Source organism: Macaca mulatta, chromosome 6, assembly GCF_049350105.2.
Source record: "Macaca mulatta isolate MMU2019108-1 chromosome 6, T2T-MMU8v2.0, whole genome shotgun sequence".
Classification (NCBI taxonomy): Eukaryota; Metazoa; Chordata; class Mammalia; order Primates; family Cercopithecidae; genus Macaca; species Macaca mulatta.
In genome coordinates, this window is record NC_133411.1 from 96,288,668 (window position 1) to 96,432,846 (window position 144,179).

At 35.1% G+C, this 144,179-nt stretch overlaps 1 long non-coding RNA gene across 1 annotated transcript; it reads left to right on the forward strand.

Moving 5' to 3' along the window:
* The first annotated feature begins 16,299 nt into the window (after positions 1 to 16,299).
* LOC114678699 (uncharacterized) lies at positions 16,300 to 82,635 on the forward strand. Its single transcript, XR_003730161.2, has 5 exons — positions 16,300 to 16,366; positions 62,834 to 63,013; positions 67,878 to 67,945; positions 81,713 to 81,850; positions 82,277 to 82,635. It is a non-coding gene; the product is annotated as an uncharacterized LOC114678699 (long non-coding RNA).
* Positions 82,636 to 144,179: the final 61,544 nt, after the last annotated feature.

A 144,179-nucleotide genomic window follows, 5' to 3' on the forward strand; every position in this document is an offset into this window, starting at 1 on the left:
TCATCTCTGTATATAAATGCCAACATCTTGCTTTTGGTCACATTTATTATTATGACTAAAGGAGTAGGAAAAACTAGAAAAAATTTAAAAGAACAGGACTCACCCTCCATTAGCTGGTACAAATGCCATTTCTCTGTAATCTTCTATGTATCAGGCAATTCTAATTGATTGCTCCTTTCTCCCATGTTCTGTACATACATTCAGTACTATAATAGTTATTGCTCTTGTAATGATTCATTGCATTTTTGTCTTCTCCCAAACCTAAAAACTCCTTAAGGAGAAGAAAAATGTTTTATTCATTTTTATGCATCTATAATAGGTACTCATAAAATGTCTATTTAACATAAACGAATGATTAGGATTGGAAAGTAGAACTTATGTTTTCTTTTAAAAAAGCACTGGGAAGTTTTCAAGATGTGGAGTGGTCAAAATAAGAGTATTTTTTAATGAATGACTACTAAGACAGATATAGACAGTGATCAAACTCTTGTCTTCACCAGAAAAAAATAACAATTTTATCAAAGTGATATTTATGTTACTCTTTGTGACAGGTTAAAGATTTTCAAAGGGACCCAGAGTTGAATGGCAAGTTGTAGGTTGGAGGCAGCCTTTCACGTCTACATGTACTCTGATATGAGCTGCCTGCCTTCTCTCCTCTAGTAAGAGATGGAAGTGGGACTCTTGTGAGGGATGGAGTTCTCAGGAGATGGAATGTACTGGTATTAAATGATGCTGGGAGATGGTAAGGGGTATAGAGCCAAAGAAACTCAAAGGCCAAGTCATTAACCAAGTGATTTAGGACGTAAAGGACAACTTTATAGTTAAACCCAAGAGAGTAGTGATGAGATACAAAAAGAAAGATCACGAATGACACCCTGCGAGGCATCTTGGGACTCTGGGAAGAATGAAACTCTCTAAAGTATCATGCAAATTTAAGTATAAATTTGTGAAAATGTTTATATCAAAAATTTAGGACAAAAATAATGAAAATGGGAATAACACTAGTCAAGTGAAAATACAGCAGTTTTGAAAGCCTCTCTCTTAATGGTCTACATGAGTTTATGTGATAATGTTTGTCATACAAGCTTTTACTCACCTAATAATGGATTTTTATAAACATTCAGTTTATATTTTCATGTCAATCTTCTAGATCATTTAATTGATATTCAAAATATGACCCAAATGTCATGGACCTTTTTTTCAACTCTGGTGCGTAAACAAAAGTCACTTCATCATGTCACATGTTATAAGATCCAGTTTTCTAAAGAATTAAATCACAGCATTTAGTCTGACTTCTCTCATTATAGGATTATAGTCTAGGTCATATTTGTATATGTTCTTCTCCCTTCAGTGCACTGCTGCCTTTACTCAATTGTAAGCTTCCTACAGGTAGTATTTATAAACAGTCTCTGGTAGCCTCTCATCTGTATGGTCTTCATGGCACTTGGCTGTGAAGGCTCAAACAGTGCTCTTTGAACTCTGTATAATCACTATTTCTATATTTTCTCTAGCCATGCTGAAAGTTTTGCCACGGAAATAAATTCATTACTTTTATTTTTAAATTAGGTTTTCTGATACAAGAGATTTTTCCAGGGTCCTTCATTCATTCATTTATTGAACAGATGTTTGTTAAGTACCTTTCTGTCTTAGACATAGGTCTACATGCTGGAGAAACAGCAATGAACCTCAAAACAATTCTTGTTTACATGAATTTTATATCTACTAGTGGCAAAAGGTTTTAAAAAGTTATAAGTATTTAGCATGTTGACAAGTACTACAAATTTTAAAACTATGGTGGCAAGTCTATTATATAGAGTGTAGTCAAGGAAGGTCTCACTGATAAAATGACATTTCCCAGAAAATAACAGTTATATGGGAATAAGCCATGTGGTTGTTTAATATAATAAATAAATAAAAGATATAGGTCAAAGCAAAAGCCTGGGCAAAGGCTATGAGGCAAAAGCATTCTTGATGTGCTCAAGAAACAACAAGGAGACCAGTGTGGAGCAGAGTGAATAAGGGATGAGATAATAGAACATAAAGACAGAGAATTATTTTGCACTTACCAGTTATTATGGGGCTTCATAGGTGCTATGATTTGAATGTATGTGCCCCCGCAAAATTCATATGTTGGAACTTAAACCTCAATGTGACTGTATTAAGAGGTGAGGACTTCGGAGGCGATTAAGTCATGAGGGTGGAGCCTTCATGAATGGGATTAGTAACCTTATAAAAGTACTGAAGGGAACTAGCTAGGTCCTTTTGCCCCATCTGCTTTTTGGCCTTGTGAGGATACAGCAACAAGGCACCATATTAAAAGCAGGGCACTTTGAGAGGCCGAGGCGGGCGGATTACCTGAGGTCGGGTGTTCGAGTCCAGGTCAAGAGTTCGACACCTGGCCAATATGGTGAAACTCCATCTCTATTAAAAATACAAAAATTAATCAGGCATGGTGGCACATACCTGTAATCCCAGCTACTCGGTAGGCTGAAGCAGGAGAATTGCTTGAGCCCTGGAGGTGGAGGCTGCAGTGAGCCGAGATTGTGCCACTGCACCCTAGCCTGGCCAAAAGAGCGAGACTCTGTCTCAAAAAAAAAAAAAAAAAAAAAAAAAAAAAAGCAAGGAAGACCCCTCACTAGAACACCAAATCTGCTTGCAGCTTGATCTTGGATTTCCCAGCCTCCAAAACTGTAAAAAATAGATTTACCTTATTTACAAACTACTCAGTCTAAGGCATGATATTACAGTTCAGAAACAACCTTAGATAATAGGACTTTGGGTTTTACTTGGAATCTCATGGAAAACCACTGGAGGATTTTACATAGACAATTTACATGGCTGTGATGTTGAAAATAATTTGTAGAGAAACAAAAGGCAAAGACAGGGAGAAGAGGTGGGAGGCCATAATAACAATTCAGGCAGGAGATTATAATGACTTTGGTAAGAGTGGTAGTAGTGAAAGAAAAGGTGGCAGAATTCTAGATTTTTATTATATGATTAAAGTAGAGACAAGAGGATCTCCATATAAATTGGTTTCCATGTGTGTAAGGAAGAAAGACGACAGCAAACACTTCGGCTGGAACAGTAAGAAGAATGGAGTCTACAAGCCTTGAGACTGAATCATACAGGTAAAAGAGAAAGTGTAGGTAAAGAGGTATAATGCAAGAGATTTCAAAGACTGTGATATTTAAAAGTGGTCAGAGAAGTAGAAATAGAGCTAAGAGAAAGTGATGTTTTTGCAGTCATGTGAAGGAATTATTTTTAAAAGAAGGCATAATTGTGTCAAACCAGATGAGGACCAAAGATCCATGGACATAGCAAAATGGAAAACATTGGTACACTTAAATAACAGCTACTCTTGGTGGAGCGATTGAGCTAAAATTCTATTGCTATGGGAACAGGAGAAAATCGGAGGAGAAGACCTAGATACAGTGTATATTGATAGCTCTTTTGAAGGCTTATGTTGTAAAGAAAGAGAGAAGAGAAATAGAGAAGAAACTGGAGAGGGGCATGTAATTAAAAAAAGGGAGTTTTTTTTGTTGTTGTTGTTTTGTTTTGTTTTTTTTATTAAGTAGGAAAATCACCTAGATGAGGTTCTAGTGAACATTGGAGGGGTTGCATAGGAGCGCAGTTAGCTGATTTACATTAAGGAGAGGGAAGATGAAGTATATGGGTAGGTCTCCATGCAGATGGGATGGTAGATGTGGTGGTGGGACACTGGGAACAATATTTTCAGATTGTTTCTATAATTTCAGTGAAATACAAATCAAGATTATCAAAGAGATTAAGTATGAGGGAGAGTTTGATGATTGAGAAGAGGGTAGAAGTATTGGGAAAAATGAAACAGACTAAGGAAATGTAGGTCTGCCTGACAGCACTGTAAGTCTAGTGGAAATGGTCATGAATTTAAAAGCGCAATGAGTTAGTATACATTCGCCCTCAGTTTTGCTGCTGAGATGTAGGCACAAAACAGGCAGAGTTTAAATACTGCTTCACCACTTATAAGCTGTGTGTTCCTGGAAGACTTACTTAACTTCCCCAAGCTCCTATTTTCTTATTTATTTTTACAGGTGTGTTGTAAGACTCAAATGAGATAATATATGTATACTGCAGTGATTAGGAGCTCGAACACTGGAATTAGTCTGATTGGGTTTAAATCCTGATTCCTAAAAGTGAGAGAGACAAGGGAAATGCGGGCATATGCAAAGTAGTGTTTATAATTACAAACCATGGAATCTAAGCTGTTTAAGGAGGAAAACAAGAATAAAAAATCAGATAAGGGAGGACGGTGAACACATGATTGAATCAGTTGAGTTTGTTTTGGAGTCAGCTTACTAGCTAGAAAAATAGAAGGTAGTCACAAAGTAGAACACTTAAAGTTGAGATTATGGAAGGAGTGTAGTAATTGATAGAACCTTGAAAACAAATGTCTCACATAAGGTGGAGGAATAGATTAACAAAGAAGAGGTCAAGAAGCTCAATGTCAACAAGTGTCATCCATGTGGTTATTGAGATCCCTAAGAAGTATGATGGGAAGTGGTGGTGGTAAGAATGACAATAAGGCAAAGTTTAAAAAATACTAAAGGAATGAGTGTATTCTGTAAGTGATTGCAGCAAGGAAGGAAGTATGGATAATCTCATGGCAGGATTTTCAAAGACAGGGAAATGTTAAGGAGAAATATGGGAAAAAGAAATGAGGAAGACACCACCTTACCTTGAAGCCTAGCAATACAAAAGATGTAGGAGAAAAAAAAGTCCCTGCTTCATAGAGATCAGAGCAAATTTGAACTGTCTAGTTTCCTAACACTCAAACTTCATATTCCTAGATCATAAGCCAATCAATTCTGCCACACTTTATAGGAATGCACTCTACAACATCATTCCTCCACTATATTATAGCATTATGCTGCATCCTTAGAGGAGTCTGTTGCAAATAAAAGGTCAACACATGTAATAATGGAGTCAAAAGAGTGTGAAAATACTGAAATAGGGCATCCTCAGAAAACTATTCAGAGTAATCAACTAAGTACGTATCTAAAGTGAGTATTAATAGTAAGATAAATATAAAACACTATTTTCTTTTAAATAGTTACATTTTTTGGTCCTTTCCAAATTTTTTTACATTGATATAGAAATCATTGAAGGAAAAACTTATAGATACTATTTTCTCTGTATTACAGTGTATGTGTGAAAATACATATATACTTTTCCTATAATATATACTTCATATATACATACACACATCACTATAATTAGTAATTAGAAACTATTATAGGAAAATATATTTCTATAATATATATTCTCTACATGTGTGTGTATATATATGTACACACACATGCACACACCCCTATTCCTTTAACATGTTATTTTTGAATGCAGAAATCTATAAACACATGAATAATAATTTTTTAAATTTAGAATTTTATTTTTTTTATTTTTGTGGGTACAGGAGCAAAGTATCACAATTCTGAATAAACATGAGATCCACCACTTGAATGACTCCACCTCACTCACATTACCCTAATCCCATGCCTGGTTTCAATACAAATTTATTGACAAATACAGGCAGCTGACCTGCAAGCTATAGTTTGCCGATTTGATTTTTTAAATATTGCTTTAAAATATTCTTTAAGTCGATTACTGAATTTTTTACACCCTTTTGAACTTTATGCCTGAAACATGAATTTTACTCACATCATGCTATTCCAAGACTATCAAAAATTTTTGAACCAATAATAGTAAGTTGGCAAAATCGGAGCTTATACTCATTATGTTGCCACAGAAATATTAATTTTGATAACTATCCAAAGACAGGAATATTTCTCTGAGAACCTGGGGTTCCAGTGGAGAGAGTCCCTAACCCTATCCTAGCAAATAATGTGAAAATAAACACACTGAAGGGGTAAGAAGAACAATTTTACTTCATCTGTGTCACCTCTACTGCAAGGTGGCACAGCTCAAGAGAGACCCCCTTGGCCTGTGGTTTGTCTTATGAGTAAAGTATAAACAGAGTGGGCACTGTATTGGCCTGTTCTTATGCTCCTATAAGGACATACCTGAATCTGGGTAATTTATAAAGGAAAGAAGTTTAATTAACTCACAGTTCCACATGGCTGGGAAGGCCTCAGGAAACTTACAATCATGGCAGAAGGTACCTCTTCACAAGGTGGCAGGAGAGAGAATGAATGCCAAGTGAAGGGAGAAGTCCCTTATTCAACCATCAGATCTCATGATAACTCACTCACTGTCATGAGAACAGCAGAGGGGGAAACTTCCCCATCATTCAATTACCTCCCCACTAGGTCCCTCCCTTGACATGTGAGGATTATGGAATTACAATTCAAGATGAGATTTGGGTGGAGACACAAAGCCAAACCATATCAGGCACTCAGCCTCACTAGCCTTGCAGAATGCTGTCCAATGGGGTCACTTACTGTCTTGCCCTACTCAGATTACTGAGGAGACAGGCACAACTGAACAGCCTGAGAAGAGTAGTGCAAAGAGCAAGGAAAAGGGGCAAGGCTCACAGCAAATGACACATGGATCTCAAAAACTGCCCACAGATCCCTGTAACTGGCTTACAGACTTCACCAAGAGACCCACCCATGAATTCCATGGGATACATCACCTGTAGCTACCACCTCCTGGCCAACGTGTGCCCCAGCTCTCAATACATTTCCTCAAAACAATGCACAAAGCCACTATAGAAGGCATTAGCAAATCCTTACCGATAGTACATGAATATGAGCAGCCGGCTCAACTTTGTAAGATTGGGAGAAAGTGCACAACTGCAAACACTTAAGGGGACTTTCCTGGAGAAGGAAATGAAAGGCTGTCAGCATTCAGACAGACTTTGTGAGAACAAGAAAAAGCACACAATCCTAAGACTCTCTTCCCAAAAGAAGGGAAAAAGAGAAATGGGACAATATAAATACATAATGCCTGAGAGACTCCCAGTACGTCTAGGTAGACTGGTGAAAGTCTTTCTTTCTCTCTCAAAGCCAGTTAGTAAAGACTAGAGAAGGACATTGCTTCTTCAAACGCAAAAACAGCAACACAAGATTTTAAGAAAAATGAAGACTCAAAAACATAACACCACCAAAGAAACACAATCAAGTTCCAGTGGCTAACCCTAAACAAATGAGGATTTATAAATTTAATGACAAAAAAAAAAAAAAAACCTTTTAAAGAAGCACAGTGAGCTACAAGAAAAAAGACATAGACAAGAGTATCAAGAAAACAATACATTAACAAAATTAGAAATTCAATAAAGAGAATAGAAACTATAAAAAAGAGCCAAAAACATTCTGGAGCTGAAGAATGCAATGACTGAAATTAAAAACTTGATAGACAGCTTCAACAGCTACTCCCAAGTAAACGTAGGAAGAATTAAATAACTCAAAGATAGATTATTTGAAATTATCCAGTCAGAGGAACAAAAAGCAAAAAGAATGAAAACAGTGAAGAAAGGCTGTATGGCTTATGGGTCATCATTAAGTAAAACAATGTATGCATTATGGAAATTCCAGAAAAAGTAGATAAAGAAAAAAAGGAAGGAAGCTTATTTTAAAAAATGATGACAGAATAATTCCCAAATCTGGGGAGAGAAATGAACAGTCAGACCCATGATGCCCAAAGAACTTCAAATAGGCTGAATATCAAGAATTCTTCACCAAGACACATTATAATTAAATGTCAAAAATTAAAGACAGAGAGTTTTGAGGCAGTAAGAAAAACGCAACTTGTCACATACTAGGGAAGCTTCATAAGACTATCAGCAGATTTCTCAGAAGAAACCTTGAAGATCAGGTGACAGTGGGATAATAGATTAAAAGTACTGAAGGAAAACATTCAACTAGGAATACTTGACTCAAAAAGCTATCTTTCAGAAATAAAGGAGAGATAAAGAGTTGCCCAGACAAAAGCTGAGGGAGTTAATTATTACCAGACTTGCCTTACAAAAAATGCTAAAGGGAGTTCTTAAAGTTGAAAAAGAAAAAAAGAACACTATATAGCAACGTGAAGGCATATGAAAATATAAAACATCCTAGTATATGTAATTGTATAGCCAAATTCAGAATACTCTAAGACTGTAATGGCAATTGATAAAAAACTTTTAGTGATAGTATAAAAGTTAAAAGACACAAATACCAAAAATAGCTGGAGCTACAATAATTTGTTAATTGATACACATTTTAAAAAGATATAAATTGTAACATCAGTAAAATAAAATGTGTGTTGGGAAAGTAAAAGTGTAGATTTTTTGTATGCTATTGAAGTTGAGTTGTTATCAGATTAAAATAACCTGTTACAACTGTAAGATGTTTTATGCAAGCCTCATGTTAATAACAAAAGAAAAATCTAATACATCTAACAGATAGATGAAAGATTAAGAAGAAATAAACCGTAACAATATAAAAACAATCATCAAATACTAAATGAAAACAGCAAGAGAAGAAAAGAACAAAGAAACTATAAAACATCTAGAAAACAATGAAGAAAATCACAAAAACAAGTCCTTATTTATTAAAAATTACTTCAATTACTTTATAGGTGTATGGATTACATTTCCCAATCAAAAGATACAGAGTGGTGGAATGGGAAAAAAATCCCCACCCTACTCTATACTGACTACAAGAGACTCACTTTAACCTTAAAGATACACATTGGCTAAAAGTAGAGGAATGGAAAAACATATTCCATGCAAAGGGTAACCAAAAGAACAGGGGTGGCTATATTTATATTGTATAGAATAGATATAGGTCAAAAATTGTCACAAGAGACCAAGAAGGTCATTATATAATGATAAAGGGGTCAATTCATCAAGAAGACATAACTATTGTAAACATATATGTTCTAGAACAAATATTAATGGAACTAAAAAAAGAAATAGAAATACAGTAAGTGTAGGGTATTTTAAAATCCTCACAATATTAGATAGATCATCCAAACAGAAAACCAATAAAAATAAAAACAATAGACTTGAATAATACTGTAAATCAAATAGATCTAATGGATATATACAGAAAATCCAGCAAGAGCAGAATACATATTCTCCTTAAGTACACACGAAAGATTCTATGAGATAGATGATATGTTAGGCCATGAAACAATCCTAACAAATTTAAGACAATTGACATTGTATCAAGTATCTTTTCTGACTACAATGGTATGAAACTAGAACTCAATCACTAAAGGAATACTGGAAAATTCACAAATATGTAGAAATTAAACATCACACTCCTCAACAACCAATGGGTCAAGACAGATATCTAAAGGAAAATTAAAAATCATATATTTAGACAAAAATGGAAACACAGCATTCCAAAATTCATGGTATGCAGCAAAAACAGTTTCAAGAGGGAAGTTTATAGCAAAAATACCTACATCAGAAAAAAGGAAGATCTCAAATAAACAACCTAACTTTATGCCCAAAGCAATTTGGAAAAGTATAAACTAAGCCCAAAGTTAGCAAAAAGAAGGAAAGAGTAATTATTAGAAGAGAAATGAATGAAACAGAGATAAGAAAAGCAAGAGAAAAGATTTTTTAAAAAGGTGTTTGGTTTTTGAGAAGATAAACAAATTTGATAAATATTTAGCTAAATTAAGAAAAAAAGAAAGAAGACTCAAATACAATTGTGAATGAAAAAGAGACATTGCAACTGATGCCACAGAAATACAAAGGATCATGAGAATACTATAAAGAATTATATGCCAACACATCAGATAACCTAGAAGAAATGAAGAAATTCCTAGAAACATACAACCTATCAATCCTAAATTATGAAGAAGAAAATCTGAACAGACCAATAAAAAATAAGGAGATTGAATTAGCAATCAAAAACCTGTCAATAAAGAAAAATACAGCACCAGATGGCTTCATGGGTGAATTCTATAAAACATTTTATAAAGAATTAATTCAAATTCTTCTCAAACTCTTATAAGAAAACAAATATGAGGGAATACCTGCCAGCCCATTTTATGAGGCTGCCAGCATTACCCTGATACCAAAAACAGACAAGGACTCAACAAAAAAAGAAAAGTATGGGCCAATATCCCCAATGAACACAGAAGCAAAAATCTTCAATAAAATGCTAACAGACCAAATTCAACTGTATATACCATGAAGAAGAGGAGATTTATCCATGGGATGCAATAATGGTTGAACATACACAAATCAATAAATGTAATATACCACATTAACAAAATAAAGAATAAAACATATATGATCATTTCAATAGATGCATAAAAAGCACTTGACAAAGTTCAACATCCTTTCATGATATAGAAAGCATACACCTCAACATAATAAAGGTCACACATGACAAGCCCACAGCCAGCATCCTACTCAATTATGAAAGGATAAGAAAATGGAAAATGGAAAGATATCACATATTTACAGATTAGAAGTATTAGTGTTGTTAAAATGTTTATACTACCCAAAACAATCTACAGATTCAATGCAATCTCTATCAAAATTCAATGGCATTTTCTGCAGAAACAGAAAAAGCAATCTTAAAATTTATATGGAATCACAGAATACCATGGATAGCCTAAGCAATCTTGAGATAGAAGAACAAGTATATGGAGGCATCACATTTCCTGATTTTAAAATATACTACAAAGCTATAGTAATAAAAACATTGCTGTACTGGCATAACACCAGACAGGCAGACATCATAGACTAGTAGACCCATACAATAGAAAGTGAAGAAATAAACCAATGCATACATGGTCAACTAATCTTCAACAAAGGTACCAACAATACACAATGGAGAAAAGATAATCGTTTCAATAAATATCATTGGGAAAACTGGATATCCATAGGCCAAAAAATGTAATTGCACCTTCATATTACACTATATACAAAAATCAACTTGAATTAAGGACTTAGAAATAAGCTCAAAAACTATAAAACTCCTAAAAGAAAACATAGGGGAAAAACTCCTTGGCATTGGTCTTACAAACAATTTGTTGAATATGGCACTAAAAGCACACAAAAGCAAAAATAAACAAATGAGATTACATTAAACTAAAAAGCTTCTACACAGGTAAGGAAGCAACTAACAAAATTAAAAGGCAACCTATGAAATGGGAGGAAATACTTATGAAACATTTATCTGATTAGGAGTTAATATCTAAAATATATAAGAAACTCATATAATCCAACAGAAAAAGAGAAAACAATCCAGTTTAAAAAAATGGGCAAGGGACCTAAATACACACTTTTTTCCCAAATAAGACATACAGACATTCAAGTATATAAAAATGCTCAATATCACTAATCAGCAGAGAAATGCATATTAAAACCACAATGCGATACTATCTCACACCTGTTAGAATGGCTTCTATTACAGAGACAAAAGATAGTAAGTTTTAGCAAGGATGTAGAGAAAAGAAAACCCTGGTACACTGTTTGAGGGGATTGTAAATTGGTACAGACATTATGGAAAATAGCGTGAAGGTTCCTCAAAAAATTATAAATAGAACTATCATAGACCCAGCAGTCCTACTTCCAGGTATTTATCCTAAGGAATTAAAATCAGGATCTTAAAGACATACCTGTACTCCTGTGTTCACTGTAGCATTTTTCACAATAGCCAAAGTATGAAAATAACCTAAATGCTCATAGACAGAAGAATAAATATGGAAATGGTAGTACACACACACACACTCTTTCTTTCTCTGTCTCTCTCTCTCCCCCGCAACACACACTCGCACATATACAAAATGTTATTCATCCTTAACAAAGAAGGAAATTCTATCACATATAACAACATGGATGGACCTGATCTAAATTATGTCAAGTGAAATAAGACAGACACAGAAAAGCAAATACTATGTAACCTCACTTATATGTGGAATCTAAAACAGTCAAACTCATAACAGCAGAGAGTAGAATGGTGGTTACCAGAGGCTGAGGAAAGAAGATACGGGGAGATGTTGAACAAAATGTGCAAAGTTTCAGTTATGCAAAATCAATCAGCTCTTGAGATCTCACGTATAGCATGGTGACTAAATGTAACAATATTGTATTGCATACTGAAAATGTGCTAACAAGGTAGATCCTAAGTGCTCTTGTCCCCAAAATAAACAACTATGTTAAATAATGAATACGTTAATTAGATTGATTGTGGTGAATATTTCAAAATGTGTATATATGTACATCAAATCGTCAAGTTAAATATATACAATTTTTAAATACATAGAATTTTTAAAGCCCCTGAGAATGAATGTTTATGGTATTAATATTTCTACTTCCACACTCCCCACAAATCCTGCTTCACTTTACACAGAGACACAGACAATTAATACACGAACACACCTTAAAGCACCAAGCAGTTACTCGTTCCATTCATTTCAGTACAAAAAGTACTTCCTGGGCGTCTTTTGACTCTTTGCTTGCCAACCGCCCAGTTTGTCCATGCAGTATCTATTAGTGAAGCTATCTTGGGGCAAACAGGCAGCCCAGGAGGGTTGGCAGTTATAACCAGCAATTACCAAACTGGTGTTGAAATTATTTAAAACAGTCTTGATAAGATTTGTTAAACACCCTTTGAAACTATTTCACATCTGAAATGGCTAAATTGAGGTAATTTGCACAGGAAAATTAAGTCACCGAGAATAGCATGATAATAAACCATGATAAGAAGTAGCAGTTTTATATCAATGATGTTAAGCTAATGGGAGAAATACAGAAGTCTCAATTTTATCACCATTCAGTCTGGAATAAATAAAAACTTAGGACAGAACAAATTAAGAAGTGAACAATTTAATACCATAATTAGTGGTGAGAAATGTAAAAATTAGTAATCATTGAAGAAATTATTACCATATGTTTAATGTATTAACTGTAGCTTTTAAAACTATACTATATTATTTTGTCAGATTATGTAATTAGTGAGATTTTTCTAGAGTGTAAGCTACTTCCTGAGAGGAAAATCAGGTTTTTTGGAAGCCTCAATATTTAGGCCATATTTAACTGTATATTAATTCTGTATTAAGGTTTATGCAATGGAAGTTCTGATTCAATTGTAAAAACAGGTTTTTTAAGGTGAGGTGCCAAATAAGGTGTCAAAAAACAATATTTAGTCACTGGTAATTACAGGTCACTAAATAAATCTGAAGTCTTTATGCCTCCTACGATCTTACAAGGTTTTAGGAGATAGACCTGGGAAAGTTAGGGTGACCCTCGTAGATCTTAGAATGCTCTCCCTGTCAAGACATACACCCATGTCAAAGACCCTCAGAATATCAGGTACATTTCAGAGTATTCCCAGGATACTAGTATAGACTATGAGATAAGTCCATTAATGACTAGAAATTCTTGAAGGAAACTAGAAATGCAGACCTACTTAAAATAGTCAGGATTTTTGTAACTTATCATCACTTAATGCAGGGAATATTCTTTTTCATTTATTCATTCGTCACAAAATAAAAAATATCCACATTGTAGCAGGCACTCAGATACATATACTCTACTTATAGGGCTTATATTTTCTTAGAGAAAAGACTAAATATAGACATATAAATGTGTAGGCACACATGTAAATGAAACAAACTCAAAATTAAGCTAAATGCTGTGAAAGAAATTCAAAAGAGATCAAAGATATTATGGGGGCTGGGGATCACCTTTACAAAGCCAGGGCAGTCCTCTCTGAGGAAGTGACATTGGCAACAACTTGAACTAAAAACAACCTTGAGAAGCTTGGTGGGAAAGAACATTCTAGGGAGAGGTTGCAGCTTGGTAGAAAAATCTCCTGGAGCAGAGTAAAACTTTTGTATATTCAAGAAACAGAAAAGTTCTATTCGAGCTGGAACATTAGGGAGGAGGGTAAACGTCACACATGCACACCTCAATTTCCCTGGACTTACACAGCATGCAAAATTGGAATACAGAGCTATAGAAATTGGACATAGATGTATAGAAATGGATAAGTATTCAGAATCATAGTCTTACTAAGATTAGTTTGCATAGCATAAGATTCATCTGAGTATCAGCTTAATGATATTTAATAAATACATATATAATTGTGCAACCAACACCCCCAAATTTAAAACATTTTCATCACCCCAAAAACTTGCCTCATGTTCTTTGCAGTTGATTTCCACTCTGTTAATCAGACCCAGGAAACCAGTGATCTATATTTTTTCTTCATAGATTTACATTTTCTAGAAGTGTCATATAAATTTAAACATACAATACGTAGTCTTAGTGTCTGGCTTCTTTCACTTGGCATAATGTTTTTGAGGTTAATCTGTTGTTTCCTGTATGCACAATTCATGGATTTTATTGCTGAACTGTATTCCTTTGTATAAATATACCACATTCTCTTTATTCACTTACCATTTGATGGACATTTGTGTTGTTCCCAATTTTGAACTATTATCCATAATGCTACCATAAACATTGGTTGACAAATCTTCATATGAACACAAGTTTCAGCTAGATACCTAGAAGTGAAATTATTTGGTTGGTTATATGGTAGCTCTGTGAATAGCTTTTTAAGCAATTGCTGTACTGTTTGAGTCACATGTTCTTAATTTCTTGCTCATAAACTGGTCATGGAGGACAATAATAATTATGAGAAAGTCTGCTGGAATACTTAATGGAATCTATAGAATACTCATCTCTTTCTAACCTGACACCGTAGTATTACAAGGAACCTGGATATGAGAATAGCAACTACTGCCACTGACTTGGAAATAAAAGATCATGAAAACAAAGTGGACAACCTGTAAAATGTTTACGAGGGCTTTACATAATTTTTTTTTTGTGATGGATTTTTGCTCTTGTTGCCCGAGCTGGATTGCAATGGTGTGATCTCGGTCCACTGCAACCTCCACCTCCCGGGTTCAAGTGATTCTCCTGCCTCAGCCTCCAGAGTAGCTGGGATGACAGGTGCGACTAATTTTTTGTATTTTTAGTAGAGACTTTGTTTCACCATTTTGGTCAGGCTGGTCTTGAACTCCTAACCTCAGGTGATCTGCCCACCTCGGCCTCCCAAAGTGCTGGGATTATAGGTGTGAGCCACCACAGGTGGCCTACATAATTATTTTAATGAACCTCTCAGTTCATCACATTAATGCAGGGTCTGTCGTAGAAAACATTTTTTCTAATTCTTGAAACTGAAGTTTGTGTAATTCCAACCAATGTGGAAATCTATCTTGCGATATATTCCTCCAGAAATATTCCTCCACCATGAGGTCCAAAATGTAAGTTTCCCTTTTCTCCTAATAAGAACTATTTCCATGACATTAACCTATTTCTTGGCCATCATCTACATCTGGACAATGGAATTTTCCTATAATAACTTCAGATCTCAGAAATTTAAAAGGTAAATGAAATGCTAAATTTGCCTACTAGTGGAGGGTGGCAAAACTGATGAAGACAATGTGCAATGACTTTCTATATGAGGCAGAAACATGCACAACGCATAAAGAAAAAGAAACTAAAAATATCTGATGTTGTTATAAAGGAAAGCAGAGCCAAAAGCAATTTGTCTGTGCTTCTTGCCCATCTGTGTGGCTCCTTCACTTAAACAGCCAATGCAGTCAAATCTGATTTGCTTTCCTGTTATAAAAGTTGTGGCTTAACTAGGAGCTATGCTGAAATGTCTAGATAAAGACATCTTTACATAAATACTGTATATATGTCTATGTTTTACACATATGCTTTCTACATGTGATTTTTGTACACACACCCTGTCTTCCCATCTTCAGGTAATGTGTTAGCCCATGAGAAATATCTAAAGGGAAGTCTTTCTTCTAGAGCCGGGAGAATTGTTCTTTCTTCTAAACTTGACTGTATCACTAGCAAAGCTACAGCGAAAGAGTTATTTCTCTGGTCTCGTTTCAGAAAAGAAAGTTACCTTCAATGCACTCAAAACTGGAAGAAATAAACGGAGCACTTATAAAAAATACTCCTGGGTACACAGGAGGTATATGTACTGTGGTCCTTGTCCATCAAATTGGGAGCTAAGAGACTAAGTGATTTGTCCAACATTATTAAGTTCTTCCCATGAGGAGCTAAACATGACATCCAGATAGCCTGTCCTTCAGACTAGTGTTCCAACCAGCTGACCACTCTAGCTATAAACAGTTGCCCCGGCTGTATTTTCCCACTCCTGGATGATTGTCTGCCTGGCAATGAGACGACAGAAGCACTAAGCCAAAATATCCTTATGTGGGCATAGCTGCCTCTTCATGGCAGAGCCAATTTGGATCCCATCCATTGGCAGGGATGTCCCAGAAGCAGCCAATTTTAGTTCAGCCTCTTTAAAACTCTGGATTGTAAACAAACAGTAGGAGTTTCTTTCCACAGTGGAAAGGAGAATAATGAGAAGAAGGATGCAGAAGAGAGGGGGTAAGTGAGGCTAGCACCTAGTTTACCAGAGGAATCAGGAATGAAAAAAATGAGCTGGAAATCTCCAGAGACTAACTGATAATGCCCTAGATCTTTCAACTTTTAAAGACTGAACTGCGCGGAACTCTCTTTCCTCCTTTTCTTCCATACTCCTTTAAATTTTCATCTCATTGCTTGATTCTCTCCATTATTGTCTTGGCCTTTTCTTTCTTTCTTTCTTTTTTTTTTTTTTTTTTTTCTTCTGTTGAGACGGAGTCTCGCTCTGTCGCCCAGGCTGGAGCCAGACTGGAGTGTAGTGGGGCGATCTGGGCTCACTGCAAGCTCCGCCTCCCGGGTTCACGCCATTCTCCTGCTTCAGCCTCCCGAGTAGCTGGGACTACAGGCGCCCGCCACCATGCCCGGGTAATTTTTTGTATTTTTAGTAGAGATAGGGTTTCACCATGTTAGCCAGGATGGTCTTGATCTCCTGACCTCGTGATCCGCCCACCTCAGCCTCCCAGAGTGCTGAGATTACAGGTGTGAGCCACCGCCGCCCTGCTGTCTTGGCCTTTTCTTGATATTTGAAACAGCAGGTAAAAATGGGCCATGTCTAGTAGGCGGTTGCTAGTTTAGTAATAAAGGGTAGTAACTGTAATTGCCCATTTTGAATAGTGTTCGTGTTTTTAAGGATTTCACAAACAAATCTTCATCAAATGAATGTTTTTAAAGAATCATTACTGATTAGATTCGATATAAATTAAGGAAGTTCCCATCATATCTCTTGCACAAATCAATGCCTTCCAGAATTAAGCACAGCATCGATCTGTACGTCTTACATGTCATACTGCTCTGCAATGTGATGGAATCAACAGAACAAGGTGTTTGGAGTCAGGTGGCTAAACTAGGATTTAAAGTTCACATTACTTACTAGTTAACTGTGGGTGCTAAGGCAATTCTCTTGAAGTCTCCATGTCTTGATTTCCTCTTAGTGAAATGGGAATCATAATAATAATAATTTTACAGGGTTGGTGTAAAAATGAAATGACTGCCTGCACTCAATACAATAGTTATTATGGTTATTGTTAGTTATATTATGATTAATTTATTAGTATAATATTGATAAAATGAAAGTGAAATTGCTAGTAGCCAGCTCACAATATTAGTATAACAAAAATTATTTCAATTTGGTTTAAATACAATACCTGTGGTCAATAACATCATCTTTTCTTAAAATGTAATGCATTGAGCACTGTCAATTACATTGAAAAAAAAATGCAGATAATCCAGTTGGACTATCCATTAACTGAGAAAATATAAAATTAAAAAACCACCATGAATTCAAGATCACTTATGAATGTAGTTGTATTTTATTGATAGAATTTATATGCATTTGGAAAAAACAGTACGTTTTATGTTAGATATATTTATTCAGATTACCAAAGAAAATGCTTACCGTACATATGGATTGATGGGCCCTATCCAATAACTTTCATCACTCCTCAAGGGCCCTTGGCATACAGGCTGGGAATTACTAATGTTGGTTAAGGTCACAATAGACAGGGGTGGCTTATACTTATAGTTCTGCTTGCCAAGTGGAAATGCTAACCTGCTCTTTCCCAGGAGTTTAGAAAAGCATTTGAAATATTTCACAAGATAAATGAAAATGGGATAAACACAAGGCCTTAAGGAAAATATACTTCTGGTGCATTTATTAAGCACTTGGATCTGATGCATGACACCTGCTTAAAAATCAAAGAATTATCGCAGGCTTTGCTGAGGAAGAAAGAACAAGAAATATGACTGCACACAGGCTCATACTTCAGCAAGTCAATGTTTTTAAATCAATGAAAAACAATCCAGTGATTGTGTTTGCTACAAAGGGAAAGCAATGTAAGATGACATACAGTATTTCAAGCTGTTCAAATTACTGATGGCACAGTGGCAAGGTATATATTCATTAAAACCAAATAGTTGTTTCAAAGTATGTTGGCCAACAGAGATAAATAATGTTTCTCTGAAGCGAATATAAAATAATGTCTCTCCTCAGAATTTTGGACCCTATAATGGTTTTAGCCACAAATACCTCTTGCTTATTTGGGGAATATGCATTTTCCACCTTCATTCAGAAATTCTTGAGTTAGCTCAACAAAATTCATCTTCTACCTCAACAAAAAAAGCATGCGCATTAAGTATCAAAGTATGTATATTTCTACAGTAGGCTCGCTGATGGTCTCATTCGTATTGGTAAATTTGTCATAGTGAATGAGTAAAGTGTGAATAAACACAATGTGTTGAATGTAGAGGCTACTCTCACAAGAATATTGCATCATCAGTGGGCCAATGTTTAAGAGCATGTTTGTGAGGAAAAGGTACAGACAATTTCTCTTTTTTATCTTAATTCTTCTCTTATCAGCATTTTAATTAATAAACATAAAAAGGTAACATTGATACGCAAAGTATTAAAAGGATTGCATTCTCCTAATCAGTGAAAACAATTATTTCTTCTTTATCTGTATAGAAAGTTGAAAGTAGCTGATGTGGGGCCACAGAATATTGGACAATCAGTAGCATATACCGACTCTAGATGTCCAAAACTTAAACAGATTTGTTCTATACAAGGATTTTGTTGATACAAGTGATGATTTAAAAAATTACCTCAGTGCTATTTCAAGCTCCATCCCTCTCAACTATAACCTATACAAATTCTTATAACACATAGCCTAAAAAAGAGATATGTTAAATTTTCACAGCTGAAAAAAATTCCTCTTTTTAATCCCTCCTACCATACTCCCCTCAAGAACTTCATCATAATAGTAAAGTCCAAATTTAGACTTCTATTTTCATCAAAAACCTGGAAAAATCCAAAAGATACTTATAAATTAAGTTTGATAAAGATACTAAATACAGAATAGTGGTGTTCATTGAAGGTGAGAATATAGCATGACAGTTTTTAAATAAAATGTGAAATGAAAAAATATATGATAAAGTGAATGATTGTTGGTTCTTAGTCTTTTATTATTATTATTATTTTGTTTGTTTTTTGTTTTGCTTTAAATAGGGTTTCTCTCTGTCACCCAAGCTAGAATACAGCATCAAAATCAGTGCTCACTAAAGCTTTGACTTCCTTGACTCAGAGATCTTCCTGCCTTAGCCTTCTGAGTAGCTGGAACCACAGGCACATGCCATCACACCTGGCTAATTAAAAAAAATTTTTTAGAGATGGGTTATTTATATGTTGCCTAGGCTGGTCTTGAACTCCTGGGCTCAAGCGATTCTCATGCCTCAGCCTCTCAAAGTGCTGGTACTACAGAAGTTAGCTACTGTGTGTTGCTGGTTCTTATTCTTTATAAGGAAAACCACATAGGATACTAAAGATGTAAAAATAAAAAATATTTGTATTGGATAATAGTATAAATATCTATAGGTCTTAGTAGACAAATGAACCATTGGGAAGCAACATATTATAGGCATACCTTGAGAATATTTCAGTTTATTCCAGACCCCTGCAATAAAGCAAATATAGCAATAAAGTGAGTCACACGTGTTATTTGGTTTTCCCATGCATAGAAAAGTTATATTTAAACTATAGTTTATTAATTTTAAGTGTGCAACATAATTATGTTTTAAAAACGCATATCTTAAAAACACTTTTTTGCTAAAAATTACTAATAATCATCTGAGCCTTTAGCAAGCTGTAATTTTTTACTGGTGGAGGGTCTTCCCTAGGTGTTGATGGCTGATAACTGATCAGAACGTCAGTTACCTAAGGGTGTGGTGGCTGTGGCAATTTCTTAAAGTAAGACTACAATAAAGTTTACACCATCTATGGACTCTCTTTCCCAAAAGATTTTCTGTAGTATGCAGTGCTGTTTGATAGCATTTTACTCATGGAACTTCTTTCAAAATTGGAGTCAATCCTCTCAAACACTGCCACTGCTGCTTTATCAACTATGTTTTTGTAATGTTCTAAATCCATTGTCGTCATTTCAAAAGTATTCACAATATCTTCACCAGGAGTAGATTACATAACAAGAAACCATTTTCTTTACTTATACATAAAAAGCAATTCTTCATCTTTTCAAGTTTTATCATGAGATTGTAGCAATTCAGTCACATCTTCAGGTAATCCACTAATTCTAATTCTCTATTTCCACTACATCTGCAGTTAATTCCTCTCCTGAAGTTGTGAACTCCTTGAAGTCATTATGAGAGTTGGAATCAACTTCTTCCCAAACTCCTGTTCATCTTGATATTTTGACTTCCTCCCCTAAACTGCAAATGTACTTAATGACATCTGTAATGATGAATCATTTCCAGAATTTTTTTTGACTTACTTTTCCCAGATTCATCATAGGAATCAATGTCTCTGGCAGCTACGGCCTTATGAAATGGATTTTTAAAATAACAATCTTGAAAGTTGAAATTACTTCTTGATCCATCGGCTGCAGAATGGATATCGTGTTAGCAAGTATGAAAACAACGCTCATTTCATTGTACCTCTATCTTTATCTGAGCTTCTGGGCGAACAGGTGCATTGTCAATGAGCAGTAATATTTTGAAAGAATTTTTTTCTTTTTCTGAGCAGTAGGTCTCAACAGTCAGTTTAAAATATTCAATAAACCATGCTATAGACAGGTGTGCTGTCAGTCAGGCTTTCTTTTTCCATTTGTAGAGCATAGGCAGAGTAGATAGCACAATTCTTAAAGGCCCTAGAATTTTAAGAATGGTAAATGAACTCTGACTTCAACTTAAAGTCACTGGTTGCATTATCCCCTAACAAGAAAGTTAGCCTGTTCTTTGAAGCTTTGGGGCCAGGCACTGACTTCTTCTCTCTAGCTATAACAGCCCTAGATGGCATGTTCTTGCAATATAAGACTGTTTCATCTACACGGAAAAATCTGCTGTATGGTGTAGTTACCCTTATCTATGATCTTAGCTAGATCTTCCAGATAATTTGCCGCTTCACCTTGCACTTTTACGTTATGGAAACAGCTTCTTTCCTTAAACCTTAGCGAACCTCTGCTAGCTTCCAACTTTTCTTCTGCAGTTTTCTCACCTCTCTCCACCTTCAGAAAATTGAAGAGGGTGAAAGCCTTGCTCTGGATTAAGCTTTGGCTTGAGGGAATGTTGTGGCTGACTTTATCTTCTATCCAGACCACTAAATCTTTCTTTGTATCAGTCATAAGGCTGTTTCACTTTCTTATCATTTGTGTGTATACTGGAGTAGCACTTTTAATTTTCTTCAAAATGTTTCCTTTTGCATCCACAACTTGGCTAACTGTGTGGTGCAAGAGGCCTAGCTTTCAGCCTATCTCAGCTTTCAATATGTCTTCCTCACTGAGCTTAATCATTCCTAGCTTTTGATTTAAAGTAAGAAACATGGAACCGTTCCTTCCACTTGAATACTTAGAAGCTATTGTAAGGCTTCTAACTGGCCTAATATCAATATTTTTGTCCCAGGGAAGAGGGAGGCCAAAGGAAAGGGAGGAAGACTGGAGAATGGTCAGTGGAGCAGTCAGAACACACACATTTATTGATTAAGTTCACCGTCTTCTATGAGTGTAGCTCATGGCACCCCAAAACAATGACAACAGTACCATTAGAGATCACTGATGGTAGATTACTATAACAACATATCACGTGACAGTAAGGATCATGCAATAATAATGAAGAACTTTGAAATATTGTAAGAATTACCAAAATGTGACACAGAGATAAAAGCGAGTACATGCTATCAGAAACATGATACTATAGACTTGCTTAATGTGAGACTGCCACAAACCTTCAACTTGTAAAAATAACACTATCTGCAAAGCTTGATACAGCAAAGTACAATGAAATAAGGTTTGACTGCACTGCAATAAAATGATATGAATGTACTATGGTTAAAACAACACTGTGGTATATTTATCTCTCCCTGGAGCACCATTCTCCCTCATTGAGTACGACTGACTCTGCCTTCTTATTCAGATTCCAACTCAGATGTTAACTTATCTGGGAAGAGCCTTTCCTGACTCCCAAATCTAAAGGTAGCCAGGCAGTCACTCTTTTGTCACCCCACCCTATACTAGTTCTCTGCATTTTTCACACCCAGTGTTTTCTTATTCTTGTTGGTTCGTTATTGGGTTTCTATGCCCAAATGGATATTACTTTGCTACTTCGCTAAGACACTGTCTGGTTCACTGCTAGATTCCCAGGTCCCAGACTCTAGATGTTCAAGGAATACTTGTTGAACAAATCACAGCTGAGGGGAGCTTCTGTACAAATATGGAGCATTTTATCTGATCACCTACACAAAATGATTTCAGTGATGTTGACAGTAGTCTTCTACCTTCCTTTATCTAATTTATATAGTAACCCTACAATTAAAACATAAATGTAAGAAAAAATGCTCTTTGTTAAAATTTAGCCATCTTCTTCAATAGCTTACATTTTACACTGTAGCAATTATTTACACTTTCATGTGGATAAGGTTAACAGTTATACATCTGAAGGTTGTTTGATAAGCTATAGATGAGAAAAACAGAAAAACTAAAGATATTAAGTGACTGAAAATAAGGAAAAGTAAAACTGGGGCTTTAAGACTTACCTGATGACTTCAAAGATTGTCCCAGCTTCTGTCCTGAGTAGGACTTTTGCATTAACAAGTGAGCCTGATGGAGGCTTAATGTTTCTTAGAAACAGTCTTCAAGTACTGACAGAAGATGGCCATCTGTTCTTCTGATTGCTGAGCCAGAACAAAGGGAAAAGAATAAAATGCAGTACAGAGGGTTTAGATTAGATCTGAAGAAGGATGTCTGCACAAAGTGAGTTGTTATACAATAAAATAAGTTTCAGGAGAAAAATAGTTTTAAACTCTTTCAATATGGAACTCTTCAGAACTAATTCAGATTTGTATCCATAAAGGATGTTTAAGAAGAAATTTTCTTTCTGAAGCCAGGAAAGCAAACTTTGTTCCTTTATTCTTGGAAGTGTTATCAATTTGATATAGTGAATTTGAAGATATTCAAATGACCTTAAGCAATTTGAAATCCAGGGTGAAAATCGCAGAACAACACATGTGATATATGCAAGCCTGTCACTATAAGCTGTAGCAGAACGGAGACCCCAAAAAATCAACCTGAGTACCTTAAGCTGCTTTGTTCAATTTACTTGTATCAGAAGTCCTCTATTGTATAGCATAGAGTTGCCTGACTGTGGGATTTTAAGTGGCCTGCAAGGAAAGTGTCAAGAGAGGACATAAAATAATAGACAAGAGTGCCAGTGGTTTATTTTTTACTTTTACAATGTTATCCTCGTAGGATTCTTTCCTTCTTTAAGCCCTCTTCTTTTTGAATATCTAATAAATCTCTTACCCCTTGAGGTGCCCATTACCCAAAATTTGTCTTCTCCTGTACTAATTTCCTCTTTTACTCTACTCCCAATCCAAACCAGTGCTCCAATGAATGATTTCAGGTTTCTAAGGACCCCAAGAGCAAAGGTCTACTCATTTTGGCTTTGGAGCTCTGGAAGTTTTGTTTTGTTTTACTGTTATATTTTCTTTTCTAAAAGAATTTTGGAAAGCTGGTATTTGCATATTCCATCCCAACTATGTGACTACCTGTGACCAGGTACTTAAGTTACATTTGAACATATTCTAAGTGACTGAAGGCCAAATGATGCCCAGCATGCATTCTGAATGATATTGAGTTATCAAAAAGCTTACAATTGTAGAAACATACTGACCAGAGAAAAACCTCCCTGACAGACAGCAAAGGCCAGTCTTTGAAGTGCTCATTGACTACAGACTATCTTACGACAGTTCATTATCAGAGCACATAAAGACAAATATGTTCTGGAGAATTTCTCATTTAATTTTTGATCAATTGTATTACTATATTTTATATTGTGTACATATTCTTAAATTGATTGATCCATGAAAATAATAGAATGGTAGTTTAAAATAACAGTTAAAAAGGAGAAATAGTTATAATGATGATGAATTAAATTATAGCCCCTTATGCTCTAAAGCATAAAAATTAAGTTGACAGCAAGTGACACAGTAAACAAAGAGGTACATTTGTCACTTTTAAATATAACAGGAGAAATATAGTTTAAATAAAAATTCTGGCTCATTTTAAATGTTTCTTACTTGAATTTTATGTTTCTGTAGTTTTGTTTGAACTTAAACATTAGGTTTAATTTTATAGCTGTATAAAATGTAAACATTGTGTTACGTTTGTACAATATTTAAGAAACTTTATATTAAATAGAATTTGAGTTAACTATGAAGATCAAAGAGGTGTTTGTTGTGTTTTCCTTTAAAAGGTGGTGGTATATTATCTCAGATTAACAAATGTTAGAACAGCCTAGTTCTATGTGTGTTAAAAGGAGAGGGACTTGAGTACTTGATTAAAATAACCTATACTAACTCTCCACGTTACCATCATTTTAAGAGAATCCCTGGTAATCCAAACAAATCTCCACTTGGACTTTTTGCCTTCTTAGGCATCCTATGTGAAACCTAACTCAGGACTGTCACCAACTAGAATCGACTTCCCCATGCTTCATCCCTCGCGTACTGAGAGAATGCTGTTGATAGGCCATATTCATGAGTTTGATGATCCTGAGAGAGAGCTATACTGAAAAGAGTGTACATAAGAACCACCAGGATACCTGGGGGGAAATGCAAATTTAATTTATTTGGGTGAATTCTGAGACTATTTTTCCCAAACACCTAAGGTAGCACTGATTCAAGGAGGCCAGAGTGCACTCTTAGAGAAACATGTCTTACCATGCCTTCATAGGAACAAGACAATGGGTACTTTAGGTTTCATGTGACTGTGTATAAGTGACCATATAAGTGGAATGGATCAAGAGTTACAACTGGAAGAATATTTGAAGCTACTTTGCTACTGAATATGAGTCAGTGGCCATCATTATTTAGAGAGATTTTTAAACTACAGAATAAGTGTAGATATAGCTGTCTACTTTGTACCAAAGTTTTAAGCATCTTTATTTTATGGTACTAAAAGTTTCATTATCTAAGGAATCAGGTCATTTGATTCTTGAGGCTTATTAATGGAGATCACATCCCAGCTACTGTACTTATTAGTTGGGTGACTATAGTCACTTAACTTCTTGGTGCCTCAGTTTATTCACCTATAAAATGAGAATGAAAATATGGGGATAACAAACAAGTTAAATGAAGTAATGAGTGAAACTAGAACCATGCCTAGCCACATAATAAGAATCCAGTAGCTATTAGTTGCTCTTATTATTATCATATAATATCATGTTTATTACTTCCATTTTCATGACTATTATATAAATAACAGAAATCCACACATATATATTAATGACTTCTCTTTCTAAGATGCTGTGCTAGAAAAGATAATAAAACCCAAAATGTGCTCTGAAATACCTTACAAGCTAATGGAAGAATTTAGATATGTATCTAAGTAAAAATAATAAAATGTAGAGAAAGTAGAAATGAAATGTAAGAGAAATGAAATGCAGAAAGACTTCAGAGAAGTGCCACATTACTTGTGACTTAAGTAAATGAGAGAGAACCAAGGATGCCTTATGGGGGATGAAATATTTGGACTGAAACTTGTATGACTGAAATATAGAGATCAAGAAGAGCTTTCTAGATTAATTGGAGTAACATAACAATGGGATGAAGGTAGGAAACCATTTGGACAATATGGAAAATTGTGGAGAATTCTCCATATTTGAACCATATGGAGAATAACGCATTAGTTACTCTATGTGCTGTAGTGTTAAGGGTCCAGGGGAAAACAACTTAAAGATGAGCAGAAAAGACAGACTTGAAATGGGTGGGGCACATGATAGCAATTGCTAAATACCCTGCTAAGTTTAGCTTGATTCTAAATACTCCTACGAGATAAAAAAAGGGTTGTAGAAATGGGAGTATTAGGGCCAGACTGGTTTTAAGGTAATCTATAAGGCTCCAAGGAAGTGGTTGTCAAAGTGTGGTCCCTGAACCTGCAGCATCAGCATCACCTGGGAACTCGTTAGAAATGGAAATTCTCAGGCCTCTTCCCAGACCAAGTGGATTAGAACCTCTGGAAGTCCACCGTTCGGTGTTTTATCAAGTACTCCAGGTAATTCCTATGCAAGCTCAAATCCGAGAACCACTGCTGTAAATTACATAAGAGATTGAAAAGGAAAGCGACCAGAAGGTCTGGGATCCACTACGAATCAAGGAAACCAGTTGATGGGCTATCAATGATACTGAAATCCTACGTAAGAGGGAGTGAGGGCATGAGCCAAATCAATAGAAAGAGGAAAGGAGGTTGAACCAGGAATACTGTAAAAATAATGTCATTTATACAATAAATAATGTTACTATTCTTGGCATCTGTTAGCCTTTAGCATCATTAATTTTTAAAAATGACTTACCAAAAGATAATCCTTAGTTAAAACTATACATATTATGTTATTAGTCTGAAAATATGAAAGTGTGCTAATGGTGACAACTTCCCGCTTCTACTTTAAATTTTTGAATTTCATTAAAAGAGAAAAGAGGGAATATTCTGCTGTACTACCATTAAAATTAGCATAGTGAGTACATTTTGTATGAATTTGACAATCTCTGTTACCAGTAAATCTAGAACTACCAATCTTCTCTTTATAAAACCCAACTCTATTTGGTTTCACACTGTGATTTTTTAATGGTCTTATTTGTGCATTATTTCAATTTTCATTATATATTGTGCCATTTCGTATTCTCCATGATTATGTTTTCACTGAACAGATGCACTACAGTTTTGCTGCACCAAATTCTATGATCCATAATTAGATGTCAATATGTTTTCTTTATGAACTAAATACATTTTTAGTTACTTGGACATTAATTAAAATCACATGCTGGATTGTTACATCCTTTCAACACATTTTTGAGGAAATATTTTTGGTTTACTTGAATGCTTTAAAACATTCAATTTTATACTATATAATTCTTTTTTCCTAAGAACAGATACTGTAGCTAATATATAAATACTAATTACAGAGTTATACCACAGAAGCCATTAATGAAATATACCCATTCACACACAAAAGAAATGACACTTGATAAATCAGGAAAAAGAGTACCATTATTTGTATTTATTTTATGGTAATTCTAGGAAAAAATAAATAAAACAAAATTTCACAATAATGGCAAACAATGACCAATACTGAACTACAATGGGAAGAGAAGCAAATTTTAAAATGCACTTACAGACCAAAAAAGACAGGATGAAAAGATAATACAGAGCTCATACTCTTTAGTCATGTTATATTGTACCATTATGGACATTTTTAACTCTTCATAAGTTTGAATGAGTGATGTACTCATCTCATGGAAAAACTGAGAACAGGTTTTCCCAAGGATGAAGAGAACATTTCCAACCTGTAACAAAATGTTGAAAAATCTAATCCCACAGAGTTGCTCTACATATTCCAGGCATTCCCATCCATTTTTATATCATAAATGCAGTCTGAAACTGGTGAGAGGGTAGGACAGATAGGGAGGTAAATACATATGGAAATTATTCTAGCATGTCTCTGTCATTCTATCTCTGTTACTCTAAAGTTTCTGCATTTAAAATTACATCCACCTCGTGAAAATTCAACAGGTATAAAACTTCCTTCAATAGAAGATACAGGGTTTCCTAACATTCATCCAGTTCTGGCTCCAATATATAGGGATATAAAGTGTGGCTTTATAGAAATCTGTTTATTTGAAATAGCTCCTTACCTTCAAGTTTATATTGACTTGCTCCAGGGAATATAATAAATAGCAAAGTGATATGTATTTGGTTATCTGTGAAATATCCTGAACTACTTATATCTATACAAAGTGGTAAAGAGAACAGTAGTGGGTTCCAATACCTTAGCATTTTAAATAGTGAGGTGGTATTTTGGAGAATATGCTACAAGAATTGGGTCTATAGTCACACTTTATTAGTGTTATTTATGTGCATGCTTAATAATAAAGTTCAGAACCTGAGAAAATTAATTCTGCCTTGAAGGATCCAGGAGGGAGCAGCAAGAAATTCTTTCCTGTTGAGCAGAGATTATTGCTTGACATTTCTCTTACTCGCTGAGCAGTTTCCATGTTAACACAGCAGAACCCATCCATGTTAGGAATGCAGAATCTCATGCTCCATCCCAGACCTACTGAATCAGCATCTGTAGTTTGACCAGATCTTCCAGGTGATTCGTACTGCACACTGAAATTTGAAGACTATTTCTTTGAGGCTTTCAGTAAGTCACAATGGAGTGTTCATAAATCATATATTCTATCATATCCAATGTTACTTGGATATTTGTAATGAGAGATGACTGGATGCAAGAGAATATGGGAACATATGTTTTAAAAAAGTATTGTTCATCTGAAATTCAAATTTAACTGGATGTCCTGATTTTATCCAGCAATCCTATCTGTGATACACATGCTAACATTATTCCTGTCATTTTAAACATTGCACAATGAAACTCCCAGGGGCCCTCACCAAAACTAACCTTTCCACTGGGAGCAGCTCTCATTGGTCTCTGTCCCACACAACTCTCCATAGTCAGGAATCACTAACTGCTGGCATGCATGTGCTGAGAACATCCAAGCTATAAGGAATTATTAAAAAACAATGGTAACTTTTTTTCTTTTCTAAGTTTTATATTGATATTTGCTAGTCAAAAATCAAATACTGAGACTTTCCTTTCTGGAAATATGGAACACCCACTTTCCCACTGAAAAACTTCTGAAAACGCCAGATATCTACTTAAATTGATTAATTCAAAAGAAAATAAGGAATATTAAAATTAAAATCTAAATTAAAGTGGGAAATAGAGTGTTAAGGAATTATTGAAGCTAGGTTTAATCCTGAAAGATTTACTAAACAAAGTAAACCTGCGATGTTTCTAACATGGTCTTCTAGGACTCAAAGAACAAGACACAAAGGCCTTATAAGGCCTAAGGCCTGCCAGAGTAAGGAGTCTAAGAGAATATCCTTAAACAGCTGTGACTCCAGAGGTCCAACATTTATAAGTAAAAGTGAAAGTAAAGACATTACCCTGAGTTTTCATAAGTAAAAGCTAGTTTCACATGGGTTTGTAGCTTAAATTCACATGGATTGTTATCCTGAAAATCTTACACCAAAAACTGAACGTACATTTGTTCCAAAGTAGGTAATACACACAGATGCTATACAGAAGCAAATGGAAATTTTCTCTTGAGCACATACCTTCATCTTGGACTGGAGTATTTCCTACAAATAATATTCAAATAAAGATAAGATCAAATTGCATAACCTACTCCCACTCTGCCAAAGAAGACACCAAATCAGAAAACAAGCATAGGAATAGTAGAAATGGACTTATCAGAATAAAATATTAAATAAATACATCCAATATATTTTTTAAATAAAAGTAGTATTAAAATATGAATATAAAAATTACTATGTTATTAAAGGAAATGGCCAAGCAGATTTGAAAAAGAACTAGAGACAACTTATGAAAACAAAACATATAATTGAAATTTAAAATTCAATGGATAATAATAGATGAGGGATATATAAAAATGGAATTATTAAACTAATGAGGAGTCTAAGAGAAAACCCCTAAAAATCTGCAGCCTCCCAATTGTCCAATCTTTGTAGTAAAGGCAAAGTTAATAACATTTATTAAACAAAATCCAGCTTCACATGGCTTTGCAGCCTAATTCAGCCGATTGGCATGCTGTGAAAAACTCAAGCTAAGATTTGAGTTTACAGAAACATATACAGAAGAAGAAAAAAACTAAGGTAGAGGCAATATTTGAAAAAAAAAAAATCTGAGCTTTGTCTTATATAAATGAAAGACATCAATCTACATATTCAAAAAGCCTCAAAATTTTCAAGGTAAATAAAGGAAAAGAAATTCTCACAGACTTACAATAATAAAACTGCAGAACCAAAGACAAAGAAAAAAATCTTACACGAATTGAAAAGCAAATTATTTGTCAATGAGTGAAGGGTAGACTGATAGTTGACTCACTCACAGCCAGAATTAAAGTTTGCATTCAATGTGAGGACAAAAATAACTATGAACAATCAATTCTGCCTATAAAGTTGTTATTTCTTGAGAACAAGATGGCATAGGGACTTTTCCAAAGAAAGCATGATAGATTTTCTTAGCACACAAGAAATAGAAAAATGTTTTTACTGGATAAATGTAACTACAAAAAAACCCTATACTTAACATGATTCTTAACAATGAAATACTGAAAACTTGCCCTATAGCATCAGAAACAAGACAACGGTACTTAGTATCATTACTTCTATTATGACTGTAGTAGTTGTGATGGCCAGGACCATAAAGCAAGAAAAATAAGTCAAAGTATATACATTGGAAATTAGAAAACAAAAATTTCATTAATGATCAACATTAATGAACAATTTCCATCAAGGAAAATCAATAAATATATTATTATAATTGATTAGAAGACAGTGTAGCAAGCTTGTAAGATACAAAGTAGCAAACAAAAAGTAATTACATTTGTATACACCAATCACAAATTTCGAATGTACAAAAATTTTTAAGTGTCATTTAATGTTTTATAGAAACATATGGAGTCTGAGGAACAAATCAAACAAAAATCTGTGAAAAATGTCTGAAGAAAATTATAAAACTTACTTAAAAATTAAAGAATTAAATTAGAGAGATATTAAATAAATTGAATGTTAATAAGTTGAAGGATTCTGCATCATAAAGATATTGAATCTCTTTTTGTCAATAAAATACAGTTTCTAAATAGATTTTCTTTATGTAGAACTTGACGAGTTGATTAAAAATGAAAGACTAAAGGACGAGGAATTGCTGACTCTTCTAAATAATAAATTGGAGTGTATCACTTACTACATTTCAAGAATTTTTATTTTTAAATTATTGAAATTAAGACAGTGTGGCCTTACCACAGAGACCAAAAAATAGTCCAAAGAAATTAGTCTAGAAAAAGCCCACCAATATAAAGAAACCTGATTTATGACAAAGGTGACATTTCAGATCAGTGGTAGAAAGATGAAATTTATCGTAAACACTGCTGGGGCAATTGGTTATCCATATGGAAAAAATAAATAAATCTGGATTTTTAACTCATGCCTTTCACAAAAAATAATCCAATGGCATTAGGAACCTAAGTATGATAAAACTTTTATTAGACAATATATATATTTGTTTTTAAGTGAAAGAAAGTTTGTTAAGAAAATAAAGAAATAAAAGAATGGGTACTCTATAGGCAGATCAGCCCCAAGGGCTGCTGGTTACTCACATTTATGGTTATTTCTTGATTATATGCTAAACAACGGATGGATTATTCATACCTCCCCTTTTTAGACCATATAAGGTAACTTCCTGATGTTGTCATGGCATTTGTAAACTGTCATGGTGCTAGTGGGAGTGTAGCAGTGTGGACCAACAAAGGTCACTCTCATCTCCATCTTGGTTTTGATGGGTTTTAGCTGGTTTCTTCACTGCAACCTGTTTTACCAGCAAAGTCTGTATGAACTGCATCTTGGGCTGGCCTCCTGCCTCATCCTGTGACTTAGAATGCCTTAACCTCCTGGGAATGCAGCCCAACAGGTCTCAGCCTCATTTTACTTGTTCCCTGCTCAAGATGAAGTTGCTCTGGTTCAAATGCCTCTGACATTTTCCCCCTCTGTTTTATAAGAAAACTCTTAATCCTAAGGGTTGTAGAGGGATGAAGATCCATCTTCTGTAACCCATTCAGGCTAATTAGTGGGGATAACATTACTGCCTAACTAATGGGTCTCTTGCATTCAGGATAGAGAAGAGTTCAGTCAGAAAATACTGCTATGGCATGGGCCATTCATAGCTCTTGAGTCCCAACAAAAGGATATCTAGAAGATAAATAAGTGTTCAAGTTAATAAAACATTTAGTAAGTTTATCCTGTATTTCTACACAAAGAATACAACAGCAAAATATTCCACAACAGTAAAGTAAAATAAGTAAAACTATCCCAAGTAAACTAAATGAGAAGTTTTTCTATGAACTGGGCAACTGTTGGAACCAAGCTGATATGGGATGCTAGCTGATTCCAACATGTGTCCAGAATTAGAATACTAATCTGGATTTTTATATTACCCATCTCTCTTGTTTCTTTTGAACTGCAGTCAGAGATTACTGATTGGTTCACAGGAATGAGCAAGGTCAGCCTAAATTGTAGGAAAGAAAAAAACCCAAAAGCAATTGATGACACTAGAACCTAAAATAGGAGTACCATAGTCCTTGAAACATAATTTTTTCTCTCCAGTTTCCCATTTCCACTAAAGACAAATCATGGTAAGGCTGACTTGCTTTAATATACTTGGCCTGATGATTTGTATAAAGTGCAGTAATAATATTTTTTACAGAGACTTTTTAAATTGACTTTGAACTTTGTTTCATAAAAGGAATCTTAGATAAGACTTTTTTAAAGCTGGGCCCAGCTATGGCTTTGTACCCTGAAATACCTATGAGTTGAGTAAATTCCTCTCCTCTTGAGGTCCTAAGATAACTTGGGACTCCTAGGCCTGTCAGAAAGTGACATTCTTTACTTGCCACAGGTCAGGAACCCGGCACAGGGACTGTGTAGACAAGGTATGAGGCCAGTTTGCCCAAAGGACTTTTATTGGCTCTATAAGTCAAGTTTGACTCCTTAAACGAGAGCACACCATTACAGTTAAAGTCTTGGTAAAATAACCAGTTTCTCCAGTTGTGTCCTATTACAAAAGAGAACATTCTGATTGCACTTATGCAAATAATCATATTGTCATTAGTTAAGAATACTTACAATTAGTTTCCAAATTCTGGATAAATCAGGTAGAGAGAAACAAATTCTGCTTACAGGAATATACTTTACTCAATTGTTAAAAGCTGTAAATAACTCAAAAGAAAGTATCCTTGACTCTGAAAAACAAAACAAAGGATCAATAATGTTTTAAGCAAAGTCAAAAAAGATGACTTATATTAGTTCAGTTCAGTCAGTCAACTCCTGTTCTGCTTGATATTCATGAACATTCCAGCTTTCCATGAGTCCTGAAAGATTTTTTCCTGTATGCTAAAGTCACAATGTCTAAAGTTATCAGAAATCTGCATTCAAGAACACATGTCAAAGTCCTATCACTGATTATAAACTACCTTTTAAAGAAGATAGATGATACAGGAGGATATTTTTATAAACAGTCATAAATGAACTTTTTGTTAACAATACAAAAAATGTAAGTCATACAAGGTAAGATTAAAAATTGGATCACATTCAATTTCTCTTCTTATCTGAATGGTGTCTATTGTTTTAACATATGTTTTCAACATATATAACAAAGGACTAGAATCCAGAATTTCCAAAGAACTTCTTCAAATAAATAAGAAAACAGGAGAAAAAAATAGGCCACATAACTGAACAGATGCTTCAGAAAGAGGAAATTCAAATAGTTAATAAAAAAAAAAAACTAGTGACAAACTGCATTAGTTTTCAGGTGAATGTAAATTAAAACTACAAGGTAACATTACATACCTACTAAATGTGCAAAAAATGTAAACGTCTGAGAATACCAAGTGTTGGTAAGCATGCAACACAAGCAGAATATTGATACATGTATACAATGCTTGTAGTCTGTAAGTTGGTAAACTACTTTGGGAAGCAGTTTGAAGTTATCTGCTATATTTGAATAGGTACAGTTCTTGTCCACAAATTAAATTTATAGGTTTAAATCCTAACTAAATATGTAGACATACACATCAGGAGATGTAATTAAGAACGTTCAAAACTGCATTGCTTATAATAGCAAGTAGCATTTAAAAATATAATATACAAGTAAATCGGGGTGTGATTATACAATGAAATGCTAGAGAGCAATGGAAAGTCAATTAATTACTTGCATCAATATATCCAAACCCCTGAAACCTAACACTGAGTGAAAAACACTAAGTCCTGAATACGTATGGTATTAATCCACTTACGGAAAGTTAAAGACAACATCCAAAAGCAAGCAATATATGGTTTAATGTTAAAAACAAGCAGTTAAAAAATATACAGAGGGGCTGGGCATGGTTACCAATGCCTGTAATCCCAGGAATTTTGGAAGCCAAGGCAGAAGGAGCGCTTGAGACCAGGAATTTAAGACCAGCCTGGGTAACATAGTGATACCCCTTCTCTACAAAAACGTGAAAAATTAGCTGGGCATAATGGTGTGTATCTGTAGTCCCAGCCACTCAGGAGGCTGACATGGGAGGATCACTCGAGCCTGGGAGTTTGAAGTTACAAAGAGCCATGATCGCACCACGGCATTCAAGTCTGGGAAACAGAGTGAGATCCAGTCACTTAAAAACACACACGCGCACACACACACACACGGAAATAATAAACACACACACGGAAATAATAAACAAGTTCAAAGTGGTGGTTTTCTCTTCATTCCATGGCATGGAATGAATTCAGAAAAAGGAGCACAGATTTGTGATATGGAATGATAATGTTCCACCTTGTAATTGTGTGATATGTAAATAAACATTCATTGAATAATGATTATGTGTACATTATCTATATTTTATAAATATTTCTTAGCAGCTACTCAACATTTTATAAAAATACAAAAGCACTAAAATGAAGTGAATAGTTTTATTAATCTTCATACATTTCATATTATTGACTTTAAGAGTAATGTGCAAAATTAGCATAGAATTAGAAACAACTTAATGATACATCAACTGTATCAGGTCAAACATGGAAAAGCATTTAAATAAAATCTCTGATGTCAGTCTCTACTTGGGGCTGTCACTGAATTCTCCTCCTTTACCTGTGCTTAGAAAACAATGAACTAGGACCCAAAGACTGCATGAAAACATCCACAAAACGATGAAATGTTTATTAGCATATATGTTAATCCAACAAATATTTATTAAGCACCTTTATATGGCAGGCAATGTCTAGATATGTGGACTATACAAAAATGCAAAGGATACTCAGGTCTTCTCCACCATTCACTTAGAATTTCTAAATACACCTCCTAGTTTCTCTTGCTCTCTTCAACAAGCACATTCCCAAACCATCTTCCATGTGGCTACCAGACACATGTTTCTACTGTAGAGAGTCTGGCCAAAGTACCCAACTTATGATAAAAGTTTTCAATGAATTTCTCTGATTACTCTTTACTTGCAAGCCACTGGTATTTCCCCATCCCATTTAGAGCCCATCAAGCTAAATGCCTACCAGGGCGAGGCTAGTCATTTGATGAGTGAAGCTTGCCAAGGAGAAGAAAGAAGATGAACAGCAGAAGCTCTATATATAAAGGGCAGCAACCCTATTCCAGCCAAGTATTGCCTTACTAGGTGGGAAAAAGCCACTAGTGTGACTTTTCTTGAGAAGTATGAACTCTTGATTTTTTCTTAAAATCACCTATGCCAAATGATGCCAATGAATTCATTTTCAAAAACACAAAAAGACCTGCTGATTTACAAAATAAAATACAAACCTCTTGACATATCATGCAGGGCTCTTCAAATTCTATTCCTGAATTGACTTCCTTAAGCCTCTTTCTACACTCTATGTTCTGCATTCACCCTTCTTGAATACGCCATGTTCTTTGACAGTTCCAAGATGGGTGCACATTTAGACTATAGGTCAATCTCTGCTCCAGGTCTACTCACCCCCAAGGACTGTATTCAAAACCACCTCCACTCTGAAGTCTTCTTTAACACCTACAGGACAACGTCAGCCAGGGTTTACTATATCTGTCTCCTTTTCTTTGTTCATATACATACAGGCTGTCCCTGACTTTCATATTTTCAGCTTCTGAACAGCCAACACTTTCATGCATTATACATCGACACTCCAAAGTGCCTTTTGTATGCCAAATCCAGACTTTCATACATCAGCAGATCAACGAACATTTTGCACTAATGTGTGGTGGCACTGCCTGACAGCCAAGAGTTCTGTTTGGGCAGTCATGCCATCTTTGTCTGTAAGAGCAGGCTTTATATAATTATTTGAATATTTTTTGCTCTCTGCCCTTATTATTTTGCCAAAATGAGTAGAAAATGAACATTGAAAATGCTGATAATAGTGATAAAAATCATAGGTCTCATAAGCTTAATACACTTGAAAAAAGATGAAATCATTAGGCATTCCCATCAGGGCACATCTTTAACCCCACTCAGGCTCTTATTAGATTTAAACCCAGTCAACTGTGGTTCAATTATGAAAGGAAAAAAAAAAATAAGACTAAAGACTCTGTATAAAATGCTGGAAATAAATTTGTTGAAGATTGTGTGTAAATGGCAAGGTATAATTAGAGATTATATCATATATTTTAGCTCTCAAGAGAGGAAAAAAACTCTTTATAATATGTAAGTCTACTTTTTTCTTACTTTAACATTATGACTCTTATGACTCTTTTATATGGTTAAGAAATGCATTATATATGAATCAACAGTTATTTGGTGAGCTCTTTTATTGGGAATCATAGTGCTTTTTTTTACTATATCCTTTACCTTTGAATACCTTTGATTCACTTTCACACTCATTGTTTACCAGCTTTCACACCATCTAGGGGTGCTAAGGAATCTAGCCTGCTCATCATCCACTTAGTAGCCACCAATTCCAATGTGGAGGCTGCAGTATATCTTCTGCCACCAACAGAGTTGGGATGATCAAGTTAATGGAAACATTGCACTTGCCTTGTGAAACAAACAGACAGAACCTCAGGTTTAGAGGAGAGGGAGAGAGCATTCTAACAATTTCTGAAAATCTAACTATATGCCAAATAATATGTATATGTCACTTTATTTATACTCATAAATACTTGTGCTTGTGAAACAATCGTTGAACAGATGAGGAAAATGAACTCAGAGAGTTTAAGTAACTGACCCAAGGTCACACACACACACGATAGCCAAACTGTTATTTAAAACCAAGTGTGTCTGAATCCAAAGTGTATACACTTTCAAAAAATAGCATGCCTTCAGTGTATTCAGTGTTACAAATACTGGTCAGACTATTGTCAAATGATCAATAGATATATTTTCTGCTTCTCTGTCATTTACTCTTATCCTTCTGTCTATAATGATTTAACCTCCTTTTTCTGGTAAGTTTAATGCAGTCATTACTCACAGGGTTCACTTTAAAAAAGAGCTACAAAGAAACATCTTGTTCTTCACCCAAAAAGCGGTGAATTTTTCAGAGATGTTACATGTTTTATACAGTTCACTTAGAGCCAGTTTTCTGAAATGAATTTCTTTTGTTCTTCTTAAAAGTGAACTTTTTCTGTGTGCATCATCTCACAGTTCTTCCACTCAAACGATATTTTGAAATTTCAATAAAGCAATATATATGAAAGTAATGAATAGTGTATAAAGTACAAGGAAAATTAAAAGTAAATTTTCTGCTCATAATGATATACTGTGTGATGCCATGCAATCACAGCAATTTCAAACAGTTTTTACTCTATAAACGTGTGCTCAATACAGAAATGAATAACTAGGCACTATTCTTGTGAATGTCTTACTCCCTTGCCTCAATTTATCACTATCCTTTTCTTCCTTAAGATATTGCAACTAGTGCCTACAAATCTAACAAATCTGTGGGTCTTAAAGGTATCCAATATCCACCTGCCCAAGCTGATTAGTTTGTTTTCCTTGATCTCTATATAGCATTTAATATGTGCATGGTTCTACTGTATTCCTATTATGTACTCTGGCTGCTCTGAAATGAACAACTTTCAAAGGATGTGAAAACTCTCCTCTCTGGCCGTAATCACTTATCTGTCCATCTATATCTACTTCTGCCAGCTGGATCCTTCCTGCAGCCATTGCTAGTGCCCCTCCCAGATATTCAGGGATCCTTTTTACCTGCTGCTATAGGTGGTGCTGCTAACAGCTCATGAGTTCATATTTCAACCTTTTCAGACAGATAATCCCACAGGGTCTTGTAATCACCTCACTGGAGGTGCCCGAGAGAAATACCCTTCACCTTAGGTGACCCTGACCCAATGAGTAACTAATGCAGAATACAAAAGCACCCCTCCTCAAGGCAGGACAGACTCTGTGATAGAATTTATGCCCAAGTGCTTCCCTGTGGGATCAGACCGAGGTTTGACACCTGAAACCAAGTCTCTACTTAACTTTGTTCTTTTCCCTATCCTCCTTCCTCCCTCATGTATAGATTTATCCTAATCATATACTATCTATTTTAATCCATTTTGTGCTGCTATAACAGAATACCATAAACTGGGTAATTTATAAAGAACATGAATTTATTTGCTCACAGTTCTGGAGTCTAGGAAATCCAGGATTAAGATGCCAACAGGTTTGGTGTCTGATGAGGGCCCAGTCTCTGTATCCAAGATGGCACCTTGAAGGCTGCATCCTTGTGAGGGCAGGAACACTGTTCCTCACATGGCAGAAAAGTAAAAGAGAGTCAAAAGAGAAGAAAAAGAAGGCCAAATTTGCCTTTTTATCATGACAATAATTCTATTCATGAGGGCAAAACCTTCATGGCTTGATCATCTCTTAATAGCCCCATCTTTTAATACTGTTACAATGCCAATTAAATTTCAACCCGACTCTTGGAGGGGACAGATGTTTAAACCATAGCACTCTCTTTTCTACTTTTAGGCATTGTCTTAATTTAAGTTCTACTTCAAGGAAACCTGATCCCAGAAAATGCCTAAAACCAAAACAGAGAGTATGTGGCACTTTTTAATTTTTTCCTGGAATCAATGGTCATAACCCAGTTTGCTGTTTGTGTGATTCTAAAATTCTGGATTGTGGATTGTCCCTTCCAAAATCTGCTACTTGTTTGCTGCATTCAATTGGAATTTTAAATAGATGTTAAATCCATCCTGGCAATTTCAGAATCATTCATTTCCTGTCCATCCCATCACTTATTGGCTAAGTTTCCAGTCTTCACACTGCTCTACTGGAGTAAAAGGAAACCTGGTAGTATTGCCAGAGCGGGAATTCAGGGCCTTGCAGCTTATGAACCTATAGGTGGTGTGGATTTATGAGCAACTAAAGAGACCATTTCTGATGGAAAGAAGGCTTGGGACCAAAGAAACAACCTGAATAAGTCAATCCCAAAAAGGTAAAACTAAATTCCAAATCAAAGAGTTTATGATGGAATCAAGAGATGAATCATGAAAGTTTAGGTGGTGAATTCAAGGCTAAGCTTGGTACAGATTCAGGAAACACTGACATATAGCGCATACATACACCAATGGCCTAGGGGTATGTGGTGACCTTTAACAACTAAGCTATTCTTCACATAACTAGACGCTGAAATCCTGTCTACTTTATCGCAGATCAATTTACTTATTCTCTTCTGACTTCCAGAATAGTTTTAAAAACTATTTCACTGCTTGACAATTCCTTTATCATTAACCTTACAACCTGTGACCAGTGCCCCTCCTCACCTTAGCTCCTATAGTTAAGACTCCTGCACCACGTCTATTCAATGTAGTACTGGAAGTCCTACCCGGAGCAATCAGACAAGAGAAAGAAATAAAGGGCATCCAAATTGGTAAAGAGGAAGTCAAACAGTTGTTGTTTGCTGATGATAAGGTCCAATACCTAGAAAACCTTAAAAATTATTCACAAAGCTCCTAGAACTGGTAAATGAATTCAGCAAAGTTTCAGGATACAAAATTAACATACATAAATCAGCAGTTCTGCTATACACTAACAGTGACCAAGATGAGAATCAAAACAAGAACTCAACCCCTTTCACTCCCAAACCTTCAAAAATAATTAACTACTTAGGAATATACCTAACCAAGGATGTGAAAGACCTCTACAAGGAAAACTATACAATATTGCTTAAAGAAATCATAGATGACACAAATAAATGGAAACACAGCACATGCTCCTGGATGGGTAGAATCAACATTGTGAAAATAACCATACTGCCAAAAGCAACCTACAAATTCAATGCAATTCCCATCAAAATACCACCATGATTATTTACAGAACTAGAAAAAACAATCCTAAAATTCATATGGAACCAAAAAAAGAGCCTGCGCAACCAAAGCAAGATTAAGCAAAAAGAACAAATCTGGAGGCATCACAATACCCGACTTCAAACTTTACTATAAGGCTGTAGTCACCAAAACACCATGGTGCTGGTATAAAAGTAGGCACATAGACCCATGGAACCGAATATAGAACCCAGAAATAAAGCCAAATACTTACAGCTGACTGATTTTTGACAAAGGAAACAAAAACAAAGTGTGGAAAGGACACCCTATTCAACAAATGGTGCCGGAATAATTGGCAAGCCACACATAGGAGAATGAAACTGGATCCTCATCTCTCACTTTATACAAAAACCAACTCAAGATGATCAAAGACTTAAATCTAAGAGCTGAAACCGTAAAGATTATAGAAGATAACATTGGAAAAACCCCTCTAGATATAGGCTTAGGCAAAAAGTTCATGACAAAGAACCCAAAAGCAAATGTAACAAAAACGAAGATAAACAGATGGGACTTAATTAAACTAAAAAGCTTCTGCACAGCAAAAGAAATAGCAGAGTAAACAGATTACCCATGGAGTGGGAGAAAATCTTCACAATCTATACATCTGACAAAGGACTAATATCCAGAATCTATAAAGAACTCAAACAAATCAGCAAGAATTAAACTCTAAAAAAAAAACTCCTCCAAAAGTAGGCAAGGACTTGAATAGACAATTCGCAAAAGAAGATACACAAATGGCCAATAAGCATATGGAAAAATGTTCAACATCACTAATTATCAGGGAAATGCAAATCACAACCACAATATGATGCCACCTCACTCCTGTAAGAATGGCCATAATAAAAAATTTAAAAAATAATAGATGTTGGTGGGGATGCAGTAAAAAGGGAACATTTTTACACTGTTGATAGGAACGTAAACTAGTACAACCACTGTGGAAAACAGTGTGAAGATTCCCTAAAGAACTAAAAGTAGATCTACCATTTAATCCAGCAATCCCACTAGTAGTTATCTACCCAGAGGAAAAGAAGTCATTAAACAAAAAAGATACTTGCCCAGCATGTTTATAGCTGCACAATTTGCAGCTGCAAAAATATGGAACCAGCCCAAATGCCCATCAATCAACGAGTGGATAAAGAAAATGTGATGTATATACATAGACAATGGAACACTACTCAGCCATAAAAGGAAATGAAATAATGGCATTCGCAGCAACCTGGATGGAAATGGAGACTATTATTATAAGTGAAGTAACTCAGGAATGGAAAACCAAACATTGTATGTTCTCACTTAAATGTGGGAGTTAAGCTATGAGGGTGCAAAGACATAAGAATGATACAATGGACTTTGGAGACTTGAAGGGAAAGGTGGAGGTAGCAAGGGATAAAAGGCTACACATTGGGTACAATGTACATTGCTTGAGTGATGGGTTCACCAAAATCTCAGGAATCACCACTAAAGAAACTGTTCGTGGAACCAAACACCATCTGTTCCCCAAAAAGCTATTGAAACAAAAAAAAAATTTTAGAAAAAAATTTAAAGATTTTCATAGGTTAATATTCCTGAGTATCTGACCTCTTCCATGTAAACACAACCATACAAAAACTGGGGTTTCTTGTAGTCTTATGTGCCCCAAACTTTTCTAAACCACTTAATTATATTGCTACCCAAGAAATATTATGGTACATTGTAACATTAATTTTAACCATTAAAGTTACGTACAATTTTTAATTATATATCTGCTTTCATCTTCCCAGTTGGATTAGAGACTCCTAGAAGAGCCACATTGATATCCCCTTTAAATCCTAGTGTTTTTTTTTTTTTTTTTTTACCATGGTAGGTTTTCATACATTTTTAGAATGAATAAATAGCATGTATTTATTTAGCAAGAAATCATTGTGTACCTACTATGCCCTGGGACTTTTCCACCCCTACCCACTGGTATAGGTATATTACTTTGAATAATATAAACTAAATGTCTCCTCATGGAATTTTACATCCTATTGAGCAAAATTGGTAGATTAAAAATAAGCACATAGTAGTTAAGTTATATAAGGAAAATAAAAGAGAGAGGTGTGATAGCAATAACTTCTGTAGGAGAAGAGCTCCTCCAGTTAGCATGGTTAAAGAAGGTTGTCTTAAGAAGTGATGCTTATACTTAGAAATCAAGAACAAGGAGGAAGGGTATAGTGAAAGGAAGAAATGGCAAATATAGAGTTCCTGAGGTAGGACATAGAAAGAAATTTGTTAAAGAAAGAGGCAGAGGGGACTGGCAAGTTGAGTTCTATCAGATGCAACCTCAAGCGGAAGGCATAGGAGATCAGGCTGAAGTGTCTGACCATTCTGCCACATGTTTGGGAACCAGCTGCGTAATTTGCAAACCTCAGTATAAAATCAAAATGTGGAGCCCCTTTGTTTAAAAAAAAAAAAAAAAAAAAAAAAAACTGTGGGAAAATGAAGTTAAAAGTACTAAAATATAACCCATTTTGCTTTACTTCTCAATCTCATTTTTAACCCATCTTTACTTTTTTAATGTGCTATTTAATATCTCACTCCTTCAGGTACAAGCTGCACACAGGGATGGCAAGTTGCCATGACTTCTCCCAAAACACAGAGGGGTGTAAGTGTCCAATCCCTCATCTTTCCATGCCCCTGGTCCTCTCAGGGACTGAGATAATGTAAATTCTGTTATTCAGAAAGACCGTTAATATTATCATTTGCAATGGAAATACTGGGTTGTAGTGAAGGTAAGGTCTTGACAAATCACACACAAATGAAAGTATTTGAAATATAAATAAGAAGATACAATAAACCTAAAGTAATTATATAGTTTTTCTTTTTTACTTAAAGGTAATATTGCATCAATCATAGATCTAGAGATAGTCAAGAGAGAACTGATAAACCTCTTCACATTCTTTCATTTAAAAAAATAAATAAATTTCTAGTTAAATTCCAAGATTTCTGACTAAGCCAGAATTTTTTCACTTAACATTTAATGCACAACCCTTTTGTGCCAGGCACATACCTCAATAAATTAACTCCAAAACTGATATGTGGACCACAATATAACTGAAATTTATCTTTCATACAGCACAGTCCTTCTACAATGAAAGTTTCATATTTCCTATGAAATAGGACTTTTAAATTCAGCATTTTTCAATGTCCCAAGTACTGCTTTATTTTAACACTCTAAACTTTAAGACAGAAGTGTTATTATTCCGCATTAGTAGATGAGGTAACCAAAGACCAGAGCTCTTAGGCAATTCCTAGAGTTGCACAGTGGGAGATTGAGCTTTCAACTCAGTATTGTCTCGCTGTAAAGACGGAGGTTTTCCAATAATGCAATCCTGTCCTTCTTCTTCTTCTCCTTCAGTGAATTACCATGTCTCTTATACTCTCTCATTCACAAGTATAGGAGTGATCAACAATTCTGAAATATCAATCTCCTTAAAAAAAGTGCCCATCTTGTTTATATTTAGTTACTTCTAGAAGAACTATACTTCAAATTGCTTGAAATGTCTACAAGAAATTTTGAGTGTAACGTTAGTAAAGAGCAGTCCTTGCACATCACTGGCTTTAATATGAAACAAATTCCTCACTTAAACATATAAAATCAAGTGTGGAATTAGTTTATTCAAAGAGGCAAGTCTGTGACAATATTATTTACTACCTTATTTGCAGGGATCACATCTTCTAAAAACTAATCGTTGTATGTTTGTCTTTAAAGAGGTGTAGAGATAAAGGCAGTGATTTTCTGAATACATCAAAACCCTCATAGCATTCCTGAGGATCTACTGATTAACCCAGTAGGATATTAATTATGAACACATCTGCCATTCTTACTTTTGTTCTTTTTCTTTAAATAGGAGTGGAGTAATTCAGACCTGTGTGTATGATTAGGTGTAGTTAGCAGTGCCTGATGAGCTAGATTTAGATAAATTTATGAAGCATCAACTAAAATGAAACGGTTTACTAGAAAACATAACTTGTACTGGAGACTGGAACTCTTAAAGCAGGAGAAAGTTGTTTTTAAAAAAGCTTAACCTTAAATAAAACACATATGTGGTGGGTGAATGTGAAAGAATATACAGCTTCATTGTTTCTCAAGAACAAAAGTATTTATAGTTCTTCTGCTTTGTGACTCATCTCTCTGCTGTAAAATATTTGGGTATTACTCATAATTACAAAAAAAGGCATCGAATAGAATGCTTTAATGTTAGGGCAAAGGACAAGGTGAACAAACTGGCATTTTATTTGTGACATTCTTATTTATAAGAAGTTGGACAATTTCTCTGTTTTTTGACTGCTTTATTTCTCTACAAAAATGAATCTAATATATCACTTAAAATTAATGATAATTTATGTGCCTCTAATCTAAAATGATCAAAACAGGCAAGATGGAAACAAGACACAGAGAGTGCAAGGAATGTAGCGTACCGCAATAAATTCCTCTTATATTTATTTAACAATAAATATGCAAATTTGAGATAATTACGAAGGCATGTGCTTTGAGGAGCAGAGAGATTACTCAAAAGGTATTTTGTTCAATCATTCTTTCTCTTTTGAGCAAAGATGAGAACGAGAAGGAAACAGACATAATAACAAAAATGGAGTAAGTATTGATAATGGATGAGAAGACTGAGATAATATAAAACCTCTAACTCAAAAAGCATTTTTTTTTTCTGGTAGATGAAACTAAGTAATTCCAAACAATAATTTATTAGTAGAAAACAATTAATTTTATAGTCTTTTAATGGTCTTTTTCAGGGAGCTGCACACTCCAAAGTGAAGTTAATCCTCCACAACAATATTAGTTTTTCTTAACGAAAATGCTAATGAATAGTTTCTCTGAACCATTTAAAGAATAGAGAAAAAATGTCAAAATGTTACTAACTTTCCGGGAACAAAATTTTAATATTGGTTTTTCATGAGAACTACAGATTTTTGCATTACTTACTCTTGACTACAATCAGTGTTGCATTTGATCAATTATATCTCTAATATTTTGCCATTAATTTTTTCATCTTCAAGAAAGATGATATTTACCCAAATTCTTAGACACCTTATTCATTCTAAAGGACAATCTTTCATTAACATACTAAAGGGGCCACTCTTTAATGTCATGGAATACTACAAAAAGCTCATGCTGAAATATTGTTAGGTAGCTGTTATAGACTAGAATTGTATTAAGGGTGCATATCACATATCCATATCAAAATATATAAAATAAGTACAGTAGGATTTTTTAAAATTATACTTCATGTTCTAGGATACATGTGCATAACATGCAGGTTTGTTACATATGTATACATGTGCAATGTTGGTGTGCTGCACCCATTAACTCGTCATTTACATTAGGTATATCTCCTAATACTATCCCTCCCCCCTCCCCACACTCCACAATAGGGCCTGGTATGTGATGTTCCCCTTCCTGTGTCCAAGTGATCTCATTGTTCAGTCCCCACCTATGAGTGAGAACATGCAGTGTTTGGTTTTCTGTTCTTGCGATAGTTTGCTGAGAATGATGGTTTCCAGCTGCATCCATGTCCCTACAAAGGACACAAACTCATCCTTTTTATGGCTGCATAGTATTCCATGGTGTATATGTGCCACATTTTCTTAATCCAGTCTGTCATTGAGGGACATTTGGGTTGATTCCAAGTCTTTGCTATTGTGAGTAGTGCCGCAGTAAACATACGTGTGCATGTGTTTTTATAGTAGCATGACTTATAATCCTTTGGGTATATCCCCAGTAATGGGATGGCTAGGTCAAATGGTATTTCTAGTTCTAGATCCTTGAGGAATCACCACACTGTTTTCCATAATGGTTGAACTAGTTTACAGTCCCACCAACAGTGTAAAACTGTTCCTATTTCTCCACATCCTCTCCAGCACCTGTTATTTCCTGACTTTTTAATGATTGCCATTCTAACTGGCGTGAGATGGTATCTCATTGTAGTTTTGATTTGCATTTCTCTGATGGCAAGTGATGATGAGCATTTTTTCATGTGTCTGTTGGCTGCATAAATGTCTTCTTTTGAGAAATGTCTGTTCATATCCTTTGCCCACTTTTTGATAGGGTTGTTTGTTTTTTTCTTGTAATTTGTTTGAGTTATTTGTAGGTTCTGGATATTAGTCCTTTGTCAGATGGGTAGATTGCAAAAATTTTCTCCCATTCTGTAGGTTGCCTGTTCACTCTGATGGTAGTTTCCTTTGCTGTGCAGAAGCTCTTTAGTTTAATTAGGTCCCATTTGTCAATTTTGGCTTTTGTTGCCATTGCTTTTGGTGTTTCAGACATGAAGTCCTTGCCTATGCCTATGTCCAGAATGGTATTGCTTATGTGTTCTTCTAGGGTTTTTATGGCTTTAAGTCTAACATTTAAGTCTTTAATCCATCTTGAATTAATTTTTGTATAAGATGTAAGGAAGGGATCCAGTTTCAGCTTTCTACTTATGGGTAGCCAGTTTTCCCAGCATCATTTATTAAATAGGGAATCCTTTCCCCATTTCTTGTTTTTGTCAGGTTTGTCAAAGATCAGATGGTGTAGATGTGAGGTATTATTCCTGAGGGCTCTGCTCTGATCCATTGGTCTATATCTCTGTTTTGGTACCAGTACCATGCTGTTTTGGTTACTGTAGCCTTGTAGTAGTGTTTGAAGTCAGGTAGTGTGATGCCTCCAGCTTTGTTCTTTTCGCTTAGGATTGTCTTGGCAATGCGGACTCTTTTTTGGTTCCATATGAACTTTAAAGCAGTTTTTTTGCAATTCTGTGAAGAAAGTCATTGGTAGCTTACTGGGGATGGCATTGAATCTATAAATTACCTTGGGCAGTATGGCCATTTTCACGATATTGATTCTTCCTATCCATGAGCATGGAATGTTCTTCCATTTGTTTGTTTCCTCTTTTATTTCGTTGAGCAGTGGTGTGTAGTTCTCCTTGAAGATGTCCTTCACATCCCTTGTAAGTTGGATTCCTAGGTATTTTATTCTCTTTGTAGTAATTGTGAATGGGAGTTCATTCATGATTTGGCTCTCTGTTTGTCTGTTACTGGTGTATAAGAATGCTTGTGATTTTTGCACATTGATTTTGCATCCTGAGACTTTGCTGAAGCTGCTTATCAGCTTAAGGAGATTTTGGGCTGAAACGATGGGGTTTTCTAAATATACAATCATGTCATCTGCAAACAGGGACAATTTGACTTCTTCTTTTCCAAATTGAACACGCTTTATTTCTTTCTCTTGCCTGATTTCCCTGGCCAGAACTTCCAACACTATGTTGAATAGGAGTGGTGAGAGAGGGCATCCCTGTCTTGTGCCAGTTTTCAAAGGGAAGGCTTCCAGTTTTTGCCCATTCAGTATGATATTGGCTGTGGGTTTGTCATAAATAGCTCTTATTATTTTGAGATACTTTCCATCAATACCGAATTTATTGGGAGTTTTTAGCATGAAGGGCTGTTGAATTTTATCAAAGGCCTTTTCTGCATCTATTGAGATAATAATGTCGTTTTTGTCATTGGTTCTGTTTATATGCTAGATTACTTTTATTGATTTGCATATATTGAACCAGCCCTGCATCCCAGGGATTAAGCCCACTTGATCATGGTGGATAAGCTTTTTGATGTGCTGCTGGATTCGGTTTGCCAGTATTTTATTGAGGATTTTTGGATCAATGTTCATCAGGGATATTGGTCTAAAATTCTCTTTTTTTGTTGTGTCTTTGCCCGGCTTTGGTATCAGGATGATGTTGGCCTCATAAAATGAGTTAGGGAGGATTTCCTCTTTTTCTATTGATTGGAATAGTTTCAGAAGGAATGGTACCAGCTCCTCCTTGTACCTCTGGTATAAAATAAGTACAGTAGGATTTTTTTAAGATGATGAACTATTACTGGATAATGGTTTTATCTCCAAGCATCTCAATCGTGGGTATCACAATGAAATCTGAAAAAAGTGAAAAGCACTGTCAACCTTTCTTAATATTGTTGGAAAACGCTGGCATATTAGAGCTTAAGTGGCTCTTGAAGAAATCTGTGTCTGTCATCTGGAACGGCCAGATGATTCTTTGCTGTGCGGGGCTGCCCTGTGCATTGTAGAATGTTTATCAATATCTCTGGCCTTCGTCCACTAAATGACAGTAGCACTAGCACCACCCATGCCCCTCTCCACACCATTTTTGAAAATAAAAATTGTATCCAGACATTGAAAATCTCCTTTGCAGGGCATTGAGAACTAGGGGTGCAGATGATTTCAACTTTTCTGTCACTAGCCTCATTGTCTCTTCCAAAATCTGTATTAAGACACACATCAATTCTTTAATTTATGATATGGCAAACATTCTGAATTAATAAAGTGATTCATTGCAAAGATCAAATTAAGGATATGATCTCTTAATTCAAGCCTAATAGCCTTAAGATAGCCACCATAAAATTGAGAGAGAAGGTATTAAGAGCAAAGACATTTAGCAAATTAAAGGACAATGTCTAAAAAGGAATCTGGGGTGGGCTTCTGGAATATGAAACTTACTGGAAGCATATAGATTTGAAACTTATTAAGTTTGTATGTCAAATGCATTGCCAAAGAAACCACATGACTGCTTGAAAAATCATCGTCTGCTCAAGACTTAAAACAACTCTTTGGCCCCTAGCCTTTTAAGAGCAGGAAGTGAGCTGAAAAAAAAGGTGCTATAGTTAAAAAGGGCACATTCCTAGACATTCACTTCGCATGGAACTACTGAGAACAATGCACAGAGAAATAGAGCAGAATCATTACCTAATTAAGGAAATTCCCACCCATTCCCTGCCCACCCTCTTACTCCCTCAAGATAGGGGGCCTTCATCTTATCTATGCAATGGGATTTCAGATGTACTATGAACCAAGGACTATGGACTATTTCCAATTCTTTCCTTTTCCTAATTAGAGTATCCCATTGTTGTGTTTAGGGTGGAGGGCAGATACAATTTGTCTTTCAAGTTCATAGGATGCTGGAAAAAATGAAGACATAGTTGGACCTAATTCAGAGGCTCTCCTGAGTCCAGAGTTCCTGGACTTTAAGTTGGACTCAGGGACTGAATAAATTTTAGATTATCTCTCTTTGGAGGGATTAAGTTTGTTCTCTGAGTAGGATAAGGGAACAAGAGAATATTTTGTGACTGGAAGGTTGGACTATGGTGGAAACATTTAATTGTCAAATATCTACATGATCTTCTACATTTCCCAACCTTCTTTACAGTTAGGTTAGAACTACATGATGAGTCCTGGCCTCTAACAGCTATAAGAAGAAATGACATGAATAACTTCCAGGTCGAGGCAGTTTAGAGTACAGTGATTCTTCTAAAATTCTCTTTTTCTCTTTCATGACCCCCTTGGAACCTATGTGTGAGATGGTGGAGACAAAAAAAGATAGAGTGAATCATGATCTCGGAGTCACTGCTTAGAGAAAAATCCCTGCTGCCCTTAACCAGGCTTTGCTGTTTTAAGCCACTGCAGTGTGGACTAGTCTATTCTTTCTGATACAGTTCTCTAACCAAGAGTTCTAAGTCATCACAACCACTGATGGAGACAGGAAATATGCCACTGCTATAGGGATTAACTACAAACAGAGCTGTCTACTGGTAAGGATGAATTTAAGTTTCATATAGAAATCATTAGCATGTATGTTGCAAAGACTTGAAAAACAATGGCCCTGTAATAAAGATTTTGACAGACCACCACACTTGTTCTCCTCTTAGAAAAGGGATATAGAAAAATGTGGCCTCTTGATAATATATTCATTAGCAGCTGTAAAGATCATTCAGTTATTTATAGTGTTTTCAGACCACAAGCATCTCCCGTGTCTGACCATGCTGTCATATTTTCTGCAGCAAAGGAAGAGCTTCATCTCCCCAGCCAGCAGCCCTAAGGGTACCACTTATCCTATAGTTTAATTAGCTGATTGGTCTCTTCTAAGAGAGCTGATATTTTGAGTCTTAAATTGAGAGTAAATTTCTATGCCAAATTAAATTTATATTTCAAAATTTTCCAAATCATTTGTCCCTATGCTACCTGTTTTTGTAACCCAGAAAATAGTCTAGTTACGTAATTTTAAAAAGTAGTCAAAAACGAAAATCCTCCAGTAGACTGGAAATATTGGCTCACACAGTTTATTCCAGCACTTTGGGAGGCTGAGGCAGAAGGATCACTTGAGGCCAGGAGTTTGAGACCAGCCTAGGCCACATAGTCAGACTTCATCTCTTAAATAGATAAATAAATAAATAAATAAATAAATAAATAAATAAATAAAGTTTAAAAACCAGCAGAGCATGGTGGTGTCTCTCTGTAGTTCCAGCTAATTGGGAGGCTAAGATGGGAGCATCCCTTATGCCCAGGAGTTTGGGGCTGCAGTGAGCCATGATGGCACCACTGCACTCCAGTCAGGGCAAGAGAGAAAGACTGTATCTCTAAATAATAATTTAAAAATTATCCAGCAATAGTAGGGAAATAGCAAAAGAATGCTTAAGTACAGTTTAATTGCAACTATATTTTTATATATTAATATAGACTTACATAGATTTGTGTGTGTATTCATATATAATCCCCCATAAAAATATATTATTGTTTTTCTGAATTGGTCTGCGTTCACAAAAAAATTGCACAGCCATCTCCCCAGCAGATTTCAGGATAGCTACTTCCAGCTATTCCACTGTCCTTTCAAATTCAACATGTTCAATTCCATCTCCCTCTAAAAATTTATTCTTTCTCCTCATATTTCTACTCATGTGAACCAGTCATCCTTCTCCCATTCATCCAATCTGCAAAACTTAGAACCATTCTACAACTCTTCCCTACATCCTACCAGTCATAAGGTACAAAATGCAGTAGGGTTTAGCCCATCAGTGACTCTGATCTAATTATTTTTCTCCATTCCTATTGCCTGAATTCTCAGTCAGTCCTTCATCACTAGTTGTTTAGACCCTTCTAAGAGCTTCTGAACTTCTGTGTCTGCATACAGTCTTCCTTACTAAATGCATTCTTCACAACTCTCCCAGATTTTGTTTTTTAATCAAGATGCTATTAGTGCCATTTTCTTACATGAAATCTATCTGTTTTCTCCCATTGCCTGCATTACCAAACCCTCTGTCACTTAAACTCATTCTCATTACAAGCCCATCCTGCATTTTTAATTTCATATCTCTTTTCTCTTCTACTTTTATCCTACTTTTGAGAAAACAGATTGCTCATCATTCCTTGTGCTCTTCCAAATCAGTGTGTTTACTAATGCTATTCTCTTTGGCCAAATTATTCTTCCCATCTTCTCACTGATAGTCACTCTCTCTTCAAGATCCATCTCATTGATTATATCTTTAGCAAAAACTTTCCTGATCCTGCCAACTGGAATCAGAGCCTCTTTTACAGCACTAGTCAATTTTTAACTTTTTCTTATGGCACTAGTTAATATTTCATTGTGGTTGTTGTTATACCTTTGAATTTCTTTAGAACTACTAATGTATAAGTTATTTGATGGGACATGCTAATGTAAAATAAAAATTGTATAGAGGAAATAGATTGCTATATGGAAATAGCACAGCCAGTCTATTGTGTCCTGTATAGTGATCCCCTCTTATCTATGGGGGATATGTTCCAAGTCTTCCCAGTGGATGTCCAAAGCTGCACGTAGTACCAAACCCTATATATAATGATTTTTCCCCTATATACATACCTATGATAAAGTTTAACTTATAAATTATGCACAGTAAAAGATTAACAATAAAGAATAATAATAAATAGAACAATTTTAACTGTATACTGTAATGAAAGTTTTGTGAATGTGGTCTTTCTCTCAAAATATCTTAGTGTACTCATCTATTTTCAGACCACAGCTGACCACGGTTGACTACGGGTACTGAAACTGTGAAAGCGAAACCTTCCTTAACGGAGAGGGATTACTTTACTAAAGGATCTTTTTGCTTCCAACTCTCTCCATTTTTCTCTTCTAGACTTCTACCATAGGTACTTGAAACTTCTCCTCCTTTTAGGAACACTGTGAATTTGAAAGCCAACTACCCTTACTATTCTTATGCTGACAGAATCACATAAGACACAATCTTAAGCAAGTTCTGCTTCTGAGCTCTGGCTATTTGGACCCTGAATATCAGCGCTCCCATACTTCCCCACTATTGATTCCTCAGTTCCTCTGCCATTATAACAGCACACTGCATCAACTCAGTCCAGCCCAATCAGGAGCTCCAAGAAAATACATCTTCATGAATATTTTATTAAATTGATCTAAGAAAATTTCAGAGAGACTCAAATTCCCATCTTGGTTTCTGCATACACGTCAACTTTTGTAAACCTAGTTACATATCATCTGTGTTGCTAGAGATATAAAATAACTCTCAAGGTAGATCCTTCACTAGATGGATTTCTCAAGACAAATTCACACCTCCCTTTGTGCAATATCAGGTCAGATTATAGAACATTAATTTTAAGAAAATAAATATATGTCTAAACATGAATGTAGAAATATCAGTGACTCTTTGTTTAAACACGCCTTGACCTGCATTCCAAAAATCTCCTATAAACGTGAACTGCTTCATTTTCTCCATGAAAGTGGTTGTTGGAGTCCACAGTTTTAAGTATTCAATACCTCTTCTCCTCTCCTGTAATACATCTACCACATCCTTATAAAAATCAATTTAATAAAAGGGAAATATGAAATAGTTATAGGTACTTGGTACTTATAAACATACAATAATAAGATGCTGAATGCACATATCTGAACATTTAATTCAAGAGAACCCAAATGAAATAAAGAAAATGGAAAGTGGCTCCAGCATTCTCAGATCCCTTTCTTGGGTGACCAACTGTTCTGGTTTGCCCTAGACTGAGGGAGTTTCCGGGACATGGGGTTTTCAACACTCAACCAGAAAAGTCCCTCCAAACTGGTACTAATTTATTATTCTGCCCTTCATGATTATTAATATGATAACCTTAGTTCTTTGCAAATTGAAAAATATAAATGTCACTTTGCTTTTTATTTCCATAAAGTATGGAAGTCAGATATGATCTGTTCTCAAGAACTCTGGACATCCATATTCAGTCTCAGCAGGTGTAAATCTTCTTTCCCAAAGAGTTTAAGTTTTTGGATCTCAAGCAATAAGACAGGCAGGAAACGTGTCCTAAGGAATCAACTGCTCACTGGTGGTTCAAATATATTAGCGTAAAGAAATCCTCTGTTTCCCTATCTTGTACTTCCTGTCCCAACCCAATCACAAAATGAGAGAAAAATTGTAGTAGAGCAGGAGACTTTTCAAACCTCCGAAAGATTCCTTTCTTAGCTGAACCATTCCATTTATACATCTTGGCAGTAGTCATTAGCAGTGAGAAAGCTAAAGAGACAACAAAAGAAAAATGTACAAGTCTTTTTCAGGAGCTTCTGAAGTGTTGAAAAGTGTTTCTATTTAAAAGCTCCTGACAATGATTGGCAGTATCTGAGAAAACCTCAGAAGATGAGCCCCACCCTCTGAGAATCAATGTTAGAAGAGCAGTAATTGACTAACACCTAATCCATTCTTACCACAGTTGAGGGATTACAATCTAATTGTGACTTTCTGGTCCCTCTCAAATGTCACGAGAAGAAGGTGAACAAAGCACAGATCAATACTGAACACCCTGGAAGGGCTAAGGAACTTCAAAGAAGGAGAGAAGTCTAATCGTCTGTATTAAACTGACACAATAAAACAAAGGGAAACTTGTATTGATTGATTGAGTGATTATCAACAGGCCCATTAGGCTAGTGTCTTCCCAAGAACCTGACATTTAAAATCAAAAACAGGACAGGCCTAATTTTAAATTTTGCAATGAGGGAATTTAATTTAAATGCGAGTGAGAACAGAGGTGCATATATCAACCCAATTTAGTACACACAGAAAAATAGACAGAAATGGAAATTACAGAGTCAGTTCAGAATAGACATAATGAAGTCCATTTACATTTGATGGAATAGATGTTTAGAATATTAATGGTCCAAGTGGCAAAATTTGAGACTACTGACAGTGGGGGGTCATTAAATACTGATTTTTGAATTTTCTTTAGTTTTTCCCAAGCATCTACTAAATTATAAATGTATATAACCATGAAGAAGTTAAACCAAAATTTTACCAATCAAGTTATTGAACTTAAGGCCCTAAACCAATATGGCTATGCCTTAGTGAATAGTCCTTCAATAAATGGTAACTGTGATTCCCCAAAGATATTGCCTTGAAAGTTAATTCTGAAAAAGTTGATGGCCATCATTATTATTGCAGAGAGAGGCAAGCAAAAAAACATGTCTTTGACATTTATCATCAATTGCAGAACACAAATGTGTGAATCATTTATCTTGATCCATCGTTATGTAGTAATCAAGAAAGATGTCTTTCTGAGTCATTTGGTTTGTCAACCAGGCAATAGTACATGTAATCCAAACTAAAAAAGAAATTACTTGGAAAAGAAAGAGACTCCAAGAAGAGGAATAGCAGACATATGCTCAAACTGTGAGATTTCAAATGATACAAGATATAATATCTAATCACACATATAGAAAGCAGCCATCTCTTTGTAGGGGAAAAATGATATTTAAGCACCAGGTTAATGCATTGAGATACTAGAAATGTTCTACAAAAACCATATGAAGAAATTAAATGATAGAACATAAACTCAATTTGGCATCAGAATTTTCCATTCAAACAAGAATCACCAGGAAAGACTGATGATGTCTTGTAGATTCTGCCACAAGTTAACATGGAGTCACAAGTCCTACCAAATAAATACCTGATTTTGAAAAATATTTAATACCAGATTGGACATCTTGGAACCAATGTCTACGTTAAAATAATAAAGACAGTTTTCTGCTGCCATTACCTAACTTCTTTATTCATTATCACACAGCAGATGATATTTGTTTTTCTGTTTCATTTTTTTGCTTCCTAACCTGAGCCACAGGCCAGATTCTCCTCCTCTGTAACTCTGCAGGGACTCTTTGGTTTGTACCTTTTGTGTAATTCTGTTTGGCATTCTAAGTATGGCTTATTCTCCTGGGTTTCAACATATTTCTTGGCACTCAACTGCAGACTTTCATAAGTTGAGGCCCCTGGAATCAGGGGTAGTTTTATCAGTAGGAGAAATCTAGGGATGCTACTGGTTTCGATCTATAATAACGAAGTATCTATGTCATACATTGTGTGTGTGTGCTGGATCTTATTTGAAGGATAAATTTTATTTTATTATCTTGCAATTAAAATCATAATGTTTTGTTTGTATGGTGACTTCACATCTAGATTAAAGTAGGATAGTTATAATACTTCATTGATATAATTTCACAAATGACTTACCAAAGATGAATTACCAGAATTCTCAAAAACAACTTACCAAAGATGAATTAGTAGATGAATCTTTGCAGCCTGAGATTTCTTAAAAATAAAGCTGGGTTTCTGTATTGGCCAAATTACAATAACCTAGGCATCTTATCTAGAAAATATAATTCCTGAAATGAAATCAGATTCACTTAAAATTCATTCAATCTTTGTTTTTAAAATGTGCTTTTTATGTTCCAGATGTTTTACATAACGTCTGTGGAGTGTCCATGTGCTCTGGAAGAGCCAGACAACCTTGCCATAACCTTCTTTAAGAGTCAATCACATAACACTGTGAATATTTATAAAATTTTAGACCATTACTTGTTTCAGCTCCCTTTGATGATTCATGCTAAGGGTAGAGAACCGGAAGGTGTGTTTTGCTACAGAATCATAAAAATAGCCAAAATATATTTTTCTTTTAGCCATGCATTTCAACATGTATAAACTCTCTGGATGGTATTTCTTACCATTTGGTCCAACTCTACTTCCTGAAGACACTGTATGAAAAGAACTAGTCTAATTTAAGAAAGAATCTGTCCCTGGTAAAACAATACATATAAAAAGGAAAAAAGAAATCATCTAATTCAGCCAACTTCCCTAAAGCCTTGATCTTAGAATCTGATTTTTAAATAGAAAACTTAAACAAGAGTTACTATCCAAGTTATTTTGTTCTCAGTACATGCAGGGTCATTTTATGAAAAATACACAGATTTAATTTAATTTTAAGGTCAATGAATCTAACACAGTCTAAATAGATCCCTTCTAGGTGTTCCTATTCCACCTGGTGTAGCCTCAGTTATACATCATTTTCTTTTGTCATCAAAAACTTTTTTATTTATAATTTCTACCACTGTGGTAAGTTTATTTTCAGAGAGATTTACCATAGTTTGTCTAGAGATTTATTAAAATATATATGGACTCCTGAAGTGTGAAAAAGTGAAATATTCTGAAAATAACTTAATTCACAACATGTGTGCTCCTTGTACATGGGTGGGAAACTAAGTAACAGAGGTCTGCCATTGTCCTTTCTCCTGGTTTAAATCACCTCTTTTGGAGAATATTTGAATTTTTGAAAAAGTCTGGGTGTTTATAATTTTCCTTTTTGATTAAAAAAAGACACACAGAGGAATTAAACTACTATCTACAGACTCACCATGTTCAGATGGCAGTAACTACTGGGACAAATAGTCTCAGTCATGGACTCTGCTCAAATGAAAATGATCTCATGATCAGAGCTAGGAAACTATAGCACAAAATATGCTGAAGATTAACATAAAATATTAATACTTTTAGTCTGATTCAATTAGGCTATTATTTTACTGGAAATGGAGATAAAGCTTGAGAGAAGCATAATGAAAGAACTTAATGAGGTAAATGTAGTTTATTTTCAATATTTTCAGTGGTATTGTTTGCTAGGTATTTGTTACTTATGAGAAAATGCACCCCCACATTCTAGGTCAGCAGTTCTTAAAGCACGTTTCCTGGACCAGCAATTGCAGCATCTCCTGGAAACCTGTTGGGAAGACAAATTCTCAGGCCCCCATCCCAGATTAGAATAGACCCACCACTCCATTTTAACAAGACCTCCAGGTGGGTTTATGCACATTCAACACTAAGAAACATTGTTTGAAGTAATCATTTTTAGGATATACTTAGTTCAAATACAGATAGGTTCCTAAAATAATTTGTAGATCAAAAATTAAAATAATACTTAAATTTATATAGTGTTATGTAAATTACAAAACACTTTCCAACGCATTAGTCTCATTTGATCTTTCCATAATACTGTCAGACGGACTAAGGAGGAACTAGTATTTTTATCTTACAAGATTAAGTTGAGTTTGAGAGAGATTAAATAAATTCTTAACCTCACAAAGCTAGTTGATGAGGGAATTAGATTGGAATCTGATCTTCAAGCAGTAAAACAGCTATGCTGTGACTAAATTAAGGAACAGTTGATCAGAATTAGTAGAGGTTCCAAAGTGCTTCATATTTTTAATAAAATGCAGTTTTGTTTTAATGTGAATTTGTTGAAGGACACCCATTGGCATCCAAACAATGTTGTAAATTCTTTAAACATTTTAAATTAAGTATAATTTAAATGTGCTAAAAAACTTACAAGGAATTCAGATTGCATACCTCCATTTTAAACAGATATTCAGTTTAAGCTCCATCTCTAAACAGTGATAGGTCAAAATCAAATTACATAAATGCTAAAACTAGAAATTTCAGAGTTAATAAGTTTCTACCAATAAATAGAACAATCATTCATTTTTCCTCCCACGCAAAAAGCAGTTAAGGGCCCCACATGGTCTCAACCAATTCTATTTTCATAAAAGCATAAAGAAAAACTTATATTTGTAGTAATTCAGTCAATTCATTTTAAATATTACTTCTCCAATTGACAGTATAGGAAGAAATTACTCTTCTATCTGGAATTTTTTATCTCCTACCTGTTAGACAATTCTAGATATTGTTCACAGAGTCTTTTTCTAAAGTGTTAGGGAACACACAACTTGGACCTGCTTCTTACATTACTTAAGTATATCTCTTCCAAAATTTTAGTGATCACAGTCACTTGATCTATAAAATGGTTTCTATCATGACCCAATCTCACTCTAGATCGTCTTCACAATTTTGAAAGAAGAATTTAAGGATATTCACAAAGTTGATACATTTTCAATTCACATGGACACTACTCAAGACATAGGGATGAACAGTGTTTCTTCAGTAAAGCTAATATATCACACATCACAGAATCCGTGAGAATATCTGATATCTATAGAAAGATTAAAGCAAAATGTTTTTTTAAAATGTGTTTTTTTCAGACTGTTGCAGATGTTCTCAGATGCAATAGCATTTCGGGAAAAAAAACATATGTGAGATGTTTCTTTGAATGACACAGGAGGACAATTAAAACATCTGGCCCAGGATTTCTCAAATTAGTATCTGAGACTGGATCCTTGAGAATTAGAAAAGCCCATGAGAATTTTTTTTTTTTTTTTTGTATATTATCCCTCATTTTGATGGTAAGCTTAAAAACAAATACTTTACTAGTTATAAAGAAACTCTTTTGAAGTGATCATTCACAATTGAACAAACTACTTTTAGACATTAAACATGTGTTCCTTAAATCATCTCTTCTCCAACCAGGGTTCAAGGATGTACATCCAAATGCATAATGAGAACGTCTTTTTCTTTTAAAAGGTGTGTTCATCATTCACATTTGGACAATAATTGTAGCAATTTATTCAGCGCCTTAAACCTGACAACAAGAGATGATAACTATAAAATAATTCTCCATTAGGAAGTTTAAGTAAATATAAAACTTTATTTTGAAAACACATAGAAGAACATAGTGACAATGGCACAGTCTAGCTGTATTTTCATGTAGTGTCCATGAGATTATTTTGACTGACCTCAAAGGGTGTACCAGTGGGACAAAATAGAAGAATTCTACCCTATCAGGAAAGAGTATTTTCTCAAGGTTGAATATTGCTGAAGCATGGTTATAACATGAATCAGAGTGATTTTATTTGGTTTTATTATTGTTTTTAAATTCCTTACAGACGTAGATCCCTGGATAACCTGTGACTGGGCTGGACGGCTCCCACTGGCCCACCCTTGGTGCATGGCTACTGACCTTACCACATACAGAATACAGTCAAAGACTCACACTAGCTATTCAATAGACAGAGACTCTCAGTGGAAAAAGGAAGACCACTGTCTGAAGATAATCTTTAAAATAATCCAACAATGTAGAAGCTTAAAACTCCCAGTGGTAAAAGAAGGTAAAGGGCAATAGATTGAAAGTAGATGGGAAAATGTGCAGGAAACTCAGTGTTCTCCATAATTGTCTCCAATATATTGCTACCTCTTTGTCTTACCCTATCCTCAGCAATTTAATTTATAACTTCAAACCTTTGTCAAGGGTTTCTAAGTAGAAAAGCAGGCCGTCTCTGACATATCAAAATAGAGAGAGCCAGGCATATTTGTCACTGTCAGAGAAGAGAATTACAATTATGGAAAGAAGGACGACCGGAAGGAACTCTGACTGAAGGTATCCATAAGAACTCATGGAAGGATGGACAGATAAGTAGATAGTTAATGAAATAGATACAGCAGTGTGTGTGTGTGTGTGTGTGTGTGTGTGTGTGTGTGTGTGTGTGTACAGGTGTGTGTATGTGTCTGAAACAGCCTGGAAACAATGATACTTCAGTAACAATAACCACACATACCATTCTTACGTTGGTTTCTAAACATTATTTTATACTAGAAGAAAACAGGACTTCTTAGAATATTGGCTTATGCCAAGGTTGGGTCTGGGAAAATACAAGATGCTCTTGGAACATCTTTAAGTCCAGAAAGAAAGAAATCACTTCCTTCATCCCCTTCCCCCACAAAATGAGGACATGTTAAGATACACAAAAAATAATTTTGAATGGAGCTCTCATTGGCCAAATCTGGGACAAATTGTGCATTGTGTGTGATAAATAATAATACAATAGTAATCATTTAATTTTATTAAATCAATATAAGAATCCACAAGGCCATTCTAATATAAAGAAGTAAATAAATAGTTTAAAAGAGGAATTGAAAAGCTCACCTCTATAGAAAAAAATGCCAACTAATGAATGTAAAAAAAATTTGAAAGTAGAAATTCACCACGTGGAAATAATTATTGTAATGTTTAACTCAAGCACAAATGATCAATTATACTAAAACAAGAGGGTGAATATTTGATGAAAAAAGATATTTACGAAGTCTCAAAGTATCTCCCCACAAGATACTTATTAATTATGGAGGGGAACTAGTAACTATGGGAGAAAACTGGCAGATACCACCTTAACCAAATGATCAAAGTTAATTCACCATTAACGGGACAAATGGACATCAAGAGCCTCCTGAGAATGACACATCACTTCATGGTATTCCTGCTAAAAATGCACAATCTGAATCTAATCATGAAGTAATACCAGACAAAGAAAAAGACTGAGGGACATGTTACAAAATAACTGGTCTCTATTCTTCAAACATGTCAAGGTCATGAAAAAGAAAGAAATACTGAAGAATTATTTCAGAATAAAAAAGACTCAAAATATATGACAACTAAATACAACATGTGATCCTGGACCAGAACAAATATATATTTTTCTTTAAAAAGCATTATTAGAATAACTGGCAACACTTGAGTAAGTTTTTTGTACTACTATTTACTATATATATATATATACACACACACACACACACACACACACAAATTATAACAGAGTATAGTTTTGTATAAAAGCCAATTTCCTGATTTGTGTAATTATACTCTGGCTGTATAAAAGAACATTCTTAATTTTTTAGGAAATACACACAGAAACATTTAGATGTAAAGAGGCAATACTTACTCTTGAACAGTTTAACAAAAGGGGATGGGATGGGATTACCATTTAGGGAGTCTAGATGAAGTTTAATTACTTGTGCTATTTTTTGTCAACATTTCTGTCATTCTGAAATTGTTTCAAAATAGAAAGTTAAGAGAAAACATATCCCTCCAATATGGTGGAAATGTAAAAGATGGCACAGAAAATTCAGCTGCAGAGGGGTTAAAGAATAATCTCAAGAGGTAATGGTGTTATTATCAGTTTTCATAGGAAGGTAAGAACAAAGGAGTCTTACCCCTTTCCATGGTTTATCTCCATAATCCTTAGAATGACCTCCTACAGGTAAATGCAAAATAAGCATTGAATTAGAAAATTAAAAATGCAAAAGCATAGTAAGAAAACATTTTACCATTTAAAATGTATTTAAGCATTTAAACCTAGTGAACAACATCCAGGCAAACTGAAAGGCGTCTCTAAGGTTATCTGTGAAAAGCAATTTACTGAACAATGCAAATGTGAAAGTAAGTGGATCCTTGGTGAATTCTCTTAGACTACAGCATCAAGGAGAGGTACCTAGGTGCTACTCAGGAGACAAGCAGATGTTTTATTCGTCTTCAAAAATGTAGATAGTGGAAAGAAGAGAAAGTTGTTTGACATCATACAAACAAAATTCTGAAACTGGTTACAATCTTCAAATATTTGGCACATAAAAATTAAAAGAGAGAGACACAATTGCTGCAAGGATCACGAAGATCAAACTAAGCCAAACTAACCTTGTTATTATTTTTTTTTTTCTGAGAAGCTTCCTAACTAGACATACAAGTCAGGATGAAATCTATACACATGTATTTTGCTATCAAAAAGCTATTAACAACATTTTACAAATCATCATGAACAAGGTAGAAGGGTATGGGCTGATTCCCACATTCTAACACAGTTGGCAGAAGGTAGGTTTAAAATAATTGTTCTAAAGCTTGTTCAAACTGTAGGGAAAGATCTAGTACTGTAAAGGATTCTATCCTACTCAGAAAGTATACAATTGAAAGGCAAATATGCCAAATTTATCAGGGATGCCTTCAGAATTTAACTACAGAAGCACAAAAATAAAAAAATATGTCCACAAGTCAGAATTATTCGTTGAAGTGAACGAGGCTATTGGTTCAGTAAATTTTCTCCAGTTATAAAATATAAAAAATTTGGAAATTGCTGAAGATATAAAAAGTAAAATCTGTTATAATGGCCAACACTAAGATGGACTTTGCTGATATTTTCATGATATTTCTTCTTATGTTGTGTGTGTGTGTGTGTGCTGATATTTTCATGATATTTCTTCTTATGTTGTGTGTGTGTGTGTGTGTGTGTATGTATTTTTAAGTGAAAACATTCTGCATATCCATCCATTACTTCTTATGCATATATGCACGGCATGCCTGCTAGAGCCTGGCAATATTCTAGGTACAGGGGACAGTCAGCTATAAATAAAACAGGCAAATACCCTTGAATTCATGAAAGTTACAGTTTAAATATAATTCAATATTTTATTGTCTTCTCTTAAGATTATAATGAAAGGGTCTTTCATGATATTAAATATTTTTAAATGGCAGTAAATAACTGCAATGTTTCATTGGTGGTATGTATGACTCATTTATCCATTTTCTTGTTGTTGGATGTCAAACTACTTTGAAATTTCATTGTCATAAATAGTGCTAAACTGTTTTTTGCATAAATTATTAATTCTATTTCTCATTTATATTCTTAGAATATGACCCAAGGAATGTTATTAATGATCACCTCTTCCTCTACATTTTCCAATGGCTTCTGAAAAGATTGTAATGACTATACTTATACCTAAACAAGTAATAAATAAATACATTTAGCTTCCTTACCGTGAGTATTGAATCAACATTTGAAAACAAAGTAATCAACCTTTGGCAATTTGGTGAGTAAAAAATTATATTTTATTAAGCTTTCACTTTACATTTTTATTGTAATTGAGGACTAAATCTGTATATATGTATTGGACGTTACTTTCACTATTTTGTAAATTATCTGTTTATATTTTTTACTGTTAGTAAGTGGAATGCTCATCTTATTTACATTAGTTATAAGCACACTCTATATAGATAGGAAGAATGATCATTTGACAAGATGAACTATAATATGGAAAAATCTTAAAAACAAAATTGAGGGTTGCATTAATCTCTCTTTCTCTTACACACACATAAACATATACACACAATGCGCACACACACACACACACACACACTATACAAAAGCAGCATGGAGAATTTCTGACCTAATTGTACTTTATTTTGATTTCAAAATCGAAAGTTTTCAGATCATATAAAAAGTAAGTGATGACCAACACTAAAATACATGAAAGAAAAAAGCCCACTTTTATATTTTTTATATTAAGAGAAAGCATGTGTTCAAATGTGGGAGGTAACAGTTTTACTCTTCTTTAAATGTGAAAAAAAAGCCCACTCATATTTGGATGTACATTTTAAGTGGGACATTGACATACAAAGGCTTTTCTGGAGGAGAGTGACCAGAAACAGAATGGAATTTAAAATTATATTGTGTCAGGATAAGTAGAAGTGGGAATATTTATATTTACAAATGTAGTTTTTTCTTCTCTTTCTCACTCAGAAAAGGAGGCAGTGTGTACCAGAATAGTCTAATTTTGTGACGCTCTAGGGCCTTGAGCTGTGATAGCCTCTATATGTGGTAGAATTTTAACAGATTATTATTGAGTGCATGTATAAATGAATGAATTAATGAATCACCAAGTGAGCCAAGATGGATGAGTAGAAGTTACGGTATATGTGTTTTTCACCAACTTTCTAAGCATTAGATTTTCCCAACAAAGGATGTGCTTCCTTAAGCAATAGTGAGCACCCTGAGATTCTGACGCATCTGTCAAACATAGAGAAGAGATTGGGTAGATAGAGAGAGAAGCCAGCATTCAACCAAAAATTTAGTTAAGGCCACTATTACCTTCATAATTGTTAAACTCTTTGAGAAAAGACAACTATTGTATATCATTTAAAAGTCAAAAAAGAAATGAATGGAATTAAATGGGAAGCTGAGAAATAACATAGCAAAAATTCTATGATTTCAAGCCTGAGGTGAAGGCAAAAGGTTGAGGAAGAGATTATTCGAAAGCAGAGCATTTGAAACTATATTTCAAGTGGGAAACCTGAGTGTCAAAAGCTCAGATTTTAGAATATCTTGAAATAATTTAGATGAGTGTATACCACTTTTGCATTATAGAATGGAATCATAAATTTGAATGTGATACTTTGCCAAAATGTTGAATGAATAGAAAATGTTAGTGAAGTACATTTCATTCATATTCAAATTTGGGAGGGGGGTTCTGTGGATAATAAAAAATAATAAATATAAGGTAGGTTTTTATTATCAGTAGGATTCATCATTTAAATATAGCTGGCTTGATAGAATAAGTTATTCTAGAAAATGGGTATCATTGACATAAGAATCTTCCTCTAAACTTTTATACCTAATACATTAACTGCAATCATGTTTCCAGCCAAATTAATCAAACAGATATATAAACTATTTAAGACGTTTGAGTAGGAGAGCCAGAGCCACTCTTTGTAGGCTCAGTCTGCCAAAAACCATTGGAGGCGTCTCTATTTCTAATATTAGATACTACAATTGGACCTCCGCCTCCTGCCTCCAGATAACTACTCAGTAGGGCCGACTTTCAGCTTATGTGAAGATAGAGGAGAACAGGATTTGTGACATTCTGGGATTTTGCCAAAATTTAGTAGGTGGTAGAACCAAGGCTGAAGGCCAAGTGACAAATCCACTAGATAGCTGCACAAAACATACCCTCATGCTTTTGTTGATTAAAGTGTTATATTATTTTTCTGAGCATGGGGGTAGGGAGGAAATAGTCTACTTTTTTGAAAGTGTCTCTCCAAGAAAAATAATTCCAAGTTAAGGCTGGTATACTGTGAGGGGGGAAAAACTAAAATAAAAAGCTTAGCTGTAGTTCATTAACTTTAATTGGTTTTTGTTGCCTCTCCTCAGGTTTCCTGGATCTTTCAGCCATCTCCTCCCCCAACTCTCTGCTTCCCCTTCTTCTACCTCTCGCCTCCTCCCCCTCCAATCTGGCTTTCCCTCCTTCCTGGCAGCATTTTTAGCTTTAATTTGATAGTAAAAAACTGAATCCAAAGTTACAAAATTCTTTAGATTCAACTTCTTTGAAAGAAAAAGAAGTTTTAGAAAAAGAAAGATATTGCAGCTTCTAACCAGGACTCCTTTAGAGGCACGTGTCCCCCACATGTGGCAGGTGCCCTATGAAGGGGAAATGGATAATATTCACTCAGGAAATAATTCCTGTATTTAAAAATGAGTTTTCTTTTTTAGCTCTTAGAACAGCCACTTTTCTGGGTCCCAGGGATAAGAAGGGAACAAAACAAAGTCCCCATTCTCATGAAACTTACAGTCTACTGGAACAACAGACAAAACAAATGACCAAACAAACATTAAAAATTGTTAGTGATAAATACTATGAAAATACATAAGGCAGGGAGAAGGAATTAAGAGTGCTAGGATGCTACTTTTGAGACTATGGTCAACAAAAGCTTTTCTGAGTGTGTGCTTCCTGAGCAGGTGCTTAATGTGAGACTATAAGCCACGTGACCTTCTGGAGGAATAGCATTCCAGGCAAGGGAACAGCACATGCTGCAGTAAAAAGGTCAATTTATCTGGAGTGCAGTGAGCAAGAGGGAGATGGGAGAGAATGAGCTCGAAGATAAATGCGAGAAAAATATTTAAAAATTGAATATCTTTTATATTCATCTCTTACCGTTAGAGAGTTATCTGTATGCTTGAGCATTCTGCAATAGCCACCAAATCTATCAGGTTCTGAATAATTACTATATGGAAATTTCCTGAGCATTTAATTCTGAAACACATGCCTTTTAGATCTCTGCTTCAAAGTTTCTACCCCAATCATTACAAAACGCTAATCTTTTCAGAGTCTTAATTCAAAAACGAGGTTCTAATTTTGGTTTCAGGGTAAGAGGGAGATGGGACTGAAATGTACACCTAAACAATGTAGTTGATTCTTATTTAGATAATTGACCCATCCAAATTTAATTTTTAAGTGAATTTGCATGAGCTACATATCTCTTCCACCTTTAATTTCTACTAAATCCCATATGGTTTGAGTCAAGTTGATTCAAACATAGTCCATAACACCTTAAATATACACACACGCAGACACACACACACTTACAATTTTTATACCCAAATAGAAATGTGTGTATGGTATGTGTATCTTATACCCCAAGCCCATGAGAAACAAGATTGTTTTTAATTGTAGCTTCAGAGAATGTAAGCACCTGCCTTTTTTAGATTCACTCAGAACTCCCCACATATATAGATTACTTTCAAACCAAAGCAAAGAGAAGGGAATGTTAAATTGCTTTTAGGTGTACTGGATGATTTCCATTAGTCTTCACTTGTTTTAAGCCCAACACACACACATGTGCTAATTTTCATCACTAGTGTAGTCCAACCTGATCTACCCAGGCAGAATTGTGCCTAAACCTCAGACTTAATTCAATGCTTCCCAATGGAAGTAACAGCCAAATTTGGAAGGAGAAAAAAAAATTTGGAGAAGTAAAACACTGCAATAATGACTAGACAAAGAATATTGCTGTGGAGAACTGTGTTCTAGTTCTGGTATATGACCACTGGAAAGTTATTTCACTTCTCCGGATCTTAGTGTCATCTGTATGATGAGCATACATTTAATTGATTGATGATTTTTAAGACCTAGTTAAGTTTTAAAATGCTGTCATTGAACTTTAACAGGATTCAAAAAAGATTGAAAATAGATTCTTAGATAATAAATCTATATCAGTAATTGATTTTTCCTTCGTGACACTGTATTAAACAGAATGCTGGTTAAGACTGATAATTGTTCCTTACAGAAAACAGATTTAATGTAAGAGTAAGTAGGAAAGTAAGAGAAAAATTGGGAGAGATTTTACAAACAAGAAATAAAGAGAGCTTGGAAGGTGAACTAAAAACAGTATCTGTAGCACAGTACCCAATGAATTATGGGAGTAGAACTAGAAAAGCAGAAGTCTATGTGGTTCAACACTTGAGAAAGAAGTCCTATTAATAATAGCAAAAGCAGTATTAGGAAACGGACCTTTTTGAAGGTAATTAGGTTTAGATGAGGTCATGAGCATGGACCCCCATGATAGTATTAATGCCCTTATAAGAAATGGAAGAGACATCAGAGATTTCTCTTTTCGCCATGTGAGGATACAATGAGAAGGCATCTGTATGCAAGCAAAAAGAGAGCCCTCACTCAGAATCAAATCTGCCAACACCTCCATCTTGGACTTTCCAGCCTCCAGAACTATGAGAAATAAATGTCTGTTGTTTAAGCCACTCTGTCGATAACATTTTGTCATAGTGGCCTGAGCTACAACATATTCATTGTCACATTGTTCAATGAGCCATTGAATGAGAAAATTTATCTATTAAATGAATTTAGGACCAAACACTGTGTATTTTTATTTGTATTCCTTGAGAGAGAGAAAAACTCCCTTAAAAACCCATATTAAAAGAAACATGAACATGTATCCCAGAAGTTAAAGTAAAATAAAAAAATAAAATAAAATAAAATAAACATGGGGAAAAAGGAGCAAGAGGAAATTGAGAAGAAAATTCAAGAAGGTGGTGCTACAAGGGCTTCTCAATTTTGTCTTTTTTTCTTTCAACATTTTTTCTCCTGGACCCAATCAACATCAAAGGACTTTGTATTCTCCAGTGAATGAAGGATAACAATTAGACATGGAGATACTTGGTTTAGCAGAGCAGGGTAAGTATCCTAAACTAAGGGGTTGACACTTGAAAGTTTCTTTGTCCAGAGACCACTATTTCCTCCTATAATAAATGGCTTGTGTTTGCCAGAAGTAATGTTCAATCTATAACCACAGATGAAATAGAAATGGTCATTCAAGTCAAGGTTTTTGAAAAAGTGAATAATTGGCCAGGTGTTTCTTAAATAATTCTTAAACTACTCTTTCTGTGGATCCATGTTTCCTAGAATTTTCTCCCTCTTAATCTCTTCGATCATATTGGACCTTAGGCCTTTGACCTCACCATCAAGGAAAATTGTCAGGAAAAAAATCTCACTCAATAGCAATTTTATCTTTTCATTCATTTTCTTATTCACTCATTCTTTTCACTCTTGGTTATATTTCCATTTTAATAGGACCCAAGCTAGATAAATTACATTCCAGAAGTGGAATTTCAGATAACATTCAGTGTGGGGTGCAGGAGTTGAAATGGTGAGGGTAAACAAGGAGAGAAGTTCAAAGAGTGAGTGAATCTAATTGTGATATTGGATATCCCAAGATATAAATAGCTTACTATTCTGCCCAAGGAGAAGATGTGCTGTGAACACTGAAAATTTGCTCCTGTCATTCCCCAAGTTATAGGTGCATATATGAATAATCAGTCTTAGAAGTATAAAATTGCAAAATACATTTTTGAGAAAAGATATATTAATAGTAAATTATTATAAATGTCAGTAGCCACACATAGGGATCAAAGCTATTGAAAAATATATTCTTATACCATCATCTCATGATGTGTGTGCAGCTCTGTGCAATGAGAATTGTAATAATGACTTTTAAGAAATTTTGTCAATAGATTTGAGAGAAATGGTTTACTTTTAGACATTTCAAAGCTAGAAAAGAAATAAAGACCCCAATTAGGGTAAGATTGAAGGAAAAATAAAACTTCATTTTCTTATAACACTTTTCCTCAAATACATTTATGAATATATTTTCCTACCCCTATAAGTTTTAGTCAACATGATTCAGATTTTGATGATTAAGAATATCATGGTACCCAAGATTACCATAGAGCATATGAAATTATTCTCATTCAGTAGTGAAACTATATATGTGTAGTAGGGATAAGAAGTTGAGTTGACTGATTTTCAATACCAGAATATGCTCTAAAAACTACGTGGTTACAATTTGGTTTTATCATTATCTTCCTTTTTCTTATAAAAATAGAACTCTTAGTTAAAGGTTCCAATTAATAGTCAAACAATTGAGAAATGGACACACACACACACATATATATATGCATAAGTGTACATCTATGTATGTATGTATATATATTTCTTTTATAGTTCTTCATAGTGCCTTACCTGGTGTTCTGTATATAGAACACATGCAAATTATTGTTTTCTGAAAGAATAATATTGCATCAATGTGGGCTCGATATTTGTCTCAATGGCACCAAAGTCTCAAGTCTTGATGGGTGACAATTTCCAAGGCAAATTCATGCTAATAATCTTTTTTGCTGCAACTCTGATCAAAAGAGCATAGGCTTTACACCTGGGTTCAAATTTTGGCTCTGGTAATTACATATTTTGTGGACTTGTGCAAGTTATTGAAATTTACTGAATTTTTATTCTCTTATCCATAAAATAGGGGTAATAGTACATTCTTCAGTGTGTTGTTCTGAGGATTAAGTAAGATAGTGTATATGGAACAGCTGAACTCCTCATCATTGTATGAAGTTATCACAGAGTTTTTTCCCTTTAACCAGTCTCGACATTGTTCTTTGAAGTGTGTCATACACATTCTTGCTTTTATAAACTAAATATTATGAATATAATTCTTTGTGTCAACAAATATATTTTAAAAGATTAGTCTTTGCCAAGCAACATGGTTAACTATTGGATAAAAAGATTAAGAAAGACAAAAAAGCTGTCCCAGCCCTCCCAGAATTCTCAGGCCAGTCAGAGAGATAAGGATGTGAAGAAATAATTATGCTACAAGCAGGCCCATTCCTAATATATGCTAGACCTGAGAATGAATATGAATAAAGGCCCACATACCAGATGCCTAAATATTTAAAAGTTATGAATTAAGCTAACAAACAGTTGAGTAAAATATGTTTTATTTTGCTGCCTTGACAAATATACCTTCTTAACAATATGACCTACCAGGTTCAAGTTTAGAATTCCTAGATTCTTTAGTGATCAAGGTTGGAAAACAATATCATCAAAGAAACTGCCCTCCAGGCCCAGGCCTGTAGTGCTCCTTAATTCTTTCACTACTCCATCCCCACTTCTGCCTTTTACCATGAAAGCCCTTGGACACATGCGTGAGGACACCCTAGGCAACAAGTTTAATCTCCATCCACAATACACATTCCCTTCATCCTTCAGACCTAGTGGTGCTTGCACCAAATACATGGACAACTCTCAGAAGCAAAGACCCAGGAAAAGGATTCCAGGCAGTATCTCCAAGGGGACTGTTACTGTTTGGGTAGGGAGTTTTATAATCCCAGGTATTCAGAGCATGATTTAAAAAAAGAGAGGCTAGGACTTTGGGTAGCACACCCCTTGGACCCCAAGATCCTCTCTCCAGCTAGAGAAGGGCCAGAGACCTTTCAATCAAGGCCCTTCCCAGCCGGGTCTGGGGATGGCACTAACTACAGCTATCAAATACGGGTGTCCACAAAAGGCCAGTGGATCTCTGAATAGGAGAGTATAGCTTTTCTTCACAGGAGTGGGAGAGTTTTCAGAGAAAAGATGGCATTTGAGCTGGGTCTTACAGCATAAGTGGGAGTTTACTGTGCAGAGAAAGGAGGGAAGGGCACTCCAGGAAAAGTAACAGCATCTGGGAAAACAGAGTTTGAAAGAGTGGCATATTCAGAGAATAGTGAGAAGCTCCTCGTCACTGAAGCGTAGGGGGCATGTGGGAGATGAGAAGAGATGAAGGTGTAAAGGTTTGTAGAGGAAAAGATTGGGGAAGCACTGATCATGATGAATGTTGCTCTCCCAGAAGCCATTAGAGATGATGCAATAGTATCACGGTACACTCTAGCACCAGCCTTGTAATTTCAGAGAGGACAGCTGACAGTATGAACTAGCACTGAGGAGACTAACAAATAGGTAGTTGCTCCCAGAAAAAAATCATGAAGCAGAAGCCCTCTGCCATCAAGCACTAAGAGCAGACACATGCATGTTCTATAACTTACGAGACTGGATGAGGAGCATGAAGAAGAATAAAGTTTCAAATGTACAGTTACCCCAAAAACAAAGCAGTGGCAGTGAGGACTGAGACGTAAAATTAAGAGATACTTAAGAGAAGGAATCAGTAGGACTTGGATGTAGACTGGGTAAGGAAGAGAAGGTTAGGACAAAGGAAGGTATGATGATGGTTCAAGCTCTGGTAGGCTATGATGCTGTTAACTGAGATGAGACTATGACGAGAGGAACAGGTTTTCTGTAGTTGACAAAATTCACTTCATTTGTGTATTTTCCCATATGGAAGCACAGTGTCAGACCACAGGTTTCCCTGTGTAGACTGAAAGTCCCCAAAAGTTTTTAAATTTTTCCTTTTTCTGCTGTTTAAAACTTCTCTTTCCTTGTCTTTGTTAAGAGATCTTCACTTGATGCATCTTTGTGAAGTAAAGCCCCTACATAGTCTGCAAATAGAATCATTCTACATGTTAAGATTATAAGATTAAACAGGAAACAAAACATGGACTCAAAAACTCCCCCAGATTTAAAATGTGGAAACTTTAGGACACCCCTGCTATGATTTCTTCCTTTGTTGCTTAAAAATTCCATTCCAATGAGTTGCAATTGTCAGATTTGACCTCCAAATGAGAGGAAAACTGGTATTATTCCCAAAACTCTGCTAAAGAGGTGTTGGGGTAATTTGAAGGAATGAAAGCGGTTTGTCCATTTCTTTGCAATCATCTTTTTCTATTCATTGGTGATTTTCTTTTCTGAAATACTTATTTTTTATTCTCCTGGGTCACAGAAATATTATTGAAAAATCTTTTACACTAACTCTCCGCATGTTTGAAACATAATGGTATGCTTCAACTCAGCCATTTGAATTTCTCCTTCGCATTTTTCCCAGACACCTTGGACAGTTTTAAAGACTCCAGAAGCATTTGTAGCCAGCTCAGTTCCTAGGAAAACAATGGAATTGAATGACCTAGAAATAAGGCCATTGTATTTAGCCAAGACCTTGTAGAGAGATTCTGGAGCAGGTATCAGCCACTTTTGCAGAGCTAAGGGCACAAGAGGTCCACTTTGCCTTCTGTGGCTGGAAGAGCTATACCTGACTTCTCTACGCTATCTGCATGGTTCTCACCCTTCCAACCTGTCAATCTGGTGCCAGTCAGTGATTACTAAATATACAAACAACAATGACTAAAAAAATCAAAAACAGCAAAAATAGTATTAGCCCAGTAAGGAAGATGGTAATAAGTAGAACATAGATATATCATCACTGATTGCTTCCAGTTTAATGGAAATATTTTTGTTTCAGCAACTTGAGTTATGTAGATATCTGTGATTGTGATTGCCATATACGAAAACAATAATGAAAGGGGTTTTTTTTTAAAGCATTCTTTCAGGCATATAATCAAAACTAAGTAGTTTTAAGGAGATTGCTTTAAAGCATAATTTCTGTCTTCCAATCATTTAAATACATTAAAGATTTTCTCATGACTTTTTAGAAAAATATTTTAATCCTTCATTTTTAGGTTTCCAATTAGTTCAAGGATTTTTTTTTTCAATAAAAGCATATTTCTGAAAGACCTCAATTATTTGCTCTTCCTAAATGTTTTCCATTGCAAGGATTAGAGGTGATAAATCACATTCAGTTTATCTCCTACGGTTTCTTCTAGCACGTTGTCAACTCCCCTCTCACCCTCATGTGCACACCCCCTGCATAGTAACTGCATATGGGACAGTGTAAAGGCTGTGGGATAAGTGACACTATTAGCACAGTGTGGTGGCTTTGATGTGTAGCTCTCGGCAGGGTTGCCAGAAGAGTGACAGACTCCTGCTCTAATGCAAAGACTATTTCTCATTTACTCGGTTCACTTCTAATAGTCTTATATTACCATTAGTGGCACAAAGCAGACAGACAGCATGGCTGAAAAATCTCACATCCACGGATTAGCTTATTACTTTGAGAGCCAGCTTCCTGTATGCAATAAGCCCTTTTTTGAACAAAAATAAAGAAAAATATTCAAAAGTAGAATAGGTATCAAAATGAGGCCAATCATTTTTATTTTAATTCAAATGAAAACAGTGTTACATCCCACACCACCACCGCCACCACCACCCCCACCCCAAGTCCAGGAGCAGGGGTGTGGAAACTCAGTTTTTCTGTGCAATTTCTAAGGCAAAATCTTTCCTAGTCTCCCTGCATGTGCTAGTGTTTCACAAATTGAGTTTTGCCAGTTTCTAAGCCTTGAGCAAAATGCTGTTCCCAAACAAGAACAACAACAACAAAAATTAATGAATAATTTTGTACCTAAAAATGAACAATATTAATGGTTGAAAATTGGAAGAAAGAAAAGAGGGGGATCAGAGGCACCCCAAAAATAGTGTGGTTTTCACTCTGTGAATGAAGGAGGAGTTAACCAATGAGCAGTTAACCAGTAGGTTTAAAGCAGAAGCCAAACTACCTATAAATGGGGGAACATTTTATGTGTGAGAAAGCTGTTAAAGGGGACTTTAAAGAACAAAAAGTACCATTTGTTCCCCTAATTAACTTTGAAGAGTCTAATTAAGGGCAACATAAAAGTCTAAGAAATGCTGGTTATTAGGCATGTACTTTAACTTGATCAGTGAGATGGTATTCTTGTAAACAAAGATGCTAATTTCACCCAGCCCAAAATAAACCTCTCTGCAAATATCTCACAACATAATCATGAAGTACCTTGGGAGCAGAATTCCCATCTAGTGCAGCCCACTTCTTGAGGTTACTAATCTAGGTATTAATGGCACTCAATTTAAAGATGCAATGGAGGATAAAATGCATTCTGATAATTTGGTCTGAATATGGCCACTTCTCTCCTTAGAGTGTTCTTTATCACGTATTTAACTTGGCCTGAGCAGCTCTAAGAATTGACCATTTCAGTCACAAGGAGGTAGAACTGTATCTCTAAAGCAGAGACAAGTAGGAAAAAGTTAAAGAACATTTATATCTGATTAAAACATTGCATCAGTACTATTCAAGGTTAAGTTAGGCTTTGCTATTGCTTCAAGAATACCATTTAAGTTTTAGTTTTAACACTCAAATAGATAGTATTTCTTTTTAGAAAAGGAACCTATCAGAAACATAAAAATAGTCATAATATTAGAATAATAAGATTATAAAATTGTATTTTTATCTGGTTTCACTTTAGTTGCTTTAAGTGAAGTGAACACTCATTCTGGAGCTAAAACCCTAACTTCTGGAAACTTGCTTCATGTTTTGATTCAGTGATAATCAGTGTCTCCAACTGGGGAAACACAGATAAAGGTATTTTCTGAGTTGCTTCACAGGGATGCTATAATGAGACCATTTTAAAGAGCTTTGCATTTCTTGTGAAAAAGATATTATGATTTGTATTATTGTCAACATCAATACTAAGCCCAAGAGTGCATGAAGGTAGACAATTGTGGTTTAATGATATAATCACACCAAATGGTATTTCCAATCTGATTTAGTTTTGAATTAGCCATAGCCTGCAATAGCTAGTGCAGCTTTACAATTGACGTACTATTAAAACTAACTCTAAAGCTTACAGCTAGGAAAAAGAATGCCTTCTATGAAGCTTTGAGACTTTGGTTCTAAAATCAGTACTCAAAAGAACAGCTTTCAAATAAAAGGGCAGTGTCTAACAGCCTTGAGACGAAGGATTAGAGATTATAAATAGAATAAGTTTTAAAAATATATTTTGGCATGCTTCTAAGGATGTTTCCCTATTAGACTTTGGACAGCTGACTGCTTGTACTTAACCTGAAAGAACTTACAGGGAAGTCTACATTGCTTAGGGTCTCAATCTCGATACTCCTGCCTCTGGAGAAACAATCCAATGTAGACATTACAGACAAGAAAAATGAAACAGAGTCCAAATGGAGAAGTTACAGAAAATTAAGCACCTTAGACTTAACAATAGACTGGTTCAAACTTTCTGAACCAGTAATACCCTTAGCTGCCATTTCCATCAATATAAACCAGTATGTACAATCTATACTGTGTGCAAACACTGCACTATTTTAAGAATAGCAAAAAAGAAGGTAGAACACTGATAAGAACCAAGTAAGCATTCACATGACAGAATAACAGAATCACTTTATTTAAGCCCTAACCCTTTAGCTCAGCCTTGAAATTAATATTCAGAAAATACTGGGCCCATGAAAATTCCATTACACTGCTCCAAACCACAATTATCCTGTCTGAGAGTGTTGGTACTACTGCTTTTCACCCAGCCATTCCATTCCCTTCTACTGTAGTTCCTTCACCACTTAGGGAAGAGAATATCATCATCTCCCAGAAGAAAATGCAGAAACTTGTATTAAGTACACCAAATTCCTTGAAAGAAATAGTTAAGAATGAAGGGCAGAAACCATTTCAGATCCACTGTCAAATGTATTTACCCACTTCCTGAGATTATAAGCTCTGATCATATCCTTCAGATATGATCTGAAGGATTGTATCTTTTATCTTCATATTCCTAATCAATCAGTGAGAGGAATTATCCCCAATAAAGGCAATGGAGACAAGAATCATTTTTTCCTGTGAAAAGGAGTAGAATATGAACATTCTATATATATTTGATTAGAATATTCCTCTCTGATATGACCATGACTGTCCCATCATATTTTATTGCTACAATGACTCTGTGCTTTCTGACGTGCCCGAGGTCTCGATGTGTCTTTACCTGCAGCAAGAGACTAATTTAGTGTTAATCGCTCAGTGTTGTCATCAAACAGTCAGTGTTGTCTGCAACACCTCACTACCTGTATGTAACTCTGGGTAGGAATGCTTAATCTTTACATCTATCCATTTATTTGCCTTTTGATTCATTTATATACCTTCTTTACTTTCCACCTTAGCCAAATTAACATCATCAAGACAAAAATGACCCATTACTGAGAACACTGTAAGAGTTGTCCTATATGTAATATATGGATCATTCTTCACTCCTCTCTCAATTAAAAAGTTTAAGGAGGAAATAGAGAAGAAATATTCAAAGGTTGAGAAGTATGTAAGTCTGTATTCTGAATCTCTTTTTGAATGGAGTAAGTACCTATGCCTACATTTTCTCAAAACACCCTTAGAAAACTTATGTATGGGGGCCTGGCACGGTGGCTCATGCCTGTAATCCCAGCACTTTGAAAGGCTGAGGCAGGTAGATCTCTTGAGGTCAGTAGTTCAAGACCAACCTGAACAAAATGGTGAAACCCCATCTCTCGATAGATAGATAGATAGATAGATAGATAGATAGATAGATAGATAGATAGATAGATTAGATAGATAGATGTTGAGCATGGTGGCACACACCTCTAGTCCCAGCTACTCAGGAGGCTGAGGCAGGAGAATTGCTTGAACCTGGGAGGTGGAAGTTGCAGAGCTGAGACAGACCACTGCACTCCAGCCTGGGTCACAGAGTGGGTCCATCTCAAAAATAAAAGAGAAGAAAGAAAACTTATGCTTATGCATGTGAAGAAGCAACTCCCTGCCTCCCTGCCCTCAGCCTTGTCAGAGGTTAGATGATTAAATGACAGATCATGGAACAAAACTGACTATTCTTCTCCGTATCAAAAGGAAACCAGGCATGTTTCAAACCCTTATGAAAAGCCGACCTGTTTCTCATGGTTATCTTACTCAGCTTTGGACCAAGTCTCAACAAGAACAGGAGCCCAGACACAGTCTCTTCAATTCCACTGAGTTTTTCCCTTCAAAGATGCATTTCCTACAGGTGGCATTTAAATGAGTACTTCACAGAATTCTACATCTGTGTTGAGTGGGCCTGGTATTTCCCCCCAAAATAACTTTTTTAACCTCATATTCAGATGAGCCAAAGTTTGGCCTTTAGAGTTGAATACCCACATCTACTCTGCTTCAGACTTGGATAACTGGAATGCTTTATCCAGATGTTCTATCCAGACTAATTTTGTAGTCAGGTGCAATGAATGATGACAAAAATAATTCAGCAAGATACAACAGTATGTGGGTCAATGATTTCAGATAGAGTCACAGACACTCACATCCATAGGTACCTGTTTCTTTCCATCAGTAGAAAAGGAATTGCTGGTAAGAACATGCTTTATCAAATACAAGAATAACACTGCATACCCACTTTATTTTTAAGACATAATTTTTTAGAAGTTTTAAATTTATAGCAACAGGGAGAGGAGGTACAGAGATATCCCATATTTCCCCTACCCCCACACAGGTATAGCCTCGCTTATTATTCACATCACCCACAAGAGTGGTACATTTGTTGCAATAGATACATCATTATCACTCAAAGTTCAGAGTTTGTATTAGGGTTCATACTTGGTGTTATATGTTCTATGGGTTTAGAAGAATGTGTAGTTACATGTATCTACTCATTACAATATCATATTGAATATTTTCACTGCCCTAAAAATCCTCCATGCTCTAGCTACTCATCCCTTTCACCCCACTAACTCTTAGCAACCACTGGTCTTTTTACTGTTTCCATAGTTTTGCCTTTTCTAGAATCTCATACAGTTCGAATCATACAGTGTGGCCTTTTCTGATTGGCTTCTTTCACATAGTGATATATATTAAGGTTGCTTTCACGTCTTTCCATGACTTAGCAGTGCATTTCTTCTTAGCATTGAAAAATATTCCATTATCTAGATATATCACAGCCTATTTACCCATTCACTTACTGAAGGACATCTTGGTTGCTTCCAAGTTTGGGCACTTATGAATGAAGTTGATATAAACATCCATGTGCAAGCTTTTGTGTGGAAATCTGTTTTTAACTCCTTTGGGTAAAAATCAAGGCGTGCAATTGCTGGATCATATGATAAGGATATGTTTAGTTGTTTATAAAGCTGCCAAACTGTCTTCCAAAGTGGCTGCACTGCTTTGTGTTCCCACCAGCAATGAATGAGAGTTCCTGTTATTCCATATCCTCACCTCAGTATTTGGTGCTGTCAGTGTTCTGATCATGGGATTTTGTCCATTCCGATAGATATGTTGTGGTATCTCATTTTAATTTGCATTTCCCAGATGACATATATAATGTGAAGCATCTTTTTATATGCTTATTTGCCATCTCTATGTCTTTTTTAGTGAGGTATCTGTTGAGGCCTTTGGTCTATTGTTGGTTTTCTTTTATTGCTGAGTTTTAAGAGATTTTTTTTTCTTTGTATATTTTGGATAATAGCTATTTATCAGATATGTCTTCCGCAAATATCGTCTCCCAGTCTTTGGCTTGTCTTTTTATTCTCTTGACAGTGTCTTTAACACAGCAGAAAACTTTAATTTTAATATAGTCCAACTTACCAATTGTTTCTTTCATGGATCATGCCTTTAGCATTGTATCTAAAAAGTCATTGTCAAACCCAAGATCATCTAGATTTTCTCCTACGTTAGCTTCTAGGAATTTTATAGTTTTGCATTATACACTTATGTCTGCGATCCATTTTGAGTTAATTTTAGAGAAGAGTGTAAGAGCTATATCTAGATGTATTTTTTTTTTTTTTTGCATGTGGATGTCCAGTTATCCCAGAACTTTATTGAAAGACTCTTTTCTCTATTGTATTGCCCTTGCTCCTTTGTCAAAGATCAGTTGACTATATTTCTGTGGCCTATTTCTAGGCTCTTCTGTTCCATTAATCTATTTGTCTGTTCTTTCGCCAATATCACACTATTTTGATTAATGTAGCTTTGTAGTAAGTCTTGAAGTTGGATAGTGTCTATTCTTCAACTTTTTATACAGCACATACTTTACGGCTTTCACACAGATGAAGTGATGGATCTATACAATAAATGCAAACTCTGCTTCCTAGTCTCCAGTGTGATCCAATCACCTCTATCCAGGGTGAGTAGCAGAGCATTGAAATCCATTTGCAAATATGGGGCAGAGAGGAAGTAATTCAATCTCAGGGCTATAGAGCTGGAGTCATTGAGAAGATCTGATCCACTCAGGGGATTCTATCTAATTCACTGAGCTAACCACTTGGACAAGGAAAAGAGTGGTACTGGAAAAATGTGGGTGGCCCAACATAGGTTTTTGGTAATATTTATTATATATCAACCATTCAGACTGACACGTCCCTGGAAAAATAGTCTTAAAAAGTATGCTGAAGGCGAATCTAAATTATACAAATGAAAAGAAAAGAAAATGCTAAAGATAAAAGTGCAAATTACATGCCATATCCTAAAACCTATTCATTATTAGCATTGTGAAATACCTGAAAACATTTGTGATTTCTGTATGACTTGTTTTATTTTTTAACAAAAATTCTGCGTTGGTGTTAAACAGATTTTCAACCCTCAACAAACCAGATGGCTAATCCAAAATTATTACATGAAATATGAATAGGAAACTAAGAACTGTACTCTGCAGAAAGATAATGAGAATTTTTCAGCATTTACATTTTTACCAAATAAATTATATTTCTATTTCATTGGGATCTACTTCAGAAATATAACAAATAGCCTCAGTGATAATTACCAAATGTCTATATTTAGGGAAAACTAGCACATGTGTATCATAAATAATAGCACAAATTGATATTTCTGAATTGCCTGTTTTTCTAGATATAGACATTTGGTAATTATCACCAGAGTTGGCATGTAAAGAGGTGTTTAGACAATTTTAAAAATTCATATTGCTTACTCAATAGACCATGCACTAATTATATTCTGCAATGAAAATCTATATTCAGGTGTGTTATAATAAGGTAAGATCTTGACCCAATAGGTAATAAAGGAAAAGTATATACTTTGGTTTAATGAGTATAATCACTTCACTTTAGGACTACCTAAAACAGCTGTCTGTGACTGACAAATTACTTGCTAACCTAATAGTAGTCCCAAGGTGGAATAACTTTGACCTTAAAACTAAAATGTTTACTGCCCAAATATTATTTTTGTACCTTGGCACAAAGAAGTTCATTAATTCTGCATCACTTAGTCTGTCTCCTACAGCTTTTAGTTTTGACTTATTGACTGATTGGCAAAGAGTAACTTCCAACAGAGAAAGGTTTAGCAGAACTTGGCCAGAAAGGGCCTGCTTTTGGCTCCTTCCCTACTAGAACTAATGTCTGTGGAAGTGTGTGTGTGTGTGTGTGTGTGTGTGTGTGTGTGTGTGTGTGTGTTTTCCTCAGGTAATATGCAGGCAGTATACAGAGAACAAATACAGGCAACAGATGGAAGATTTGCTTGGTCCCATCCACCTTAGTATCTGGCCAATTCTTGGCAAATATTACTTTCAGAGCATAGGGAGGTATGTGAAACACCATCAGCCTTTACCAGGTGACACTGACAACAGTGATGTCAGCTGTGACTTGGGCAATGGGGAGGACCAACTGGCTGGCAGCAATGAGAAGTTACTAAATTAAAGCTATCTTGCTCTTTGCTGCTGTGAGAAAGTGATACAGCTCAGTGGGCTGCTAATGAGAAGCAAAAGAAGAATATAAAGGCAATGCCAAGAGGTACAAGAAAAGGAAGAAAGATAATTATGAGGTAGAATTTAAACTTCAACTAAAATCCGAATTCTACAGCTGTAAGAAAAAAGAAATAGGTTAGTTTGCACTGACTAATAGGAATTTAACAATAAGCATGAGATGCTGAGGAGATGAATAGCATAGCAAAATAGGTAGAATTTAAAAAAAGACAAGATCATGCACAGAAATTTAGTTAGTATCACAATTTAACAAAATAGCAAAACAAACTCTGCATGGAAAAGTTGGTATGATGAGGTGTTTGTTGGTTCTTGGAAGGTTTCTGAAAATTGGATACAATTTTTCTAGATTAAATAGCTTTAATTACTAATTCAGCCTAGATGATGAAATGCACATATTATATAATTAAATGATGGTTCTCTTCTTTGTTGCACACAAACTCACAGGGCCATTGATCCCATCAGTCCTTTCACGCCTTTTTTCCTGTTGTTGTAGCTGTAAATAAATGATACCTTGTGAGACCTAGTATAATCATCTCATATTCTGGCAGGGGTTATTAGAACTCACCTATTATTTCATATGCTCCCTGATCATGGTTTTGTGATGTGTCATTTTGAACTTGGGTTAGCGTTCAATCAAACATTATGCTAGGTGTTGCTGTGAAGAGAGTTTGTGGATATAATTAAAAGTCCATCATCATTTAACTTTACCTAAGGAAGATTATCTTGGCTAATTTGGGTAGACCTGATGAAAAACAAAGCTGAGATTTCCCTGAGAGAAAGAGAAAAAAAAAAAAAAAAGTCCTGTTGATAGTAGCTGTAGGCTATGTTGCAAATGCCCAAAGTACCCCTGAGTTTCAGCCTACTTGTAATCTCCCCTTCCTGGTGGTCTGCTTTGTGGATTTCAGCCTTGCTATCCAGCTCCCACAACTGTGTAACCCCATTTCTTGTAATAAACCTCTTAATATACACATCTCCTGCTGGTTCTGCTTCTGTGGTTGAATCCTAACTCATACATCCCACGAAATTTTCCAGTCTCCCTTGGGTAGGTGAAAGGTGTGTGACTCGTTTGGCACATGGACTAAGAGATGAGAATGAATGCACAGCTAAAATCAAAGCTAGTGTGCCTCCTTTTTCTCTTCTTTAGTGGCAAGCCTGAAGACCGTGAGTTAAGATCATAGAGCCACAGAAAGAAGCAGCCTGCACCCCTGAGTTCCAGGTCAGAATAAAGTATCACCTGAACTGCTTCAGACTTTGTGGGAATGAGAAACAAACCTTCCTTGTAGTAAGCCTCATATTTGTTAACTTTATATTTCAAGGTTTATTTATTAGTTCAGTATAGCCAGTCTTGTCACATTTTACGGAAATATTCTTGACTTTCTTTCTGAAATGTCTGTTAAATGTTTATAGATAATTTAATAGACATACAATGTGTTTATTAAATGTCTGTATACACAGAGAGTAATCAGAAACTCACTGGACACATTTTTGTCTTTAGTTATGACAAAGTACACTCTCATAGAATGATCGGAAGCTTCCTTTTTATAGGCAATAGTATTACTTGCAATACTTTTATAGGCAAGCCAAAAACAAGACAGGTAGAAAACAGTGATGGGTCAAAAACATGAGCATTAATTACTATGCTGACTACACCTATTGACAAGACTTTTGTTGCTTTGTAAAATCAAACTCTATGCTTGTTTTTTCTTAGCTCCACTGCAACCCACTCTTATAATCTGAAGAGGCTCCTATGATCAGAGTCAAAGATACAAATGCTAGGATACCACACAAAGAAGGAAGAAGAAATATCCTGTTAACAATGTCCAGGTGTGAAAAAATAAACTGCAACAATAAACTGGAGGACTAGTTGATGCACAAAATAATCTCACTCTTCAATCTTATTGGACCTTTATTTATGTGGTCAAGTTTGTGATGACTAGTTTCAGGATAGACACTTGACTTGGCTACAGTGCTACAATCCCACCTAAGAGTTACAGATGGTCTATTTATGCAGGCCGTTATATCTTTAATTTCTCTCCTTAATAAATTTTATTTATTAAGACAAGAAAATGTAAGAAACTTCTGCATTTTTTAACTTAAAACAATATTGTTAAGATTGTTTTAATTAAATACTGTTCTAAATTAAATACACACGTATACAAAGAAGAGGGTAAGAACACTAAAACTTTCACAGTGATGGAATAAAAAGTGATTTTAAACTTTTCTATCCTCTAACTTTTCTATCTTCCAATTTTTCCAAAAAGAAGATGAATTGTTTTAACTCAGGAAAAAATTTACAATGTAATAAAAAGTAAATTAATTAATTATAAAATATTAAGCATTGCAAAAGATTATAATAGCATTATAAGTACAAGATCTTAAATGTATGATAACACTCACTTTTCAGATGGCTTTCCATCTAAACTTCACAACATTTAGATTATTAACAAGTGCCTTTTCTATAGAGTTATCAAAAGTAATTTTTAAATGAACAGCCAATCTTTCCCTAGAAACTAAATGAGTGCTCGATGCAGTAAAATCTAAATCTGAATGCACAGTTCTCATTTTAACAAACATCTACTCAGGTTTCTTAGTAGATTTTATTTTTAAACAAATGTTACAATTAACATCATCAAATGATTTTTATTTCACAAGATGCTACTAAATGCATAAGTGTGCTTGAAACACTTTATTTCTAGTCAATACGAGCATGATATTCACCTACAAAATTTATAAATACTATTAGCTAACAATATCTCTTGCTAAGCAAAGGTCAACATAATCTAGTCTGCATCCAATTGATCATGAGTTCTTGATTTGCAGGGACTAATTAGTGTGTCTTAATTATTACCCAATTCCGTTACTATCATCACATTTATCCTACTGCTACATTTCTCACTATTTTTCTTGGCAGTATCCTTAATTTCCCAATTCTATTTTATTAGTTTTAATTATGTCATAGAAATTATCTCTAACCTACATATGCATGTTATTCTTTTTCATTTGCCATACTTGTCAATAATTGATCTTGGCTGTTCTCTATTTTATAATCTTCACCAATTATGAGGTTGATAGGGATTTATCTTCATGTATGCAGAGCTGGCAAAAATACATAGATATGTACTTATGTACATACATATAAGTTCATTTTAGAAACCAGCTGACAAAGTTGAACGTGGTCAGTGACTTGTTAAGATTTAGAGGCGTTCAACCTTAGAAACTGAGGGGCAATGGAATACAAAATTACTTTTGGTTCATTTGAAGTTTCAAAGTCCCTGAAAGTTGAAAGGTAAAAGAACCTCCAGACAATTACTGTCTGAACTGTTTTTCTGTTACTTTTGCCTAAATTTGGTGGCTCTTTCCTTTTCTCCTTTCACCCTTCATTATACACCAACATCAAAATACTAAAATGTTACTTTTTCTATGACGAGGTATCAGCCTAAGGACCAAATACAGTCCTGGTTTAACCTGTTTTTACCAAAGGCTTCATAATGTTTTTGAGGTGGTTTGTAGGCTAGTTTTTGGGGTTTTCTTGTTAAAAAAAAAAAAAAAAAAAAAAAAAAACTCTTTAATGTTTTTCAGAAGATAAGTAAACAAGAACAATTATACCTTTTTCCTAATGAACGGAAAGAATCGAGAGTGTCCCTAAGGCTGTGGTGAATACAGGAGCAGCTGAGGTGAGGGCCAGGGGCTGTCTCCCGCTAAGGTATCATTGTGGTTTTGCTGTAGAAGGCCAGGAAAATAAAAGCTTTCTGTATCTTAATAAATGTAGCCATGTCATCCCTACCATAAACATGTGTACAGCCCTGCCACCAGAGAAAAAATACAGAATTAATGACTTTTAGGTGTCTATCTACTCACCTAGATCCCAAAACTCTGACCACAGTAGCCGCAACCCCATAAGTGGCTTTTGAATTTGGAAAGCCACATATATTCTCATCCTTACATACAATGTTTGTACAGAAATACAGCAAAAACAGCACCATGACACTTTCAATGAACACTTTCCCAAAATACCAATTGACTATTTGCTGTTCTAAGATCTGTTTGGCAAGAAAGATAAATATAAAAATACAAATAAACATACAAATAAAACACAGAACCTAGCTTCTTAGCTTTGGAGAAGATGGAGAGAAATCATATTCATCATGTGTGGCTGGAACAAATGTAGTCAACATTTATTTAACTTCTAAAAACATTATCTAGTCATGGAGTATAGAAGCTTCTTTACTTTTATTTTTTGGTCCCATGAAGCGGATAGTTAATGCAAGCATTATTGACGATAATAGCGGATAATGAAACATTTTATATGATGGAGGAATTAAATTATAATGATAAGAGCCAGCCTACAAATCAACTCAGTTTCTGGCTTAAAGAGAAGAGTGTCTCTCCTATCCTGGGTTTTCCAGAGTAAAAGAGGAACTATTTCAGATGCCAAGGTTAGCACAGATATACATACCAAGTAGTCTGCCTCTTCATCTTTAAATACGTTCAAAATGTACAAAGAAAAAAAAAAGATTCATTATCATTAATTAGCCAGCATGTAAAAAAAATCCAATGACAATTTTTTTGTAGTTCAGCATCAACTCCCCACACTACAGCTGAGTGTTTTTCTGCTTCCTTACGTGCCACAGCTGTTTCTGATCCTCATGATTTTTCTAATTTAAAGACCAAGAAGTTTGTTTTCATTTGACAGTGTATAAGATTTTCAAACTATTTGCTGGAAACTGCACTCTAATTTCTGCTGTTATGTGTTCTTTTGTTCGAATGGCATTTTAAAAAATCAGCCTTTTCCTGGTGCTCCAATTCTGAGATAATACAAAAAAGTATGCTGATAGGAAGGCAACAGTCAAAATAATTCAACCATTGCCCTGGAGAACTTGACACCTCTCTTGTTTGTTTCTCTCCCAATCAACAAGCCCTTGGTTCTATTGGATCCACCGGCTTTATAAAAATGGTAAATCAAACACCAAAATGTGTTACAATACAGGATGTAAATTAGAGATTTATTTATATATTTATACACTCTATCAAGACCTAAAGGACTCAACAAAAATGCAAGAAAAATGTGAAAGGGAATATGTGTACTTTTTTTTTCCTAGCAACTTGTATCCTCTGGCTTAAGAGATAGCAGCTATTCAGTGAATCTAGTGGCATAACTAACATTTCTGACTTTGTTTCTCCATTAACTGTGCCCTCCCACAAGTTCTTCTTTTAATGGAATAATAACAAAACTCATTGCCTGTATCACAGTGATCACCACGTAACTTTTGAAACCACAAACTTCGTGTCTTAATTTCTGAAAACTTCATTTTAGTGCCAGTTCTTAATGATCCTATCTGAATTAATCATAGGAGTGCTGCTGGCTTCTGTTTCTGAAGTATCCTGTAGTATTATAATTATATTACATAAATGTATACTATACCTAAAAATTGCATACTACATATGAATGCAAACATATAAATTAGAAGTATATTGTATTGATTAGGAAGAAGGTGGATTGGATTTGAATGCTGACTCTGCAATGTAATAGTTGTTAGACCTTGAGCAAATTGTTCATCTTTCTGTGCCTCAATTTCTCCTCCTATGAAATGGAGATAAGAAACTTTCCTACGCTATCAGGTTGTGGTGAGGATTTTTAGATTAATAAATACAAAACACACAGAACAGTACCTGGCATGCATTAACACTCAATTATTGTCAGTGTTTTGTGTTTATTATCATCTCTATTACTTTCATCATCAAATTTCATACCACCACAGAAGTTTTATTACAAATTGCCAATCATGACAATTCCTAAAATATTTAAATATTTCAGGAACACATAGTTCAAAAACATCTTTAAAGTAATGCAAGATTCTTGCATGTGGCAAAGTTCCATTCTCATGTCATCCCTAACATTTCATATTTGGATTAAGCCATACTCTTCTGTGACAAAAAAAGTTTCTCCTAAATTTTAAATATCTTAACATAAAGTTTGCACCACATAAATAAAAATTACATGTGTGGATAGATGTCACTTCTATTTGGAAATCTGAAATACTTAATTATGTTGTACAATGTCTATGAATTTTCCAGAGAATAAAATATCAGTTGGAAATGTCCATTTGATAGGACTGGCTTCTGTGAGATCTGCTCAGCTGCTTGCGTGTATTTTTATGTTTGTGAAAATACAGCCAATCTTGGGCAAAAGAAATAAATCAGGTTTGAACTTTTATCATAACCTGTTGATTAACTACTAGCAATCTGTCATGTTCTGGGTCACATTACTACAGAAAATGGAGCGTCACCTCCCGGAGTGCCCCTCTGAGAACCTTAAGTTCATGGGAATGAACAGTAGAAGGGACCTCTGAACCCTTTCCCACAGCCAAATGACAGCTGTGATTCTTTGGCCTCAGCTTGCCTTCTTAAGCTGATTCGGCACGAAATTTATTGTGCTTCCTCCACAGCGTCCCATGTCGGCTCGGGACATTTATTATTCTGACCAATTATTGAAGGATATATGTGTTTCCTATCATTCAGTTTGATCAAAATTCTAGCCTCTAAAAAGGAACAAACCACAGCTCAGGAATGAGGTAGGAGTGTACTCTGACATGCTGCTAAAGTTTGTTCCCTGCCTCTGGAGTGCAAACTTAAGCACACTTTAATCCTGCTTTTAAAAAGCCAAGTTGAGGCTTCCTTTTACCAGCAAGTTTCTCAGATCAGAATAATGGGGGAGAAAAAGACATCAAAAAGACAGATGAAGAGCTCAAACTTTTTAGAAAAATGCTGAGTTTCAATCTTTTCAAGTTTCTTCTACTTTTAAGCAGTGAGAACTTGAGTAAATTCCCTAACCTTGAGCCTCAGTGGTCTCATCTGCAAAATGGAGATAATAACAGCTCCCAGTATTGTTGTGAAATTCAAATGAGATAATGGGTGTTAAACATTTGATGCAGACAGAATTCAATGAATATTAGTTCTTATGAACAGGTTTACTGAACTTTGAAGTCACATATACTGTTTGGTCTTTGCTGGAGTTTCTGAATTATTTGCTTATATCTTGAATATTTGAAACTTAATAAGCTTATGGAAAGGAAAGGACTAGATAACACAGGAAACCAAAGGAAGTATGGAGGATTTAATTTTATCTTAGGAGTAATGGGAAGTAATTGGATAGAAAATATCTGACTTGTCTTTAAAATAAATTTAAGTAGGAGAGCTGCAAGAAAAAACCAGGGATATTTTTTAGGAAGCTTCTTCTGGTCCAGAAGAGAGATGGCAGAAGCTTAGACCGGGGTAGTGGTGATGGAGATGAAGAGAGGTGGTCATATATAAGCAGAATAAAAAGGACCTGCTGATACATTTATTTGAATGTTGAAGAAAGGAATCAAAGATGGAGAACGGAAGTGCAATTTGCTGAGTGAGGAAAAAAAGGAAAAGAAGGTGGAGAGGGTGAGAAAGTGCCAACTGCTGAGATGGGGGAAAAAAAGAAAGTTGTTGAGGTGTAGAAGGTGAGAAATCAAGAGTTCTCTTTTGGACATATTATGTTCCTGAGGACCGTTAGGCACACATGGGGAAGTAGTTAAGGCTGAGCACATGGATACCTTGAGGCTGTCTTCATAAGGACATTTGAAGAGCCAGTCTTAATTTAGCCAAACATGTCCTGCATTGACCTGTTATAATGTTATAATAAGGGGCAACAAGCCCCTTATTCCTGAAACTCCCTAAATTAGAGTGTCAAATTTATTAGATAAAGGATCTTTTTTAAGAAGCTTATTAGAGGAAAATAGTTTGCCTATTATGTGGCAGAGAAAGAGAACTCTGGCTTATTGAAGTTTCTTTATAAGCAAATAGCCAGAGAGGTCTTGATCTCTTAGCTAGGCCTGGCCCACGAGTTACAGAATTGGTAAGGTGAGGTGTGGCACGTGGGAGATTTGGGTAAAGAAAAGACCAACCAAACATCTTAAGAATCTAAAAGACCTTATTCAGTAATTTTGTGCAAGGCAATTTTGAAGATGGCATTCAGGATGGCTAGGTAGGGTAGAAAAATCAACATTCAATATAAAAGACAAAATTCTTCTGCAATTTATTTCAAAGCAATAATATGTATAGTCAACTCTCAGTTGTGGAATCATAAAATCTACTGTCTGTAAACATTTATGCTAGACCTTGTTTTAATTCTCTTCACCTTACATTTATAAAACAACCAAAAATTAAGCATACATGACTCATACAGCTTTTTCACTTGTTCCTTCCACTCTTATCCTCAAATGAATGTTCTAATAAAATATGAAATATACTTTTTAAATGGGACAAAGAAGGAAAAAGACAGCAACAGTCCAGTCAATATATTCCATGTTTCTGGATAAACAGAGGTTTACAAATACTTAGAACTGGATAGTTGTATTTTTAAAACCTTTCTACAATTGTTTTCAGTATCTTTTACTGTAATAAGTTAGGGTAACTGTTTACAGAATGATGGAATATATCTTGAACAATTCAATTCTCTCTTTTCAGAGGATGATACTTCACAAGAAAGGGGTATGTGGGTATGTTTGTGCCCCAGTGTAATAGAGAGAGAGAGGGAGGGAGGGAGGGAAGAAGGCAGGGAGACAGAGAGATAGAAGGAGAAGACATTTGGTGACACATCCAAATATTATTTCAATTCTAGCATGGGATCATAGCAATTGATCTTTGGAACCCTGGTGATCTCTGTGGTTGGCATTATAACTGTTTGAAGGCTTCCACCATGTGGGGTGGATGAGAGCTGTTGTCCTGCAGCTGAGCCAGCACAGTTACACACTTTTGGTCCTTCCATCTGAGCTGCTACACAGAGAGCAGGTTTTGGAGCAGGTTCTTACAACATGAAGCCATCATGACTGAAGCTTGATGCTCCAAACACAGACACATTCTCACTTCCACAAATGTTTAAGTAAAAGAGAATGTGCTGAAGGAAGAAATTGTTGTCTTTTTGTTTCCTTCCTTTCATTTTCTTTTCTTGAAAAAACACACCTCGTATGGTGTTTTGACTTACAGAAAATGAAAAACAAAGATTAATTCTGAAACTGCTAATTGTGTAAAAAGCAAGGATTTTCAAAGAAACTAAATGTTCTTTTATTAGCATGGAAAAACTTTTGAAGAGAAAGTATCAACCATTTTCCTTAGAATAGTTTCCCCTAATAAAACAGATATTTGGACAAGATTCATCAAAATATATCTTTCCACCCCCAAAATATGTGTATCTATTATGTATCAATTAAGAGTAAAAAATATAACTGTCAAAAATCCTGCCATATCATGCTGATTTTTCAATTTTCTATAAGATCATATTTTAAATTAGTATAATTTCTAACGTAGAAACACTTCCTTATATAACAGCAAATTTTTATTTTAGCTAAAAACATTGATTTCAGATCATGATTATCTGAACTGATGGAGTTAACAATAAACAAGTAAGATTTGCATTTCTCATAGGCTAAGGAAAATAGAATAGAATTGTAAAACTCTATGGATTAAAAACATTTGCCCATGGTTAACTATTGCTAGACATCACAGTATAAAACCTCATCTCTGGCTTTTCCAGAGCTTCCTCACCATAGGTCCTGAATGTAGCAACACAACCATAAAAAAATAACAAAGCTCCTACCCCAAAAATATTATTCTTAACAAATCTTTGATTGGGGATTGTCAATTTAGACAGAGCGCAGGTTGGGTGGACATCCAGCATCGACTTAATGGCATACCATATTGCTCAATATTTTGGTGTGCAATTCTGACATTGACAATTGGCATTGAGGAGGTTTGTGCTCTGAAAGCATTTCTCATTACCCACTCTACAGGGGTAAGAGAAGAATGTGTGTGCCCAGTCGGCTTCTGAAATAATAACCCCAAATACAGCATAGCTATAGTTGGTATCTTTGGGGAGTAACTAGGATTATTTTATAAGAATTATTTAATGTATACCTGTATATTGACCTTTGTAAAAAGGAGAAAACAATGTTCAGTCTGCAAGGGGAGGTTTATTTTGTAACGCTACAGGAATGAGAGAAGTTGGTCAATTACCACTTACTGAAAAATGAAAGAATAACCTATGGGTAGCAGCATCGTGATGAAGAGAATAAATCAAAATGCTCTTATTTATTGGGGAGTTATAACTATCAGAGGGATTGCGGAATAAAACAGTCCTCATCTCTACATCCACCATTCAAATGCTTCCTCTGCTGTGTTAGCCCATTGGGAAATCACAGTTCTCTATAAGTTGCATTTTCCTCCTCAGCCAAGTAAACTTACTATGTGATTACATTGCCATTTAATCCCCCGTAATTGTAGCAATAGGTACAGTGGGGCTAAGTCAGCAAAAATCCTCCTCTGTCCAGGGAGGTGAAAGCCTTGTGGAATCTGGGCATTCCACTACTTTGGAAAAGTAAGCTTCCATTGCTCAAGATGGTGACATCACTTCCACCAATGGCTGAGACTGAGGAAAATGTGTGCTTCTTTTCTTAGAGATGACAAGTTAAGTAAATCATTCTAGGAAAATGCTGAGCAGGTTCTCTGAGATATGCTAACTAGATAGATGCCTTAGTGAAGAAGCAAAGGTGCACAAACAATCCTGAGACTGAAAAATGTTGCTTCCAACAAGTTTGTCTCTCAGTGGTCAAAATATGTTTTCACTCTCCTGCTCTCTTCATCTCCTTCACTCTGGAAAACTGATAGGTGAATCACTTTTGTTCAGCTGTGATTATTTTTACATCTCAAAACACAGCTCATAGGCTCAAGTTTAGGTCATAATTTCACACAGAGACAACTTGTTCAAAAGGTGAAAAAATGTTTTTAAAACTCTCAAAGTCCTAGTAAATACTAAGCAGCAGATGAGTCAGGTTCAAGTGAAAGCGAAGGAAAAATTAACCGTTTCTTACTAGAAACATACTGTATATTATTTAGCTGCATCTAATCAACTTCATTTGGTTCCTTATTTTCACTTCAAGGTTCCTCAGGGCAGTGTACACAATACAGTGTCTCCACCTTTGCAAATAGCTTGAAATCCAAAAATGCATTTGTAAATCAGTGGTTGAACTCAGAATGTGTTTACTATAGAAGAAAAAATTACATGTGGGGTTAGATTTCTAGGCTACCCTGAGGCAATTAATGTCATTTAAATGTATTAACAACAGTGGACATTCATATTTGCAATGAAAATTGCAGAACCCAATATTCTTAAAATACTAATAATTGTACTTACAGATAAGCATATTAACTGTTGCTTGTTTTTTCAAACTGAAATGCTGAAAATAAAAATGATTGTAAAATACCAGATTTCTGTATAGACTGAAGATTTATTGCCTCTATGTAAGAATGATCCAATTTTTTAAGGGTTAGATTTTAATATTGCAGAGAACAAAAGTAGCAAACGCAAACCAATCAAATTTTGATAAATATTATAAATTATGTCATCAGCACATGTATTTATTTTGCATGTGTCTTCTTGCTTTATCAAGAGGTTGGACTACATTTTTCAATTATTTTATTTCAATCTCCATATCTATTGCAGCTGTCAACTCTCATCTGGCATAAGATAAATGAAATTATCTCTCAGACAGAATAACTGAATTATGTGATCACTTTGAAGCTTATTCCTGAGGCTAAGCTTTCCTGGATCCTGTAGTGACTCCAACACCTGACCAATGGGAATGGTCTACATTCAGACACTTTGTAACACTTCTCATCTCTACCTACAATGACACGGCATTCCAAATATATTCTCTTTTGGGTTCGTTATGTTTGGCAGTGGAGGAGAAGAAGAGGCACACTGAGTTTAAAAGATATTTATGAAGCATGAGAGAAACTACGTTGTCAACAAGTTTCCCTACTTCTGCTATTTCCTTTAGTAGTCCATTTCCAGGGAAGCCACAGGAATTCTGTAAGACATTACAATACAATTCTATCCTGCTCATATTCATCCAATGACTTCTGATTATAGTTGAAGTAAAATCTAAACTCAGAAACTTTGACTTCCGGGTGCTATGTGACCTGCCATAGTCACCTTGCTGAATTGATCTGGCTCTACTCTCTACCTCCCCACTTCTCTTGAGTCCCGATAGCCAGCACACCAGGATGCTCCACATCTGAGCATGATCTGCTCCTTTATTCTGCCTAAAATGTTCTTCCTCAAATCTCTGTATGGCTAGCTCCTTAACATAAGTCTGCTCACCATAAAATGACATTTCTGACCTTACTACCCTTTTAAAAATAACCGCTGACCTTCCTCCCTCTACTTTCTATCATCATGCTCTATTATTTAAATCATTTACTTATCACTATGTGAAATCATATGATTTATCTTGTTTCTGTTTGTCTTTTCCCCCCAAATAGAATGTAAACTTGATGAGGGTAGGGACTATTTATGTCTTAGTTAACATTGTTTCCCTAGCACCTAGCCTAGCACATAGTAAATAATAAATATGTATTAATGAATGAATAGCTATTGATGTTAAAGAGACAGTCTTGAATTTAGGTTGATGTCTATAATCATTACACTATTGTTAAACATTATTATAATTAACTAATTTTGTTGCCTTGAGAAAGGAAACCTCACCCTCTTGACTGAAATGTCAAGTTCAAGAGGTGAAAGTTCAAGTTATGAGGAAGACATAAAGTCTCAAAGTGCTTTAAGCCAATTCTTTCAAAACTGAACTGAAAGGAAAGGTTAAAGGGATTGAGGTTTTTTTTTAGCCTACCAAATGGAGACCTGTGAGATTAGTTAATTATTGCCTTCACATATATGAAAATGTTTTTATCATGAAAATGTCAAGCTATTATCTGTCCGTGAAGAGGAAAGAAAAGGAAACATTTAAATTCAAACTGGAGATAATTAGGGTGAACCAAAGACTCTCTGGGTCACAATAAAATGGGCTACTAAGAGTGATTTGGAAAGTATGTGGCCAAAATTCTGACAGGAGGGAGTTTAATAGATCTATTTTAAATGTGGACAATAACTTCAATGAGAGGTGTACAGAGTAGGGATTCCCAGGTAACTTTATTTGGCTAAGGAATGTGTTTAGCAATATAAGATTAACACATATTGATATATATGTATACAAAATAGCTCAAATTAATACCAATGTGTATAAATACATGCCTTACTCTTTCCTAGCCCTTTTCATCCAACTAATATGCTCTACATACCTGTCCAAATAAGCTGCTGAGTCTAATAAGCAGTTTCCAAATAGAAACCAAGTGCATCGTAATTCTGTCATCACTGATTTCTCCTTCTCCCTCCTCTCTTCTTACCTAATTTACTCAGCAGTACTCAGAGGAAGAAAAAGATAAATGTCCAGTCAAACTTAAAACCAACCACTAGTATAAGAAATATTGCTTCTAGCTACTTAATGAAATCAGAGAAACACTTTTTCTACTCCATTATTAGCTAATGATATTAACAGTTATTGAATATTATTTGCCAAGCACTTCCCAAGGTGCTGTTGTGAATTACCTACCTCACTTACATTTCACAACTAGTTAAGGAAACTGAGACTCAGAAAGGCAAATATCATTTGTTCCGGTTGATACAGACTGTAAATGGCAAAGACAACCCTCGAACCCACCCTCGCAGATGACATTGGCTATGTTCCGAACCACTCTCCTAGAGGAAGTTGTAATAGACCAAAAAAAAAAAGAATATAAGTTTTTCCACACAACATTTTCATTTATAAGAGAACATTAGCATTTTCCAGGGTTCCATGAGAAAATAATCATTCCTTTCCCCCTGCCACAAAGTCTTTCCCTGAAGAATCACTCCCCATCTAACATTATCCAATACTGGCCACCAACCAGCAAGTATTTTTAAGTCAATCCATTTAAATGTCGGACACACTACCATGCTGGGACACAGAAAGTCCTGAGTGTGGACTGGAGAAACGACCACAGCATCCAACTGTTTGCAGCATCCTCTGGCTGTGCTTCCTTTGAGATGCCCAGTTTATATTAGAGTCAAATGAAGGCTATCTCCATGAATACATAGGACCAATCAACATTGTTATTCTTGTGTAAACACATAAGTGCCAGTCTACTTGGGCTTTCTTGGGGGTAATATGGCAGGATATAACAATTTCTTTAAATGCACATAATGTTTGCCTTAACAATTCTAATGAATTGACAAAGGATATAATAAAAAATGTGCCCAGTTTAGCTAAAAGGTTATTTATTCATTATAGTGTTGTTTACAATATTATAAAAGAAAACCAACTAGAAATCCCAACATAGTGGATCAGCCAAGTTAATCATGGTACATCAATATAAAGGCATGAATATGATTTTCAAAAATAATCGTTCATTTCATTAAAAAGTATGCACCATATATTAAGTCAAAATGCAGTAAATAAACTGTATGCACATTCATGGCTCATTTTTGCAAAATAACATTAAAAGGTATATAAACATGTATAAAACAAGCAAAAGTTATGTATCAAAAAGTTAATAATTGTTATCACTACATGGTGGGATTATATATTAATTTTATTCTTGTTTTTATGTGTTTTCCTAAAAAATCACATGCATTACTTCCATTATAATAAAATTAAAAGAAAAAGTAGGCTATCGTAGTGTCTCCACAAAAGGAACATAAGCCCCCTATGGTCTAAAAAGATTCCTATTTGATTCAAATGAATTTAATGAAAATGTATGCTTAGGGATTTAATATTTGTTCAGAAGTAAAAAGATTTATCATGAGTTTTAAAATATGGAAATTTCTTATTTTTCTTTCATCATGGAATTTGGAAAGAAATGTAACATTCAGTATTTGCAGACATAGTGAGCACCTAAGTAACCCCTGCGTGGTAGTGAATGGGCAAAGGAAGATAGTCAAGGTACCCAGGAAGAAATCACTGAACGCATATTAGTAACTTGGAAAACATCCAGAAATTAATTGAAAATGAAGAATAATAACAGGGACCAGCCATGCAAAATATCAAAATATTTTTAAAAGCTACAGAAATTAATCCTTTTGTATATGGTTATGTAGTATATGGGAAGAGTGGCTTTCAAATCAGCTGTAGATAATGGACTCTCTAATAAGAGGCATTCAGCTAAATGACCATTCATTTGGGGGAAAAAAAAGAAGAAAATATTTCTACCTCACATTATTCACAAGAGTAAATTTGATTCTGATTAATGTGTAAAACTAAACTATTAGATAATTATAATAAAATAGCAGAAAGTACACATTATTTTTTGTTAATTTGTAATAGAATAGAAAGGTCTTTCAAGGCCATATGTAAAATCTCCAAAAAACTCAATGATAAATTAAAGGATCTAAAATGTCTAGGATGCAAAATACACATTAAACAATTTTTTTAAAGTGACATTTTGGGAGAAAATATATGCAATGTTTAATGCAGAAAAATCAGCTGACATTTATAGCTCTCATAAATCAGTAAGCAAACTAGAAAGAATCTATAGAAAACATGAGCAAAGAATATGAATATGTGATTTAAAAAGCAATTCAAATAGCTAATACATGAATGAAAATTATGCTAAACATCACTAGTAATCAAATGAGTAAAAATTAAATAATAACATGATACCATTTCTCCCAAATAGATTAATAAAATTTGTTTTAATTTGAAAATATTGAGGTCAACAATGTGGACGAAATGGAGATTTTACACTTGGATTATTAGATTATAATTTGAGACATCTGTTCTAAACATCAGAATAATGTTATCTATCAAATATTTAACTAGATTTCTAGGAATCTATCCTCAAGAAAACCTCATGGTGAATAAACACATGCATACAGCATTACTACTAGTAGTGAAACTAAATATTATTCAACATGGGAATGATTTAAGAAAATACACACACACACACACACACACAACTAGGCCTTTATGTTATACAAAGATATGTATGTGCGCTAACAAATACAAATATGAAACCCCAAACCAAAGCCTTAGCGTAATTCAGTGGATCTTTTCTTCCTCTCCCAAGAATATAATTTTTACTCTTGGGAGAGAAAAAAAATGGAAGGGCAGAGCAACCTTCTAAAATGGCCAAAGGACTCCTGGAAACCATAATGGTTGATTTCATCTTAAATTGCTTGCACTGCTGTCGTGGCAAATACTTCATCTTCTCAAACTTAAAAAAAAAAATCTGCAGTACACACAAAAACTGTGTGTGTGTGTGTGTGTGTGTGTGTGTGTGTGTGTGTGTGTGTCAGAGAGAGAGAGGGAGAGAGAATTAAGAAAAGGATCTGAAGTTTCATTCATGGGTTGGATTGAAGCCAGGGCAGAGAATTTTTAAAAAAAGAAATGAGGAAAAATCAAAAGATGCAAGAAAGCCAGAGCCATGAAAATGTAAGCCTATCAGTAAGCAATTCTCAGAAATCTTGGAGGTGGCATGTTCTCACCACATGCCAGTAATAGGAGTTCCAGAATATCTGTTCTAGATCATAAAGAGCAGAGATGTTCTAGATCATAAAGAACAGAGATGTCCTAGCTGGCCTGCAGGTTACATATGTTTAAAAACATAATGACATAATGTTTACATTTATTATAAAAAATTACAGAAGGAATGTGTGCTAGTGTTTTAATCTGTTCTTACAGAAGTATAAAGAACTACCTGAGACTGGGTAATTTATGAAGAAAAGAGGTTTAATTGACTCATAGTTCTGCAGGTTGTACAGGAAACATGGCTGGGGGGCCTCAGGAAACTTATAATCATGGCCGAAGGCAAAGGGGAAACAAGCACATCTTTACATGAAGGCAGGAGAGTCAGAGAGTGAAGGGGGAAGTGTCACATACTTTTAAACTATCAGATCTCATGAGAACTCACTCACTATCACAAGAACAGCAAGAAAAAAAATCCACCCCTATGATCGAATCACCTTTCATCAATCCCTTCCCAACATTGGGAATTACAATTCAACATAACATCTGGGTGGGGACACAGAGCCAAACCATATCAGCTAGTATACAAAATATATATAATAAATTGGAAAAGCCTCTTTTCACTGGGGAAGTCCCAATGAGTAGAATATTGCAGAGTTCTAGAGACCCACACAGTCATCGATATAGAGACACACTGAATTGAACTGTTATCAGGACTATGGATGCTTTGTGTCTCTCCAGAAACAGTCTACTCTGCCTGGCTGGCTTGGATATAGCAAAAAGTGGCATACTGGCTGTCTGTATTTGGATAGATAAAAATGAGTATAATTGTTTATATTCAGTGACCAAATTTAGTAGACTTTTTAAATATAACTAGGTTTGTGGATCCAGCTGAACCACAGAATGAAGAACTATATCTATGTAGAAGTTGAGATCAATTAGTAAAATATTTTTTGTAGAAATTGAGAGAAAGACTAGTCCAATTGATTCAAAGCACATAAGTATTCAATTTGGAAACTAAGTAGAAAACTGGCATCTTGTTTCTTAGTAAGACTTAGGAGACGCTCAAGTTTGACCAGAGATAAAATGTGTTAGAAACCTAAGAGACTAAAGACATCACAGATGATGAAAATACATCTGACAAAGGCATATATAAAGACAAACACAGGGATAGAAGCAAGAGACACTTTTTTGTTACTACTGATTGTCTCACCACATCAGACATTACTATTGGATCCCAGTACTATTTCAAGTGCTGAACCAGCCAAAAATCACAATCCTTTTTTTTTTTTTTTCTTTTTGAGATGGAGTCTTGCTCTGTCACTCAGTCTGGAATACAGTGGCATGATCTCAGCTCACAGCAACCTCTGCCTCCTGGGTTCAAGTGATTCTCCTGTCTCAACCTCCAGGGTAGTTGGGATTACAGGTATATGCTCCGTTGCCTGGCTAATTTTTGTATTTTTAGTAGAGACAAAGTTCCACCATGTTGGCCAGGCTGATCTCCAACTCCTGACCTCAGGTGATCCACCCACCTTGACCTCCCAAAGTGCTGGGATTACAGGCGTGAGCCACCATGCCTGGCCTCACAATCCTTAATATAATAGTCCAGGCAGCAACCACCAATAGATCAGAGTTAACACAGGAGATCAAATATTGTTACCACTCAGGTGATTGGACATAGATATGTAGAAACAAGCTCTCTCAAAGATACCTCCTTGCCAAAGCAGAATTCAATATGTACACTTGGCCAGGGTGTGGATTACACACATAGTTCATAGTCTGAGTGATAAAATAAATTCCTGTCAATCACTTTCTGCCATCAAGTGGTACAGAACAGAGGTGAAAAATCTATATACTCACAGCTTTAGCCAGGAAAGAATACACCTCAGTCTTCAAATTTTAGCACCAAAATAGACAAGCCTAGTCATTATGTAGAAATCTACAATGCTGGCAAGAATATAGAAGACTTTATTCCAACTCCTTACTTCCTCTTTATTGCTTCTCCCAGAAAAACTCAAAACAGGGATTACCAGCTCCCCTGACAAACATGTCAGCCCACTCCACTCCTAATCTTACCGAGAACAGAAATCTCGTGCCACACAGTATTCTGCAGAGGGGGCAGAATTTCTGCTCAAGAGCTCAGAAGAGCCAAGAATTGCATTCTTCCTAGAGAAGGCTCTTGCAAAGTTTCTGCTGAATTGAGCTTCACATGAGGGTGGAAAACCTACTGTAAGGGATGTGGTTGCATTAATTATAAGATTTCAATTTGACAGTTTAATTAGGAAAAGGAGAGTTAGTGTAGGGCTTGCAGAATTCATGATGAATCACATACTCCAACAGACTTCATTTTCATATTTCAATTACACACATTTCTAACTGATGAACAGCAACATAGCATTTTCTGTTTAATAAATGTGATATCTGTTGGAATTGATAACATTAGTTCAGTAATTACTGAGCCATTATTGTCAGGCTTTTAAAAAATATGGAAAGAGGCCTTAGTTATTAAAGTTTAGCAACGACACAAAACTACATTTTGAAATGTTCCTACTAAAGAGCTTTTTAACAGTGCATTAGCTATCCCTTATAGATAGAAGGGCAAGATTCAATAGCAGGGATTTGCATGAGATCAATTTTTATCTAATCACACCTTATTTGATTCCCAGACACACCACTGCAGTTATAATGTTCTTTCTATATCTTTATTCAGAATTCAGGCCAAAAAACAGGGGAGTAGGACTCAGTTCGTTGAATAACATAATTTAGTACAAGATCATGCTGATTCTGATATTTGCTTGAAATAATTTTAATAAAATGTAACAAAAATAGTTTTTATAAATCTAAAGATAAGTGTGGACTCCAAGAGGAATAAGCTTTAAGTAACTCAGTCAAAACATGTAAAAACTTACAAGTTTTTTTCCCAGAGTGCTTGCTTTGAGTTCTGGGAATCAATGTTGAAAGCTGGATGTGCTCATAGATGCATTATTGTCTTTGCATGGGTTATTAACAAACAGAAGTTCATTAAATCAAATACAGATGTCAGTTTCCTCCGGGACTAGGAAAAAGATCATGCCCTACAGTAAACACAACTGCATACACTGGATGTGAAGCACACTTCTGTTGTCTTAATTAGTTCAAAATTTGTTCATAATGATCTTTTCATATACAATATCTTGAGTTCTATCCACCTGAACTATGAGCTACATGTTTACTCACATACCAGGAAAGTCCTGATGGTAATTTGCTTAGGGAAGCACATTCATATGTTTGTGTGTGTTATGTATATTTGCATAGGTATCACAAATATTTCTAAACATTCTTGTCACAGAAGACAGAGTTTAAAAATAGTCTTGCAACATAATGTCACTTACTGCAAGTTAGAACTGTACACATAAAGGGTTTGTGTTTTACATTCTCAAAAAATAAGTCATACTTCTTTCCATTATTGGTAACTCACTTCCATTAGCTTCCAGGAGACCTTGGTAGTACTGAAATTTTTATTGATTGTTTCAGAATGTTAAATGAGATAATGACCACAAAGAGATTAGCATAGTGCCCAGCACATTGCTCAATAAATGGTAGCTATGATTACCATTAGCAAACCTGAGATTCTGGTACAAAAATTAAATAATACAAAAGTATAAACCCACAAAAATTATAATAAAACCAAATAGGTTTGAGATTTATCTAAAAAGAAAAATTGTAAAGGAATCACATGTCTATCACCAAATGGCACACTAGCAAGAAAATATTTAAATATAGCATTCTTAGATCCTGACTTGACACAAATTACAGCTTGAAAAGTTGACATTTTCAGGATTTAGAATTGCTCTGCCCAGCCACGTAGTGGCAATATACAGACACAAACAAAAGAAAATCAGAAAAGAATACAGTTTAAGAGATAGAGATTTCCACTTTCTCTCATTTTATAAATAACTGAAACCCAGAAAAACAAACCTTTAGCATAATCACAACAGCTAAGAGTATCAGACTAGACAGTATTTTAGCATAGTGAGTTATCCACTTTCGTCGCAGTTGTCAGAGTATCACACAGAACCCTTGGACAACCAAAACCATTTCAGGGAACCCATAAGGTCAAAACTAGTTTTCTAATAATTTTAAGACGTGATTTTTGTATTCCTTCTATTGATATTTACACTTATGGTTCAAAAGAAATGGTGTTTAAAACTTATGGCAACTTGGAACAAAGCTGGTGGCACCAAACTGTACAAGTAGTCATTGCATTTTTCACTGCCACACTCTCACTATGGAAGGCAAATAAACTAAAAAGCCTTTGTCATTACATTCCCACCCTTGAGTCTGCATGTTTTTAATATTCTGCACGACAAAAATGGGAAGTACACTTAAAGCACTTCTCCATATTGAAGGGCACTGGTTGTCTCCAGGGAAAGCACTACCTGATTGTCTGAATTTCCTCTCACCTAACCACTTTCCTCCATGAAACACAATTTTAACTTGAAATAACAAACTCTGATTATCCAGATTTGGTTATTTGGAAGACATTTTCTTGAAAAATGACAGATATGACCGTGTCACACCAGGAAAAATACCTGGGCAGTCTTTTTGGTTTTTGTTCTTTTCCAAAAGCAAAATTTAAACTTTCAGGCAGAAATTAGAATTTTAGAAAATCTTTCATGGTGACAGTTTCCCAATACTTAAAAACTTTTTTGATAAATTGTTGGTGATATTAATAAATGTGATTTATTGATATTGTATAATGAAATGTGCCAAATTTTGGTAGAAATGCATATCTTAGTAAGCCAATAATTTCCAAATCTTGAATATATAATGTTATCAAATCTTGCATGGATAAAAGATAGATTTCAAGTATAAGATAGATCAATGGATTTTAACGTACAGAGTATGAGAAGTTCTTAGAATGGTTTCAGATTCTACCTTTAAAAAATTATTACCACCTGTTGAGTTTAGGAATAGTGTCAAAGAAGAATGTCAATAATAATCTGAAAATGTGATTAAAATATCCTTACCTTTTCTAACTATGTATGTGTATGAGACTAGATTTTTTCACATTCTTTAACCAAAACAATGTATAACCACAGACTGAATGCAGAAATAGATATAAGAATCCATCTCTTTTCTATTAAATCATACATTAAAGATATTTATAAATATGTAAGACAATGCAATTCTTTGTATTAAATGTGTGTGTTTGAAAATATACATGTATTTCAAAAAATGTTACTTCGTATTTACATATAGTAATAACTTTAAAATTATTTTTAAATGAGTTAATAGTTTTAAACTTTCTTAGCTTTAACTTCTCATATGCTATATATTTGTATATATTACTCAAGAAAAAGGTCTTTTGGTCCTAAATAATTTTTAAGACTGTCAAAGGGTGATGAGTCCTAAAAGTTTGAGAACCATTGTACTATACTATCTAATGGAGATGACAAGTGAGTTTCAGATAGAATACAATCTTGGATCAATTGGAGTGACTGACTGGATTTGATAGGGAAGAACTTGGAAGCCACGTTTTGAGCTATGAAGATAGAAAATGAGAAAATTTGGTGTTGAAGCTACATTTTACCCAAGAACACACTGTGGGACATTATAGATTTTTCAGGATAATTCAATATCCTACCCATATTCCCCCTTCCTCATAGTGCCAAGCAAAGTAGAAGATTAGTAAATGTTTATGCATTTAACTGAATCTCATTTTTAAAATCATGCCAATAACTCTTTTCACAAATTCTGACGCAACGTAGGCAGATAATGGTTATTGTTCTAGGAAGCAAGTACCAAAAAAAAAAAAAAAGTCTTAAGGTAAAGAGAATAAGGAGTATAATTACATAAGTTGCATTATTTTTAGGGAACAGAATAAATTCCTTTCTATAAATAAAACATTTTCCCCCATAGTTTGTACCTGAATTCACTTTTTTAAATAGTGATATGGCCTTTTGTTCTACAATGAAAATGACAAAATACAAATAGTCAAAGGAAAGATAGCATTCACAATGTATTCAAATTCACAATAAATTAAAAATGATTGATATTATCCAGGTTTTGAAGTGACATAATTAAATGGAAATAATAAGGTAGTAGATCTCAGATGAAAGACATGCAGCAGATGGTGTGAGGAGACACTAAGTGTAAAAATTGGAGGTACAAAAGAAAACTTTATTTTATAATTTGATGTAAAGCCAGTCGTGTTTTCGGATTCCTGTAGAACCAAAAAACTTAAAAACCAAAAATTTTGAATTATGTATTTTTCAGCCCATACACAATATTGTACTACATAGAATGAAAATCTACTAAATAAAAATCATAATTGGCCCAGAAACTAAATCTAGACTTTGGCCTACTGGACTCCTACGTGACATCTAACACATTATCAAGTTACTGGTGTGCATGTCCTGTATGCAGACTTTCAACAAGATTTCCTTCTTGCAATGGAAGGAAAGAAGGCAGATTTTTAAATAATCAGTGATGGCTCAGCATAATGGAAAGAGTACTAGAACCCAACCCTCATAATTGTTATCTCTGTGACTTTGGACGAGTGTTTTATGCTCTGTGGGACTCAGTTTTCCCATAAGATAAAGGATCTAATGATCTTTTTTTGAAATATAAAATGCAATAGTCTTAAATTTAATTATTTAGATAGGAAATTAACATTTCTGTCACAGTCATTATTTTTAGCATGTCTCATTGGAATTTTGTAGAACAATATTTCCTTCAAGGAAAATCAGAATACAGTATATTAAAAGCATTTTAATGAGACAAATTATATGAGGAGAAAAATCTATTTAAGCAACTTTTGTTTATCTCAATTTTTCATTAACTAGTTAAGAACATATATTCTTTCATCAGCTTTCTCCAGCAATGCCCAAAGGGCTACTACCTGAATAATATTAAAAATGTTATAAAGTGTTTAAAATAGGGATTTGTTTCTATCAAAATCCATCTCTAGCCATTTCCTGAGGGAATTTTAAGAGTTCAAGATGTCAAAATCCTGTATTTCCCAGCCATTATACAAAATATGTAACTGAACAGAATGAAAATTTACTCTTTCCTCCTGTTTGTTTGTTTGTTTGTTTGTTTTCTTTCTTTTTTTTTCCGGGGCCTTGCTCTGTTACCCAGGCTGGAGTGAAGTGGCCCGATCTTGGCTCACTGCAAGCTCCGCCTCCTGGGTTCACGCCATTCTCCTGCCTCGGCCTCCGGAGTAGCTGGGACTACAGGCGCCACCACCATGCCCGGCTAATTTTTTGTATTTTTAGAAGAGATGGGTTTCACCATGTTAGCCAGGATGGTCTGGATCTGCTGACCTCGTGATCCGCCCGCCTCGGCCTCCTAAAGTGTTGGGATTACAGGCGTGAGCCACCGCGTCCGGCCCTTTTCCTCCTTTTATTACTTCACGAAATGTTGAAAATAAATTTTAAATGTGGTAGTGTTTGTCATTTTAAGTCTGTTGACAACTATGTTTGGTCACATTTTCCCCCCAGTATTTGTTGGAATAGAATTCCAATTCTAGAGTCCCTTTAGAGTAGAAAGAGCAATTTTTGAAATATAAAAGCTGATACCAAATGCTTAACTCTCAATAGCTGTTAAAATCTCCTTCCTTTTTAAAAAAATGTGCTGTATCAATATAGCTTCAATATTCTTTACCAATAACAACTACATGCATGATTTCACTAGATCACCAAAATGAGCAGTCACCTAAATTCTCTACCTGGGTTAAGTGTGTCAGTAACTAGCACTAATCCTCCCTCTTACTTTCAGCTTTTTCTTTTCATTTGGAACTCTGACATACATTGATATATGTACGATTTTTTTCTTCAGCCCTTAGAAAAAACTAACAACAGGTAATTAAACACCAAATAACAGGGGAATGGCCATCAAATTATCCCCTGATTACAATAACTTTATTTGGAGAAACTTTCCCTCTTACTTGCCAAAGGCTGTGTAGCTAACAGGATTCTTGATGTGGAACAGGAAATGAAGAACAGTTGTCAAGGTAGGTCATTTTTTTTTAAACCCAGGTAATCAACAAGATTCATATGCTGGCTATGTTGGTCTTCATATAGAATAGTGCACAGTAAGAATACTTCAGATTATAACATTTGCTCTGCATGTGGTAGTACAGACAGGCCATTGCCTCTGAGCTGATGATCCCATCACTCACCTTGGGCAGAAGGCAGAGGGATGACTTTGAGAAGATAAAGTCTGGATCTGGGCTGGTTACCACCTGTTCTGCATAGCCTACTAGCTCTGACTAGTCTATACATTAATTCATACACATAATAATGGACATAATGGTCTTCAGTCTTAATTTGTTTCACAGTAATGTTTTCCCCCCACACCTTATTGAGTTATAATTGACAAATAAAAATTGTGTATATTTAAGCTGTAGAATATGGTTGTTTTGATACACTTACCTATTGTGAAGTGATTACCACAATCAAGCTAAAATCAACATATCCATCACCTCTCATAGTTACCATTTGTGTGTGTGGGGGGCGGGGGGGTTATGTGTGGTGAGGACACTTAAGGTCTACTCTCCTAGCAAATTTCAAGTAAACAATACATTATTATTAACTCCGGTCATCATGCTATACATTAGATCTCTAGAACTTATTCGTCTTGTTACTAAAAGTTTGTACCGGTTGATGCTGTTTTTCTAATGACGTTATTTTTCTAATGAAGTTTTTAATTATTTTTTAAATTCCAGGAAAAGTATTTGTAACAAATACAGAAGTTCTCCAAAGTTTTGCTGTCCTTTAAAATACAAGTCAAGGATCAATTATCAAAAGAAACTCATTGTGTTCATCAGTTTACAAAGGTGTAAATTGTTTGTCGGAATACAATGCCAGGGAGGCTGCTTTGTTTAATGACAACCCTAACAGCAAGAATCCCTGGGGCAGGAAGCAAGTAATCAAGAATCCATCTCTGAAACTTTAAGAATGCTGGCAACAGTCTATTATAATGCATGGTTACGGGGAGACCTTGTACAGAGAACAATACACTGAAATAGACCAGACTTGTTATGAAACAATAAACTTAAATATAGCTTTGGACCTGACACAGCTAAGTAATTTTGCCTTCTAGGATCCAATTTAACACTCCGAGCTAAATATTTCAAACAGATTTTTTTTTTTTTTTTTGCTGTCCACGTTGCATGCCTGAATGCATATATCATAATTACATTTTGGTGTGCAGCCTCAGCAATGTGTGTATGTCCACGCAGGGTCATGATGTCATTAAAACCCAACTAGAACCGCTGAGGTGATGCAAAGATTGTTTGTTTGATCAATCAGATATTTGAATGTATCGATGCACTCATTCTGTGTTAGAAGAGATGAAGGATATTAAAATTTTGTTGTAATACATTCTGCAAATATAGCAACAAGATATTTATTGTATGCAAGTGAAACGTCCAATGAAGAGAGCCGTATACTTTCAGAGGAAGGACAAGAGTGAGGCTGAACTAAGGAACTGGGTTCGAACTGAGCTTCACAGGCTCAGTGAGGAAAGGTGGAGAGGGAGAGAATTGCATGTTACACAGCAGACAGCTCAGTCAACCACCTGAGCTGAAAATAGGGGTTCCTGAGAACGAGTAGTGGAAGACAAATCCAGAAAGGCAGGTTGAGAGCCAAGCTGGCCTTCCAAACAGGATTCTTATTTTTTCAGCAATCTCCCATGACTTTTGGAGAATGTTGTGAGGGTTACATGACGAGCATCATTTTCCCCAACATAGAGGTGGGGTCAGGAATGCTGGGAAGAGGTCAGGGTCACTCAGAGAGTGACACAGGGAATGACAGAGAGTCCTGTTTCCCAGTCCAGCCATCTCAAAGCCAAGATATACTACAATCTCCCTCCTCTTTCCCAGGTTCCAAAGTACTGAAATGGAATGACCATGCCGAAATGCTGGAACTGCCCCTTATTTTTTCCTTTCCCTGTGACGAGAAAGAAAAGAGAGGACTATTGAACTTTAAACTTCCTGATAAACTATAATGTGGGAAAGTGCCATTTTTAGGTTTACATGAAGGAGCTACCTCTGAGAATGGCCTCTTGGCCTGTGAAAAACTAGAAACATCCCAGGAAGTCACTGAAATGTTGTAGTACTGTGAGAATTTGTATAAAAATAAACACTGGATTATTTCAGGCCTAGTCCCTTGAGAAAATGAGCCAGAATTACTCAGAACTACTAGCCTAATCTTGACAGAACAGAGGAAATTAGCAACTGAAGCCAGATTTTTTTCCCTTCTAAAAAAAATGAAAAAAAAAAAAAACGCTATTTATGATATTTTGGAAAATGAAAAAAAAAAAAATCAGGTTAACTCATGTGATTCAAATGACCCTAAAATTAAGATGGCTGAGTTCCCTGATGAGAAAATGCAGTACAGATCATTGCCCCTTGGAAGGTGTCAGCTGGAAGCTACAAAGGCAGAAAAGCTTCAACCCATGGATTCAAAGAGGCACATAATTTAGCTGCCTATAAACTCTATTCTCTAGAGCTTGGTGGATTTTTTTTAAAGCTCTGCTCAAATATTTTTTTTCCAAGAGACATAAAGATTTAAAAGCCAAAGGAAGCACATTCTATCACATGTCACTATGGGAACTGCTCCCAGGCATGCTCAACAAAGTGCTTCCTTTCCACTGAAAAATAATTTACCATTGAATCTCTGGTTTGAAAGAACTCTGCTCATTGAGAATGCCAAATCACTCCACTACTTAATTCATATTTGTAACAAGAATGCCTAAACAACAGCTCAGAGTCATTTATTGAAATGTTAAAGGTAATTACCTCTTCTAGGCAATTTCTTCTTCATCCTCTTTACTTTAGTTCTATCAATGTGGCATACACAGATTTGGTACCTTCTCCATGCCCAGAACTGATCTTTCAACTGTAACAGTGTAAGCCACAAGTCTCTGCTCAACAAATTAGGCCACACACGCAGAGCTCTTGGGATGCATAGTGTCCTGGGTTTGTTTTTGTTTTTGTTTTTATTTCTGGGGCCACAGAGAAAATCCAGGGCCTTCCATGGTTCCGAAAAGGAACATGACAAAGTCAACATCGTACGCCCTGTTTTTCCCTGCTAGCTTTGGTCCTATAACTCTAATTCAGACAATGAAACAGTCGATTGCCAATTCTTTTCTTTGCAGGATAATCGGAGTGATATACACCCACGGCTGCTGTTGTTCACCCTGTGTCACATGGATTCACTTCTTCATTTGTCCAGATACAGCTACGCCAGGGTTCCAGTGGGCCTCGCTTCCTGAAGAGAAACTTAGAAAAGGGAGGTTACCAAAAAAAACTGTATTTCCCATCCCTGAGGTTGTCTCTAGGCCACAAGTGGTACTCACTATCTCCTTCCTTCACTATCCATTCTAATTTCCCCTTGTCCTCATGGATCCCTTCTCCTGGAATGGTATCTTAATTGGTGGCATGATGTAAAACTTTCATTCTTAAAGGATCTGGGCCCTGATAACCACCCTTTTCTCAGACTGGAGTTGCTACATTTATGCATTCACAGCCATAATTTCACAAAGGAACATGCCAGGAAATGTCCAAATAGGTTAACTGAGTGTATTCTGGTCTCCCTCACTGAATAACAGCAGTCCTGCTTGCTCCTGCTATTCAAGTTAATCACTCCTGTAACATAGTAATTACTCTTCTAACCTGTTGGTTCCAGGATACAGGACATTCAGAGTGCTCAAGCAATAGCCAGAGATTGGATCTCAATTATATCCATGCTGTATCACTAAGGAGAGTGTGCTATACTTAGGAACCAGGATCTCTACCCTAGAGAGCCCAGAGTGGAAAGGACAGGGAATGCAAAGTCCCCCAACAGATCACTGGAAATGATTGCAAGTGGGACCACTTCTGCATCCAAACCTTGGTTCCTGGACCCATGAATTTCTCCATCAGACACAATGCCATAGAGAGGTATCTGATTTGCAGAATATACTACATCTTGGAGCAACATGCCATAACTTTCCACAGCATTGCCCTTCACCAGGGCATTCATATGAATTAGTCAGGCCACTCTAACACTTTATTCATCTGGTAGCCTTTCTGTGTTGTGGTATTTAGTGTACTCAGTAGATCCCATGGTCATGATCCTGCTCCTACACTTCTTTAACTGTGAAGTGTGTTTTGCTGGGGGATTCTATGCACTATGGGATTCCATGCCTGTGGGTGAAGCACTCTGAATGTCTCTGGATGATGGTGTCTTAAGTATCATTTAGAAAGACAAACTCATGTTTGAATATCTTAAATATCATAAGAAAGAAACTCATGTTCAAAACATATCTATTTCTGTGAGAAAAACAGCTGGGACTTCTAGGACAGAGTGAGGCCAAATGTAGTCAACTTGCTACCAGTGGGTGGTTGGTCTCGTCAAAGAAGAGAGACACTTTCAGAGACTCAGTATTGATGATAGCTGATCAATGCTGAGTCTCAGCCTTGGCAAATGAGAGTCATGCTGTTGGGCTTATGTGAACCTTACATCTCTGCTGCTGAGTCCTTTCTAGTCATGTGTTCATTAAGCCATTTCTGGGGTGGCTTATGACAAAGGCAGACTAATGTCTACCAACCAAGTCATTCTTACCTACTTTGTAGTTCCGTGATTTTTCTACAATAATGCTTTCTGGTGGGTATTCACAAGCCATAGAAAGCTCTTCACACTTTGTGCCCACTCCCATGTGTTCATCCACATGCTTCTACCTCAGACATTCCTATCTTCAGTTTTCCAGGCCCCTGAGAAGCCAGCCAGGTTATTTGCATTGCTCATGACTCTGTATATATTCTCACTTCAAGCTACTTCTTCCACACAAAATAGATGCACCACTAGAAACTCTGACATTGGAAAGATTTTGTCTCACCATTGTCTGAGTGTAGCTTATAAAGCAACCACATCTATTTTTGGTTTGACCCACATACTGAACCAACCCATCTGTTAATTAGGCTTGGACTTGTTCTGCTTCTTCAGCAGTCATGAAGGACACCTGCATTGCTCCCATGGCCATAGATGTGAGCTGAGGAAGGTTGTTGGTGCAACCCTGTGGTTGACATGAAAAGTCAACGACGTCTAAGCTACTTGCTCATGGAGCTTTCTCATCCTTACTTGTCTGCTCCAGGTCAATGCAAATTAATCATTTATTGTGACCAACTGATGCTGGTTCCATTCAATGCCTTGAGAGATCCAGTAGAAACCAACTCATATGAGTCTCTACAAGGGTCTAGTAACATCATGAGTTGTTTCTCAATAGGCAGATGATACCCCTCTGTAGATGGCATAGCCTTTCTCTAGAACCCTAGAGTCTTTCGTTCTCTAGAACCCTAGAGCCTTTGGGACGATTCTCCCAATGGGCTTGCGATAAGTTTTACAATGTACCTTTTCCCACCACTGACACCTCCAGCATCATAGGATCTGCTAGATAGTATACCACAAGAGAACATTTGCTTGCCTTGTGCCTGAATCTGCCACATAGCCCTTTCCTGTTCCAGGCCCCACATAAAGCTATAAGTATTTTGTATCATTTAGTATATCCACTGAAACAATATGTCTAAGTATGGAAGATATTACCTCCAGAATGCAAAGAGGCTTACCAAATGTTATACCTTCTTTTTTAGTAGAAGATACATGCAGCAATTTGTCTTTTATTTTAGATGAAAAACCTGGCATGCACTTGACCACTGAACCCCTAAAAACTACAAAAATGTCAGATCCTTGAATCTTCAAAAGGTTTATCTCCCAAACCCTGGGACACATGTGTCTTACCAAAACCTCCAGCATGCTAGCCACCTCTTGCTCATTCTTTTTTATCAGCATGGTATCATCAATTTAATAGATCAATATGATGCTCTATTGGATGTCTAGATGGTCCAGATATTTTCTGACTATATCATGTGAGAGAGTTGAGGCATTAACATATACCTAGGGCAAAATATTAAGTGTATATTATTGTCCTTTCCTTGTGAATGCAAATTATTTCAGATCCTTTTTTACTAATTGCAATAAAAAGACTGAGTTTGCTGTCTCAAAGCCTCATGCCATATGCCCAAGAATTCATTAATCTATTCTAGCAAAGATACTTCATCCAACACAGCAGCTGCAATCAAGGATATTACTTGGTTGAGTTTATAGCAGTCTACAGACATTCTTAAGGGTCTATTTGGTTTCTGTAGGGATTAGACTTGTTAATCAAATAGAGAAATGACAGGGACCACCACTCCTGCATCCTTAAGGTTCTTGAAGGTGATTCTAATCTCTTCTATCCCTCCCAGAGTCAATACTACTTTTTATTTACTATCTTGGTTGAGAGAGGAGGCAATCCCAAAAGCTTCTACTTGGCATTCTCTACTCTAATACTCTTACTCCACAGGCCAAAGATTCAACTGGGGTTATTTTGACTGTTGAGTACTTCAACTTTATATTTGGGAATTGAGGAAATGGCATTTGTGGGAACCTACTCTAAGAATTTACCCAAGACTCCATTGATTATTTGACTCATGTACTCCCCCAACTCTAACAGGGACATGATAATGCTTCAGATCTCCAGGTATTAATGTCAGTTTAGACCCTATGTGCATCAGCTCTGAAAATATCTGGCATTCCCCTTTCCCCCGTGTATGGGCACCAATATTCATAGATCCATTTGGGGAAAGATCAGAGGAATCATACAGTAAATACATGACATTGTAATACCATGTATTCTCTGGGGGATCTAGCCATAACATCAGTTATTGGATTCTGTGTCAAAAAACTGACTCAGGTCTTGAAACTGGGTGAGACAATGTGACTTCCTTTGGGGGCAACCATCCTCAAATACCTGCTCATCTGTCCTTGTCTTCTTTTTATTGTGTATTTTAAGTAACACACATAATGTCTGTCTATTTTTTACCTAAGAGTGCCATGTTCTATTAGCCACCAAACTGCCCTGTGGACAGCCTTTTTGGCCATTCCTCTGACTTTGCCAATTCTTAAAATAATAGTAACCCCCTGGCTTTTAATGCTTAAACAATGACACATCAGCTCCATTTCTTCAGAGCCTCATCATTCCCATAAGCTTGTGAAGATACCAGCCTTGTGACTGCTGCCCCCGAGAGTCATTCTAACAATAAGTTTTCCCCTTTCTCTGGGATCGTTGGCAAGGTGTTAAATCCCATGTTCAGATAAAATGCCCTTAAGTAAATAAAAGTAAAATGCTCTTGCTTATCCAGTCTTATGTTCCAGCTCTCTGGATCAAACATCCTCAAAATCCAATCCCATGATGCCTATCAGTACATGCTAACTAATCCTTGCAGCTCCCTCATGTCTGCTGTAAGTATGCCTTTTACTCTGATTTTCAAATTCACAAAGCATCTTTTATTTGCCCTCAATCCCATTAAGATCAAGCCCTAACTCATATGCTTATAAGAAAGCGCATAGCCATATATTTATGTTATAAAAGTGTTTAATTTTAACAAAACAATTTATATCTGCTCAAGTTCTTTAGAGAAGGAAGTAGAAACTCCCATAGTTGTCCTTAGGTTTTGATTCACCTTGAGCTGAGTTTCCCTCAGAACCACAAAATGGATGCCAGTGGCAACTGGGCCACGAGTTTAGAAGGGGACACAGCAAGCATTTCTTTCTTCCGAGCAGAAATAAAAGCTCTCCTCTCCGGTGTAATTGAGGCAATATGCCACTATTGGTACTGGACCATAAGGGTCACTGGGGATGCTGCAGTCTGATTGGCTCTGTCTTGACTAACTCATTAACTCCATTCATAATACATAGGAATTTTTGTCTTCTGACATATTTGCTTTTGTTTATTTGTGATATTTTTGTTTTGTTTTATTCTGTTCTGTTCTGTTTTTACAGCTGTAACCCCAGCACATAGAACAGTGCCTGGTCATAATTGGTACCCAGTAAATATTTGTTGAACAAATGAATGAACTGAGTAATTAGGATGACCTTCTGAAGGTGAGGATAGGGTAGATTTCTGCACAGAATTGAGGAAACTATCAGGAAGGGGAAATACACTAGGCAATATCATCTACTTCTCTATTTTAAAGTGGACATAGAGTAAGTAGTTCTCTCTCAAGCTGTGGGCTGCTACATTGTGATGGTTAATTTTTTATGTGTCAACACAACTGGGCTAAGGGATGCCCATCTAGCTAGTCAAGCATCATTTCTATGTATGCCTGTTAGGGTGTTTCCAGATGAGACTGGCATTTGAATTGTAGACTGAATAAAGAAGATTGCCTCACCAATGTTGGCAGGTATCATCCAATCCTTTAATGCCCCAAATAGAACAAAAAGGCAGATGAAGAGTGAATTCATTTTCTCTTCCTGAACTAGGACATCCATCTTCTGCCCTTGGGCAATGGAGCTCCTAGTTATCTGGCCTTTGGACTTTGACTTGGACTTACACCAGTGGTTTCCCTTATTCTCGGCCCTTTGTGCTTGAACTGAATTACACACTGGCTTTCCTAATTCTTTAGCTTGCACATGGCATATTGTAGGACTTATCAGCCTCCATAATTGCATGAGCCATTTCCCATAATAAATTTCCTGTTATATAGCTATGTTATCCTAGTTCTGTTTCTTTGGAGACCCTGACTGAAACATACATAAATATTTCAATAGAAGAAAACACCTTTCAATTGATGTGTAGAATTAATCAAACAAATGTTCTTTGTCCCTGAAAGTGTGTTCGGCCCCAGTTTGGAAATGTTTACTTCTCTTGGTTTTAATAAAAGTTAAGGCATTTTTCTCTACATTAAAGAATAGTACTTTACAATGTTCTTAAGGAGATATTGTACTGTTAACACTACTATACACTCATATGTCTGATATTCAAAATAATCACTCTCAAGCAATATAATATCTAAAGTGAGAATTCAATATCTTCTGCCATTAACAACATCATTAATAACAAATGTCTGTTTAATTACTCTTGCTAAGATTAAAAAGGCCATTATTCTTGTAACTTGAGAAATTCATTAGCTGGAAAAGGCTGCTTAATGCCAAATGCACTCCTTAAAGATGTAGTCCCCGATATTTGAAGGTATTTCTGACATTCGTGCATTTGCATTACTTTAAAAAAGCACTATCCAACTGTGCTGAAGATCATGCTGTGACAATAAGCAAGCACTGTAACATTTCAAAATCAGAAATGAAGCTACAAGACATTTTACAATATCATACAGAGTCTGTTCTTTGGAATATTTAAACTCCACACACTGAGCCTATTATTCATCATTCACCTCTCACTAATTCTGTGCTCAAATGAGTCTTGTACCAACACAGTGCATCCTAAAGTACAGTTAATATTCATAAGCACCTCCTCCAAAGGGATTCAGAGCCATAACTTAAGATCTCTGCAAGTCAATTTTAAAGTCTGAGACTTCAAGGAATTTAGACCCATTAAATGAAAATTACAAGATGGGATTTTAGAACAACATCATTCTTAATCCACTGTTTCAGCTCAATATATTTTTAGCACAGAAACCTGCTTAACATTTAGTAAGAATTAGATCAGTGACAGTGTACTCACAGAAAGCAATTTAAATTGCTTCAATGGTAATGGTTATATACCATGTGTTGTATCATTCTTTCACTTTTCTGCCACTGTAAACCATAAAACAGAGTCATAAAACAAGCTATAATGAACTATTTCGCCTTGCTTCTAAAATGCATCTACTTACTGAACCTGATTGCATTTTGCACTTTCATAGGTTAGGCTCTGAGAGATAAGATTTCAAAACCAGAGAGACAGAAAGAATCACAAAGTTTAAACCAATGAAGGTGAATTACTATCTGGGAGAAAGTTGCTGCTCATAAACAGGAAGTACACATCTTACAATGAGAGAAAGTTCTCCCTTTTTCCTTCCTTCCTCCAGTAATATAAATTGGTTACCTCCTCAGTGTTAGGAACTGTGCTACCATCTATCCAGAGTTTAATAAGACATGATGTCTACCATCAAGTAGCTCTTACTACCTGGTTGAGACTGCTAAACCTGTTGACCGGTGGACCCAATCCTGTTGTAGGTGCTGTGCTGGATGTTTGTGCAGAATATAGTAAGACACAAAAAGGGAGTGGAAGGTTCTTTAAAGGCAGTAAAGGCATATGAAAAGCCATAGAAAAATTAAGCTTTGATGGATCTTGAAGGATAACTAGAGCCTTGGTCATTTCTCCTTACTCGTCTTTCATGTGATAGGGCAAGGTGGGTGAAAATAGTCTGTACTAGCCTCTAGCTTTAGTCAGTGAGGTTGACTTCTATTCCTTTCTCCTATGCATGTGACTACAGTTTTTCTTGTTTGGTCTGTTTGTGTGTTTGTTTGTCTCCATCTCTCTGGACAGGCACTGGAAATAGGCTCATGGCTTCAGCACCATTTGCCACATTGCTTCTTGGGATGCTTACCTTTAGAAAAGGCAATGTCTTCTAAATTTTGTCTAATCAATTTTTATCTATCATTGCTGTCTGTTGGGATGCACTGGTGCTCGAAGTATAAACGTACGAGGATGACAACTAAAAGCTAGAGGTTTAATTTTTCTTCATTTCTTGACATGAAAATGCAGTACTTAACTGATTTTAAGTACTTGGGATGATTAAGTTCATTGATGATGCTGTAACAATTTGTGATAGTCAAGTGAAAGTGACACATACTTGATTATGCAGAAAATAAGGATAGCTCACTCTAAGGGTAAATTCTCTGTTAAAATTAGCCATCAATAAATGAAGTGCTTTTCTATTTGCTAAATTATCTGATATTGGATGTGGGAAAATCAAAGTTCAATGTCATTAAATAAGAAAGTTGATAAATATACCTATTTTAGAAAGATTATTTTGATTACATGACTTGCTATCTCTAAGATTTTTATGATTTTATACAATATTATTGTTTTAGACAAAGTAATAATCTCTTTGGTCTTTAAAAATTTGAAGGCAGCAATATTCTGTTTGTTTTCACAAAGATAACATAAAATGATGATATCAAGAACAATTACATTAAACTTGGCATGTTTTCTTGCTTGGAACTTTTTACCAAATTAATGCCTCTGAATTTTGATGAATAAACGTACTGTAGGAACAAAACAAGAGTACTAGGTAGTATCCTCATCTGCATCAATGACATTCTTGTCAACACATGCAGAGTGTCTTACTTGATAACTTGAATTGCTCTTTGACCCTGGCTGGAGCTTAATGTCTGAATTTAGCTGTGCTATCTGTCTCTGAAAGAAGTGAAAGAAATAATAGGTAGAGTTTTATCTAGGAAGACTGTTTAAGTGTTAGCATTCTGGTAGGGATAAAGGCCAGGATTCTATGTCTGTGGAATCCCTGGGGTTTTTAAAGATTGCAGAACAATCATAGTCCCTTAGGGCTGGAACACCGTCTGCATATTAGAGTTCTCGTATCTGAGCAGTATCCATGGCTCAGCTTGAGCCTTTACATACCTAAGCCAGACTTCAGCTTGGCCCTGCCTTGCTCTACCTTATGTCATCATTTTTGAGGCTTCTGGTAAAGGAAATCACATATAATAAAATTTTTCACAGAATGAAAACTTCACAAAATGCATTAAAATAATTCAAACATGCCACATGTTTTCTGGAGAACCTTTCTTTACGCTGCTACATCTTTACCACCCATAGCCCTTTGAGCTTGCTCCATGGAGTACAAAAGGATCTTCTTCCCAAACTCATTTGATCTTATCATCAGAAACAGCATTTTAGTCTTCATGACTGGGGGTTTTATCATGCATGCTTTTTCTCATACACATATACAAACACATGCACATAGATATTCTAAACTTGAGTTTGCATTTCCATGGGAACTAAATAGACATTTATAGTACAGATAAAAATGAAAGGGGAAAGGCATTTTTTCTTCTATAAAAGAATCATTTTTATTCTGTGAAACTCTATTGGGAAATTTTAAAAGGTAAGACTGTAACTCCTTAAGTGGAAAAAAAGCCTCAGTCTTTGCTATGAACATTAAAATTCACACAAAATTGGTTGAAAGTCTAGCCTAGGATAGAAAATGTGTGTGTGTGCATGTGAAGAGAAAGACATACATAGATAGAAGTATATATATACATATATATAATTATATATATATAATTTTCCAAGTAATTCAATAATGGTATAGTTTTTAACTTTTAAAAATCCATGAATATAAAATATTTTACATGGAAATTAATTTTCAGTGAAAGTGATTAAGCTTTAATTTCATGAAATAACACAAGGAACTGACTTCACAAATAGCACAGGAATTTCTCATTTGATAAATCAGTTTGAATTTGGTTATTTGGTATGTGGGTTGAAAGATCTTGGAGAAAATTTTGACTCAGAGTCACAGCTTTGTATTCAAGATAAAGTAATACAAAGAGGATAGAAAGAAACATTTGATTTCTAGTATAGTTCTATTGGAAAATCTTTTGAGCTACCTTAATGAGAAGAAGAGGTCATTTAATATGAGGATAAAGGAACTCAAGAATAGGAATACAGCTGGACGTCAGGAAGAAATACATTGAAATCCAGAACCAAAGGGTCATACATAATTTGAGAACTTTCTCTCCTACTCTCTTATTATCCACTCCTATTATTACCCAGATATTTATTCTTGTTGTGATCTCGATCTAGCCCAACCCTTTCTGCTTCCTAAGTCACTTAAAAAGACCCTTCAAGTTCTTGATTTTTCTAAAAGAGCAGTTAGAGTGGAGCTAAAATGTATTATTAACACAAGTTTATATTTTCAGGTACACTGATTTCCTAGTTTGGGTAAAATATTTAACTTTGGACAAATCGAGTGTGGCAAGGTGAAAAGAATCACATTTTATGCAAATTGTTGCCCTGTTACTAGGTAGACTGAAAGGGAATAGTAGTCCTTTGAAAATGAGCAGGCAATAAATTGAGCCACAGGCAGATTTCAAAGACTATGTGAAAACCTTCCTCCACCTGACGGTTTTTCTCTATCTTCCCTGGTAGCTGAAGACAAAAGATATAAACTATTGAAAGCTCTATGGCACTGCCCATCACCTGAGAAACCCAGTATTTATCTTGGTCAATGTAGGGCAAGATTATATCCTCCTTCTACTACTACAACTGGTACTCTCATGAAAGTGCCACCTCCTGGCTGGAGGCCAACTACCTTAAGCCACTACAGCAACTCATAACAGAATAACTCTGCTCCAAAGAAGGAAAAAACAATAGCCACTTTCACCACCTTCAACACACTGACTAACCAGAGGCCCTGAGTCTGTCCACATGACAACTTCATTGCTAGCATTTGAGAAAACCAGTGCACTAAACAAAACTACAGCCAATGATTCCCACAGAGTCCACTTCACTTCCCTGCCACCTTCATTGCAGCAGGTGCTGGTATCCATGGCTGGGAGACCTGAATACTCTCACAGGACCCTGCAAACACTACCCAGCACCAGCCTGGAGCTTGGTAGCCCTGTTAGGTAGCTAGACCCAGAATGGCACTAACAATCACTGCAGTCTGGCTCTCAGGAAGCCCCATCACTAGGACAAGGGAGAGAGTACCACATAAAGGAATCAACCCATGGACAAAAGAATCTGAACAACAGCCCTTGAGTTCCAGAAATTTCCACTGAAACAGTCTACCCAAATGAGAAAGAACTAGAATAGTAATTCTGGTAATACGACCAAACAAGATTCTATACACTCCTAAAAGATCACACTAGCTCTTCAGCAATGGATCCAAACCAAGAAGAAATCTCTGAATTGGCAGAGAAAGAATTTAGAAGGTTGGTTATTAAGCTACTCAAGGAGGCACCAGGGAAAGATGAAAATCAACTTAAAAATATTTTTTAAAAATACAGGATATGGATGGAAAACTCTCCAGATAAATAGATATCATAAAGAAAAGACAATCACTACTTCTGAAAAGGAAAGACACACTTAGAGAAATGTAAAATACACTGGAAAGTTTCAACAACAGAATTAAGCAAGTAGAAGAAAGAACTTCAGAGTTCAAATGACAAGGCTTTCAAATTAACCCAGTTCAACAAAGACAAAACAAAATTGTTAATGAACAAAGCCTCCAAGAAATTTGGGATTGTGTTAGACAACTAAATATAAGAATAATTGGTGTTTCTGAGGAAGAAAAGAAATATACAAATTTGGAAATTTTATTTGTGGGAATAATCAAGAAAAACTTCCCTGGTCTTTCTAGAGATGTAGACATCCAAATACAAGAAGCTCAAAGAACTCTGGGAAATTCATCACCAAAAGATCATCACCTAGACACATAGTAATCAGGATATCTAAAGTCAAGATGAAGGAAAGAATATTAAGAGCTGTGAAGCAAAAGCATCAGGTAACCTAAAGGAAACCATCAGATTAACAGCGGATTTCTCAGCAGAAACCCTGCAAGCCAGAACAAATTGGGATCCTATCTTTAGCCTCTTTAAAAAAAATAATTACCAGCCAAGAATTTTGTATTCAGTGAAACTAAGCCTCATAAATGAAGCAGAGATAAGGGTTTTTTTTAGACAAACAAATGCTGAGAGAATTTGCCACTATGAAGACAGCACTATAAGACATGCTAAAAGAGCTCTAAACATCTTGAAACAAAACCTCAAAATACACCAAAATAAAACCTCCTTAAAGCATAAATCTCACAGGGCCTATAAAACAATAACACAATGAACAAAAAACACATTTAGACAACCACCACCATGATTAATAGAACAGTACCTCACATCTCAATATTAATATGAAAGTAAATGGCCTAAATGTTCCACTTAAAAGATACAGCATGGCAGAATGAATAAAAATCAACCAACCAAATATCTGCTGTCTTCAAGGGACTCACTTAACAAATAAGGACTCACATAAACTTAAGGTGAAGGGGTGGAAAAATATATTTCATGCAAACAAAGACCAAAAGCAAGCAGGCATAGCTACACTTATATCAGACTAAACAGACTTCAAAGCAACAACACTTAAAAAAGACATTACATAATGACAAAAGGATTAGTCCAGCAGGAAAACATCACAATCCTAAATATATATACACTGAACACTGGAGCTCCCAAATTTATAAAGCAATTACCACTAAAGAAATGAGATAGATGGCAACACAATAATATTGGGGGACTACGATACTCCACTGACAGCACTAGACAGGTCATCAAGACAGAAAGTCAAAAAAGAAACAATGGACTTAAACTATACCTTAAAACAATGAACTTAACAGGTATTTATAGAATATTCTACCCAACAACTGCAGAATGCACATTCCTTTCATCAACACATGGAACATTCTCTAAGATAGACCGTATAATAGGCCACATAAGTCCCGATAAACTTAAGAAAATCAAAGTTTTAAGTAGTATTCTCCCAGTGGAATAAAATTGGAAATTAACTGCAAAAGGAACCCTCAAAACTATGCAAAAACATAGAAATTAAATAATCTGCTCCTGAATGATCTTTGGGAAACAAGGAAATCAAGATGGAAATTTAAAAATTATTTGGACTGAACAATAATAGTGGCACAACCTATCAAAACCTCTGGGATACAATGAAAGTGGTGTTATGAGGAAAGTTCAAAGCATTAAACGCCTATATCAAAAAGTCTGAAAAAGCACAAATAGACAATCTATTTTTATATATATAAATGAAAAAAGCTGGTTCTTTGAAATAGTAAATAAAATTGATAGACCATTAGCAAGATTAACCAAGAAAAGAAGAGAAAATATCTAAATAAGTTCAATTAGAAATGAAATGTGAGATAGTACCATCAATACCAAAAAAATACAAAAGATTATTGAAGGCTATTATGATTATTTTCTGCACAAACTAGAAAACCTATAAGAGATGGATAAATTCCTGAAAATATACAATACTCCTAGATTAAACCAGCAAGAAATATTAATAGAAACTCTGAACAGACCAATAACAAGCAGCGAGATTGAAACTGTAATAAAAGCAAAATCCCAACAACAACAACAACAACAACAAAAATCCAGGGCCAGATAGATGTACAGCTGAATTCTATCAGGGATTCAAAGAATTGGTACCAATCCTACTGAAACTACCCCCAAAGATAGAGAAAGAGGGAATCCGCCCTAAATCATTCTATGAAGCCAGTATTATCCTAATTCCAAAACCAGGAAAAGACATAATAAAAACAACAACCAAAAAAAAAAAATACAGACCAATATCCCTGATTAACATAGATGCAAAAATTATCAACAAAATGTTAGATAACCGAATATAACAGCATATCAAAAAGATAATCCACCATGACTAAGTGAGGTTTATACCAGGGATGCAAAGTTGGTTGGCTGAATAAACACAAACCAATAAATGTGATACAGCACAGAAACACAATTAAAAACAAAAACCATGTTATCATCTCAATAAATGCAGAAAAAGTGTTTGTCAAAATCCAGCATCCCTTTAAGATTCATACCACCAGCAATATCGGCATAGATAAAACATAGCTTAAGGTAATAAAACCCATCTATAACAAACCCACAACCAACATTATACTGAATGAAAAGTTGAAAGCATTTCTCCTGAGAACTAGAACAAGATAAAGATGTCCACCTTCACCACTTCTATTCAATATGATACTGGAAGTGCTTCCTGGCCAGAGTAATAAGACAAGAGAAAGAAATAAAGGACATTCAAATCAGTAAAGAGGAAGTCAAACTGTCACTGTTGGCCAATGATATAATGGTATACCTTTGAAAACTCTAAAGACTCATCCAAAAAGCTCCTAGATCTGATAAGTGGATTCAGTAAAGTTTCAGGATACAAAATCGCTGTTGGTGTATAGCAGTGCTACACAAATCAGTGACTAAGTTGAGAATCAAATCAATAACTCAACCCTTTTTGCAACCAAGCAGTCAAGTTGAGAATCAAACCAATAATTCAACCTCTTTTACAACAGCTGAAAAAATAAAATAAAATACTTAGGAGCATACCTTAGCAAGGAGGTAAAATATTGCTACAAAGAAAACTACAAAACACTGCTGAAAAAAAATCACTGATAACACTAACAAATGGAAATACATCACATGCTCATGGATGGGTAGAATCAATATTGTAAAAATGACCATACTACCAAAAACAATCTATAAATGTAATGCAATTTTCATCAAAATACTATCATCATCCTTCAAAAAACTGAAAAAAAAATCCTAAAATTCATATAGAACAAAAAAAGCCCACATAGCCAAAGCAATACTAAGCAAAAAGAACACATCTGGAGGTATCACATTGCCTAACTTCAAACTATACTATAAGGCTACGGTTAACCAAAACAACATGGTACTGATATAAAAACTGGCACATAGACTCATGTAACAGAAGAGAGAACCCAGAAATAAAGCCAAATACAGCCAACTGATCTGTGGCAAAGCAAACAAAAACATAAAGTGGGGAAAGGACACCTTTTTCAACAAATGGTTATGGGATAATTGGCAAGTCACATGTAGAAGAATAAAACTAGATCCTTATCTCACCTCATACAAAAATAAACTCAAAATGGATCAGAGACTTAAATCTAAGACCTGAAACCATAAACATTCTAGATGACATTGGAAAAACTCTTTTTAGACATTAGCTTAGGCAAAGAATTCATGACCAAGAACCCAAAAACAAATGCAACAGAAACAAAGATAAATAGATGGGCCTTCATTAAACTAAAAGGCTTCTGCATGGGAAAAGAAATAATCAATAGAGTAAACAGACAACCCACAGAATGGGAGAAAATATTTGCAAACTATATATCTGACAAAGGACTAATATCCAAAATCTACAAGGAACTCAAACAAATCAGTAAGAAAAAACAAATAATCCCATCAAAAAGTGGGCTAAGGATATGAATAGACAATTCTCAAAAGAAGATATATAAATGGCCAACAAACATGTGAAAAAATGCCCAGCATCACTAATTATCAAGGAAATCCAAATCAAAACCACAATGCAGTAATACCTTACAACTGCAAGAATGGCCATAATTTTAAAAATCAAAGAACAATAGATGTTGGCATGGATGTGGTGAGAAGGGAATACTTTTACACTGCCTGTGGGAATGTAAACTAGTACAACCACTATGGAACACAGTATGAAGATTCCTTAAACAACTAAAAGAACTATTGTTTGATTCAGCAATCCCACTACTGGGTATCTACCCATAGGAAAATAAGTCATATGAAAAAGACATTTACACACCCATGTTTACAGCAGCACAATTCACAATTGCAAAGATATGGAAACAGCCTAAATATCCATCAACCAGCAAGTAGATTCACAAAATGTTATATATATATAAATGTTATGTGTATATATATAAATGTTATATATATAAATGTTACATATATAAATGTTTATATATATATATATGATACACACACACACACCCCATGGCATATTACTCAGCCATAAAATGGAATGAAATAATGGCATTTGAAGCAACTGAATGGAGTTGGAAACCATTATTCTTAAGTGATGTAACTCAGGAATGGAAAAACCTAACATTGTATGTTCTCACTTATAAGTGGGAGCTAAGTTATGCAGATGAAAAAGCATAATAATGATATAATGGACTCTGGGGACTCAGAAAGGAATGGTGGGAGGGTGGTAAGGGACAAAAGACTACGCACTGTTTGCAATGTACACTGCTTGAGTGATGGGTGCACTACAATTTCAGAATTCACCACTGAAGAACTTATCCACATAATCAAACACCACCTGTTCCCCCAAAACTATTGAAATAATAATAATTTTAAAAAGACTATGTGAGTGAGAAATATAACAGGAGCAACTGAAGTAAGATATCAGAGAATTGGGCTGGGCGCAGTGGCTCACGCCTGTAATCCCAGCACTTTGGGAGGCCAAGGCGGGCGGATCACAACAAGAGATGGAGAACATCCTGGCCAACATGGTGAGACCCCATCTCTACTAAAAGTACAAAAATTAGCTGGGTGTGGTGGCACGCGTCTGTAATCCCAGCTACTCAGGAGGCTGAGGCAGGAAAATCGCTTGAACCCAGGAAGTGGAGGTTGCAGTGAATCTAGATCGCGCCACTGCACCACTCCAGCCTGGTGACAGAGTGAGACACTGTCTCAAAAAAAAAAAAGAAAAAAAAAGATATGAGAGAATTATATGACCAATTCTTTAGCTCTGGATTAAGCAGAAAGTCAGGAAGCTATGTTGTAATCAGAGTATTGGGAGGGAAACTATGGTGGGGAGAATTAGGCAGTTTTATAAAGTTTTCTGCCCATTACTAATATAAATCATTGAAGGGATAATACACATTTATAAGTATATAGCAATATTTGAATACCCCTGGGAAGTTTTCATCAGAAGGATCAAGGTCTCATACACTGTCTTTGAGAATTTTCCTTAATTAAGGCTTTGCTCCTTAGACACACAAACCCAAATATTATTTTTTTCAAGACACAAGAGCAAATCCATCTCTTCAAGGCAGACTCATGTTAACCCTCCACTGAATGAGTCATGAGGCTGCTATATATGCTCCAATGGAATACTTCTTTACATATGTTAGAATCCTCATGTGAACATGATAGGAGACTCTCTAGAAATTAAGAAACATGGGACATAACTTCTTTGAATTTATCTTAGTGACACCATTGCATGTCTTCATCAGATATGTACAGAGGTGCTCAAAGAATTATTTATATAGAAAAATATAGCAAATAACCTAAATCGATCACATGCATATTAAGTATAGTAAAAATATAAAACTACAGTTTTACATCTTAACCATTTAAGAAATGACTCTGTATGTTACGAATAAGAAGGCTCTGCATTTTAAAACTATATTCAGTATGGCTTTAAATAAAGAACATATGGGGAGTAAAATTATAATCAAAATACTAAGGTATTAATTTACAATGAGAAATACATATACTTCAGTAATCAGAATACTCATGTCTAGATGATCAACCAATTTTCTCTCTAAAGTCAGGCCTATCTGGGAAACCATATAATAATTAAGAACTTGCTCCATGAACATGGAATTAGAATAAGAGGATTTTGTTACTGAAATCAATGTTTAATAGTGTTAAGAGAGTTTTCTGTATCCGTTTTTAGACAATGGTGATGGTGTTTCTATTAGAACAGGAAGAGCTGAAGGTTGTTGGCTACACTCTGCTATAGACTTTTCCTTGGAAAGTACGGTTTAGCAAATGTGACCACAGAGTTCCAAAGACTTTTGGGCTAATTAAGGGCCCCTCCCTTGGGCAAATTGTATACAAAGGCACATCTAAAGTTTATGACTTTCCTTTTTCCTTCTTTATAATTCATGTATGAATACTCTCATTATTGGACAAATTATTTCTTTAGTACCTTCATTCAGGAGGAAGACCAAATTTTCAATGGTTTACTTTTGAAGCAACTTAGTATTTCCCAGCTCTGATACAGTTATGTAAAAATTTTACAGTTTAAATTTCTAGGAACAATCTCATTCACCCATTTCCAAATTCTTCAGGGAAGCTTCTCCTTAAATCTCATGTGTTGAATTTGTAGGTTCTCTCATACATTACTCTTTAATTGTTTGGGAATCTACTCTACATGAGAGAAAATGAATATCTACTACAGAATATTTTAAAATCTTGTGTCACATCCTAGCTGATTCAAATACAAGCCATCAAGAGACCTCCGCCGTGAGCCACAAAAAGGATCTAGGACCAACTAGGAACAACTCTAAAAGTAAAACTTGATTCTGAATGAGACAAGCCACGGTTCGAATCCAGAGGGAATTAATGACATCAGGAAGAGGCAGTATATGAAATGATGTAGTTGGCAATGTCATGATGCTGAGTGATGTCCTCAGTTAGAATGAGAACCCTCTGCAGCAGCTCAATAAATTTGAAAATGTGCCAATTTCTCATAGAGAAAGTATACTGTTAATCAATTCACAGTAAATGAAACAAAGCTCATGTAACAAGGTCAACAGCAGACAAAACAAAACTAAGGGCAAATAGCATTAACAGAGATAAAAAGAGAACCTACATAATAGCCTACATAATGTGAAACAATCTACCAATATGATATTATAATTAAACTTACATATATTTGGTTGGTGCAATTACTTTTGCACCAACCTAATACCGAAAAAGGTAATTTTTAAAAGGTAAAAGGAAAATGTTATAATATTATAAGAAAAATACTGACAAAACCTTAATAAAAAAGGAATTTTCAGAAACTGACAAAACAGTAAGACAAAAAAGTAACATATAAAACTTGAACATCACACTTAACTGACTCTCTTTATTAAATATAATTAGAACACTGTGGCCACCAACATACAAATATTCAACCTTTTTAAGCACAGATAAAAACTTTTACCTATATTGCTCTACTGTTAGACACACAGAAATCTCAACAAATACTTGAAAAATTACTATCTCACAGATCATGTCTCTCACCATAGTTAAACAAAAATGAATAGTAAAAATACAATACTGTATATGTTTGGAAACTGAAAATGCATTTCTAAATAGCTCACAAGTTAAAGAATAAATCTCTAACTAAATTATATGATAAAGAGGAAATCATTAAATATGGCTGCTAAAGAGTAAAGGAGAAATTATGAAACATTTAAAATTGGATACCAATGAAAGAATTGCATTTAAAAAACTTGTAGAAAATTGACAGACAAGTTTATAATCTGAAAGATTTGATAACTAAGACACTAAAAGTTAATAAAATAGAAATAAATGAAGAAATTATCAACAAAAGTTAGGACATTAGAAAAACTGGTAGAAAAAGACAGACTGAGGAAGAGAGAGAGCAAAGTAAAAGTATTAGAAGTTAAAAAAAGAGAGATAAAACCACCAAATATGGTAGATACTTCAAATCAAAACACTATAAAAAATGAAATTTTAAATTTCAAAAACATGTACTTTTCTAAAACATATACACATTATCAAAACTAAAAATAAGTAGAAAACTAAAGAGTTATGAATATTTAAAAATAATTAATCCAAAATCAGTTATCACTAAAATATATGAACTGAGACAATTTTAGAAATTATTCTACAAAGCCTTTAATAAACAGATAATCCCTATTTTATAAAATATGTTCAAGAATCTTGAAAAGAGGAAAAGCTACTCAACTCATTTCACAAAGTTAGCATAAGTATGTTTCCAAAACCAGGCAAGACTATTCATGAAGCTTGAAAAAACAGATTCTAAAATTTGTATATATGAGTAAAGAGCCAGAAATAGCTATGACAATTTTGAAAAAAAAGGAAAGGAAGAAAGAGTGGGAATGGGGGTGGTGCTCACTGGACAATGGAACATAATAAAGAGCCCAGAAATGTAGCTGCACATAAATGGCAGCTTTACATACAAGTAAATATTTACACTTTGGTGAGAAAAAAACAGATTGTTTAAAACAAAGGACTGGGTCACTTTGCTATCTATATGGAAAACAATTTATTTCTCTATGGATAGAAAAATCAAGTCAAAGAAGGAAATTGGATTCCTCCACACACCATAAACAAAATCGATTCCAAACAGCTTAAGAAAATATTATATAAAGAATAAAACTTAACAACATTTCAGAAAAAAAGAATGGAGACGATTTTACAAACTTAGTAAAGAGGAATATGTCTTAAACAATAAACGTAAAGGGGAAGAAAGTAAAGACTTCATTAAAGTTCAAAACTATGCTATTATAATAGATTCCATAAACCTAGTTAAAAGACACATTTGTTTAATTTCAAGACACATCCTTGAAAAAGATAATTGGATGTTTGTTACACAGCAAACAAGGAAAAAGTATTCAGATCCAGTAGATAATATACAACAGATAAGTAAACAGTAGTTACCTAATTAAAATTGGGCAAAAGTTATGAACATTCACAGATGAGGAAACCCCAATGGCCAATGAAAATATACTCAATCTCCCTCATTTAAATCAACACAAATTTAAGATTATATAACTTTTTATCCCAAAAATATTGACAAAAAATTGTAAGACACTAAGAGTTGATGTAAGTGTGGTAAAGAGGATCTAATATACAAGGTGGGTAAGAGTATAAATTGGAGAAACAATTAGAGGGTAGCTCATTAAGTTAAAGATGTGTAGGCATTAAGTCCAATAATTTTATTGCCTGGCATATGAACTAGAAATTAATCAAAATACATGTACAAGGAAACTTAAACAATAGTGTTCATTTTCATAATAGAGAGAAATTGAAAACAAGTTAATAACCATCAGTAGGATAGCAATACAGATAAATGGTGGTACATTTCTACATGGAACACTATAAAGGGTTAAAATTAACAAAGCACATCCACAAGAATTAAAATTGATGATTTTTGGAAACATAATGTCGAATTAAGTAAGAAATTTACAGAATGATGCACTTTGCATGATTCTATGCACAAAAATATTTGAATATACATTCTTCTACATTTTCATAGATGCATATATAAATAGTAAAGGGAAAAAGGAAGAAACACTTTTAAGAATGATAGAAACCAACTTTAGAAGAGTGGTTACTCAAGAGCAAGAAGGAAACCACAGCATCTTCGAAGACTGCAAAAAGGCCATCCATTATATGATAGCCTTTTTATATATTCTTATTAAAGAACTATAAATAGAATAAGAACTATAAATTATTATTAAAGAGCTATAAAATAGAATAGCAAAATAGTAACATGCTTAAACTTGGGTAAGTCTATGAGTGTTCATTGTATTAAATTTTATTACTTTACGTTTTCTTAAACTTTTATAATTTAAATAAAACTTCAAAAAATTAAAAAAGAAAGTGAGAAAATCAGTTGCCTCTGTCTCAGTGCATCCCTTTAGGTATATGCTTACAAACCGAGGTACTCGTAATTTCGGCATGCACAGACCTGTGCCAGGGACTCAACAAAGTCACGTCGTAAATTAGCCACATCTTCTAGGAACATCAACTATTTTCAGGGATAGCAGAGTACCCATAATTATGACAATAAAACAAATATACATTTCATGAGGAAGAGTTTGAGTTGCTTTTTATTATCTCTAAACTTCACCTCCATTCTACCTTTTCTCCACAAGATTCTTCACTATCACCTGTTGCCACTATTGGAGGTATTTTAGTAAAAATATTTTTTAAATATTGCCTTTGGAGAAACTGCATGTCCCCATCAAATTCCCTTATAAACAAAAATCTAAATCAGAATGAAGAACCAAAAGGGAGGAAATAGTCTCACATGGATTTACTCAGCATTTGATCTCTTCTATTGTCAAACCTCTTTCTTCAGTTTCATTATTTTTATATTTGTTGGAAACATAATAGCCAGACAAACACCAATGAATTTCTTTTACTGAATTGTGTTTCAGTGTGATGTGTTCATCCTCTACTGAGGGTCAGTGTGTAAAAACCTTACAAAACCACAAGAACACTGCTGAAAAATGATCATATTATACAATGCCATTTTATAAAGAACCTCAGTAGCAGTTTTTTCTGGCCTTCTTTCAAAGAAATCTTTGCTTTTTCTAAGTTATTGGTTTGTCATTATATTTTGAACAAAGTGATTTGTGGAAGAGTAACAATTTCCTTTTAAATTAAAGTAGTTCACCCAGTGCAGGTAATACTATGTAGTGACTTTTTCTTTTGTTTATTCTTTTTTTTCCAACATAATTGATGGTTTAGCCTTATGTTCCCCCACTTCTGTTTATCCTTTTCCTTTCATACCCACTTTTAAATTTTGTGATTTTGTTCATTGTATGTAACTTTATAAAATACCATAGATCTTAAATAAAAAATAGTAAGATCATAAATAACAGCCAATAACATAAACATAAATACTTTGAGGTTTACCAACCATAGGTGTATTTCTGCTTCTCAACTATTTGAGGTTTTTCAAATCAAGCTAATTTCCCAATTTTTATTCTAGAATTAAAAGGAGTTTTTAAAATTTTAATTTATTCTTGATTTGGTCTTAATATGACAGTTAACTATACTTCTAAACTTTTCCCTTTGGTCAGATAGACAGTGTAAAATGCATTGTGTTTTGAGTCAAAAATCATGAATTCAAGAACTCACTCTGCCACAAACAAGTTATATAACTTTGACCAAGTCAGTGAGATTTTTATAAAGCACACTATCCTTGTCTGCAAAATGTGCCCACAGGGATGTTTTTAGCATTATGTTAGGTAATGTATATAAAACCATATTTCAGATCGTGAAGTTGCCTAAAAATATAAACCACAATAAGAAAAGCAAGTAATTTTGACATATAAAAACCTAAATTTAAATTCTGCTTCCATTATTTACTAGCTACAAGGCTTTGGGCCAGTTTCTTAATCTCTAAAATATCTGAAAAATTGAGATAACAACCTACTTCAGAAATAGCTAAGAGAACCAAATGAGGAATATATAAAAAAGAGTCTTGGAAAATATAAAACAATAAAAATGAACTATAATATTTATAAATCATTCTTCATGGACTATGCAACAATTATTTTGTTTCACCAGATCTTAAGGCATTGCCTAAAATATAATTAGTATTGAATAATTCATGTAAATTGAACTATTTTTTATAAATATAAAATACTTTTGAAGTGGGCCTAGTTTTTCTCATATACATTTTCTCTCAGAACTTTTTTCTGAATAACTGGTTGAAAGCAAAACAAGAATAATAATAATAATGAATTAGCCAAGAGTCATATTTATACAAACAATTGACTTTTCTGATATTTTTTCCCACTTCATTCATTGACACATTAAGTAATTTTCAAATAATTCAAAAATATATCTTTAAAAATATATAGAAATGAAAAAAAAATGCTACCATTAACACATGAAATATAAGTCATCTCTGTGTTGGAAATTCTTTTTGGAGATATCTTCCCATGCATGTTTTCTTCTAGTGATCCATTTTATCTTTCTGCATATCATCTAACATTTATTCACCCACTCATGACAAATATATGTATGGATGCATGCTGAATTCACATTTGCCTGTGTGTGTATTCATCACTATGTACTGGATACTATTCTAAGTACTAGGGCTGTCCTATTCAGTAAAACAGAATCCCAGTCTTACAGAGTTTACATTCACATAGGCAAATACTGATGATAAAAATATATATACAGTAAATACAAAAATATATGTACAGTAAATACATGATATTGAGATGAACAGTAGCATGAAGATTTATCAAAGAAGCATAAGGAAATAGAGAGTTGGATATGGTGGAGGGAGGGAATATTTCCACTTTGCTTAAGGTGAGCACAAAAGGGGTCTATGACAAGAAGCTACGTAAAAGAGATGAGGAAATTAAAAATGAGGAAAGAAGCAATGTTGATGTATGGCATATGTGAATTCCAGACAGAGAGAAAAAACAAATGAAAGGTCCCAAGGTTGGAGCACCTTTGGCATTTTCAAGGAAAAATAGGGAAGTCTATGTACCTGGAGTAGAATAAGAAAGAGGAAAACTAATAGAAGGTAAAATCAGAGACGTGGTGGAGGTTGAGTTCACAGGGACTTGATAGGATTATAAAGATATGACGATTGCATTTTGAGTTAAATGAAATAGGAAAAATGCAGTGAAACTGAAAAGGAGTGCATGACTTAGGGTAAGTTCTTCCATATAGGAAGAGAAAGTAGACAGCCCTCCACTCTTGGCCCTAATGGAATAAGGATCAAGATGAGAGTCAGAGGTGAAGCAAAAGGGGCCAAACTTGAGTCAGGAGCCTACAGAAACTCTAAACATCTAGGAGGAAATTTAGGAACATAATAGCAAGGGTCTTCTTTCTCCAAAGCTTGAGAGACATTGAAAACATCTAGGGATAGTCTTGTAGGAGAAGAAGGAAGGAAGGGAAGGAGGTGGGTAGCTCAGTGCTGTTAGAGGAAGGTGGCTAGAGACAGGAACCAGAGGCAGCGCTCCCAGTCCCCAAGGCCTATGTAGAGGGGCATAGAAGTTTTTGCATGCCTCAGTAAGGGTTCAAGGTACTGAGAAGACTGTTGAAATAACAGAAGTCTGGGGTCAGGATTAAGAAATTGTGGGGAGTTTTTAGTGTACTTGCATGCAAATAACTGGGACCATGAATCTCAGTAGTGGTTGCCTTCATGACAACCAAGGAGGCCAGCTGGGACTAGTAGCACTATCCTCATTGCCACCAATCCACCCAGATGCTATCTGAAGGTGAAAGGAAACCCAAAGAATCTCTTCTTTTTTCAAGAGAAATTGTCTAAAACATGAAGAGACTGGGAGATCATTAATTGTCAATTTTTCGTCCCACCAGCCCTCCCTGAACCGTATTCAATGACATGGAGGTCATGAGAAAGATTAGATTAGTTACTTATAGACCACACCATCCAGTTGCAATTTATAAATTGTGACCCTGCCCTACACCTAGAATCCAGAAATCCTCTCTCATATATCATTTATCTAAGATCTGTGCCATACATTAAAATGATTTTTCCCAGTTTGTGTGAGTAGTTATATAACAAATAAAAATCTACTTTAAAAAGTAAAGACATTTACTACCAGCTCGACTTTATAATAAAATCAAGTTTGTTTGAAAGTTTGATAAGACATCTGTCCCATAGAAACGACTTATTAGGCAAAATCTGTAGATGTTGGTCATTCGCTAAAGAGCCCCATTTTCTCCTCACCCCCCAATTTACTGAATGGGTCTACTAAAAGCATAAGCTTTTTAGTCCTATAAGTAATTTTAAAATGATTATTCTAACTGAACCGCTCCTAAGATTTACTATCTATATCAAGCGTAAACAAAACACTAGATCTCAGATTCAGTAAGGAACATTTCCATTTCCTTTCTCTCCATGTAAGCTCGAGGCAGACATTATGATTTTGAAAGTAATATTTATTTGGATAATATCAGAAAACCAGCCTAAACAAATTCTTTCTTCTCATGCTATTATTCTGAAACTTCCATGGCTATTTTTGTATTCATTTTTCTTTCCCTCTTCCTTACAATCCTTATAACTTTATCCTCACTGGAGTTATTCTGTGTTGGAGCAGATAAATAAAATGAATTCTTATGCTGTATTAGCCTAAGGGCAGTAGACATGATAAGAAAAGAGAAGTAGTGGTCACAGTCGAAGGATGTGCTTTTCAATAGTGATTTAGACAATTCAGGAAAACTTACTCATCTCTTTCCATATCTGCTAGTGTGACCACTGTATTCCTCTTTTTCAGATTGCCTTCAGGGTTATCTGCTGTTTGAGTGTCATTACAAAAGTCAGGTCTGCTCAGGATCATGTCAAATAATTTATCCCCATGTCCTCATTTTAACTCCCCATTGCTTCTTCTCAGCCCTGTGCTCTGGGTCCTCACCACACATCAGGTCATAGAAGCTGGGTGCCTCCTCGCATTGCTTTCTTTCTTATTATGAATACAAGAGTTATGCAAACCCTGCAGGAGTGTCTCAGGTTATGTGGTTTTCCCATGACATTTAAACGAACCCTGAGCCTCTTGTGGGAAGTAAAATAAGGCATCCTTAGAAAGTGTTGTATCTACAGTTTACTGCATTGGGATTACTATTCACTCAACTAAACATGATTTCAAAAAGTTAATTGTATTTTCTAGATATCTTAAAAAGAAACCAATATATTTTTAATAACATGCTGCTTTAACTTTGCCTAGAATCTTACTCCCTGCCCCCAAATTTAACAGCTTAGCTTTTCCATTGCCTAAGTAATTGCCTTGTATTTGAATAACACGGTTTAATCAGGTTTTTGAAAGCTTTTATTACATCATTTTAAAGTGGCATAAATAATGTAAAGTAAGCCTAATTTCACATTAGACACCTTCTATGGTGACTTATGCAGCTCAAGTTTTTTTTTTAGTTTTTTTTTTTTAATTAAGGCGATTCCAGCAGTCATTTCTGACTTCTGTGGCATCTTTCTGCAAATCCTATCCACTTTACTGCTACACCGAAGTTCATTTGTGTCATTCAAATCTTTGCTCTTTAAATATCCACTTATAAATTTATTATGGCAATACATTCATATCTTTACATTTAATCTGAAACTTCGATAACAAGCAGGAGATGGAATAAATGAGTAGCAGACACACTTGACAAAGTTAAAATGCTCTCCTGTCAGTGCCCATATGAACTATTACCATGACAGAAGAGCATTTTAATTTTGTCCAGTTCTTCTTTCTCCTTTTCACTCTGCATTTCTCCTTCTCCAGCTGGCTATGGAAACTTTGATAAAAGATCCAGACTTTAAATGCCCAATATCCTCACAAAAAATGTCGGAGAATGTTTTAAAATCATAGATTTTGAATGACACAGATGAACTTCACTTGCAGCACTGCTGCAATGGGGAATTTATCATTTTGTTAATTAAGAAGGGTTTTCCAATAGTCACTCCAGAAATTGCCTCTGGAATATCATTAATTAACAATCTCACTTCCACCACGGGAGGGAGGAATGAGGCTGAGCAGCAAAACTCACAGAAGGAGTAACTGTTAAAATACACAACACACACACACACACACACACACACACACACGCACTTGAAAAGCACCAGACAAATCTGGAAAAGAGGAGGGGAATGAATTACTTAACACAAATATTATAGGATCAACAGAGTTAACAAAAAATCCAATTCAGAGCATTTAAAGCTATCTTAGTTCACAGGCCTTATGCTAGTCCTGAAATAAAGTCAACAGTTTAGAAACTCTTTATCTGAACTAAATAATTTACCATGTTGTTTGGAATTTAAGGGCTTTCCCCCCCAGCTCCCACAATGACTGCTTCCTTTCTAGGGAAGAAGAAAACAAGCCTGTTTTTCCCCCCGGTTTTCTTATTTGTTGAGTATCCAGGTAACAAACTACTTAAAATCAACCAAACAAAACTTGATAATTGGCCCTATCCCCATCTGAGCCACAGAAGGATGTAACCATGGCAACCTGTCGTTTAGAGCAGACCATCTCACGTACCTTTCAGAATTTAAGCATATGAGAACTTATCCATTCCCAAGTAGAATTATCGTGCCAGGAACATTTTGTTCTTTATTGCAGAGGAAGTATAAAGCCAGACTCTTAAATTGTTCTCAACAAGGTGTTCAGGAGAAAAGGAGGTTCAGTAGCCACGAAAAGATGCAGATACATACACTAATCTAAAGTTCTTTCTGTTGAGGAATAAACAAGAATAGACTTGAGGAAAGGGCAATCATTAAAGCTGTGGTGACTATAGCAGAATAGCTTGGTTGAAACCTAAGTTTTCAAAGTAAGAATCTTTTCCAGTGAGGAAAACAGCAGCCGACTGACACAAACACAGACCCTCCTTGATTTTAAAGGAGTTTGATCTTCATAGTCACTTTTAGCACATACCGGAAAGTATTATTTCCCTCACATCCTCACATTTTTGCTGGTTTTCTTCAGCAATCAAGGCTTACAATAAGACTTTACATTTTTGGATTTCATAATACATGGAAACTTTTTTTAAATTTTTTTTATTTTTTACTTTTGTCGTTGTTGTTGTTAGTATTTAGTGACAGGGCTCAAACTGGCTGGGAATGTTCTGGTAGACTCTTAATCTTCAGGTGTCTCAAACTGAATATAAAAGAGTTTGGAAAGTGTTTCTTATTGAGAAGACCAAGTCGCTTTTCTGTAACCATCAAAATACGGGTAATCACAATTAAAATATGTGATCAGTTTTAATTGTAGCAATGAAACTGACAGACAACTTCTCCATTCCCACTAGAAAAATTTTAGAGAGTAAGAATATAAAAAGAGAACCTAGTGTCAAATTGTAAGACTAGCCAGAACGAAGTAAGTTTTGTTAGAGCCAAGTGTATTCTCTCTGTAATCTCTACATCAACAGGCTATAATGGGTGTCTGAAGAAAAATCAAGGGTGGATTTTGTCCTTTATATTTAACATGCTCTCAAATTTATATTTCTACATTACTGCAATATGGAGGTCACTGGGAACTGTGGCTAACACTTTTGTCTATGTACAATAGTGTGGCATCTGTGATAATTCTTTAATGCCTATTCACATCAACAAATACGTATTGAGAACCTACTCTGTGAGAGATACTCTAAAAAGAGTGGTGTGGCATGCCAAGAAGCAGTAGGTGATTTACCTCGAAGCTAATGTAACTTTAGGGCTCTTCCACTAAATGACTCCCTTGCAAGAACCTGGCAGTGATGCTAGCAATTTTTAAATTCATAGTTATTATTTTCCTTTAAAAACACTTCCACAATTGCATGATCTTTAGGCTCTGCAAAATCTAAATGGGCTGCCCTATCATCTCCCACTAAAGTTTAGTGGAAGCATCTAAAGACTTAGCACCATTTTTCGTTTGAAAGTGTTGCAAGAAACGCGATGAGGAGCCAATTGACAACGCTGCTACAGGTTTGGAGACTTCAGGGAGAGAAAGAACGTGGACTAGGCAGCACTGTAAATGTTGTGATGAAACCTGTAATAATATAATGAGGTCTGTTTTTCCATTTTGCACATCTATATTTAAGATTATTTTTAATATGTGAAAGTTCTTAACATTAATTTAAACCATTTGGAATTTTTGCTACCAAATATATGAAGTCTGAAGTAAAAGAATATAAGTGGAACAATATATAATTTGTCTAATACATAGACAAGTATAATGTATTTGTTGACAAAATACATTAGTATTTTGTGTTGGGCAGTATGTACAAATTTTAGGTACATTAAACTCATAATGAACCTACGAGATAGGTACTATGATTATCCCCATTTCACAGAGGAACCTGAGGACTGGAGAGATTAAATAACTTTCTGATAATTATAGGACTTGTAACCATTTAAAATCTTATCAGAAAAAAGTACGGTTTGCTGTAATAAAAGTAGGAACTCTTTCAGAATCTTGACTTGGAATTCTAAATCAGCAAGACCTCTCTTGAAAGCAATTTAGCAATATAATTTTTAACTAAAATTTTCATACCTTTGACCCCAAATTTTATTTCTAGGAGATTAACATAAAGAAATCATGTAAAATTAGACAAAGATTTATATATATAAATGTTCTCTTTAGCATCACGTATAGTAAGAAATAATGAGGATTTGAAATTAAAGATATGTTATTTTATTGGAATGGTGAGCAAATATATATGTTAGAGTGAAATACAGCCATTACAACTTTTGTTTTACATTTTGCCTAATATTATAATATAAAATCATTAAACATTTAAAATTCATATTTTTAAAAAGACTGGAAAAATATGTTAAAATGGTAATAATTGTTTGAGATTATGGCCATACAGGTGGGAAAGTTCTATATACAGTTGAAGGTATGAAGTTGGAACTGGTTAGTAAGACATATCTGAAACTCAATATAATGATGAAATCATGAAAATAATGATGAAAGTCAAAGTAAATCACTCAAGATCAGATGAGATTGTAATATGGTTTGTTTTTTTTTTCAATGTTGTGAAGATTCCCTAGACTTTTGAAATCTTCTAAGTTTGTGTTGCATTTATAATAAAATGATTTTAAAATGGGGGATCGGCCGGGCACGGTGGCTCATGTCTATAATCCCGGCACTTTGGGAGGCCAAGGTGGGTGGATCACTTGAGATCAGGAGTTTGAGACTAGCCTGGCCAACATGGTGAAACACCATCTCTACTAAAAATACAAAATTTAGCCAGGCATGGTGGAGTGGCGCCTGTAATCCCAGCTACTCGGGAGGCTAATCAGGAGAATCAGTTGAACTCTAGAGGCGGAGGTTGCAGTGAGCCGAGATCGCACCACTGCACTCCAACTTGGGCAACGGAGTGAGACTCTGCCTCAAAATAAACAAATAAATAACAACAAATTAGGAATTGTTGAAAACTGAAGATGTTGAAGAAGGATTTCAAGTTCCTAAAATACAATGAGATGTATATGAGAAAAGAGGGTGAGGGCAGCCCAGGGTCAGTAGTAGAATGAGTAAAAGCTTGCAGTAGAGAATGTGCAAGATGCATCTGTGGACAAATGTCCAAATTTCATGAAATTCAGGATTCCCTGTATAAAGATAGAAAATAAATTTTATCTGTTTATGTAAATTCAATTATTGTGGCATTTTATGCCACGTTTGGAGTCTAAATCTTATCTAGTAATAATCATGTGTCCATATAGACTTTTGAGCCAAAGACTGCATGTAAAACTGGCCTTGTAGGAAGACAGATGGAGTAGCAATAGGTAGAAGACACAGGAGCCATAGAAGACTGAGATAAGCAGCACTCTGCCATAGTTTTCAACGCATATGATGATTAATTTTGAAACTACAGTAGTTAATGCATGATGTTGAACATATAGCCCACCATCATGGTCTGGCAAAAAATGTGCAGACTCTAGAGAAACAACTGGGTTTGGTGCAGAAAAATGTATGAGATGAAAATGATGAAAGAAGAATAGGCATTTTGGAGACTTTGAGTTCCAGTGAGTTGAATGGTATCATCTACTTTAAAAAGAAAATAAGAGAAAGAGAGAGAGAGAGGCACAGCTTATCTGGGATGAAAATGATCTCAAATTGTAATAGGTTTAGTTTGAGGAGATAGTGCACAAAGGGAGTAAGTCCCACAAGCAGCTGAGATATATAGAATTTTGAAGCTGGGGTAAACGAAACAAAAGTTTCTCTTATGACTCAAACGAACTCTCTGAGCCAGAAAAAGGAAGAAAAAAAAAAAAAAACAATCAACTTTGCCTGGTACCATCAGAGGGTGTTAGCAGTTACTCATTTTAAGTGTCACTTTGCAAACAGACTTAAACCAACCTTTTGGAACCTAACCAAAGTATAAATAGAAGAAGTTCTGTAAAGAGGAGGGCTATCAACATGGAAGTGAAAGTCAAAACCATGAGTCACAGTTGATTCAGGGAAAGCATACAAAAGAGAAAGAGAAATGGCCAAGAATTAAACTCTGGGAACATTTGCCGATAAGAAAAATATAAGGAAGAATTTAATTGCAAAATACAGTTTCTTTAACTACCCAAAACTCAGAAATACGAGGCCAAATTTGGTCGGATCAAATGTGGAAAACCCACACTGAAACCCCAGAAAGAAAAAGCCAGAGAAAAACCAAAACAAACCTTTTAAATCAGAATTTGGAGTTCATTGTTTATTGAAAATCAAGAAACTCTCAGAGTCAACCAGTATATGACTGTATGTCACAGAAGAAATTTGTTACTAAAACAAAAATTCTCTGGGGAAAATAAAAAGCAGATACATTTTAGTTTCGAATTCAATCACAAAGATATTAAGACTAAAATATATATTTACTTGAGATGTAGCCCAATTAGCTGAATTAACCTGTAATATTAAATTTGAAATGGTTATATTTTTCTTCTAAAATCACATATGTAAATAAAAATACATTAAAAATAATAAATAAGTACAGATTTTAAATGCTTTTGTATGTATTTTTTTCAGATGGTAAATATAGTGAACTGCTTTCTCTGTAAATGTTCCTCCTCTATGCATCATTTCAGAAAGATCCACTATACTCTTTTTCATAGACTCTCACATTTATGGGTTCTCAAGAACAATTTCACTTTCACTAGAATTAAAGCAAGTATGTTCTTTTTCCTGATGGCCAAATCCCAAGAAGTTTAGTTAAATTGAAGTTGGGCAAAGGTACTAAGTCTCAAGAGCACTTATTGGGAATCTGTGGGTGTGTCTTGTCACCAGGGTTACAGTAAAGCATGTTTCCCAGCTTGGAGGTAAGTGAAAGTGGCTCTAAAAACAATTATAAGTTTTAAACTGGCTTTAATGTGGTAACCAAAAAGGGTAAGGCTATTTTAACATATTTTTATTTGAATTTAACAATTGCACACATTTTTCTGTACTTTTTTCAAATCATATTTTTGAGAAATAATGCAATGAAGATAAATTTAAAGTCCTTCATATCTACCTCCACCCCCTTTCACTCCTTTCCTCCCTAAAGGCAAACTTCAGAAACTAAATAAATACTCAACCTCACCAGTAACCAGGGAAGTACAAATTAAAACCATGAGATACCATTTTACATACATCAGATTGCCCAGCATTTATAAAGCGTGACAATGTCAGGCTCTGGTGAGTCTGTGAGAAAACAGGGGTCCCCTATCCATATGATGGGAATATAAACTTGGAACTATCACTTTGGGGAGAAATTTGCCAGTATCTTGTAAATGTAGAATGTGTTTACTCAATGGCAGGACAATTCCACAGCTAGATTAAGAAAATATTCTTTCCCCTTTCTGGGCATATAGAAGGATTAAACTTCTAGTCTCCATGTCTGCAGGTGGGACTAGGTCTGGCCAATAATTTACAGTCAAACAACTTTGTCATGTGTTGCTGGAATGTAATTGCCAGTGTAAGACTCTCAAGCTCCATCTTGCCCTGTGAAGATGATCTTGGAAGCATATGCTAATGTGTAGGGGACACAAAATCAAGTCAGCCTCAGAATGCTGAGCCACATACATGGTCAGGAGCTGCCGTCAAGGATCATCTGAACCGGTTAACAGATTTTTATGTGGGGAAGAGATAAAATTTCTTTTGTTTTAAGCCACTGAGGTTTGGAGGTTCCTTCCTATGGCAGCAAAACTAGCTTATCCCAGCAAATACATAAATTTACATACCAGACAAAAATTCTTACTCACTTACACAAGAAGATACGGGCACAAATGCATTCTTTATAATAATAGAAAATAGAAGAACGTTTCAGTTTATGAGTAGTGCAATTAATTGTGGTATACTTTTATGTTTTCAACCAAAAACATAAAATAATTTATGTATATATGGATTAATCCTGAAACAAATTTTTGAGACAAACAAGTTGACATATGATATGCACAATATGGTAAAGTTAGAAAATAAACTGTATTAGCACAGGATATTGTATCAATAACTATCATATTCCCACTGTTTAGAACAGTTCCTGGCAGGTGATAGCAATAACTCAATAAATATCTGTTAAGTGAATAAATTATTATTGTGCAATGTTTAGAAATGTAGTATATACTATATAATACCTAGAGATTCATATATGTAATAAACAGTTATGAAACATGCTGGAACTACATTTTATTGGTTCATTTTAAATCCCACAAAGTAATTATAAGGGTAACTCCATTGTCTTGTAAACCCCAAATTAAGTTTTCCTTCTATTAGGACATTCTGATTTGACATTTGCTGTTAACATTACTTCAGTGCCAGTCTCCTCAGTAGTAAAGGACTGAAACAGTATCTACTGCACAATATTCTTGTGAGGATGAAATTAGATAGTATGACCAGAGTGCTCACAACAGAGAGTAGCATAAAGTAAGCAATCAATACCTATTAGCAACTATTATTGTTGTTGTTGTTATTGTTATGGCTGCCATTGTTTCTTATCTGGCTTTAAACTATAGATCACTTTATTTTATACTTTTTAGTATTTGCATAATGATGTAAAATACCTACAGGAATTAATGAATCAAATGTCCTCTTACATTGCCAGCTTCTTGGCAATATACTAGGTTTGTAAGTAAACTATTTCAACATCTAAACTTTTATAATAACATGGAGTTCAATACTATACCTAAATTTGTGAAACTAGAATATAGAAGAAAAAGAAACTAAGTTTAGGGGAGAAGTTTAAGATGTTGGCCCCCTTTTTTCTTAAGTTTCTCAATTGTATTTCATAATATAAAACCAGATAGAAAAAATGATTGTGAGTGTGTATGTGTGTGTGTTATACCAAATAAATATTGCCATTAGCCATTTGAAGCTTACAGGTTAAATTATAATTGAGTATGTAGAAGTTCAAAATTCAAAGCTATTTTCTCCACTGATGAGAGTGAACTTTAGTTTGGGATTGTACCCATAAGAGCAGCAAATTAAAAAACTAATGGCCCTCTAATTAAAAAAATCAAAGATAATAGATGTTGGCATGGATATGATGAAAAAAGAACTCTTTTACACTGCTGATAGGAATGTAAACTGGTACAACCACTATGGCAAACAGTATGGAGATTCCTTAAAGAACTAAAAGTAGAACTACCGTTCAATTCAGCAATCTCACTACTGGGAATCTACCCAAAGGAAAATAAGACATTATACAAAAAAGACACATGCACACGCATGTTTATAGCAGCACAATTCCCAATTGCAAAAATATGGAACCAATTTAAATGCCCATCAACCAACAATTGGATAAAGATAATGTGGTATATATACACCATGGAATACTACTCAGCCATAAAATGGAATGAAATAATGTCTTTTGCAGCAACTTGGATGTTGGAGGCCATTACTCTAAGTGAAGTAACTCAGGAGTGCAAAAACCAAACATAATATGTTTTCATTTATAAGTAGGAGATAAGATATGTGGATGCAAAGGCAAAAGAATAATAAACTTTGGGTACTCAGGGGGAAAGATGGCAGGGGGGCTAAGGGATAAAAGACTGCATATTGGGTACAGTGTACACTGTTCATGTGACAGATACACCAAAATCTCAGAAATCACCACTAAAGAACTTATCCCTGTAACCAAAAAGTACCTGTTCCCTAAAAACTATTGAAATCAAATAAAATGATTTAAAAAAATTAATGGCCCTTATTGTCCTTACCAAACTTTCTGAGCCCTGGAATGCCACCTAAATAGAATTCCTTTCACTAACCCTTCGCAATCTTTCTGTTTCTCACTGACAATCACTTAGAATTCTAATATAAAGATAAATTAAATTGGCCAGATTTAATTTTTTGTAATTTTAATAAGATTAAATGTGAATTCCTACATTGCTTTTTTAAAAAGATGCAAACATTGGTAGACATCTGCTCACCATATATTTAACTTCCCTTTAGACAGTGTTCATTTTGGAAACACACATTTGTGAGAAAGTGATAGTGGGTATCCAAAACAAGCATCAATTTACAACATCTTACTTTAAATGGACATGATGGCTTTACTGTTTCACGTGGAACAACTTTTCTGACTACTCTGTCTGTGCCTGAAGGAAATATAAATTCTAAAAAAGGCTGAGTGACTCCCAAAAATCAGGCAAAGTTTACCTTATTGCCAAAGTTTAGCATGAAAACGAGTCACATAAATGCATTCTATGTCTATTGTATAATTTCATTTTTCTTTTAACGTATCTCTTTTCTATGGTAAAACCTATAATTAATAAATATGTTTGTTGAAAATAATGCAGTCAATATTAGGGATTTTTAATTTTCAGAAAGTAAACACTGCTTTGCCACTAAACTTTATCCTTGGAGAATTTTTTATCTTGTTGGTTTTAATAGAAATAAAAACTCATTAACAGAAAATTTTTTATCCAAACCATTACAACTTCATCATTTTAAATCACAGCTCATTAAAACAATTATAATCAAATGTTTCATTTTTTTCCCTTGTGTGAAACAGCTGAAAAGGTTATGTTTGTTTTTCTTTATCTAAATCTCTGAGTGACATAAACAGGCTACATAGATCTATATGCTGTTTTTCATTTATATTTCAATGTGTCTCTGATGCTAGTTTGAGTTAATTTATATTTATTTTAACATTATTTCTACAGAATTTCAAGACATTTAATACCATCCTCTCAAAATTCAAATATTGGCAGGTGATTGCTTAATGAAATTCAGTTACATTTCCCTGAAGGTGGACTCTATTTTGGACATCTCCAAATTTAAAAAAAAGATAAATTCTTAATGGTGATTTTGTCATCTTTTATATTTTGAAGTACAACACAACATACAATGTTATCTGAGCAATCTTGGACCACCAAAAACAAACAAACAAACAAACACCCTAGCTACAGGTAAGCAGAGCTCAATACAGCTACATATTTTCTGTTTTAAGAGCTGTGGGGAACTAATTGAAATGGTCTAGTCTCTCATTGTGTTCTCTTGTTGTTTTTATTATTTTTCATACTAAATACATATAAATTAAATATGAGTCGATATATAAGATTTCATTCAAATTGACCCACCCAGTTATCTGAATACCAAGATGCCTACCACCAGAAAGACATTTTAAATAGAAGCTTGGAATCTGCTGTGACTTCCCATATCAATGCTGTTCCATTGTATTGTGCCATATTTTCAGGTTCACCTTCCCTTTATTAACCATTACAATAATATATATAATTAATGTTTTAGTCACCAGTTAGTATCAAGTGCACAATTACCAACTTAAGTTGACAAAATTCTAGATGTACAACTAAATATTTTACATCACAACCCAGATAGCATAGGCAAATCTTTTGTATATGTAAATCGGATTATTATAATTTAGAAAATATTAATAAAGTCATTTATTCCATGTAGAGCACTGTCCAAAGTGCTATAAAAAGTATGACAAGATA